We start from the raw sequence: 142,632 nt of genomic DNA, 5'->3' as shown, positions 1-142,632 counted from the left end.
GGGAGCCAGGTGGAGCCCGGCATAGGTGTAGTGGAGTCTGAGTGACGAGCTTCTGCTTCCTGTTCAGTCACTTGCTACCATCTTGGACCTTGGGGGTGATGTGGGAACACCCTGTGTACATGCTGAACCTCCTCTGATCCCCAATCCATCACCTCGACCAGCTGAGAGCCCAGGGCCCTGTTCCGAGACCTGAGCATTGTCTCGGCCACTACCACTGTCTCTGGCTGGCCCCAGGCCACCACCTCCATCCCTCAAGCCCTGAAAATCGCCAGGCCGGTGAGGGGAGCTGGTCCCTGATGGGTGCAGCTGGATTGGAGCCCAGCTTCCCTTGATCTTGTTTGTACAGGTGGGAGGTCTGTTTGGAAAGCTTGGGTTCCAGCAGTGTCTCCTCTGGGGGATTCACAGGAAATACAAGGAGGCCCCTGGAGGGCTCCAGTCAACGGCAAGCAGAGGGGGCCTCTGGCTGCGACTGGCAGAGATTGGGACTTGGTCTTTGTATTCAGGGAGACTGAGCCCCAGAGCCTCATGGCAACCAAGGCTGGAAAATCAGGGTGGGAAAGAGAAAAAGGATTCTAGGTGAGTTTGGAGCAGGGCCGGACATTCTTTCCTCCGGCTTTGTAAGCAGTCAATTCCTTGTCTTTTCTGCTTGAAATAACCAGAGAGGTTTCTGTTTTCCTGACGGAACTGCCTAGGGTCTCGCGTATAATATATAATGAACAATGGTTTTGCCTTCCTGTCTCTTGAAACTGCTTTGTTGCTGTGATCCTCAGGGTGTCCCGTCTCCTGTGCATCCGTCACACCCACTTCAGATCCCGCCTTCTCTGGGGAGCCTCCCTCTGACCACCGCAGCCCATAGTGCCTGCTCCCTTCTGCCAACTCATTCATTCGTTCATTCATTCACTCATTCGTTCATGAGTGTCTACTGAGGGTCTGCTCTGTGCCAGAAAAGACAGGTCCTCCCCAGCACGAATCACTCCATCCTACTCACATCGACGATGCTGACTTTTACCTGCCCCTGGAAAACAGCGAAGATTTAGAAACCCCCTCACCCTTTTGTGCTCTTCAAAGACGGCTCACTGCAAAGCACCAACCTTCCCCAGGTGACTCGGTTGCAACTCACAGATCCGCCCCCCCACCCCCAACATTTATTTACCTGTGACAAGGTCAGACCCTCCAAATTATCATCCTTTGCTCATGAAAGATTAGCTGAGGAATTCCCTGGTGGTCCAGTGGTTAGGACTCTGCACTTCCACCGCAGGGGGCACGGGTTTGATCCCCGGTCGGGGAACTAAGATCCCGCATGCCGCGTGGCATGGCCAAAAAAATAAAAAATAATTAGCTGAACTGTTTGTCCCCACGGACCAAGCTGGACAGGTCCATGTTTGGTCATCCGACTTCACCAAACCTTAGTGAAGCTTCTGCCCTCCCCCAAGGCTCCTGAGGTCTGGCTGCCCTTGGCCTGGGCCAGCATACTACACCTCTTATCGGCCTCCCAAGGACGCTCGGCTGACGGCAGGAAAGACGTCCTCCGATGTACTGCCCATCACTCCACCTCCACCCCGTCCACCGGGCTCTTCATCGGCACGTTGGCACCTCCCTGTGGAGGAAGGGCCCTTCCCCTGCCTGGCCCTGGGAGGCTTGCTCAGCTCGTGATCCCAGCCTCTACCCTAATGTGATTGTCCCTCCCCACTCTTGCAAAGATCCTGTCTGGAAAAGTCTCTCCTTACCTAAGTCCAGATTGGTTTGTTTGTTTTTTATATGTGCTTGTCTCCTTTTTTTTCAGTTGTAGTAAAAACACATAACGTAAAATTTACCACCTTCACCCTTTTTAAGTGTACGGTTCAGTTGTGTTCATCGTTATGCTACCTCAACCACCATCCATCTCCGGAACTTTTTCATCTTGCAAAACTGAAATGCTGTCCTCATTAAACCACTTCCCATCCTTCCCTCCCTCAGTCCCTGGTGACCACCATTCTACTTTCTGTCTCTATGAACTCGTCTCCTGTAAGTACCCATATTAGTGGAAGTCTACAGTATTTGTCCTTTTGTACTGGCTTATTTCACTGAGCATAACGTCCTCAAACGTCCATCCATGTTGTAGCACGTACCAGGATTTCCTTCCTTTTTAGGGCTGAATAATATTCCATTGAATAGACAGAGTTAGACCACATTTTGTTGATTCATTCTTCTGTTGATGGACACTTGGGTTGTTTCCACCTCTAAACCCTTGTGAATAATGCTGCTATGAACGTGGATGTGCAACTATTTTGTCTACTTTCAATTCTTTTGGATATATACCCACAAGTGGTTTTGCTCGGTCTATTTTTAATTTTTTAAAAATTAATTTTAAAAATTTAATTTAAAACATTTTAATTTTTAAATTAAAAAAAATGTGAGGAGCCCCTGTGTTGTTTCTACAGTGGTTGCCCCATTTTATATTCCCACCCACACTGCACAAGGGTTTCAATTTTTTCACATCCTTACCAACATTTGTTATTTTCTTTTTTTTTTGGATAGTAGCTATCCTAATGGATAGAAGGCCAGATTTGTTTTCTACTTGACAAAATCAAGCAACTTACTATGCTCCAGGTGCCAGGGGATGCACTCGGGTGGCTGGAGGATGAGAAGATGAACACTGCACTGGGTGTCACTGCAAAGGTCTGTGCCCTGCAGAGGCCTCGGCGGGTGAGTGATGGTGTCAGGGGCTGTGAGGCGCCCCTACACGTCCACTCCAAGGAGGGCACGAACTAGCGAGAGATGGACACTCGGACCAACTCAAAGACCCTCCAGACTGTGAGAATGAAAGCATAAAGGCTAAAGAAGCATGGTCTGGAGGCCCATGACACAGGTGATGGAATTCTAGACCATTCACTCTGAAGGGGCTTTGGGGATCATTTCATCCTTCCTCTTTGGTGCAGCTGGTCTGGTTGGCCCTGTTTGCCTGGAGCACAGTGTTGGGGGAACCCTGAAGTCGGTGTGAGCTCGGTGAGAAAAGGCTGGGATCTGTCCACCAGTGCAGGTGCAGGCAGGCAAGCAGCTACAAACATGCTGGCATGGCCCCTGGCACACGCCTGGGAACGGGGCTCCTCCCCGCCGGCACCTGGCTGGCCCGGCCCTGTGGTTTGGCCCGAGCCCACAGCCCTCGGATTCCCACACCAGCTCCTCCTCTGCAATGAAAACCATCACCAGCCCCTGCAAGAGGACTGTAAGATCTTAAAACCACAGAGCTGGAGGGAAACTCAGATTTTAGTCTGCCATTTCCCAAAGTGATGATTTCATAGAAATCAGTGGCTAAAAAATTAAAAATAAGAAAAATTAAAAATAAAAATGCCAGGTAACATTTATTTTTGAGCACTGCCTGGGTGTCAGGCACTGTGCTGGGCACCCTGGACCCAGCACTTCTCTTGAGGTGGCCAGCTTAGCCCATAAGAAATGCTGAGATTCCAATAACAGATTCCCTCTTTCCTTTGGCCGCCAGGAATCTCATGGCTGAAGGCGGTTCTCACGTGCGTAAACTGGCAGGACTGTATGCATACTGAGAGTTTGCTAGGGCTACCATAACAAAGGAGCACCACCAAGGAGCATAACAGACATTTGCTACCTCAAAAGTCTGGAGGCTAGAGTCAAAGTCAAGGTGATGGCAGGACTATGGCCCATCTGAAGGTGCTAAGGAAGAATCTGGTCCAGATCTCTCTCCTAGTTTCTTGGTCGTGGCAGCAGAACTGTAATCATCACATGGCATCCTTCCTGTGTGTCTGTGTCCAAATTTCTCCTTTTATAAGGATACCAGTCATATTGGATTAGGGCCCACCCTACTCCAGAATGATCTAATTTAACTTGACTGATTGTATCTGAATGACCCCATTTCCAAATAGGATCATGTTCTGAGATCCTGGGGGTTAGGACTTCAGCATAAGAATTTTGGCAGGATGTGGCTGTCTTCTTGCTATGTCCTTACATGGCCTTCCCATGGAGAGAGAAATCTCTGGTGTCTCTTCTCATGAAGATACTAATCCTATTGGATCAGGGCCCCTCCCTGGTGACCATACTTCACCTTAATCATCTCATTAGAGGCCCCATCCCCCAATACAGCCATACTGGGGGCCAGGGCTTCACCATAGGAATTGGGGAGGGGGACAGGAACATTCAGTCCATAACACCCCTGAACAGTGTACATTGTATGTTATATACACACCCCCGTTTCACCTTACCCCTGCCTCTGTGTCCTCTTTGTCTCAGTCTCCTTGTATACTTTAGAAATATAAAAGTTTATTTATATTTCTATAATCTTCTTGGAGCAAAGCAAGTCTTAATATAGAACAAAATAATGGAACCGTGCAGGGGCCGGGTGGCAGGAAATGCGGTGACACTCCCAGCAGTAACCCCAAGGGTTACTGGAGTCCCCAGGGGGCCTCATGGAGCCTCCTCGGGGTCAAGGCTGGTGGGCAGTAGAGGGATGAGGGGCCGTGCACACAAGCCTCTGGCCCCATCCTCTGTGAATCGGTTTCTTCTGCTCTGTGGGTTGGGCTTTCACCTGCCATGTGACGGATGAAAGATCCTATGGCCAGGACTGCTTGGGAAACCCTGAGGCCAAACCAGCCCCAACAGGTCAGCTGGCAGGAAGCAGACTCTATTCTCAAAGCCGATGGCCCATTCTCTCTTTTTTCCTACAGTTGAAGGGTCAGGCTGTCTACAGCCAAGGGCTCCGATAAAATCACTTGGTAATTGGAGAATCTCAGGGACCAAAAGTAAAATGACCAAGTTCCTTTAGCAGTCAGACTTGTCTGTCACTGGCCTTGCTGCTGTGGTCTCTCAGAATCATAGGCAGATTCATGAACTGGGTAACTCAGCACACTTCTGGTGGCAGCCCCTGGGGGCACGGGCACAGCTGCCTCCACCAGGTCACCCAGCAGGATTCCTGGCCATCCCTCCATGCCATGGACTCCAGCCCGTCCTGTTTCTTACGCTATGTTATGGGCTGAATTATGATCTGCCCCCCACCAAATTCATATGTTGAAGTCCTAACCTCTAGGACCTCAGAATGTGACTGTATTTGGATAGAGTCTTTAAAGAGGTCATTAAGGTAAAATGAGATCATATGGGTGGGCCCTGATCCAATAGGACTGGTGTCGTTAGGAGAAGAGATTAGGAGACAGACACACACAGGGGGCGACCTTGTGATGACACAGGGAAAAGACGGCCATCTACAAGCCAAGGAGACGGGCCTCAGAAGGAACCAACCCTACCAAGACCTTGATCTCAGCCTTCCAGCCTCCAGAACTGGAAGAAAATTAATTTCTGTTGTTTCAGCTGCCCAGTCTGCGGTACTTTGTTTTGGCAGCCCAGGCAAACTAATATGCTCTATGTTTGGAAATCTACCAAATACAGGCATAAATTAAACAACAAACAGGAGAAAATTTGGTCTATTCTGGATCAACCTTCACTTTCAGAAGTCTGTTAGAAATAATTTTCCAAAAAAAAAAAAAAGAGGAAAAAATCATGCCTCTCACATAGATATAAAAATGAATATGTGTTGTAGATTTTATTTAACATGTTAATCAGGGAGGGAACTGGGCAGATGTTCTAGCTGGTTCAACAGAGACTCCAAAGAACCGACACATTTTCAGGTCAGGAATATTGAAATGATATGAAATGGAGGCAGGGCTGTTTTTTTACATCAGGGGAGAAGCCAGCTGAACCTCTGCTGGACAGGACAGGGTCTGCCTGTCCGTAGACAAGAATTATTTTGCATTGCTATTGGCCCCAGGCTGAATCACGTTTATGCTTTTGCATTATGTATGTTTAAAGGGTACTGCTTGGAAAATTATTCAGTTTGTTTCTCTTTTGCTTCTGAGAACTTCCTCCACGATGATCAAAAACATCTATCTGCCTTGGGTGGAGGTGGGGTCAGGAAGATCACAGAGGAAGCAGAGAGAAAGCTCCAGGTACTACTCGGAGGTTGGCATGCAGAACAAATACTGCAGCAAGACAACAGATTGGAGAGCCAGGGTTCTGTGAGAGAGACAGGGTTTTCACAATTCCTTTCTCTCCTCTGTCAGCACATCATAGGCCAGGCCCAGCTGGTTTAGAGGGTTCTCAGGAGATGGTGAGACCCGCTCTGGGGCGCAGGACACAGGATACTTTTGTCCTGAAGCCAGAGGGAGGAGAGCAGACCCATCCTGATTCAGGCATCCTGTGGGTGAACTCACTGAGGTCACCCCTTAGGAGCCTGGGAAGCCCCGGTCCCCACTTCCTGATCACCTCTGGGGTCCCTTCTTATAAGGACGTGGTTCTATGGGATCGGGTCCCAGCCTTACGGCCTCACTTTTTGGGGAGGGAGACACAATTCAGTCCTTAACAACCACTATCTAGTTCTAGAATCTTTTCATCAACGCAAGTGGGAACCCCAAACTCATGAGCCGTCACTTCCCATCCCCCCCTCCCCCAGCCCCTGGCACCTGCTCATCTGCTTTCTTTCTCTATGGACTTGCCTATTCTGGGCATTTCATATAAATGGAATCATGCATCACATGTGAACTTCTATGTCTGGCTTCCTTTACTTAGCATCGGGTTTTCACGGGTCACTGTGAGTTGGAGCTATTTTTAAAGCCCATTCGTACAGAGGAGACATGAGAACCCAGAGAACCGTGGCAAGTTCACACAGCTGTTTTGTGGCGTCTGCTCTTAGAGCCACTTGAACCCAGGAGCCTGGGACGTTGTTGGCACTCAGGAAGGTTGAAAAATAAATGAGCAAGTGACTTCCCTTCCTAGTGACACATCCCTCCAACTGGGGAGGAGAATGTTATGTTGCCAACAGGCTTCTATGTGGGGTGGGGGGCTCAGGTGAGCGCAAGCGGGCCCCAGCAGCCTCTGGGGCCAGCCTTGGCATTTGAGGTCCTCCAGTCATGGTCTCTGCTTTTGTGAGGGGCTATACTGCCATCTGGTGGCTAGGAGAAAACACAACATGAAACAGCTGGAGTGGCCTGTAGATTTCCTTGGAACTTCAAGGAAAAGAGGGCTTTTCTTGTGGAGCACCTGGCATCTGCCCTTCACAAACAGCTTCAGACTGCAGGGGTCGTGATGGGATGTGAGACGAGGAATCAGAGCAGTGAGGTCAACACATTCTTTGACAAGAAGAGATATTTATGACAATTTGCTTTGTGAAAAAGCAAAAAGATATGTGTATGGTACGAGCTGATTTAAAAAAAGGCGAAGTGCCTAAATTTATTTGTATCTGATTGCAGAGGAAACAAGCCAAGATGTAAACAGTGTTCTAACTCCTTGGCTGTTGAAGGGGCTTAATGAGAAGATGCATGAGAAGTACGGAGGCTGGGGTTTCCCAGGCTGGGGTGTCCCAGCAGGCGTCAAGCTGGCGTCAGGACTAGAATCACATTTGTCATTAACATCATCTCTGGGTGATGGAAATATTTTTCCTTGTTACTTGTTGTATTGTCTGATTTTTCTCTTTTGATCATGTTACTTAGAAAAAAGAAATTAAAAAGAAGAGGGTGTGATAAGCTCCCGCAGAGGCGAGGTCACGTTTCATGAATATCACAGCAGCAGGTTGTTCTCTGAAAACGCATCACCCACCCGGGCAGGCAAGCCGGGCTGGATCTGATCCTGGCTTTGGGGCCACCAACTCACCCAGGACCTTGGGACCCAAACTCCTGGGTGGGCGGAACTGGGCAAGTTCCATGACCTCCTGGAGGTCACTTTCCTCATCTGTAGATGGGGACGATCACAGGATCTACCTTGCAAGGGGTCATGGAGCTTAAACGAGTTGACACTGGTAAAGTGTTTCCATCGTGCCTAGCACAAGACAGACACCATGCTGCTATTATGACTGCGTAAGTCACCTCCCAACTCAGGGCATCTATCCGATGAGGGACTCAGACTAGAGCAGAGTTTCTTCAACTACTGTCCTTACACCACCTGCCTGAGAATCATCTGGGAAACTTGCTAAAGAGCAGCTCCTAGGCCTTGGCCCTGACCTACAGAATCAAAATTTCCAAAGATCTGCATTGTTAACAAGGCTTCCATTTGACCTCATAGAAAGCGGAGACGCATGGAAACAGGAGATAATTCCTAAGGTCTCTTCCAGTTCAGACATTCTAAGATGCTGGGGTTCTTCTGGAGACCTGCCCAATCTCTTGGCCTCTGTACCCCACTTCTGTAATGAAAGGCAGTTCTTGGCCCAGGAAGGTTCCATAGGAACCTAGTCACGGGCTGTCCTTAGAGAATGTTCACAGAACAATAAAACTGAGAAAACCTCATTCCACTGTCTGGATACTGAAGTCCAGAGAGAGGACAGCATTTGTCACACAGTTGGTGATGGAGCTGAGAACACAATCCAGGTCTCCTGACTCTGGGGTCAATGATGTGCATGTGCACGCATACACATGTGTACACACACACACACACACACTCTCTCTCTCTCTCTCTCTCTCTCTCTCTCTCTCTCTCTCTCTCTTATTCTTGCTGAGGATGGTCCATGCTATGTGCACAACACAAAGTCAAGGCCTGGCCTACTGCAAGGTAATCTTCCATCCAAGAACCCATTAGCACACTTCCAAGCCTTTTCACTAATCCTAAGTTTTTCCTTACTTAGGTTAAGTCTTTGGGGCAGAGTAATAAGGGGAGAAAAGGAAAGAGGCAGGAAATATGAATTTTAAAGCTTTGGTTTTAATTTTTTCCTATACTTTTATTGTACAAGAACCAATTATTGTCCTTGTCAAGCAGGTTTATTTACGGTTACCCCAGCCCAGGCAATCTTATTCTCTGTGCCTTGGGCAAAACCCAGGTGTATGGGAGGCGCTGCATAAATGTTACTGATGGAAGTGCGGTAACTCTTCGGGTTTTTAGTCTGAGCCACCGGCAGAATGGGGTTGCCATTTAGCGAGGTGGGCAAGAGAAGGGGAGAGGATGACGAGCTTAGTTTCGAAAATTTTCTGAGATGTCTATTGGACATTCAGAGAAAGATGACAGGTAGGCAGCTGGGTACAGGATTCTAGAGTTTTGGGGAGAGGCCCAGGATGCACAAAAGTTTGGGAGAGATGAGCAAACGGGTTAGGGTCATTAGACATGCGGAGAAGGTCTAGTGAGACGAAGGACAGGAATGGTCCAGGCCTGTGCTCTGGGGCACCCCAACTTTTAAATGTGGGCCAGTGAGGAGGGGAACAGGAGCCCGAGACTGAGCAGTCAGTGAGGGAAGGGGAAACCTAGAGCGACTGGTCCTCCAGGAAGTCTTGGTTCTTGTCTCATGGAGGAAGGATCAATTCCCTGCTGAGCTGTCAGTACTGCCCAACAGTCAACTGAGATGGGGATTGAGAACTGATCACTGAGTGAGCAATGGAGACCTGGACAGAAAGGGTTCCAATGGAGTAGTGGGGACAAAGGTCAACTGACTGAACAGGGTGCCAGAGAGGAAAGGAAATTAGAGGACCCATCCAGGCGGGCCCATATTGTGACTAAAAGGAATTCCAAGATCATTCCTTTGACAATTATTTACTGAGCATCTATTAAATGCCAGGCACTGTCCGGGCGCTGGTGATAGAGCAGAGAACAAGAGACAAACATCTCAGGTGCTTACTTCCTGGTGGGGAAACAAGAGAAACCTATAGTAGGTTAGAAAGTGGAAAGTCCTAATGAGAAAAACAAGGCTGGGTGCCGGGGTATAGAGAGGTGGGGTGGGGGGAGGCAGCAGTTAGGTGAGGGTACAATCTACAGGCACAGCGATTTGGTAGGTGTGGGGGGAGGTTGAGGAGGCCTTCCTATTTGCTTCTAAGTCCCCAGAGAAACAGGAAGCAAGCTCATGGGCGGGAGGATGGAGAACACTGCGAAGGCTGAGAAGGAGTTGTCCAGGACGGCACAGGGCCTCGATCAGTGAGGAAGGAGGCCACACGGACCCCGGGTTCACCAGGAATTTGTGGTAGAAACCAGAGGATGGCTGCTTCTCACCAGCCTGGCTCAGCTCCCCACGTGCAGGAGGAGAGGGCAAGGCTTTACCAGGGAAGCTTGATAAAGAGGCCGGCGGGCGGATCACAGCATGTTGGCCCATGGGGTGCAGCCTGGGAAAGAGGTAGACAGGGACATGAGGGGTGAGGGGCAGTGAGAAGATGAGCTGACCAATGGGCTCCAGGTCCTGGTGGGGATGCAGGGCTGCTGGGGCTGGAGTACTAGAGGGAGGAGCTGGAAAGAGATGGCGGGGATGAGAAAGGGGACAAGCGGGAAGGCAGAGGGCGATGACCATCCATGTGCGACTGCCAGGCATCAAGTTCTGAGCCAGGTGCGGCCCCAAGGAGACCGTGGGTCTCAGCTTTACCAGCCGCATGTCCTCGTGCAGGCTGCAGCCCCCCGCGACCTCAGGCTCTTCCATCTTCAGGGCAGCCTTGCGGGACTGCAGCGCCCTTAACGGTTGGGAACGTCAGGAGCTGAACCTGAATCTGACTTCAGAGCTGACGTCCTATTCTGCAACCACGGGTTTTCCATGAAAATCCTCACCTACCCGTGCCTCTCTCGTTTGTCATATTTTATTTCCGGGCCAGAGCTGATGACGATGGCACCCTCAAGCATCCTAGTCCTTTGTGCAAGCAGTTCTACAGGCCAGTGACTTCCGCGGCCCACACAGGTAACCGCACTTTCAGTGCACTTGCTCTCACTTTGACCTTCCCGCGACAGCGCTACAGACGCGACTCACTGTCCCGCAGAGGCCGGCAGGTCTGCTGGGCGGCTGAGAGACTGGACGCGTTTAGAAGCTCTGTCAGCAACCAGACCCTGGGCAGGTATTTTCAAGTGGACGAGGAGATCATTTGAGCCTTGTAAGAATGCTGAAAGTTATTCATCTCATGCTGCAGAAAAGCAAACCCAGAGAAGGTTCTAGGAGGTTGAGGAGCTTGCCCATGACCTGACCAGGAAGTGGCAGCCAGGACTCAGGCTCCGTTCTGAGGGCTCCCAAAGCCCACTGTCCAAGATGGCACAAGAACTGAACCTGGCCCTTATCCCTGCAGGGTGAGCCCTCGTTGATGTCTCTTTTCATACCACTATGGTCTTTGGGTTAATAAAAATATTTGTGGAAACACAATATTATACAGAAAGGCAACTTTTATTTATTCAAATTAAATTATAGTATGAGTTTCCTATACAAATAAAATCTTTTTGTAAATAAAAATACAAAATGCTACAAATTTCAGTCATGTAAAAATGCAAAAATAATATCTGTATTATTATACCCATATATTTTCCCTTTACCATGACCAAAATGTACAGTAGTTACACGCAGTTCACACCACGTCTGGGAGACGGTCTCTCAAGCCTTCTGGGGCGCAAGGCTTGTTCAGTCCCTCGTCCACTTCCACGATGTGCCAGGAGGCCTTTCTTCCCACACGCTGAGCTCAAGGCACTTCCGACGACCACCCCCTGTCAGGAGGGACAGAGTCTAGCCTCTCGGGCTAAAGCCGCCTCTGATGCTGAGCTGCTGACAGAGGACCTCACTGGTCCAGCTCGCTTTCATTCTGCAGTGTCTTCATCGCCAGCCCCCAGAGGGTCATGCTGGAGAAGAACTGTCCCTCCGAGTTCCTGTACGCAGGGGCGGACGCGCGGCTGCCCAGGGGGTCGGCGCAGTGATGGTCCAGGGCAGCCAGGGACGAGCGGATCGCGGCCATACCGTCGGCTTGCAGCGGCTCCGTGCCGGCCGAGGCCTCCACGCCTGAGCAGCTGTAGGCCTGGTGCTGCGCCTGCGGCACGTGAGGCTTGGCGAGCTTGAGGGGACCCAAGCTGAGCTTCTCCTGCTCACTTGCTCCGTGAGACTGAACCAGGGACCGGAACTTACAGTGGCCGTCAAATTCTGCCACTGAGTCTTCTTCCACTGGGTGGACGGGGATTTTAACAGACACGGGCATCAAAGTCAAGGACACGTCCTGAGAAAAAGAATCCGAGCTCTGAGATTTCTCCAGGTCCGAGGTCTCGATGGCCTGCGTGAGCTCCTCCAGAGCGTCCTGCCCCTGGTCATCAGCCCTGCAGTGCATCTTCTTGTGCCGCCGCAGCACGGCAGAGCGGGTGAAGCACTTGTTGCAGATGTCACACGTGTACGGCTTCTCCCCTGTGTGAGTGCGGACGTGCCTGCGGAGGTCGCCGGATCCTCCGAAACATTTTCCTGGAAGAAGAAAAAGGGATCTTTTCAGAGGAGAACATTCTGGAAGGAGTCCCCTCCACCCCTGCTAAACCCCAAAGGACTCTGCTTTCATGTGAACTCAGCTGAGCCCTGCTGTCACCTGCTCGCTCTGATTCCAGACTCTTCCACTCTTCTCCGGCTGTAGCCCCTCCAACCTGCAGCCTTGGTCTGGGCGTCTCGTGCGAGGGCTCTGGAGCCCCGTCTCCCTGCACAGGAGTGCTTGCTGGGTGGGCCTGGGCACCTGCCCCAAACGCCCACACTGGGAAACCGCATCAGATTTGTTCAGATTTTCACAAATCTAACACAGCCAATCTACAGTTTAGAAGCATCTTTTCTGAAGGTACTTATGTATTCAGCTTTTAACATAATTTTACGCATCCTTCTCCAGGTCCTATTTCCTTTCTCTGGGTATAAGCTAGAGGTAGGGGATCTAGTCCCGTCATGAGAGTAGGTTAGAAGATCGGAAGAGAAAAACCAATAAATAACCTTATAGAAGTCATAACACATTTACCAAGGTCTGAAACAAACTACACAATTTACATGGACACATATTTTAGAACTTTTCACTTATTCCTATGTCATTATATTTGAATTCTCAGCTATCCAGCCCTGGTCAAGCAACAGTGGGCTATCTGGGCTGCTTCCAGCTGTTTGCTACTATACCTGAGGTTCGACTAACATCTTTCTTTTCATTGTTTCCTTAAGATAAATTCTCAGTAGTGGAATTAGTTAGCAAAAGGTGTTAACTATTTTCAGGGTCCCTAACGTGTATAAACTTCAGCCACAGTAGAGTTCCCAGCGAGGCAGGGGATATGGAAGGTGTCTCCCCTCTGCCCTCAAGTCAAGACAGGGCAGCCAGGCTCGACGTGTGTCCATCGGGAGGTCACGGTGGGGCAGCGCTTGCCTCCAGGTGTGGGCCTGCAATCCCCCAGAGCACAGAATGTGAGTATGTCCCCAGATGGGAAGTGAGCCAGCCTGGGGCCTAAGAGGACTGCCTAGAGAGGCGTCGGGGCGCCAACAGAGAAAGTCTCCTCGGAGGAAACTGCTTTTACAAAACCAAGCGCTAAAGGAAAAAGTCCCGCTGAAAGAAAATGCACCTTTCCATCTCAGAAAAGTACAGCTGAGTGCTGGGGAAGGAGGACAGAGTGGAAGGGAAGGCTGTCTTTAGAAGAAGCATGAAATGCTGGAGAGACAGGGACAGGGACGGGGGAAGGAGGGAAGGAAGGGGCAGAGAGAGGACCAAGCTTTAAACTCAGCAAAGCTCAGAATGGGAAGCCACCTTAAAATGGAAACTGTCTTTTGAATCCAAGAAAATGAAAACATACATCCACACATAAACATGTATATGAATGCTCAGAGCAGATTTGCTAAGTGAAATGAAGTCAGTTACAAAAGACCACGTATTACACGATTCCATTCATATGAAATGTCTGCAACAGGCAAATCTATAGGGACCGAGAGTAGATTAAGGGTTACCTCGGGTTGCGGGGAGGGGATGGGGAGTGACTGCTAATGGGTGTGGGGTTTCTTTTTTAGGGTGAGGAAAAGGCTCTAAGATTACATGGCGGTGAGGGTAGCACAACACTGAATACACCCAAACCGCTGAATCGTTCACTTTAAATGGCTAGATTTTACAGTACGGGATTTATCTCAATAAAGGTGTTATAAAGCTTTGAACCTGTCATGAAAGACCATTCCTGCTCCCTTTCTCCCTCCCCCTTTCCCTGAAAGCTGACCTTGTTAGGGTCAGAAACCATGGTCAGTGAGTGGCTGGAGGGGTGGAAACGAAGTGGGGGGAAGAGAGGGCCCTGCTGCACTGCTTTCTCTCCAGGGTCTTAGCCAGCAGCGGGCCTGGCTGGGGAAGGAAGAGAAGAGTGAACCTGAAATCAAGTTCACAGTTGTAATAATAATTTAGAACTGACATTTTAAACTAGTGATTTGAGACTGCATTTGTGATTTAAAGTGATGCAATTTTATCCTTTAATAGTAATGGAGCTGCCGACATTGGTGTCCAGGAGATCTGTACACAGTGTAAGTGGGAGATACAAACAAAGCTGCCTCCCTTTGGTTACATCCCACGCGTCCTGCCCTAATTTAGATACCAACCACAACTAGAACAAGCCACTCCGAGGATGCCCCAATTCCAGGCTCCCCACAGCCTGACTCTGAGCATTTTTCCTATTTGTTCTAAACAGGTAATCGTAAAAATGGTTATTCACTCATTTGCCCACGATTCAATCCACATTGTCGGGGCACATGTGTGCACATGTGCACAGCTGCACCACACATGCATACAGGCCCTCCCAGTTCTTCAGAGGTTCCAACACTCTGTTATCACAGGTACCAGGTGACCTAGCTTACAATCCCAGTTTCCTCATCTGTGCAGTGATGTGCCTGGAAACTGAGAGCTGCCAGCCTTCCCTTTCCTTCCTGATGACTTTTCTGAGGCGTGAAATGCCATAGAAACGACCTTTGCTTCATGATACACAATATGATCTCAAGAAGCCCTCCCTCTTGAGCCTACCATGTGCCCCCGAGGCCCCAGCAGGCCACCATGCTCTAGCCCCTGCTGCTGCACCCCACGTTCTCCCCCGCTTTTCCAACTGCCAACCCTCCACGGGCCCAGACCAGGAGCACAGGGCACCTGGGACTCAGTATCAGTCATCTGTGTAACTGGAGCACCCAGGACAGTTCCTGATACCTTGAAGACACTCAGTAAATGCCTGCTACACAAATGCAGACGAATCAGAGGACCAAGGTGGTTAAGAAACAGCATCACTTCCATTTTACCCATGAAAAAAGGGACGACTTATCTGAGACCCCTAACAGCCCAGGACGGAGTGGGCACAGACCCCGGTGCCCTCCCCACAGGGATGACCAGGTGACCGCGGGTCTGCGGTGGGCAGGAACTTACCACAGGCAGAGCAGCTGTAAGGCCGCTCACCCGTATGCCGAACTCTGTGCTTTACCAACTTCCTCTGCATGTTAAAAGACTTTCCACACTCATCACAGGTGAAGACTTTATCAGCCGTGTGTGTCTTTTTGTGCTCCTTCAAATTACTGAAGTTACTGAACCCTAGAGAGACCACAACAGGGGTTAAATTGAAGGACTGAGAACATTTTAATCAGAAATTTTCAAGGAAGAAAAGGGAAACCCTCAGCTATACCTCGACCACAGATGTCACACAAGTGTGGTTTTTCTCCTGAGTGAATAATGATGTGACGCTGGACATCACCAGAGGCTGCAAACCTGTAATGCAATTTGGAAATTCAATTAACAGCCTTTCTACGTCACTGCAAATCTTTCTAATTGCAAGTCGCTGAGGGAGATGAGCTGCTCCCTCTATTACTTCGGAATGTGATGAGGAGTGGCCTGATTTCATTTCAGAGGTTTAAAAAAAAACAAAAAAGTTTACTTTTTTTCTCTTTTTAAAGGAAAGTAGAAAATGATCCAAGTGTTTTGTTTCTAAAACATTTTTTCTTACCTACTTTCACTAACCTTTCTTCTTCAGAGGTGATCACTAAGTTGGCTTGGGGAGTAACTCCAACCCAACCCCCAGTATGAAGCTCTATGCTCTTTCCTTCCCACCACACTTGATAGCAGGATAAGAGGTTGCATTTGGGGGAAGGTGTTGCATAGAGACATGATTTTAAATGCATGGAGCTCAGAAGGCTCACATTTAAAACATCCTGCAAAACAGGGACCCCAAGCGCAGCAGCAGGGAGCTTATGCTAAGAGGCGCCTCAAACAGGCAGTACATGTGACCTGGGCACTAAACCTGGGTGTTCAGGCAGCTATGGCAGAAAGGGAGACATGTCAGGCTAGGTAGCTTTCACTTCTTTGTTTTCTACCATCTGCAAAGATAACTGTCTTCCTGGAACCGAATCAAGAGTGTTGTCCCATCCTAGCAGAGGACTGTGACTATAGCTGTCCTATGCCCATCCCACCCCGCCCCCAACTCCTGAGTACGAACTTATCAGGGGCCAAGAATCTGTATGTTCCCAACACAGCATTTAGCACACAGTAGGTGACTAATAAATGCTGAATGAATGACTGGTTAAACGAATGAAGAAAACACTGTGTGACTGGTATAGTCCTGGTTGTTGCCTGCTGTCCTAGAATGACCAACCAATAGATCATAGAGTATGTGGACTCCCGACAAACACCCCCAGTGAGGGGCGGGGAGTCCACGATGTAGGCCGGTGTGCCCAGAGGAGGGACCATCTCTCATACTGCTCTCCACCTCCAGAGGGAGACTGTCACCAAGTCAAGCCTCACTTTCCAAGTCCAAGGCCTCCCCAGCCCTCAGGCTTGCCAGGCCTTCCTGTGGCTGAACTCTCGGCCCTTCACAGGTCTGGGTGCGCAGCTGGGGTGCCTCCTACCACCTCCTCTCCTGATTCCAGGCATTCAGGCTGCGAGTCTCATTACCCCTATCAGACAGTCACCTCCGTGGGGGCCAGTCATCTATTTTAACAGACATTTTTGGAATGAATGGAAATTTTAGCATAAGATAATTTTGTTTCATGTAAAATCCCATTTCCTAAGACTTGTGTCCTAGATTCTCTTTCCTTTAATTAACATTTCCATTTCTTTTTGCTATTCTCATGTGTGTCACAAGAAAAGCCAGAGGGTTTGGCTTTACTGTGTTCCTGAGTGACAGTGAGCCCCTACGCGGCTCAGAGATGCCAAGACTGCTCCTGACGTGCGAATGAACGAGCCCAGCACTGACCTCTTCCCGCAGATCTCGCAGATGTATGGTTTCTCCCCAGAATGCCGACGTAAGTGAGTCTGCAAATTACCCGCCTGTAAAAAAGGAAAAGAAAAAACATGCCAATAGTGAAAAAAAAATTTTAAGAGCACATAAATTCAAAAGGAAAACTGGCAGATTTAGCCAGGTTCCAGTCCAACTTCCAAATGAAGACTCCGGATGCACGACTCAGACGCAGCCACATGCAAGGAGATCAAGGTCCGGCCTGGTTCTGAGTCAGGAGCAGCCCCGCCCAGCAGTGAGCTGAACAGGGGAGCCTCTCAGCTCTGCTCCACGCCAGCCCCTGGTCCGTCCACGGTGTCGCACCCCTCTAAAATGGGCCCGACACACTGTGGAGGCTGCTTTAGGGGTCGCTAAGCTTGTGTTGTAAACAGCTCTTGATGTATTTTATTTCATTTTTTTTTTTAAAACCTGGACCACCTATATGCAACATCATTTGAAAAAAAGGTAGCACTTGTACTTGGTTATTTCAGTATTCATTGTTTCTTCCTGAAAAACAGCTTTTGTTTATAAAGAAAGTGAGACATTTCCAAAAAGTATTTCTTCTTGGCGGTACAGTTGTTCTGCCTGACAGGTTGGTCATTTTCACCTTCGTGCAAAAAAGCAAATCAGGAGATTCACAGTAGTCCTTCAGCTGCAGGCCTTTTACGTTTCTAATCTCTGAAACTAGCAGGGCTTTACGAAGAATAACTGATTTAAATGGAGATCACAAAATAGATTTCCATGTACTAATCAACAGGAAATCAATATTAAATTGCCTAAAGTACAGTGAAATTAAACCTGCAAATGCCTCATATATTACAAAAGCTACTGGCAAATGTTTCAAATTAGGATTTGGAAACACAATCTTCCATTGTTATAATATAATACTCTCAATCTGTCATTTCCCAACTTAATTTTTTTATAGTGTTCTGTTACAAAAAAACACTGAGCAGGATGACTATATCTAAGGGTAATAATGTTGCAGGCCTTATGCACAAAATTAGCCAAAAAAAGAGAATGAACAGTAATACCCAACTCACAAACTTGGCTATGTAAATTTACAAATTTGCTATGTATATTTTAAACGAAATGCAAAGATAGTTCATGGTTATAGGTTTGAAGGTGGTTCTGAACCCGTGGACAGGTATAAAGAATGTTGTCTGTAGATTTTATGTTATATAACACAGAAGATTCTTTATGTCTATCAGACTCTGGGAAACACTAAGTTAGAGATTACATTTCAGAATATGATAAATATAGCTTAGGAAAAAACTTGTTTATTTTAGATAACCAAAGAGAAAGAATCTGGCAAAACACTGGGAAATACCCAGCTTTTAACTGAATGACTATTAATAACAGTAATAAAACAGCAAATGTCAACAGCAATAGATATTTGGTCTACTCAGGCCTTTACAAGTACAGTATAACTAAATTACTCTTAGAAATTGGTATTATTATCTCTGTTTTCTAGGTGTAAAACTGAGATTCAGATAAATACATTAGTTGCTCTCGTTACATGGTAGGCCAGAAATTAATATTAGTTTGTCTGAGTTTAAACTCTTGTCTTACATGAGGGCGTGCAAGTTTCTGTGAATAAACTAGCTTGTGCTGAATTCAGTATGACAAGCAGTCACTTTGCCATCCAGGAACCAGTTCACTGGAGTGGAGATAATGCACCACTGAGGGCTTTAAATCAGTCATTTCCAAATTTCAGAAAAGCTTGTCATTTAAATAACAATTTGAATAGCACCATCTGCTCAACAGTTAAATTAGATCCCTCTTGTTTCAAGTTATTTTGTAAACTATGTATTATGATTGAAATGCATTCTGATTTGATTCTTAGCAATGCTGCATCTTTCTTTTTTAAATAAAGCGTAACAATTACTTATTTTCAAAGTAAACAAGTAAACAATTACTTTGGTTCTCAAAGTAAACAATTACTTGTTTTCAAACTGAATGATCTTCCACTTAATATTATAGTACACAACAGTAAAACAAACTTTAAGATGTTTCCTTAGCTATTTAATACTGGACATGTCTAATGAAAGTAATTATCATTCCCCCAAATAAAGGAGCACAAATTAGTCTGATAAATGGTATAAAAGTAGATTAAATAATGGAAAGATTCAGGCAAAAACATCCAATAATGCACTCAGATAATTTATACCGAATTACATAGCACAGTGGGGCCCAGATTATTTGCCCTTTAGTCAAGAGTCTTTATTTTTGGTAAACTTTGCTATGCTTTATTACACATCTTAGAAATCATCTATAGTTGGATCCATGAAAACTCCAGTAAGTGCTAATACTAGTAGCCCTCATTTATGAAGAGTTTACTATGAATGGAACACTTTGCTAAGCAGTTGCAAATAGTGTTTCAGTGAGTCGTCACAATGTCCTCATAAAGTATAATTCACACATTACAGGAAGTAAACAGAGGCTCTGGGAGGGAAGCAGCCTCAGCCCCCATAGCTGGGATGGAATATTCTAATTCAGCTTCGTCTGTGGACTCAAAAGCTTGTGCTGCTGTTGGGCTGAAAAATATCTGCACAAAAGGAAGTTCCACCCTTTCTAAGTGGATACCATTTTAAATTAGGATGGAGTTGTCAGAATTTTGAAGTGAAAAACTCTGTTGTAGAAAAGAAGTTAACACCTGATTTGTTGAGCAGTTTAAAAAATAAACTCCTTCTAATAGGTACCTGAAACTCAGTATTTAAACATGATCAAACCAGGCAGAGATTCTCTGGCAGAGTACTCTTCTAGCGGCTGCTGATTGTTTATATAAAAAAATAGAGAACCGTAAAACTTCAGAGAAAGAGAACTCAGATCTTAAAAGTAATCTAGTTCAGAAGTTTTAAGACTGTGAAACAAAACAAAAAAAATATGGAGATTAACACTGAGATATCACCTAAAGAACAATGATCATTATATTGATAAAAGGACATTTAACACTGAAAATGTGGGAAATATCACCTCAGAGCTGAAAATTTAAAAATTTAAGAAAAGTTCATTAAAATATTCTTATTTTTTGCATTTTCACCATGGATGGGATGAAACTTTGCCACCCCTGGCATCGGGTCACATCACTGCCCTGGAATGTGTCTAAGCAGCCTCCTACGGGATGCCGTATCCCGTCAGTCATGCCCTGGACACAACACAGGAGCTGCTGGGAGGGCACCGAGCCTCTCAGAACCTGTCCTCCTGCAGCAGCTGCTCAGTGTTTCTATTCTGCCTCCTTGGAGAGACAAAGCAACTCCATTCCTCTCCCCAAAGACAGCTAAATAACACTGTTTCCCTTTTCCTGTTTCTCATGTGACAGGCACTCCAGACCTGTCACTATCTTAGTTTTCTCCCCTGGATGCATCAAATGGCCCAGGTTCTCCTCCACACGGGAGACACGTGGCTCCAAATGGAGCCTCATTCATACTCTAAAGTACTGCGTGACTCTTACTTGCTGAGATCCAGGCCCGTACACTGTCCAGAATTATATTAATACATGCATAGTTTGTTGTCACAATCCAGGCTTATCACAGCGTTTTAAAGCTGAGGTCTCAAACTGCTTGCTGACTCATAATTAAGGTTGTGGCTGACCTTTTTTTTTTTAAAAAAAAGACTAACACTACGAAATACTACACAGCATAAAAGATTAATTATTAGTAGGTCTGTTTTCTAAATCTTCCAAAAAGGAAAATATTTCCAGTCCATTGTAACCACACGTATTCCAGTTCGTATGAGAAATGAAGGACAGGTTACTGAGTATTCGTGTGTAAACGCCACCACTGCTCTCTCCACCTGGAATGCCAGAGACTCTAGGCTGATCAATGACCCCCTGTCTTCAGTGCCCACCCCGCCCCCGCCAGCTTTCAGGTAGAAATGACTACTCTCCTCTTCATACCGTTGCCTATACAAGTGTCACGGCACTTGCAGCGTTTCATTGTGCTTTATCAGTTTATACAACTGTTTCTTCCTCTAAACGCAAAGCTCCTTGAAGCCTTTACTTGTCTTTGTGCCCTAGCACATGGCAGAGCTTATTCACAAAACTTTCGTTACTTCATTATGAAATAAAACAGCGATATACATCTGTAAACTATAATTATACATAACTTTACAATCATAAAAATCTGGTAAACATACAGACACCAACACAGAAGAGGAGGATTTCTGTAACGTTTATCAGACAGGGCCGCCCTTGGTGGGACTCGGGAGGGAAAGTGTAGGACAAGGTCTGAAGCAGTGGACAGGGCTGCCATCCAAACCACTGTATTAAAAAGTACCAACACTCAAGCCCCAGCCCCAACCAACAGAGTCAGAATCTGAGGGTGAGCCCGGCATTAACGCCAGGAGAGAAGGCCGAAGGCAGACTCGATGCTTGAATGCCTGGGTACACTTTATTTGGTTAGCACTGAAGAGTCAAGGAAGGGTTCCAAGCAAGAAAAGGACAGAACCTAAATTGTTATCACAACGTAAACGTATAAAGGACTTTCATGTCCATTTTTTCATTTAATTCTAATAGTCCCATGAGGTGGTATTATCCCTATTTTTAAGAATTAGAAAAATGAGGCCCAGAGTAGAGACTGCTAACTATTAATGGTCATTAATCCAAGTTTTACGCTTTCCCACTACACCAAAACTAGAAAGGTTAAAATGGTGGGATGTGGGGTGGAGAAAGTGCACCTTAGGAAGACTGGTCTACAAGAGCAGAGAGGACAGAGAGAGGAGAGAAGGGAGGCAATGGCAACAGGAGAGGGACTAGTGACGTGTCCTGAGGACTCACCATGAGCCAGGTGAGATGCTAATCATCTTATGAACTCACTGACTCCTCACACACCATGGGGGTCAAGGGTCTCACACCCTTGCTCTATAGATAAGAAAGCTGAGTGCCAAATGGTTAGGTAGCTTGTCCAAGGTCAGAGCAGTAAACCAGAGGCTGGATCCAAATCCAGACTGTCTGGCTCTAGAGGCCAAGCTCTGACCCCCAGGTGAGGCTGGTAGGAAGAAGCACAGGCCTCAACGAGAGAGGCAGGTAGAGCAACGACCCCTCCACTCAGTTCAGCAGAAGCTCACTGAACACTTGGTGGGTGCACGGACCCTGCCTGGACCAGTAATACCCAGGAACACGTTAGGATGAGGTGAACCACTGCTTGCAGCCAGTAGGAAGAGTGAGAAGTAATTAGATGGCAGGTCTGGGTGTGTGGGAGACTGATGAAGGGTAAACTGGAAGAGCCGGCTCCGTGGGGATGTGACAAAAGCAGGGGCTGCACTCCTGCTGTTGCCGTGCTCCACGGGGCCACGCTGCCCCGCTCTCTCCACAACAGAGGGCTCGAGTCCTCCGCTGAGGCCCAGCCCCAAGGTCCTTCCCCAGTAAGACAGCATTTGCACATGCTGTTACTCCAGGATTAGCATGCGTGTGTAAAAAACAGTTGTGGGGTGACTGCTTCCTCTGCAGGACTGTGCGCTGGGACCCTGTGAGAAGCTTCTGGAATGCCAATGCCCAGCACGTGGCAAGGGAAGAGTTACCTTCCATTTCAGAAGGAAAAGCAGGATCCCACAGCCATTCTATCATGTTCAAAATTTTCTTTAGAACATTCAGTCTCTAGGTTTCTCTACGTCTAGTGCCCAGATCAGTACAGAGCCCACAGGAGGACACAACACATGCCGGCTGAGTGAGAGAATACATGTGTAATGGTAGTGAAAGCAGGGAATGAAATGTGTTTGGTCTTTTCTCCAACATCCTAACACCTAGTGTCTCAGTAAGAATAAGGACATTTGTCTTGGATCCAGCCCAGCACAATGTGCAGCCCCCAAGTGGTGCTCAGTATGGTTTACATCACTTGTGGAGGAAAAGAAATATACTAGAAATGGACCCATCCTTAATGGGGGAAAAAGGTATTGTGAGAGTTCACACACTTATAAAAAATGGTATTTTCCGCCCAATGAACTAGAAATTTCTTTTCTTGAAAATTATTTTTTTCTTGATTTAGTCTGAAGTCTTTTAAGTTACAGATATCATCAGAGGCTTCTCTCCCAAGTCCAAAAGCATGTCTTATCTGTAATAAAAATAAACACTGGGTTTCAGGTTTCCAATTATTAACAATAAATAAAAGAATTCCCACCTGAGAGAAATGTTTCCCACAAATGTTACATTCAAAAGGTTTCTCACCTAAAACAAAACAAAACAAAACAACAACTTGTAAAACCATGGGTAACATCTGCAGGATAGTTTTCTGTGTAAAATGTTTAAGCTGTCTCTTTTGTCCCACCTTCCAAACCACAGCATTACATACTTCATCATCAGACTATGAAAACGGGAGCCTCTGTCCTCATCCTCATCATCTCTCGCGCCCTTAGATGATAGGCAGAGATGATAAAAGTGAAATCTATATTTACTTTTCTCTAAAAAATTAAATTGTTCTCCAAATTTATACCTGTGTTGAAATCAAACGTATTTATCTGCATTCAAACCATATTTAGGCTTTGGACACAGACTTTTCCTTCAGTTGAAAATCAAATGTGAGTTTTCTGGCTGAACAGCATGAACCTGGTCACCCGTCCTCAGCCTGACTCCTGCAATGACCACCGATTCCTAACAGAACCAGGGTGACTCATTCACACCACATGAGGTATGAACCTGGGACAGCCCAAAGCAGAGCGGGATCTCCTGAAAGTGTGACGGGAAAAATCCCCTCCCCACTGCCTTTCAGCCTTGGTGGCAACGTGCTGACAGGGGAAAAGAAGATTCCATGATGAGACATGTTCCCCTGCTGACTGCTTGGCCCTCTGACTTCAGCAACTCTGAATAATTACACTTTGGTACAGAATAGACGGAGAGAATGGACTCTACTACAAAGAAACCACAGCAATTCTGAAGACAGTCTCTAGAAAATAATCTGTTTAAAAACATACTTCAGGTACTGCCTTTAACACCTCTAGAACCCTAATAAACAGAGACCGTTAAGACCAAGAACCTTCCATTTTTCCCACTCCTCTCAAATCAAGTGCTTTCATTAAGAGCCTTTTAAAAAGATAACACAAATGTTTCCCTTCCTACTGTATTGCTGGGGTATGCCAGCTTTATGGGCTTCTGCTAAGGTACTTTTATTTTGATCTTTTCCTAAAAACTATTTAATGGCTTCCTCAAGGATAAGGGGGGAGCTTCTGACCCCAAGTACAGTTGACGCTTGGAGAACAGGGTTTTAACTGCACATGTCCACTCATACATGGATTTTTTTCAGTAGTAAATATTACAGTACTACATGATGGAAGTTGGCTGAGTCTGCAGATGTGGCGGAACCAGTACATGGAGGACCAACTATAAGTTAGACTAGGATTTTCAACTGCTCAGAGGGTCAGTGCCCCTCAGCCCTGCGTTGTTCAAGGGTCAACTGTAATTATAATCATATGGATGCTGTATTTTGGACTACATTTATGTCTGAAGTTAAGGGGATAATAGATGTTACGTTAAAGTCCGCCCTATGAGATATGAGAGTCTGAAAAAAGAGATCACTAGTTCCTAAGACTCTCAAGTGACCAGGGTTAACCCTACTCCAGTGGTTCTCAAACTTTTTGTTCTCAGGACCTCTTTACGCTCTTAACAGCTGAGGACCCTAAAGAGCTTTCGTTCATATGGGCCATATTTGGCAGTATAGTCCATATTAGAAATCAAAACTGAGTGATTTTTGAAACACACGACTAGACATTTTTCACCGGCCTCCAGAGTGAAGGCCTCATCACAGATCCTGCAGCTTTTAGCCGACTCCACTGTACACTTGTGGGAGAAGGAGAAGGAAAAGGCAAGGAGCATCCTACATTATGATACAAATAGTTTTGGCCTCAATGACCCCCTGAAAGGGTTCCCCAGATCATACTTTGAGAACTGCTGCCCTTCTCAATATATTTATGTCCCAGGAAGCAGCTGTGCCATATAACTGTATGACTACTATTAACCAAAGATGTTCTTGCAGAATAAACAATTCTTGTTTCCTTTAAAGCTAAATAGGTAAGTTTCTCAAATAAAAATTATAGTGATCATTAGGCTCCAGAAAATTACAGAATGACCTAAATTAAGTTTTTACAGGGCAAAACTGAGTCAATGATACTGTCTTCATATGGAGTAATAATAATGATAGCATCTTATATTCAAATACACCAAAATTTATAAAGGGCTTTCATAAATATTAATTCAGTCTCAACAGTGCAATGAGGTAGTAAACACCTAAGCAAACAGGGAATCAAAAGTGGTAACAGGACATCACATCAATGGTCACAATTACACAAGTACCTTGAAAAGCAGTTACTTTAGAAGCATCCTATAACATATTCCTTCTCATGCCTCTAAGATAATTGCCATTAATTTGTAATGTGTACTAGAGTCATCATGCTTAAATGCAGGAAGGAAAGTAATATATATGTATTATATTACATAATGTATACATACTGTATAACACTTTCTTTTAAAGCTTTTGGAAAAAATAAACATTTTGGGAAGGGGAAGTATGAATTACATGAACTAAGGTATGAATTAAGGTAACAAAACTTTGAAAATTCAATGTTCAGATGGAAGGATTTTCATTTGAAAATATCAAATGGTTAAAGCTGATCCTTATTAAAAAGTTTGCCTCCTGCCTCCCAAATCACAATTTTTTAAATCTGATATTCAAATTACCTTCCAAAGCTTTCAGGATTACTCAAACTAAATTACTTCAGTCTGAATTAACCTACCTTATGCTTTTAAAAAATAAACAATCTAATTCTAAAGAGAGCACTAAATATTGCTTATCTGTTTTAGAATTAATTTGAAAATCTGAGTGCATCAAAATAATCTGCCATACTGTAGAGATGGAAAGTTTCCCATATACAACCACAATTAAAGTTAAAATGAAACGTGTACCATTCTTTTAAACTGGCTCTATGAAAGCATTTACAGAAATGAAGATTATTCTTTAAAAGGCATCACCAAAAGTATAAAATAAAAAATAGCTAACACTCTTTGATTTTTTGGGGTAAATATCAATGACGTCATCAAGCAATAGCAAAACTTCTTACAAAAACAGGAGCAGGCAGTGGTGTCTGATCGTCTGCATTATTTCCTTTCCTTTTGCCTGCGGGGACCGAATCAGTGTACCTGTATGAGACCGTTTGTGAAGCTCCAAATTGCTGGGATGTTTAAAAGGTTTTCCACACAATTCACACGCATACTGTCTCTGTGACTGAAGTGTCTGGGATTGGTCTTCCAGGGCCGCAGTGTCTTCGGGCCTCTCCATCTCATTCATGCAATTAAAATTCTCAGAACTGATGAGTTCTTCACTTTCTTTTTCTTCAGCACTTTGGCTGTTAACTTTCTCTACACTATGGTCACTGGCAGATTCTATCCTCTTGGTTAACCTGTCATCTGACTTGGGTTCAGATGTCTGCTCTGCAGATTTCTGTGACTTTAGGAAATTTAGCTTCTTAAGGTGAATGGCCTTCTTGAGCCTCATCTGTCTGGTAGGTTGTTGGCTTGCGTGGTCTGGCTCAGGGTCTGGGGTAGGTTCACTCAAAGGCTGGGCCAGGAAGTTGGAAGGCAAGTGCTCGGAGGACTCCAGGACACACTCGGCGTGACCAACAGCACAGGGCTGGTGTTCCGCGGCATGAAGGTCTGAGGATGTGCTGAAAGTGAAAGGCTGCTTGATTATTCTCTCATGACTGGGACAGGTGGCTTGTTTATAGTACTGCTTACTGTACAAGTTTCTGAGCTTGTAGTAATAGTTTGGCTGTTTGAAAGGCAGTTCTGTGCAGCTGCCATCTAACGTATCAGGGGCTTGTTTTGAGGTTTCAGCTGTGGAAGTATGAAGACCAACTGAGGGTGGGGCATGAGAATGTGATTCATCCACAACTCTACCCTGCTGAACACCTGCTGAGCACTCCTGCAGCAAATGAGGGGCGTAGTTTTCACTGATAACACAATTAGCGTCAGGAGTCAAAGCACTTTGCAGGGAGAATGTACTGTGACAAGGCAGGCCGGGTGGCTGGTCTACACCGGCTGACTTTAAGAATGTGTGACACAGATTCAGAACATTCTGAACTTGCAAACACTGTGCCGTGTCCAGCATGACTTGTATATTGTCCTGGTTAAGATCCAGATGCGATGTGTACATGAAGTCCAGGATCTGCCCGATGCCGCTTACATTTTTAATATCCAAGTGAAAAACATCATTCTTCTGACCTGAAGAATTCTGAAAGAGGCTCCTGATAAAAGAAAGGATATCTGCTTACAGTGTTAACAGTTCATACATTCTGATAGCTTTTTTCATAAATAATATCCATGTTAATATTCAAAATTACCATCCTTCTATAAATGCCAAGATTTTAAAATTAAGTATGCTTTGATCCTTTAAAAGGTTTTGGCAAGCCATCCAATAAAGCAATTCGGACGCACTGAATTAGTGTGTTGAATATCCAAACTTCCAAGGAAATCTCAACATAAAATTTTGAAATATACTCATTGTTCTTTTTTTCAAAATGCAATTATCTAAATGTAATACTAATTGCAGAGTATAGAAAACTAAAGAACACACATTTTTCAATATTTTGTGTTTAGTCTGACAAAGTACATATCTCAGACCATAAAACATATACAAAAATATTTCCGTATCTGTCTTAAAAACATCTGAAAATAAAAACAGCTATAATAAACCAACCCTAGATATACACTAATTTTTTAAAATTTCAATTTGTTAATTGTGGCAAAATACACATAATGTCAAACACTTGACTATGGTTCATACGATAAATTCAGTGGCATTAAGTACATTCACGTTGTTGTACAACCATCACTACTAACCATTTCCAGGACCTTTTCAACATCCCAAACAGAAACTCTATACCTGTGAAACAATAACTCCCATTATCCCCATCCCCTCAGCCCCTGGAAACCACCATTCTGCTTTCTGTCTCTAGGAATCTGACTACTCTAGGTACTTGACAGATACTCATTTTTTAAGCGGTAATTTATCTGGTTGTCAGATGTTTCTCAGCAACCCAATGGTCCATAAACCAGCAGTGAGAGAGCCCTATAAGTTAATGGGGGGAAAAGGCACCATAAAGCCCAGGCACTTTGTTCTGGGCACAAGTCAAGTTCACTGGTGAATGAATTTGTCGCATGTAAAACTACCAAGTTGAGTCAGGTAAATTGTCTTGCAAGTTTGTTAAAGACTTTTTATCAAATGCAATCACCTGCATCCCCCAAACAGCCTTCAGTTCTGTTCTAATATGTACTTAAGGAAAGTACATATCAGAAGTAGAGTGGGGAAAACTCAAAATAGCCAATGTATCACAACATCTAAACCTAACTGTTCTATGAAAACAGAATAGGCAAAGACCAAGTAGGGGACCATTTTGCACACAGGCAAAAAGTGCTGCCTACCTCAGTGAGCCAATCCACTATAATACAACTTGTAGCATATATGACAGCTGGGATTTAATTTGATGATTCAGGATTATCAAGGAGTGAGTAAATCCTGTTCCATATGTTGTTTACTAGAGCAATAAAATAGTATGAATTTTAGGGGAAAAAAGGTACTGAAAAAGAAGCTTTAGTGCTTAAAGAGAGATAAATCTAGTTAATCAGAAAATGTATGTAGAATACATAATCTAATGTTAAAAATAAATGAAATACTATCGCTTGATATTATTATTTATAAGTAAATCTTTCACTGAGGCAAAAATGATTACAGGGATAAGTAAACTGAGTTCAAACCTGTTTTCTTAGAATAGTCAAATGAGAAACAAAAACTAAAATGTTTTAATTTAAAAAAAATAGCGTATAGAATGCTCTCTGATTTCTTATCAAAGAAATGTTCTTACCAGAAATTCTATTTCTCAATCTTCTTATCCTGAAAGGATAAGAAATGTATACAGAAGACAGATGTTAACTGGAACTATTAAAATCAAAGACAAAGTGCCAAAATAGTTTCACGTGCCCCAAATATATTTTAGTTAAAAGGCTCTTTCCCTCTCAGGTTACTCTAAGTATTCAATACAAAAGCAAAAAACCCACAATGTGCTACAAAAGATAAGGAGAGTGAAATCCAAGGAGAAAATAAAATTTAGTCAAAATAGTTCCATTCTAGAAGAGCTTTCTCTCCGTACAATTGGAAGAACAAAGTCTAAAATATGTACCTAAAGTACTGGCTGAAAGCTGCTAGAACATTCTTATGTGCTTTAAAGCAGACTCCTTTCACCACCAACATACAGTCACAAAGCAGGCCTTGAATACGCTGCTCATGCAGCTGCTGGAGGAGATGGCAGCTGTGAGTAGCAACTGGGTCCATGCTCCACCATCCAGGAGACCTAGGACAAAGGACATGGATAAGTTGTGATTCCTGACGCCATCACCAGAAATCAAATGGCACCCAAACCCAGTGGCTGACCTGTGCTTCACTGTCATGATTCCCTGTCACAACAGTTTAAAAAAACGAGCAAAAAACATAGCTTCTGAAGCATCTAGACCAACGCTGTTCAACAGAACCATCAGCCATGATGGACATGTTCCTTATCTGCAATGCTCAATACAGCAGCCGTGAGCCACACAGGGCCGCTGAACACTGGGAATGTGGTGAGTACGACCGAGGAACTGATCAAGTAATGTAATTTATACTTAAACAGTCACCATATTTGGCAGTGCAAATCCAGAATATGACCATGCTAATACTACATGCACGTCTCTCATTTCTACTTAGATTACTTCAATGAAAAAATATACATATATAAACACTTATGAGGTTGGAAAATGGCCAACTGGATAAGATGAAATCAATACTTATTGAGCAGCTGTATATGGGGCACTGAAGTAGAAGTTGAGGAAAATTACGAGCCTATTTGGGGAGATAAGACACAAGCCAAAATAAATGAACACACACCATAAGACGGCAATAAGAGAGGTACCGCAAGGCAGCACCTCCATCCATTCGTCCCTCCAGCCTCTCTGACAAGGCGCTACTTTAGCAGAGACCTGAGGAAGGAACGGGAATGAGCCGGGGCTCCTGGAACAGAAACACTGGCAATCATGAAGTGTGAGCCGGAGCTGAGTGGGCAGCTGAAGCCAAGGGAGAGGGAGGACCTGACACCAGGGGGAAGGGAGAGGCAGGGAGGGGAAGGACAAGCAGAGGGCCAGACCATGTAGAGCCTTGCAGGGCCTTTTAAGAACCTTGACTTTGACTCTGAATGAGACGGAAGCCATTATTATATGGATACAGAAAATTTCATCACTCATCATCTACTTACTGACTCCTCTGTGCCAGGCTCAAGGGCTACAGCAGTAAGCAAAACACCCCAGGTCCCCACCCTCCTGAAGCTTACATTCTAGGGGAGGAAACACACACACAAGTACATGACAATGAAGCCAAACAGTCTGAGCTAGATACTTCACGAGTTAAGACACGGGCTCTGATGATGAGGAGCTCAGTCTAGTAAGAGATGGTGTTTGGAAGAGGAAAAGTGGGGAGAAATGGAGTCAGACTGAGGTGAGACTATGGAAGTTAAAATGGCAGTTTGGTAGTAAAAACTAAAAAGCTATTACCTGCTTTCTTTGCTTTCATCCTCAATACATAAGCATTACTGAAGAAGTCACTAAACCATGAAGGCAAAATCTTTTTAACATGGCCTCTACTTCTATTATTGTTATTATTATTATTATTAGGCTTACTTCCTATTAATCCCAGGTGTGCCCTCCAAAATAAACTACCTGCAGCTCCCCAAACAAGCTGTGTTCCTGGCCAGTTTTGGACCCCTAGCCCACTACTCACTAGCTATACAACTGGGCAAATGACTTCTCTGTGTCCTACTTTCCTCATCCTATCTCACAGTTATTGAGATAATTGTGAGAACCCATGTGAACATTTAATATAGCCCCTGGCAATGTATTAAATATTCAACTCATGTTATCTAGAAGGAACACCTAGAGAGCCAGTTAAAATGCAGAGTCCTGGGGCCGAGGCATCTGCACTGTACGCATCCAGGTGATTCTGAAGCAGGTGGACTGCAGACCTCTGCCTTGCTCTCTCCTCAAAAGTCTCTGGTTCTGATACTTCCTGCCCTGGGAATACTTTATTGACAAATGACTCTCCCACCTTCCAGATAACGCCCACGCTCTGAACACGGTTTGGCTGAGCTGTCACCTGCTCCTGAAGTCTTTCCGGCCACGTTTCCCCTTCCCCACCGTTCCTTCCTCAAGTCTGACTTTGGGGTCACATCTGTGCGATCTTACCGCATAAATACTTCAGTAAGATACCCTGTCATTATGTCCTATCACCTGTGTCTCCAACTCTGCCGTGAGTTCTGAAGGTACCATCTTATCCACCTTCACCTGGCACACAGCAGATACTCAACCACTAAAATGCACGCTAGCTGATCTCTGCTGCTGGTTAGTAACGTTTTCTATTTGTTTTTCAACTCCGTCTACATTCCCTACAACAGTGCTTCTGAATCCTTTCCATTCTCTTCATTCTCACCACGTCTGTCTCCCTCTTCTATAAAAATGACTGTGACGCTGACTTCACTAAGGTTGATTCCATGAATGACTTACTATACCCTGAGTGCCTTTAAATTCCTTTTGTGATTCCAAATTTCCCGCTCACCCCCCTCAATCCCTTCACCTCAAAGGATGAAGCGCGCCTTCTCCTTCCAAAGCTGACTTCCCTTCTCCTCCCCTTCTAGGACTCTGCTTCATCACCCCTTTCAGTGCTCCACTCTGTCCTCCACTGGTTCACCAGTCCCTGTAAACACGCCAAGATGGCCCCGTGTTGAAAAAAGCAAAACAAAACAAAACAGGACAACAAACCTTTCCCCCAGGTATATCTAGTCATCACAGGGCCCCCCTCTCACACGTTTGAAAGAGCAATCTACACACCCTACTTTACTTTCTCACCACTCCTTTTTTCACCTTACAACCTGCTGCCCTTCTCACTGTGCTGAAACAGACTCCCCACAGTGGCCTGCCCTCAGTCCCTTCCCCCCAAGCTTTCCCACAACAAGTGGTGGTGCAGCCTGCCCACCTCCACTGTGGAACTCCTCCTGCCCAGAAGGCTCCCGGTTCTCCATGTCCCTGATCTGTCCCATCTCCAGGCTGCACTTCTTCCCCTGTGAGCCCCCCACACGTTAATGTCCCTTAAGATTCAGCACCTGGGCCCTCTTCTCTTTCCCATCACCATCACATCTATTCTTGGCTTTCACCTGCTCAGAGCAGACAATTCCTAAATTTGAAACTCCAGCTTCAGCCACCAGTTCCAAATGTCCAGCTTTCTGCTGAACATCTCCAACCGTATGACCCTTCAACTCAGAATCTCCACATCTCATCTCCCATCATCTCACCTCCTGGTTCCTAAACCCTGGATGGAGCCCATGCTCTTATGCCCATGAGAAAAAGGACATTAAAAACACAACATAGAACCTTCCTCCAAAGACTTAAATGTTAAAATACAGAAAATATTCTGAATCTATATTAGACATTCTCTAGCTATAGAGAAGTGACATGCAAAGTTATGAACCATTCCACAGTTTACTTTGACTATAAAAATTGTAACTATTCTATATTACTTAATATAGTTCTCTAATTGCTTCATGATGTCAATCCTGTGCCTCTCCAATAAGATTATAAAAAACTCCAGAAAACGAATTTGCATCTTGTATTTCTTATGTGTCCTATGAATAACAGCTATGAATAATAATGTATCATGTACCTAGTAACAATAACAACAAATATTTATCAAATGTTTCCTCTATGCCAGGCAGTATTTGAAGCTCTTTACACATATTAACTCATTTAATCCTCAGAATAACTGTAAAATAGATACTACATACTATTAGCCTCATTTTACAGACGAGAACAATGAGGCATTTGGTGGATAAAAGAGGTCCACAACTTCTCTGACCCTCTTCCCAAGGGGAGGTGGGATCTAGGTCTCCTTGAATCTGAACAGCCTCTACCTTAATCAACAGAACAGGTAAAAGGAAGGGTGTAAAGCTGTGCCCATTTCTGGGCCCAAGCCCTACAAGCCGACAGCTTCCACCTTCCACGTTTTGGACACAGGCTCTAGAAGGCCTGAGTCAATAGCAGGACTGTCAGACACACAGCTGGAGAGAGCACATGGGGCAGGAGAAGGGCTCAGCTGAGCCCAGCCTTCCAGCCATTCCTTCCCAGGTACCAGATGTGGGAGCAAAGCCACAATGAATGCTCCACACCAGCCCTTCCAGCTGATCACCACTCCCAGTCCACACATGTGGAGCTGAAGAACCACCCAGCACGGCCCTGACTGAATTCCTGACCCACAAAACCGTGAGATAAAATAAAACAGTTTTTAAGTCACCAAGTTTTGGGATAGTTTGTCACACAGCAATAGATAACCTGAACAGAGTTACAGAGGACAAACACAGCTAATAAGTAATAGGTAATCAATAAGGCACAGAATTGGGATTTAAACCCAGGGAATCTGACTCCAAAGTCCACATGCTTAACCACTTCTCCAAGTTACATGCAATAGCTCAAAGGCCTTCCTTGGAATAAGTCAGTAGCCTCTTCAGTCTACTACCTATACCTGACTATCCAGGTGATCCCAGAGATAAGCACCAAAGTAAAGCACAGCACAGCACACATGAGGATGAACACGTGCAACACAGGCGCTGTGCTGTGATACAAGAGGCACGGGGCTCTCTATATATTTTCAGCTAACTCACTTTGTCACAAGGTAAAAAAATCTTCTGTCTTGTTGATCAGCGTATCTCTGGTACCTAGAAGTGTGCCTTCGACACAGTAGGTGCTCAATACATGGTTTCAGGATGGATGGAGATTCTGGGCCTCAGTTTTTTCCTCTGTGAAAGTGGAGGGGTTCCCCCATTGGGTCAGATAATCTCTAAGGTATCCTCCTGTTCTAAATGCTACAAATTTATACCAAGATAGTATAGATTACTATCTTGCTGACACCTTGATCTTGGACTTCTAGTTCCCAGAACTGTGAGAAAATAAATGTCTACTGTTCAAGGTCCCCACCAGGCTGCGGTATTTTGTTATAGCAGCCCTCACATACACCCTCTGTTCCATTCCCAACCCTGCTCACCTCCAGAAAGAAAGCCTCCTTATCACCCACACAGCCCCACTCTAGGCCTAATGCTTCTCACAATTCCCTGTTCAAACCCCGTTCAACCTTCATTCACTCATTGAAGCAACACACACTTAGTCTCCACCTCTGTGTGCGCGACCTGTCTTAAGGGCTGCGAAGAGCAGCCAAGCGATTAAGCCGTAGGCACTCTGAGTGCTTTACATTCACCAACTCCTGAAATCCTACAAGAACCCCACCACGTAGGAACCGTTATTACACCCGTTTTACAGACGCGGAACCGAGGCACGGAGAGGTCTTACGCCAGTGGGGCTGGGGGCGGGGGGCTAGGAGCTCTGTAGTCTTAAGCACTATTATCAACTACAGCGTGATGCAGCGAGCCGGGGCGGGGAGGGACCCGCTTCTTCCCGCGGGCGGTGCCCGGGCGGCCGACAGCGACTAGCCGGAGGAGGCCGGGAGGGGACGCGGGTGGGGTTTCCATGCCGAGGGAGCTGCACGAAGGGGAAGGCCCCGCTCGAGGCCCCGGACCGGTCTTGGTCTCTGAGCCAGAGCACCGCGCGGCCACGGGTTAACACGACTGACCCGGCAGCTCCACTGACCCTCGCGGTGCCCGGGGATGCGAGGGCGGCAGTGGTTCCATGCTCTGCCCGACCCTCGGGAACCCAGCGTGGGTTCCGGGGTGCTCCCACCGCGCCGAACCCGCACGCCCTTAAGAGGCCGGCCTCCTGGCCCGGCGCCTACCTTCCCCTCGGAGGCCGATCCACGCCCCGCCGCCTTCTCTTCTCTTGCCGCCGCCGCCGCCCTCAGCGCCGCTAGCCGGGTTCCGCCGGCAGCCGAACCACCCAGACAACGCCCCCTCGTCCAGCACGATCCGCCTCCGGCTTCCGGTTTCGTCACTTCCTCCAGGAGGTGTGGCCGCGGCGCGCAGGCGCGCGGGAAGGCGCAGAAGCGAGTTTTGCTGGGGGAATCTCGGGAGGGAGGTGACGGCTCCGCTGGGCGGGCGGTGGCGATTCCACGTGCTCTCGCGGCCGGTTGAAACCTTTGGCGGGCGCTGGCTCAGAGGTGAGGGGCGGTGGCCCAGAGGTCCGACCTAGGAGGCTGGGGCTCAGAGAGTGGGGCGGGGGACGCGCTGTGGCCGATGCCTGCGTTTCCACCGTTAGAGAGTCTCTCCTTTGGCGTATACGCATGGAAGGAGGAAATGCATTCAGGTCCCATTCGTACTCTGGGGAAGTGGAAGGAGTTCCGGACTTGGGATGACCAATCCCTCCGGGTTTTAAAATGGAAAGGCCCCCGTGCCTTGAACCCACAGAGGGGTTTGCAGCCAGGATGGTTGGTCACCGCTGGACTGGGCTACAAGGCATGTTGGGGACGAGGCGCTTGCCTTCTTTGAGTCTTGGGGAGCTGGATCCCAAAGGAGGAGGCCTTAGGGCATAGTGGTTGAGAGCCCGGGACTTAGGGCCAGAATAGCTGCGTGTGAATCCAGGTTTGCCACTAACTGTACGTGTGACCTGCTGCAGGCTACTGAACCACTTCGTGCCTGGTCTGTCAAAAGGGAATAATATAGAATCTAACTCAGAGAATTCTTGTAAGGATTACATGAGCCCAAACGTGTTAACCACCTATGATAGGGCTTGGCACATAGTAGATGCTCAATAAATGTCAGGATTTTCTGCAGCCCCTGCCTCTGAGGAGAGATTAGGGGCATGAAGTGGGGTGTGAGTGCGTACAAGGCTGCCTTTCCTGCAGAGGGCCCATCTGGGACTTATTCAAAGAGCGGCCCCAGCCTTCCCCACCAGTGCCTAGCATAGTGCCTGACAGGTAGGCTTGCACAGATAGTTATTACACCAGTGTTTAAACCCGTGCTGGTGATGTAGTGTGTGGGGAGGGTGTGAGACTGGAACTGGGAGGCAGAGAGACACGGCTCAGCTTCTCCCAGCCTCAGCTGGCTCATCTGTCCAGTGGAGATGGGTGTACCTGCCAACTAGAGTTTTTGCAGAGCAAGGGAGAGGTCCTCCCTGAGTGCACATCCAGACCCTCATCACCCCACATTCAGAGGTTTAGGTGTGATGGTGGACAGTTTGTACTTGTCTGTCCTTCCCTTTCACCATACCCTTCGTTTCTTGGAATTCTCCCTCCTCCCCGCCACCCCCCAAGGGGCTCAGGGCTGGCCTAGATGACCAGATGCATTGTTTCACAGATGGGAGAATTTAAGTTCTGAGGGTTGAGTGCTCAAGGCCACAGCTCACTGGGGGCTGTTGACAGCTTGGCCCCTCAGGTGGGCTGTTTCGGTGTGTGATGGTGGCAGTGGGGTTTAGGTCTGTGTGTGTATGCGAAGGAACGTTTTAAGAATAGTTGTTTTTTTTTTAATAAACAATACAAAAATGTGTAGGGAGGAAGGTAAAAAATCACCCCAAATACAATCCCAGAACAAACCTGAGTTCATGTCATCAGGGAACAGGGCAGTAGCGTGGGCACCCATGGGGTGGGGAGCCATAGGAGACTAGAGAGAGTTTATGAAGATAGATGGATGGACTGAGGGTCACATTTAAAGAAGCATGTGTTTGGAGGGGACTGGGAGCCATGTCACTGACGTGCAGATTAATAGATCACAAGAAATTCTACCATTGGGTAAGGATCCATCACTGACATCTGGGATCTTGTTTAACTTGCCACACAGTGCTCTACGATAGATAATAGACCCATTTTACAGATAAACGGAATCTGCGAAGTTTAGGTACCTCGAGGTCATTTAGTTTTCACTTGGCAGATGCGGGCTCCAGCTCAGATCCTCTGGCCCTGACTCCAGGCCCAGGTCAACAGAACTCGGCCACTGTCTTGATAAGAGGAGACTGAGGTGCCTGGATTGCTTCACAAGTTCCCGGCCCCATACTGATGCTGTCTGTTGCCCATCAACTCAGCGCTACTGTCCAATACCCATCATACTCTGCTGTGACAAGGGTGGTCTCCTTGCCCAGTGTGGCCTGGCTTTAGGCTAAAGACTTAGATTTCCTTTAAATGGACGGTCATGACATATATGGCACCTGAACCCAGTAGACAGGTGTCCTAAAAGTCTTAATGCAGCATGTTTTTAGCTTTTCTAACCTCTGAGCTACAAATGTTACAAATTTACCAAAAACATCATTTGAAAGTTTAATTATTTAAATTTCTTCCACATTTATTTAGTCTTGTGAAGTTTGAATGAGTTGAGTCTTTTGTTTCAGGAAGTGCAGTGCTATCTTCAATTAGAGGAGCTGAATTTTCACAGGGTGTCTTCTTGTAAGTTTGTAGCGTTTGCACTTCTGAAATTGTCAGCCCTGCGCTCAGGCTTGCCAGGCAGGCTGTGCAGTTAGGGTGGTTTTGGGCTTGCTGTTTTGCAGCCCCTCCCTCCTCTCCCCACACAGGCACACAGGCAAGTGTTTACTGCATAAAAGAAAGGGGTAAGCTCCTTACAGACCTTACCTCCTTAGCAAGCAGGTGGCCACACTGCCGCCATTGCTCATCAACCCTAAAAATGCACTGATGGCTCTAAAAATCCAGAGGCACTGTGAGACTGAGTTCTGGCTTACTGTGCAAGCTACCCATTCTACCTTTTAAAGAATCGCAACAGATTTCTAAGTGTAAACATATGCCACGAAAAACCAAATGAAAACGTTTGGAGGGGTATTTTTCTGACGGACACGTGACCAAGTTCTAATCCTCGCCTGAACTGATGTTTACACTGTGTATGGTTAATCCCCAGAGGTAAAAACATGTTTTACACAGATACTCCGATCATCTTTTTTGTCAACATCACTGGCTTTGAGTTGATAAATTTTGTCTCCAGCGGTCCTCTTCAGGCCTTTAATTCCTGACCTTCCACTGCAGCCTGCACCACCCAACTGGATCTCAAAGCTTGCCTAAGCCTCCTCCCCTCCCCTCTCCCCCTTGATTAAGATACAGAATAGACCTCAAAAATGAAGGTTGGAAAGCTCCAGTCCATAGCTTCAGTTTGAGGGGGTATTTTTTTCATGGTTGAATCTCCTTATGAAAGTACTTTTAAATTTTCCAGCAGGTAATTTGGCTCATCGCAGCTGCTTCTACCTTGTGTGTACAATGACAGTCCATTTCTGGGTGCTTAATTAATGGTTTACTGTCATTCTTAGACCAAAGTGCCGCTAGAGACTGTTTATTTGACAGTGTGGTGTGGGCTTTTGTTCTGGCCTTGTTCTCCTTGTGAGGCAGGGTGGCTTCTCTGTTGCCTGCCAGTAATCTATCATCCTTCTGCTGGGTACAGAATGCTGGCTTTGGGGGAATAGGTCATAGTCCAAGTGATGCCAGCCCCCCAGGACTTGTGACTGTTTCACATCTTTACCATAACCAGGTGAGAAGATGGTCTTTGTTGGTGCGCATCCCAGAACAGTCAGGTTTGTTTTCCTCTGGATTCTCTGCTAGGCTGTAGCTGACCACATGTAACCCTGATGGTGAGCTGAGGAAGGGGTCCTGGGGTCAGGGACCCGTGTTTTGTGTGTAGCACATCAGGCAAACTGACATCCAGCAGTGCTCGGTGGGGCAAGAGACCCCCAAGAGAGATCAGCTGGGCCTCTGTAAACCCTGGAGTTGCAGCCAGGATGTACATTTCCATTCAGGGTTGAATGGATGGGAATAGCCCTGATCCTTGCTTAGGTATGTCCTCTCCAGCAGTGACTCAGAACGTGGGAGTGGAGGAGAGACAGTGATTTCATACATGAGAATTTTCCACGACCCAGGAGTCACTCATTTGTGCTGAAGGATTCTCGAATGAAGTCTTATCTGGAAACAAATTGTATCAGTTTACTTGATCCTTACCTTCACCATGAGGAAGAAAGTGCTGGGTTAAACAATTGTTCTCAATATTTTTGCTGTGAAACTTATTTATAATGTGAAACTTATTTATAATGTAAAATGACAACACTCTTAGAATCTAGTGATAAAAAATTATATAACCCTGGAAAGTTACTATGACTTCTGTCACACTTTTAGGTGAATTCATGTTTTGTTAAGCACAATAGCATCTCCGTGAACTTTTTAAATGGTAGTTATGTGTAGGTGTGGACCCACTTGATCATGGGGCAGTGCTCGGGACACTTGGGTTTGGGAACACCCTCCAGTAATGCAGCACCCAGCATTGGGACACCTGAATATGGTCCCGTTTCTTTCTTATTGATCTGACAGGGAGCCACACCTACTCCTGTCCATTAAAACTGAGAGGCACATCCTCATTTTTAACATCTGGTGGGTACATAGTTATGCCTATAGGAGTGCTTTTTGTGCTTATAGAAATTATTTTTAGGCCTCTTCTCCACTTTCCAAACCTTCCTCGGTTCCCCTTTTGCTGTGTTCTTATTGTATTTGGGGACTTGAAATAATTTGCAGCGCATACCTAGAGGCATTAGAGAGAAAGAGAACGCATGTATGCACTTTAAGTTATTGGGAAAGGTAGGATATTTCATTTAACGCCCCCAAAACTCTTCATCTCTAGAGACAGCCTGTGAAGCTTAAATCCTGGTTCCGCTACTGTGTGACCTTGGGCAAATTACTTAATCTCTCTGAGTCCCAATACCTCGTGTAAATTGTGAACAGTAATAGTCCTTACCTCATAGGGTTGCTGTGAGGATTAAATAAGTTCATTAGCTTAAAGCTGTTAGAATAGAGCCCAGCACATGGTAAGCACTCAACGAAAGTTAGCCATATTATTATTGTTGATTATAATTTTACTTATGTGGTGGTAGAGGTTTATTGATTCTGTTGTTGTTTTCATGTGAAAAGCTAGCTGTCTGAATCATATATTTGGAAAAGCAGTTTCAGACTACAATGATAATTATCTTTTTCCTTTTTGATTTTTCTTTTAGGATAAGACTTAAAACCTGTCTTGGATAAAAAAATATTTAATCATTTAGCTAAAAATGGTATTTTTTACATGCAATGCATGTGGTGAATCAGTGAAGAAAATACAAGTAGAAAAGCATGTGGCTCTTTGCCGAAACTGTGAATGTCTTTCCTGCATTGACTGCGGTAAAGACTTCTGGTAAGTTCCACAGAATTCAGGTAGATCCATAGTAAAGGTCCAGACCAATTATGGAACCCCTGGTCCCACAAAGCAGTAAAAAAAAAAAAAAAAAAAGAATAAGCAAGAGGCAAATTTGAGAAAAGAAATTAAGAAAAAAAATTAAAAGTGCCTTACAAGACCATTTGCCTTTTAAGGGTGATGTAAAGAGAAGACTCAGGGAAAGGGAATTATGGGTTCGGTCATAATCTGATCAGTCTGTGACACTTGCTGTTGTGTCCTTGGCACCGTTACCAGACCCAGGGAGGTGACCACGTGGAGTAGGGTTTCAGGGGTGTGGTGTGCTGATCACAGTGAAGAAATGGATTTATAGACCGGAAAATGAATTTATTAATTCACAGTGGAGGAGCTATCTGGGAGAAGAGGCTCGGCCCTCCCTAGAAAATCGGCGGTGATGGTGGCAGTGAAGCTCCTGGCCCCCCGTGTGTCAGGTGCTTCCACTGAGAGGGTCTCTGGAAAGGGGAGGACTGAGGGGAGGGGCAGGATGGATCTTGCTCGTCCACTGTTTCTTCGGGAGGGTCATTTGTAGTTGGCCAACCTCAGCCTCATACTGATTCCCTTCAGCTTCAGAGGGTTCAGGTAAAAAGGTCATTTTTGGTGCATCCGTCCTAGTGGCCTCTATGGCATTTGGGGGATACTTGCTGACAGTCCCTTTTAATTTCTTTCTAAAGCAGTGATATTTAAAAAAAGAAAAAAAAAAGTTTGGAAACTGCTAAAGTCTTCGTTCATACCTAATCCTAGGAGGAGGGATATATAGAACAGGTGAAAATTGGGTGGTTTCTCCTTAGGGGACTTTGCCCTCAACCTTGCTCCCACGTTTCCCTGAGGACCCCATAGAGCTTTAGAAAGATCGTTTGAGACAGAATCAAGTTTCCTTTTTTCCCAAGACTCCTAGATCTTTTTTGTGACCTGATACCACCATTTTACACCACCTTTTAACTTAGTCTACAACTGATTATTGATTGCCTACTATATTTCCAGGAAGTCCTACAGGTTTTGTAATTTAAGATAAAGCCACCCTGTTGTAGAGAGTTCTTTCCTTTTTTATTTAGTATATATTCACATATGACTAAAAAAAAAATGCTGCCTATCAATTTGATTTTAAGACATTTGTATATAAAAATGGGTGGAAAGTTTGGTGGTGGGTTTTGAACAGTTGGGAAGAAGGAAAATGTGATGTGACCAGGAGGTTACCAGTATAGTAAGTGAAAGAGGTGAGATGGCTGTACAGAGCACAGATGTGAATGTAAGTGTGGACGGCAGAAGGCTGGGGCAGCGTGCTAGCTTTAGACAGAGACTCCAATTTGAGAATCAATCTAACGGTGGAACTTTCTCACTTTAAGGGGTGACGACTATAAAAACCATGTGAAATGCATAAGCGAAAATCAGAAGTATGGTGGCAAAGGGTATGAAGGTAAAACCCACAAAGGTGATGTTAAACAGCAGGCATGGATTCAGGTAAGGTCTTCCTTTTCTTTTCTTTTTATTATTATTTTACTTGGACTGTATCTCTTTTTTTCTTAAAGACTTCAACTGTTTTGTTTTTTTTTTAATTTGTTTTTATTTTTATTTATTTTTGGCTGCATTGGGTCTTTGTTGCTGCACGCGGGCTTCTTCTAGTTGCAGAGAGCAGGGGCTACTCTTCATTGCGGTGTGCAGGCTTCTCATTGCGGTGGCTTCTGTTGTTGCGGAGCACGGACTCTAGGTGCGCGGGCTCAGTAGTTGTAGCGCATGGGCTTAGTTGCTCTGCGGCATGTGGGATCTTCCCGGACCAGGGCTCGAACCCGTGTCCTCTACATTGGCAGGCGGATTCTTAACCACTGCGCCACCAGGGAAGCCCTGTAAGATCTAATTCATCAAAAAGCTTCATCTGACATCTTCTAGTTTCTTGGGACACCTAAGAAACCAAGAATAAATGTTATCATCCGTGCAGGCAAGACCCAGAAACATCACGTCTTCGGATAGAGCTCTTTATTTCTCTTTCAGTGCAACTGCAGTGTATTTTGTCTTTAATCTACACGTTTTGCAGATTTCTTGCAAAAATATTTCCAAATTCTCACTGACTTTCCCTTGGCTACGAAACCGAACAGAACCTTTCTAATCTGTATCTGCATCTAGTGAAGATGCATCTTTTATAACTCAAACTATGTTAAGCTGTGGTGTCTGTCATCAGAGTCGGGCAAAACAGAGACATTTTCATAAATGTGAGGAATTTTCTACTTCTAAAATAGAATGAAAGCATACATTATAAAAGTGGCAAAAGCAGCGAAATCCCTAGTTTACTGAGGTATAGCTTCCAGTATGTTATTCACCATTTACAGAAGAGTAGCAGGAGGAAAGATTCAGAAAGGAAGGTAGGAGAATGAAAAGACATGTCATCTGTGTGGAAACTCTGTATTTTCCTGGAAATCAAATAAATAGTTACTCTCTTTGATGACAGAGTTTAAATGTGAATTTTCTGATATTGACTAGCTTACTGAGTTAGAAAACTCCTGGGAGGGAAAATCGGTTCACGAAGGACTAACAAAGTCTGCCAGTGCAGATTGAGAAGCTAGTGAGACCCCTTGTCTTAACTGAGATATTTGGGCCGGCGGCCATCAGCCATACTTTGGGGCCCTATGTCTGCTCTCCCTGAGTACCGGATAACATTCCTAGGCCCCTGAGCTGGAGGTACCTGGTGTGTGAGTTCTGTGTCTGTTGACATCACATCTTGGATGAAATCCTCTAGAGCAGAGGTCAGCAAAGTACAGCCCACAGGTCAGATCCGGCCCACTGCCTCTTTGTAAAGTTTTATTGACACCCAGCCATACCCATTTGTTTACACGTTGTCTATGGTTGCTTTAGTGCTACAAGGACTGCACTGAGTAGTTAGGACAGAAACTAAATGGTCTGCAAAGCCTCAAATCTTTTCAGAAAAGGTTTGCCCACCCTTGTTCTAAACTGTCAGGCTTCAGCAGCCGTGCCACTGTATTAGAGATCCGAGGACTTTGTTCCGGATTCTGTCCTGGTGCACCGGTCCGCTCCCCATCCAAGTCCTCTCTAGCTCGCTAGCTGGCATCGTTAGCAGACACCTGAGACCGAATGTGGTCTGCTGGGAGAGTGCACGGGTCCTGCTGCGACCTGTCCAACAGACATGGATTTGGGTATTTATTCTGTTCCTTAAATCCATAAATTCTCCATTTTTAAAGATTGAATTTTGGAATCCCATCAGTGTTAATGTTCACCAAGCATCCTTCCCAATGTCTCTGTGCTTACACACAGAGAGTGGATAGTGGGTCAGGGAGAAATACCCTATTTGGCATGGATCTCAGTGTTTTCCTCCAAACTCGGTCGCTGGTACGCTTCTCCTCTGGTTCAGCACGCGGCTCTGGCCTGTGCTGAGCTAGCCTGACTTCTTCCTTGTTCATGCTTTCTTGATTTGTTTTTCTGCCTGGGTGCCTTATCCTCTTTGTATCCTGTATCAGTTTTTTTCTGGTCTGTTTATATATAGCTGCAGTTCTTCCCTAATGCAGGGACCCTTTCCTGCACTATATTTGTTTAGCTGCATTATTTGTCTTTATTTGTTGGCTCATAAGTGACCATCTTTCTTATGGATTGCCATCTCCCTAACTTTAATAATTACCTTTTTCCTCTGCCTTCACTGTGATTGCCATAAGCCCTTTCTCTAGATCACTTATTTATTTTTCATCTCTTGTTCTTGCTATGTCATGTTTGTTTGTTCGATTTTAATATTGTTGTCTTGATCTTAAATTTAGTCCCTAGAATATCCACTTTTGTCTTATTCTTTTGATCACTTTTGGTTTGTTTATACTTTTTTCTTTCAGTTTTTAAAAATTGTGATAGATTATACATGACATATAGTTTACCATTTTAAAGTATATACAACTAAGTACATGCACAATGTTGTGCAACCATCACCACCATCTATCTCCAGAGCTTTTTCATTTTTTGGTAGGGATTACATTTGAATCTGTAGCTCTCTTTGGGTAGTACTGACATCTTAATAATATTGTCTTCAATTCATGGACATGGGATATCTTTCCATTTATCTGTATCTTTAATTTCTCTCAGCAGTGTTTTGTAGTTTTCAGTATATGTCTTTCAGCCCCTTGGTTGGTTTAGTTTGTTCCTAAGCATTTTATTCGTTTTGATGGTATTATAAATGGAATTGTTTTCTTAATTTCTTTTTCGATTTGTTTACTGTTAGTGTATATAAATGCAACTTGATTTCTGAGTGTTGATTTTGTATCCTGTGACTGCTGAACTTGTTAATTGGCCCTGAAGATTCTTTTTGTGGAATCTTTTGGGTTTGCACCGTGTAAGACTATGTTATCTGCGAACAGAGATTATTTTACTTCTTCCTTTCCAGTGTGGATGCTTTATATTTCTTGCCTAATTGCTCTGGACTTTCAGTACTATGTTGAATTTGTAAACATAGACATTAATACAAAATCTGTACGTGACGTGTGAACCCGCGAGTTTGACTTTCATGAAACTCATCTGTCAATTATTTATTGTTTTTGTTTTATCTTCATTTTTTGTAGAAAATTAATGAATTAATAAAAAGACCCAATGTCGGCCCCAAAGTGAGGGAACTTTTAGGGCAAATTAGTGGTTTTGACAACGTTCCCAGGAAAAGGGCGAAATTTCAGGTATGTATTTGATATGACTTCCTTGAATGGAAGGGATATGGGCCTATTGGTGACAGCTTATGTATACCTGTCAAAATATGGGATAAGTGAGGTTTTTTCTTTTTTTTTTCATACAGAATTGGATGAAGAACAGTTTAAAAGTTCATAATGAATCCATCCTGGAGCAGGTGTGGAATATCTTTTCTGAAGCTTCCAGCAATGTAAGTCAGATCTCACTCTAGACTTGCAGTGTGGCAAAAATGATTGGTAATAATGAAACGGGAATGTCTTATTTTTGGAGGTCAAGACAGCCTTCTTTTTCAGAGAGCCTCTCTGTGCCTTCATTAATGGGAAGGAATAAACAGTGCACTGCAGAGAAGATTTCCTTATTATGCAGAGAAAGGTATTTAATCCCAATGTTTGATAATGGTACCAGCTAACATGAATTGATCCACTTAGAAATCAGGCAGCGGGAAGTGTTAGAAAGAACAGGACCTTCGGGTTTCTGACAGACCTGGTTTGGAATCCCTGCTGTGCTGTTTGCCAAGCGTTTGATCTTGAGCATGTTATTTAACCTCTCTGAGCCTGAGTTTCCTTATCTTAAATAAAAGTGGGCATTTATACTCAGTACTTACTGGGTACCTGATGTGTGTCAGGCCCCAAACAAAAAATAGAAAATATCTCAGGTGTGATAGTGCCACCAAGAAAAATAAACAGGGTGAGGACAGAGAGGGTGACTAGGTGTTCTTTTAGGTGTGGGGTGAGGGGTCACGGAAGGCAAATGAGGGTATACAGGCATCCCAGCTCATGCCCAGCAGGTGGGGGCACTCGGTAAGTGCTGGTCTCCTTCCTTCTGCTGGACGGAGAAGTCATTGGGGTAAATGAGTCAACCACCTTCAGTCAAAATGGTTTGATCAGAGAGGCCCCAGACGTGGAATACACATGCAGGGAGTCTTACTTTGATATCTTGTAGGCACATTCTTGGTTACATTGTTACACATTTTTCTCATTAATTCAGTTGCACTTAGCTCCTACTTGGAGCTTAAGTCCCATCTGGAGACATATTGTTAGTGTTTCAAAAAAAACAGTGGGGTCTGACTGGTCTTTTATTCTAGTCACCTTGTCAGCAATTAATTTGCTTTTTTATGTAGAGAGAATAGTTTTGGCCACAGATTGGGATAAAAATGAAACTTTCTCTTGGCAGTATATCTAGCGTGTGTCTCTAAACATACAAACTAGGCCTTTGAAACCTTACAACCAATCACTTAATTGGCAGTTATGTGGCACCTGCTTTTTAAAGGTTATTTACATTTTAACTAAGAATCAAAAGTTTAAAATTACTTAGTTTAACTCCAGAGTTCAAAAAAAAGGGTTTTCCACTTTCCTTTTTAAAGCTGTGAACATACTAAGAATTAAATAAAATAACCAGTAAGCAGCTCGTGGTAAACTCTGAGCTCTGTAAAACGAGGCTTGTTATTGCATTGCCTTTGTGCAGTAAATGTCCCAGCATGTGCCTAGAGATTGTGGTGCAAACAGTTCAGAGGCCCCGCAGGTGTTGGGCTGGAGACTTTATATTCTTCTCAGCTGCAACACTCTCTGTACCCTGGTGTGCATCGCACCTGGTCACTGTGGATGCAGCCATCCTCAGGCCCAAGTCCTGCCCTCCAGAGCTGTATTCTAGTGGGGGAGGCAGACAGACAGCTGCGTATAAGGGTTGATGCTATGGTGTCAGGTGTGATACGGGCCAGGAAGCAATGGGAGGCAGGAGACGGGGCAGAGAGTAAAGGAGGGTGCTCTGTCAGGAGAGAGTCGGTGAAGTCGTCCCTGAGGGGACCACGTTGGAGGAGAGCCTGGAATGAAATACGAAGTAGATGGGGAGTGAATTTGTTCACTCATTTATTGAGTAGCTGCTGGGCGGGTGAATGTGTGTCTCCCTCCCTCCTTCCTTTCCTCGCTCTCTCCCCTCCCTCTCTCCACCTTCTTCCAGCAGCTGGGGGATTGGTTTGGAAGTGGAGGCGAGGCAGCAGCTAGAGACTTAGCTGAACGGGTCGGTCTCAGGGCTGCGGCACTGAGACCCTGGTGTGATCATGCTCACTACACACTGTACCCTAGGAAGGAGCTTGTAGGACAGGGTGTCCCTCTTCCTCCTGAGATCCTTTCTGAACTCATCCCCTGCCCCGCCCGCATGTACATGGACGACTTGGCTTCTCTGAACTGCTGCTGAGAAAACTCCAACTATTTAGTTTAATCTTTAGTATTAATATCCTAAATGCTACTCTTTGAGCCCGGGGCTGGGCATTGAGGGTTGCCTGAGGCGGGAGCTCAGTAGAGTTCTTGTTTGTCAGTGAAAGCCAGTCCTTCATTTGGTCCAGGTTGGGGGCAGCATTCCCCCCTTGTGGCCTCGCCTCTCAAAGGAGGAGGACTGCGGTGACTTGTGCCAGTCATCTGGCCATTAACTAACGGAGATGGAACGTGGGCCCTGGCCTCGGACTGTCCACCACACCTGCAGCAGCCCCGGAGCCGCCAGCACTGACCTTGGCCCTGTCCCTCCAGATGCATCAGGGCTCCTTGAGCAGTTCAGTGAATTGCTCCACATCTTCTCTTGAGAAAGGGCAGGCCTAGAGACTGCAGCAGGCAATGGGGCTGGCTTTGCTGAAGTCATTTTTTAAAACAGTCTGTGTGCTGGTTTGAATAAGGTGGTGCAGTAAATGGGAAGTTTATCTTATTCCAGCTCACATTTCCATGGTTCCTTACTCTCCACTTTATACTCTGTCCAGGTGTCCCTGACTGTCCACTAAGGGTAACCATCAATCTAAACACTGATGATGATAACAGCATCTCTGTCTAGTACTCAGTAGTTTACAAAACTCTTCCCGTACGTCTGGCTGCTTTATTGAGCATCGCTTTTCTCATTTTATTTGTACATGAACTGTATCAGGTAGCTATCACTAGCTTTCTTTTCACAGATGAGGAAATAGGTTTGGAGCAGGTAAATAACTTGCCCTGAGTTACCTGGCTAGTAATGAACAGAGCTGGAACTTGAACCCAGGTCTGCAGATGCATAAATCTGGTGGTTTCTGCCACACCTACATGCTCATCTTCTACCAAAAAGGCAAACAGCGAGCCAGAATTAAAGGTCTGGCTTTTACATGGCATACGGATTCTTCACTTTTCCAGTGGAATGAAAATGTTAAGTGCAGAGAGGAATGTGGACTGTGGGTAGTTTTTTCCATTTTTGTATACTTACTGCCACATGTTAACTATTTTGGTGGGGGTCACAGTTGTAAAATGGTAAGTAATAACAGTTTCCTTAGAAGAATTTATTCAGTAGATACATGAGATGATATGTGTCTGGAATGAGTATTTATGTGTTTCTTGGTTTCACTTAACAATAAGGAACCAGTCAGTAAGGGGCAAGATCAGCAGCCGCTGGAGCAAGCGGCCAAACCATGTGCAGAGAACAATGCCAAGGTCGTGTCCTCCAAAGCAAATGACAGCATGGAAGAGCCAGCAGAGACGAAGAAGAATAAGAGAGAAAGGAAGGAAGAACGGCAGAAGAAGAGAAAAAAGGAAAAGAAAGAACTAAAATTAGAAAACCACCAAGAGAATTCAAAGAGTCAGAAGCCTAAGAAGCGCAAAGCAGGACAGGAGGCCGAGCAGGAGGCTGCAGGGGAGGCCGTCTTCGAGGCCGTCAGCTCTGCAGGGAAGAAGAGCCAGAGGAGCAAGGCTGAGTGCACCCAGGACGGGGTGGTGGATAGAGGCGCGGAGCGGGAAGGGGAGACAAAAACCAGTCTAGGGAAAAGAAAGCAGAAGCATTCGGAAGGTTTGTGGCTAGCTTATGCTCCAGGGTTTGTTTTTTGTTTTGTTTTGTTTTTTGTTTTTTTTATAAATTTATTTATTTTTGTTTACCTTTGGCTGCGTTGGGTCTTCGTTGCTGCGTGCCGGCTTTCTCTAGTTGCGGCGAGCGGGGGCTCCTCTTCGTTGTGGTGCACGAGCTTCTCATTGCAGTGGCTTGTCTTGTTGTGGAGCACGGGCTCTAGGTGCTCGGGCTTCAGCAGTTGTGGCTCACAGGCTCTAGAGCGTAGGCTCAGTAGTTGTGGCGCACGGGCTTAGTTGCTCCACGGCATGTGGGATCTTCCCGGACCAGGGCTCGAACCCGTGTCCTCTGCTTTGGCAGGCGGATTCTTTTTTTTGTTGTTTTGTTTTTGTTTTTGTTTTGCGGTACGCGGGCCTCTCACTGTTGTGGCCTCTCCCGTTGTGGAGCACAGGCTCCGGACGCGCAGGCTCAGTAGCCATGGCTCACGGGCCTAGACGCTCTGCGGCATCTGGGATCTTCCCAGACCGGGGCACGAACCCGTGTCGCCTGCATTGGCAGGCGGACTCTCAACCACTGCGCCACCAGGGAAGCCCCTGTTAAATACTTCTTAAGCTGTGAGTTTGGGATGTCTAAAATCTGTTAGACCTTGCATTTTGAACCACGTAAGGCAAAGAGCATAAGGTTTGGGATCAGGCCATCCTGGGCTTAGTCTGGGCAGGTGTCATCACCTCGCAACTGCCCATTTTGTCATCTGCCTTGGAGGAGAAACCCCACGGGTCTGGGGTGCTTGGGGAATGAGCAGGGTGATGGATGTGAGGGGCCTGGCCATGTAGGCTTCTCATTAAATGGTAGCCGCTAGTATAAATGCGAAATATTTTTTTAAATCTTTCTAATTACTTAGTTGAAGCGGATTCTAAGAAGAAAAAGATTAAGCTCCTGGGACATTCTGAGGACGGAGAACCGGAAAACCATGAGGCTTCTGCAAAAGGTATGGCTGCCATCATTTGGAAGCTCTGCCCTCTTTAGGCTGGGGGAGGAGGAGGAGAGCTGGGCCCGTCCGATGGTCATGCCCTCCGGAGGCACGTGGAAGAACTTGAAGCAAAATCCGTTCTCTAGGGTGTGACTGCTAAGTAATGAGCAAGAGCCATGTGAGTTGGTCGTACAGGGTCTGTCCAGCTTTGAGGATGGAATGTAAAGCTGTCTGGATTGGAAGCATGTGTTATCTTTGGAGCTTAAAATAAACCCTGGTTCTGAGGCCCTGTTCGCTCTCCCTGCTTCCTTGTCCCTGCCTCTCATCCTCTCCTAGAAGTACCCTGAGGTCCAGCCGGGCTTGGCTTTTCCTCCTCCCGTCTCTGGGTCTGTCCCTGCTGTCCCCGCGCTCAGAGCCCCACGGCCACCCCGTCCCTCAGCCAGAGTGCGCACTTGTCAGCTCCAAGGTTCCTCTTAAGCACTGCCCCCTCCGCAGAGCTGTTCCCACTGCTCAGGCCTAGAGCACTCCCTAGGGTCCTGCCAGTCAAGAACAGGCCCGAGGACTCCATGGGAATCAAGACTTTATTCACAGAACTTTAGTAACTGCTCGAGTTGGGTTAGATTTCTTAGCTTGTAACTTTGACTATGTGAAGCTTCTCTTTTTTTTTTTAAGTTAAATTTTCAGTTTTGAGATAATTGTAGATTCACGTGCAGTTGTAAGAAATGATACAGACTTACGGATCCTTCTGTAGCCTTTACCCCATTTCCTCCGAGGCTGGTACCTCACACAACTGTAGGACAAAATGCCACTGGGCTGTTAACCTCGTACAGTCAAGAGACAAACATTCCCGTCCCCACGAGGACCCTCCTGCTGCCCTCTTATAGCCACACCCACTTTCCTGTTGCCCCACCCCCTCCTTTACCCCAGAGGTCCACACTGTCCGTTTACCTCCATTTACCTCTCCGTTTACCTCTCCATTTCTATAATTTTATAATTTCAGAATGTGACATAAATGGCATCATTGAGTCTGTAACCCTTTGAGATCGGCTCTTTTCACTCAGCCTTGTTCTCAGCAGATTCATCCAGGTTGCTGCACATCTCAATAATCCATTCCTCTTCATTGTGAGCAGTGGCCTGGTGTGAATGTACCACAATTTGGTTATCCATTCATCTGTTGACAGACATCTAGGTTATTTCCAGTTCAGGGTTATTATGAATAAAGTGCATGTACAGGTTTTCCTGTGGACATGCGTCATGTTTTCTGGAACAAATGTTCAGGAGTGCAATGGCTGTCTAGTACGGTAGTTGCATGTTTAGTTTTTTAAGAAACTGCCCACTTTCTCAGAGTGGCTGTACCGTTGAATATTCCCTCCAGCAATGTGTGAGGGGTCCAGTTTCCCCACACCCTGGCCAACATTTGGTGTTACTGTTTTTTATTTTAGCCATTTCAATGGGTATGTGGTAATAGCTCACAGTGGTTTTAATTTGTATATCCCTAATGACGTTGAATATCTTTTCATGTACTTATTTCCCATTTGTCTATCTCTTCATTAAATTGTCTGTTCTCGTTCTTTGCCCATTTTCTAATTGAATTGTTTGATTTTTTTTAACTGTTGAGATTTGAGAGTTCTTTATATATTCTAAATACTAGTCCTTTGTGAGATATGTGGTTTGCAAGTTTTTGTTCAGTCTGTAGCTTGTCCTTTTATCCTCTTAACAGTATCTTTTTGTAGAGCAAAAGTTTTTGATTTTGATGAAGCCTCACTTGTCAGTTTTTCCTTTAAGAGATGATACTTTTGATGTCATCTAAGAACTCTTTTTGCCAGCCCTAAATCCCAAAGACTTTTTTTCTGTTTTTTCCCGAAATGTCTTACAGTTTTAGATTTTTACACCCAAGTCCATGATCCATTTTGAGTTAATTTTTCTGAGGTATGAGACTTGGTTCAAGGTTCATTTCTTTGCTCGTCAACGTCCAGTTGGTCCACACCATTTGTTGAAAACGCTGTCTTTTCCCTCAGTGAATTGCTTTTGCACCTTTGTCAAATATCTGTTGGGCATATTTGTGTAGTTCTATTCTGGGTTCTGTCTCATTGGTTTGTGTATCCGTCCCTCCACCACACATTCTTGACTAGAGTAGTTATAGCCAAAGTTTTGAAATTGGGTAGGCTTATTCCTCTCGCTTTATTCTTTTTCAGAATTAGAAGATTTAGAATAATCTTGCCTATGTCTGCAAAGAATCTTGCTGTGATTTATATAGGAATTGCATTATACCTGTATATTGATCTGGGGAGAATTGATCACTTTACTGTGTTGAGTCTTCTACGCCATGAACATAGCGTGTCTTTCCGTGTATTTAAATCTTTGATTTCTTTCATTAGCATTATGTATCTTCAGCTTACATGTCTTCATCTCCCCAGAAGCAGAGGTTCCCAAGATGAGTCCTAACCTGCTGACAGTAATTATTTGTGGCTGTCCTCTGTCCTCTCTGGTTCAAGGTTCAGCTCCTTTTGCTCATCTTTGCCTTGCTTACTGTGCTTAGAAAGCGCCTTGATCTTAGTGGATCCTTAGTAAATCTTAAGTTCATTAGATACAAGCCCTATCTTTTTTATAGGAATTTATAGGATGGTGGTACTTAATGGTACTTAGTTAACCTGCTCACTCTAAGAATGAGTTCTGTGGATGGTAGTCAGCGCTTCTCGGCCACTGTGATTGGACAGGTCAGGTGTCTGCAGCACGGTACTGTGGCATCCTGTCCGTTCTGGGCTTCTTCATTCCTGGGTAGCAGCAAATAGATGGTGCAGAAATGGTTTCTTAACCCTTTTGATAGTACAACAAAATACAGTGTTTTACATATAATTCTCTATATCGTAGGTAAATTCAACTGGAAGGGAACTATTAAAGCTGTTCTGAAACAGGCCCCAGACAACGAAATAACAATCAAAAAGCTAAGGAAAAAGGTATGAAGTATGAACCAGGTATATATAAGCTGGGGAGAATCATTTCTTTATTTTAAAATGTACAGTTTTGTTCTGTTTTTCTAAATCTGAAATACTGTAGTGTGTATGTGTGTGTCTCAGTGACTTTCAAGTTGCTCCTTTTAGCCCCTCAGGGCTTGTGGGGAAGGGATGGAGCCAGACCCCATCCACGCTTCCTCAGCCAGAGCAGTGCCTACATTAAATATGAAAATTACTGCTCTACGTATGTTGCTGTCTTTTGATTATTTCAGAACAATGGTTTTTTCTCATTGTAACTTTTTATCAGTGTCTGAAACATGCAGCCAGGTGCTCACACGTGTACAGCTACATGAATTGTCACAAGCAGGACACCCTTGTGTAACCAGTACCTGGGTTCTTTCATTTGTCACTGTCGGCCTTATTGTGGGTCAGAGAAAGAACATTGTAGGTCAATTTTCAGGACAAATACACCCATTTGACAGTTGTTTTCCTTTGTGAAGGTTTTAGCTCAGTATTATGCAGTGACAAATGAACATCACAAATCTGAAGAGGAACTCCTGGTCATCTTTAACAAGAAAATCAGCAAGAACCCCACCTTGAAGTTATTAAAGGACAAGGTCAAGCTTTTAAAATGAACATTTTTATATTTAAAAATTGAATCCATTCCGTTGATCTTCTCCTTTCACAACTGTTTGTAAAACATGTAATGATTATAACAACTCAAATTTTGCTTTCCAAAGCTGTATTTTTAAGTTAAGAAAAAAATATATTTTTGGTAGAACTTATATGAGAAAATAAAATATATTCTTGTCCCAAGTTCTAAATTTGTGGTAGTGAAAATATTTTTAAATGTGACAGGTCAAAAAATAACTTGGGGGCTGCCCTGGTGGCGCAGTGGTTGAGTGTCCGCCTGCCGATGCAGGGGATGTGGGTTCGTGCCCCGGTCCGGGAGGATCCCACATGCCGCGGGGCGGCTGGGCCCGTGAGCCACGACCGCTGGGCCTGCGTGTCCGGAGCCTGTGCTCCGCAGCGGGAGAGGCCACAACGGTGAGAGGCCCACGTACCGCAAAAAAACAAAACAAAACAAAAATAAATAACTTGGTCAGACTAGAAAGCAGTTGTTTTAACTACATCACTTCTACACATTTTCAATTAGAGGGTTTTGTGGGTTCGTTTTTTGCGTGGTTTAATGTATATGTGAATTGTAGTATTTCATCCAGGAACAGTCGAAACAGTCCTTTGTGTGTCATAATCCTTGCGCAGCCAGAAGTTCTGCTCTTTAGAGGGGGTTTCTCTGTAACAGTTTGGCCCATCCACTCTGGCCCAGTCCATCTTCGGCCACAGATGGCAGATTTGTCGGTGACTAGATTTTGGGGTGTGGCCTATGACCAGGTATAGGGAACCAGCTCGTTGGAAACTGAATCCGTTATTCAGTGCTCCAGTTGGATTGACATGCTTTCAGAACTGGTCCTCTAAATCCTAGTTTATTGTGCAGGAGGAGAGCCAGGCCACTCTTTGATATTTGAGTAGATTTTGCCCACAAGTCCCTTCACAGCTGGTGTGTGTGGTAAGAATCACCCCTTTAACCAGTGTTAACTATCATCGTTAATACCTCTTACTACAGGTGAAAGCAAGAATGGGGCATGGAACAAGTGTTAAAAGGATTGCGGGGGGCATTAATAGGAGCAGGGGGGCAACAGGGCAGACAGAGATATGCTGTGAGCCTCTGAGTCCCAGATGAGCCAGCTTTCCTCCTGCACTGTGTTCTGTTCTGATTTGGGGATGTGCTGCTGTGTCATGGCGGGATTCAGTGGCACTGTGTCGGGAGCAATGAGGACCCAGGCTTTAGAATCAGGCCTGGAGTCAGGCCCTGGCTTGGTCCCTTCATAGTTAACTGCTCTGAACCTCACTCTTTTCATCTGGACAGTGGAACAGTAAAGGTCCCTCTTGGGTTGTGAGTGAAGGGACTAATTTGTGTAAAGCCACAACACCATACCTAAACCCAGAGACACCCATTCAGCGGTTGCCATCGCTACTGTTAGCAGGAACGGTTTCTGAGCCACGAGAGGCTTTAGATGTTTTGGAAGCAAAGGGGGGAAAAAGTGGGAAAGTGAAGCTTGACCCAGAACACACAGAGGGACAAAGCAAAGCCCTGAGTCCAGTCCAGGACGTCCCTGTCCGAGCACTCCAGGGAGCAGAAGCGAGCACCGCCGTCCTCCGGGGATGGGGGTGGGGCTACAGCACTACTCCCTGGGGGTACTACAAGCACCACGGTATTTCAGGATTTGTGTTGATTCTTATTTTTCCGTCAGTTTTACTGTCATGCGTTTAAGGCTGTTCCAGAATGCTAGCAGAACATTGGGCCGGAGGAGGTAACCCCTCAGCTCCCAGACGAAGCAAGGCCAGCAAATGGCGATTCTGATGGTCAGTGTCATGGGCAGGTCTCTTCGTTGGAAACTGCAGTTGGTGGCAGGAACGTCTCCCCATGCCTGGCTGCAAAGCACAATCTACAGCTCCTTCCCAAGGTCTTGGCACAGAGACCACCCTTGGGTTTTGGCGATTGCCTGCCTGACTTGACCTCAAACACAGACGATATTGGAACTCTGGGGACTTCGGAACCAATCTAATGACATTTGTTTTGGGCTTTACAGCTTCATTTTGTCTAAGTTGAGTGTAAGATTGGATTCTACCGTGTTCCGCCTGTCCCTCTGCTGGTCTGATGGGTCTGGCACTTGGGTTTCCCCAAACCTGCCAGGTATGCATTTTGACACACTTAAAAAAAATTTTTTTTTGACACCTTCCTTTCTGGCATTCCTGGTATTTGTCAACTGTATGCACTGGCCATTTTCTGTGATGCTATTTACAAATAGGATTTGGGAGAAGATGGGCTGTATTCTGCCCGCCAAAAGATTAAGACGTGTTGCCGGCTGGGGTCCTCCTTTATGTCAGACACACAAGGCATTTTGCAGTCTGATGAGGAAACTGAGGCTCAGAACAGTGAAAGGGAGGCCAAGCAGGAGTGAACCCAGGGCTGCCCTTTCTTCTGATTGGCTGTGACAGTCAGACTTGTGCTGATGCAGAAGTCTAAATATTCAGGCAGCTGAAAGGCAGGGGGCATTTAGGTGGAGAGAGTTGAAAAATTGCAAAACCACTCAAGTTTCCCCAGGTTAATCTTGCTCCAGGCAGGTACGAGTGGTTTGTTACCTCGGTGTGAAGTAAGAAAAAAGAGGCTTTCAAAGACCCTGTTCCTAGTTCTCTGTTTAAACCCACCTCACAGGGTGGTTGTAAGAATAAACTAATAAAAGTCAAGGTTAATCGCATTGTAACAGGTCTGCAAATTTTTATGAATATCCTTAAAAAGTTATTGTATTATCCTTCTAAACACGTCATTTTTCTTTCAGAGTTAAACCTTGAGCTGATCAGTTCCTATTAAAGCAATTTACTTTGATAGTATTGGATTGGCCAAAAAGTTCGTTCGGGTCTATCCTTAACATCTTGCAGAAAAACCTGAACAGACTTGTTGGCCAACCCAGTATCAAAGCAGCCTGAATTTCCTCTCTTTTCCGAAATAGATTTCTAGGACTTGGGGAGAAAAAGAAGAAGCAATCTTTGGTGTAGATTGTTTTCTTTTAGATTGCAGTTGAATAAGGAAAGTTTTAAGAAATCAGTAGTTTTATTCAGTTCACCGCCATTGGTGAAAACATGTATAGTTCTTTATTCCACCACTGAAAACTGATCCTCCTAGGTGTTTTTTTGTGGACTCCCGCATAAAGTAGATTGTTGACTTTTACCTGGATATAGAACCATGACACCATAGCACTCTTAAGATTATAATTCCTTCCTTGTGGAAGGAAATTAGAGATCAGTTATGCTCAGATAGGAGAAAAGGCATTTTATATGTACTTACCAGTACTTTGTGGTTACTGGAACTCAGCATACGTTCAGCCTTTATCCCTTCTAATTAAGCTTTCAAGATGGCTAGAATAGGCCTAAGTTTCTTTTCTCCTTAGCCAAGGAGAGTGTATTGTATTTCTCATTTCCTAGGTACAGCAGTGTTAACTTTATGTTGATTCCTGAATGACACATGGGCAGGAGGTGGGTTGTGTAGTTAATCCTCGTTCTCTCTCAAGTAAGCTGGATTTTGGCAGAAGAGTTGGTACACGTGAGAACCTCACCCCTTTCAGGTTCGGAAGAGGAATCATTGATCATAAGCATGCAGTGGGATTTCACAATTAAGGAGATTCTGTTGGGAAGTTGTGTGCACTGATTTTTGCCTTTCCTCACAAACATATGTTTGGACCTGAATCCTCCAGTACCCTAAGAGCCTGCAGTTCTGCTCTAAGCCCTCTTGTTGTTAAAATTATGTTAAGTCACAGGGACTAATGAGATAATTCCAGAGTGCCCGCCCTGGGCCAGGCTCTGCCCTGTCTTCAGGGAGAGGGAAACAGACAACCTCAAGGCAAGCACAGTAAGAAGTCCTGCGGATGAACCAGTTGTAAGGTACACCCAGAGGGGGAGGGAGTCATTCCGCTTAGGGTGGGGATGGAGGCCGTTAGGTTATTACTGGCCCTCTAGATTGAGTGACAGGTATTTACTAACTCCTTGCGGGCTCGGGTCATCTTTTTCTTACTCTTGCCACCTCACTGTAAGGAGGACCCTGTGAGGCCTTCCCGGAAGAGATCCCCACCCACGTGCTCCGCCTGCCTTTTGTCTTAGAAAAACTTTAGTCAAAGAATAAATTTAATCAGAGAAGTGAGAAAATGCAGAAAGAAAGGAAAACAGGCAGGACAAAATACTCATACTTTAGCCATTAAACAAAGTCAAGAACCTTTAAACAAAGTCAAGTTCTTCCTCAAGGACTGTAGATAATATTCTGAGCCATGTCCTTTGAGCTGTTTTGCAGATTAAAACCCTCACCAGGTGGAAGAAATTAACTGTGTGCTGCCCACAAGCCACGTAGACCCCAAACCCGTTGGAACCTGAAGGTTGATGATGCTGATTCCTGATTACTTCACCACCAACCGATCAGAAGAACGTCCATGAGCTGATCATGTCCTGCTCCTTGAACACTGTAAGACCCCTCACTACACGCTCCAGTGGGGAACACACGGTTTTGAGGGTGTTAGCCTGCTGTGGCCCCCTTTGCCTGGCAAAGCAATAAAGCTATTCTTTTCTACTTCACCCAAAACTGTGGCTGCGTTTCTATTTGTCCCTGGTGAACAGAGGCCGAATTTCGGCAACATCACCTCCTTTCACCCTGACTCTCATTCCCACCCACAAGGGAGACGGTGGGAGGCGGTAAACGCTAGACAGGGCTCCATGTGCCAGAATGAGACTTGACATTGAATCTGACTTCATCTTATTAGCCAAGGGCAGGTTATGTAGCCTCCCTGAACCTCAGGGGTTTTGTCTATTATACTGCCTTCGTAGGGTAGACAGAGTGAAATTAAAATATTGTACATGAGGTGTCCGGCACATAGTAAGTATCTGATAATATTTCGTCTTCCAGTGTGTGAAGTCTGCCCAGACTGCACTGTCTACCATGGGTTGTCTGAGGCACTGGCCCCAGGGAGAGGCCACTTCCTCTAGATACCTTGCTTTTTTCCAGCACATGGCTTTCCAAGTGACTGGACTGTGAAAGCAAAAAGAACCACAGTGGCCAAACCAAGCAGTAAGGCAGCATGTTTTAATGTAGAAATCCACTTTAATTCTGAAGTAATTCTCTAGTTTTCAGTTATATATAATCATTTTTCAAGATACAGATATAGCCATAAGACTGTCACACAAACCTATATTTTTGATAAAAGCTTTCTATTGAAGTCTGTACATACAGAAACATAAAAACTTGCATGGACAGCTCAAAGCATTTCACAGAGTGCACACACTTAAATGCCGTTACTACCCAAATCAAAGAAATAGACTCTAGCCGAAGGGTAAGCATATCCTTACTTCTGTCAGCATGGATTGATTTAGCCTGGTTTTGAATTTTATGTAAATGGAATCATAGGGCGTGTACCCTTCTGGCTTCTTTCACTTAAGCTTCCATGAGAGGACTTCCCTGGTGGCGCAGTGGTTAAGAATCCGCCTGCCAATGCAGGGGACACGGGTTCGAGCCCTGGCCCGGGAAGATCTCACCTGCCGCAGAGCCACTAAGCCCGTGCACCACAACTACTGAGCCTGTGCTCAAGAGCCCGCGAGCCACAGCTACTGAACCCGCGTGCGCCACAACTGCTGAAGCCCGCGCGCCTAGAGCCCATGCTGTGCACAAGACAAGCCACGACAATGAGAAGCCCGCGCACCACAATGAAGGGCAGCCCCCGCTCGCCGCAACTAGAGAAAGCCCGTGCACAGCAAAGAAGACCCAACATGGCCAATAAATAAATAAATAAATTTATTTGGAAAAAAAAAAGATTCCATGAGATTCATCCATGTTGCTTTGTAACAGGAGCTTATGCTGTCTTTATTGCTGTACAGTATTTCTCCATTCTACTGTCAATGAGATGTTCAGCTTTTCCTGTGGGGCGGGGGTGGGGGAGGACAGCTGAATGTCTAATGAAATCAACATCTACACATATACTGGTACATACACTTTCTCATTTCTGCTGAGTGCCTGCCTTGGAGTGGAATTGCTGAATCATCAGGTGGATTTCAGCTCTAATAGATACAGCCAAACTGTTTTCCAGGGTGTGTTTCCCAGTTTACATTGCCACCCTCAGTGTGTGAGGAGATATGTGTTTATTTTGCCCCAAAATGCGCTGAAATTTAATATTTCTCAAACTTCTATCTCTGTATCTAGCTCCTCTAAATAGCTGTTAAATTCAATGCTGTCAAGTATAATCCCCGGGGGTTACCACTAGATTATAAAACTGGAAAATGTCATCTCCAAGTTTTCAGATTTCAGTCTCGAATGATGTTAAAAATAAATCAGAATAGCAATTTCCCTCAGCTTAAAAAATGACAACTACTTAGATACTCTACGACTGTCCTTTTAGATTTCAGATTTTTTAACTTGTAATTTGGGGCTGAACCTTCCTTCTGTCTGTCTTGGTTACAGACAATGAGGATTTCGGAGAAACCGCTGTGCCCTGGTGAAAAAGAAAAGTTTCTTTGTTTTAGAGGTCAAAGGCTAATGTAGCTTTTTTTCTTCTGGGATCCAGGGAAGCTTTAATTTATTCCCTTTGATATAAGTCATTAAACTGCCCTTTTAGTAGCTTAAATTGTAATTGCTGAGTAAATACATGTGTTTGTCAGAGTTGAAAGGTCAGACATCGCTGGGAAGGTCAGGCCATTGTTTGGCCACAGAGCCAGTATTGTGAGCTGCTGAAATACGACCTTTGCTGCTGTGCCTTCCTGGCGACCTCAGGCCAACTTCTGTTGGCGGCCTGTGGTCGTCCATATATTAGATTTCTCCACTGTAGATCAAAGGTAGGTAAAGACTCGGTCCTACTGGGTAGTTTGAACAGCGTTGCTCTTGGGATCTGGCATCCAGTTTACCTCGGGATACTAATAGTAATGTAATAGGATAGCTCTGCTCCAACCAATTTTATCCTGAACAGAGAGGTATTTTACAGCTAAAATTTAAACGGCAATCTCTCAGTTTTAGAAAAAGTTTAAGGTAATAGAATTTTCTCAATTTTAAGGTGTCCCTGCATAAAATTTCTTAAGCTTCTTGGCCCTTGTCACCACTTGATTCTAGTTTAGATGCTGTGAAAGCTGGCATAAACTTTTATAGCACTTGGTTCTGTTTTGCTTAATTTATCCATATTTCATGATATCCCCCAAAAGTGTTTGGTGCTCTACTGTATGAGGATGTTTGAGAATAGTGAGTCTGGAAGGAGAGACGGTGGTTCCAAAGCATTGTTGTGGTGGCAGGTACTGTGTGTAGGTCCCTAATATCCAGCTTCCAGTTTCACCCAGCCTGATGCTGGGTTTCATGGTGTGGCCGCCCTTCCCTTTCAGCCAGTTCTGCTCCCATTGCCAATTTTTTTTTTTAAGTTGATTTACAATATCGTGTTAGTTTCAGGTGTACAGCACAGTGATTCAGTTTTATATGTATATATATGTTAATAACCTGTATATATAGGTTATTACAAAATATTGAGTATAGTTCCCTGTGCTATACAGTAGGCCCTTGTTGGTTATCTGTTTTATCTGGTAGTGTGTATATGTTAATCCCAATCTCCTAATTTATCCCTCCCCCACCCCCCTCTCCGTTGCCAGCCTGGTGTTTTCTCCCCCTTGTTGTTTTCTTAACCTGAGGGCCTGCAGGTTCCTCAGGAGTTGTGGCCGTGCTGGTGGAGGTGATGCCCAAGGGGAGGTCACAGAGCCCAGCTGACCCTTTGTGATCAGGATTTGCCCACCAATACAACCGTGAAACACCTTGATTTTCCTAAGATTGGCAGGGGGGTCTCCCTATGGATTCTGTTTAATATATGTATGTTTGCATATTTACTTTAGTGATTTTCAGTTCATCTAGATGAGTGAAGTGAGTCTTTTAGGGAATGACACAAAGATTCTTACTGAAATAAAAGCAGTCCCCAGCTAGCATTCTGTACTGTTGTCTGGCATGTCCCAAGCCCTCAAGCTAATAACAGCAAATAGATTGTATCTGACCTATCAACTCCAGTTAATTGCGGGTGGTTTTCTGGTGTTCTTGAGGATTTGAGGCCTTATCCCTCTCTTAGGAAGGGGAAGAAATGCTGTTTCCTATTAGCAATGCCTGCCATGGGTTGCGTAGGGAAGGGGCCACTACATGTTCCCTTCTGGGTTTCTAACAGGATGAGGGAGTCTGGCACCAGGGAGCCAGCATTCGGCGAGAATGAGTCCTCCGGGCACTCTGACTTTTCCACAGCTTCTGTTCTGAGAAGCTCTGAGTCATTAGCACGGCAGCTCAGTGCTTAGGCTGGGAGCCTAAACCTCCGTGGGTTCAAATCCCAGCTCCACTTCACTAGCTGTGAGCCTAAACCTCCGTGGGTTCAAATCCCAGCTCCACTTCACTAGCTGTGAGTCTTGGCAGAGACATTTACACTCTGGGAAACTAGGTATTCACTCAGCAATTACAATTAAACTGCCAAACGGGTAGTTCAATTACACTCAAACCTCGTTTTACTGTAATTTGCAGACATTTGCATTTTTTACAAATTGAAGGTTTGTGGCAACCCTGCATCAGGCAAGTCTATCGGTGCCATTCTCCCAAGAGCATTTGCTCACCTTGTGTCTCTGTGTCACATTTTGGTAATTCTCGCCATAGTTCAAACTTTTTCATTATGATTATATTTGTTATTGTGATCGGTGATCTTTCATGCTACTATTGTAATTTTTTGTCTCGCATTTAAAATTCAGGTATGTACATTGCTTTTTTTAGACATAATGCTGTTGCACACGTAATAGACTACAGCATAGTGTAAACATAACTTTTAGATGCACCAGGAAACTAGAGAATTCATGTGACTCACTTTATTTATTTATTTTTTAAAACAATAGAAATGCATTCTCCCACAGTTCTGGAGGCTAGAAGTTCAAAATTAAAGTGATGGCAGGGCGGAGCTCCCTCTGAAGCCTGTGGAGGAGAATCCATTCTTCTTCCCTCCTCCTGGCTTCTGGTGGCTGGTTGGCGATCCTGGCGCTCCTCCAAGCTCCTCTGCACTCCTAGGCTCACAGTATATGCAGTACTTCAGTCTCTGCCTTCCTGGTCACAGGGCATTGTCCCCTTGCCTCTCTGTGTCTCTCTTCTTCATATAAGGACAATAGTCACTTTGGATTAAGCCCACCCTTCTCCAGGATAATCTCATCTTTGCTAATTACATCTGCAATGACCCTATTTCCAAATAAGGTCACATTCTGAGGTACTGGCGGCTAGGGCTTCAACAAAGCATCTTTGAGGGACACACTTCAACCCATAACACTCAGGGTTGCTTCCTAGTCCACTGTCAGTTCCCTTAGCCCTGCCCCTAGCTTGTTAAAGAATCCTTTCATTGAACCTTCTTCATTTACCCCTTTGAGTGTGTGATTCCTGCTCTGAAATGGATATTTGACCCTTACGAGCTGTGTGACCTTAGGCAAGACACTTAACCTCTCTGAGGTTCCTTCACCTCTAAAATGAAAATAATTTTCATACCTTCCCTACCTAATTCACTGAGTTGCTGAAAGGTCTTTGTAAACCAAAGAGGCCCATAGCACTGACGGGGATCATTATCATTCTGTGTGTGTTGAAAGGTACGGCTAGGAAAGGGCCATGTCTAGACTGTTCTCTTTGATCTGAACAGAACTTAGCACCACATACCAATACATGCTGAATAAACGCATCTTGATGTTGTTGATGACCTATCTCGTGCATCCTGGCCGGTATTGAGAGGCTGAACACTGAACTGCTCCCCGGAAGACTTGCTTTATTGAGGACATTTAGTTCCTCCTCAAGGGCTATAGATAATATTCTCAGCCATATCCTGCGAGCTGTTTTGTAGATCCTGAAACCCCTACCAGGTAGAAGAAGTTAACTACAAGATGAGCAGACCATAGCCATGACATAAGCTGCCCCATGTCCTCAGCCTGCCTATAATTCCGAGAATTGGCCTCAAATAAATGAGAACAAACCGACCCTGGAACTGAAGATCAACTGTACTTAAAACAATCAAGATGACGCTGATCAGACAACCGTGTGACCAGTTTCCAGATGACTGTCAGAGCTGACTGTGCCGTTTCTGCACGTAGCCCCCTCCCTCCACTTAGAAAACTCTTGCCCCCTGATTGTGTGCGTGGGGGGCAGTGGGCCTGTGGACAGCCGTCTGCCCCATCCCCTCCCCCGGTTGCCGGCATCCGACATAAAGCAAACTTTCCTTTCCACCAACCTTGCTTCTTTATTGGCTTTTGAGCAGCGAGCCGCTGGACCCCACTTTTGGTTACAGTATCCCAAGTGATAGATATTAACATTTACTGAGCATTTTTCACATGTCAGGCGCTTTTCTAAGGGCTTCACATGTGTGAAGTCACTCTTGGAGGCACTCGCAGTCCAGCTAGGGACCAATGGGGGCAGGTTCATGGTACAACGGGAGAATAGGGTGGTATTGGTCGGGCCTCAGTGTTGTAAGTAACAGAAACCCGCTCAAATTAGCATGCATTTGAAAAATAAAAATCCTTCTTTTTTTTTGGCTCAGAAATCTGTGAAGTCTCAGCAATGGATAAGCACAACAGCTAGGACTTACTGGGGGAACTATATTCAATATTCTGTAATAAACCATAATGGATGAGAATTTGAAAAAGAATATATATATATACACAATATATATATGTATGACTGAATCACTTTGCTGTATACCAGAAACACACACAACATTGTAAATCAACTATACTTCAATTAAAAAGACTTATTGAGAGTTTTCTATGGGCCAGGCACTGTACTAAGCACTTTGCATGCATTTTTTAACTTATTTTTTATACAGCAGGTTCTTATTAGTTATCTATTTTATACATATTAGTGTATATATGTCAATCCCAATCTCCCAATTCCTCCCACCACCACCACCCTGCCCTCCTGCTTTCCCCGCTTTGTGTCCATATGTTTGTTCTCTACATCTGTGTGTGTATTTCTGCCTTGCAAACTGGTTCATTTGTACCGTTTTTCTAGATTCCACATATATGCATTAATATACGATATTTGTTTTCCTCTTTGTGACTTACTTCACTCTGTATGACAGTCTCTACGTCCATCCACATCTCTACAAATGTGGCTGAGTAATATTCCATTGTATATATGTACCACATCTTCTTTATCCATACGTCTGTCGATGGGCATTTAGGTTGTTTCCATGACCTGGCTATTGTAAATAGTGCTGCAATGAACATTGGGGTGCATGTGTCTTTTTGAATTATGGTCTTCTCTGGGGTATATGCCCAGTAGTGGGGTTGCTGGGTCATATGGTAATTCTATTTTTAGTTTTTTTTTTTTGCGGTACTTGGGCCTCTCACTGTTGTGGCCTCTCCCGTTGCGGAACACATGCTCCGGACGCGCAGGCTTAGGGCCATGGCTCACGGGCCCAGCCGCTCCGCGGCACGTGGGATCTTCCCGGACCGGGCACGAACCCGCGTCCCCTGCATCGGCAGGCGGACTCTCAACCACTGAGCCACCAGGGAAGCCCTATTTTTAGTTTTTTAAGGAACCTCCATACTGTTCTGCATAGTGGCTGTATCAATTTACATTCCCACCAACAGTGCAAGAGGGTCCTGTTTTCTCCACACCCTCTCTAGCATTTGTTGTTTGCAGATTTTCTGATGATGCCCATTCTAACCGGCGTGAGGTGATACTTCATGGTAGTTTTGATTTGCATTTCTCTAATAATTAGTGATGATGAGCAGCTTTTCATGTGCCTCTTGGCCATCTGAATGTCTTCTTTGGAGAAATGTCTATTTAGGTCTTCTGCCCATTTTTGGATTGGGTTGTTTGTTTTTCTAATATTGAGCTGCATGAGCTGTTTATATATTTTGGAGATTAATCCTTCGTTGATTCGTTTGCAAATATTTTCTCCCATTCTGAGGGTTGTCTTTTCATCTTGTTTATAGTTTCCTTTGCTGTGTAAAAGCTTTTAAGTTTCATTAGGTCCCATTTCTTTATTTTTGTTTTTATTTCCATTACTCTAGGAGGTGGGTCAAAAAAGATCTTCCTGTGATTTATGTCAAAGAGTGTTCTTCCTATGTTTTTCTCTAAGTGTCTGGTCTTACATTTTTTAGGTCTTTGATAGATTTTGAGTTTATTTTTGTGTACGGTGTTAGGGAGTGTTCTAATTTCATTCTTTTACATGTAGCTGTCCAGTTTTCCCAGCACCACTTATGGAGGAGACTGTCTTTTCTCCATTTTATATACTTGACTCCTTTGTCATAGATTAGTTGACCACAGGTGCGTGGGTTTATCTCTGGGTTTTGTCTCCTGTTCCACTGATCTATATTTCTGTTTCTGTGCCAGTACCATATTGTCTTGATTACTGTAGCTTTTTAGTATACTCTGAAGTCAGGGAGTCTGATTCCTCCAGCTCCGTTTTTTTTTCCCCCTCAAGATTGCTTTGGCTATTCGGGGTCTTTTGTGTCTCCATACAAATTTTAAGATTTTTTGTTCCAGTTCTGTAAAAATGCCATTGATAATTTTATAGTGATTGCATTGAATCTATAGATTGCTTTGGGTAGTATAGTCATTTTCACAATATTGATTCTTCCAATCCAAGAACATGGTATATCTCTCCATCTGTTTGTGTCATCTTTGATTTCTTTCATCAGTGTCTTATAGTTTTCTGAGTACAGGTCATCTACCTCCTTAGGTAGGTTAATTCCTAGGTATTTTATTATTTTTGTTGCAATGGTGAATGGAATTGTTTCCTTAATTTCTCTTTCTGATCTTTCATTGTTAGTGTATAGGAATGCACGAGATTTCTGTGCATTAATTTTGTATCCTGAAACTTTACCAAATTCATTGATGAGCTCTAGTAGTTTTCTGGTGGCATCTTTAGGATTATCTTTGCATCGTATCATGTCATCTGAAAACAGTGACAGTTTTACCTCTTCTTTTCCAATTTGGATTCCTTTTATTTCTTTTTCTTCTCTGATTGCCATGGCTAGGACTTCCAAAACTATGTTGAATAATAGTGGAGAGAGTGGACATCCTTGTCTGGTTCCTGATCTTAGAGGAAATGCTTTCAATTTTTCACCATTGAGAATGATGTTTGCTGTGGGCTTGCCATATATGGCCTTTATTATGTTGAGGTAGGTTCCCCCTATGCCCACTTTATGGAGAGTTTTTATCATAAATCGGTGTTGAATTTTGTCAAAAGCTTTTTCTGCATCTATTGAATTGATCATATGGTTTTCATTCTTCAGTTTGTTAATATGGTGTATCACATTGATTGATTTGCATATATTGAAGAATCCTTGCATCCCTGGGATAAATCCCACTTGATCATGTGTATGATCCTTTTAATGTGTTGTTGGATTCTGTTTGCTAGTATTTTGTTGAGGATTTTTGCATCTATATTCATCAGTGATATTGGTCTGTAATTTTCTTTTTCTGTAGTATCTTTGTCTGGTTTTGGTATCAGAGTGATGGTGGCCTCATAGAATGACTTTGGAAGTGATCCTTCCTCTGCAATTTTTGGAAGAGTTTTAGAAGGATGAGTGTTAGCTCTTCTCTAAATGTTTGATAGAATTCACCTGTGAAGCCATCTGGTCCTAGACTTTGTTTGTTGGAAGATTTTTAATCACAGTTTCAATTTCATTACTTGTGATTGGTCTGTTCATATTTTCTATTTCTTCCTGGTTCAGTCCTGGAAGGTTATACCTTTCTAAGAATTTGTCCATTTCTTCCAGGTTGTCCATTTTATTGGCATAGAGTTGCTTGTAGTATTGTCTTAGGATACTTTGTATTTCTGCGATGTCCATTGTAACTTCTCCTTTTTCATTTCTAATTTTATTGATTTGAGTCCTCTTCCTCTTTTTCTTGATGAGTCTGGCTAAAGGTTTATCAATTTTGTTTATCTTCTCAAAGAACTAGCTTTTAGTTTTATTTATCTTTGCTATTGTTTTCCTCAAAGAACCAGCTTTTAGTTTTATTGATCTTTGCTATTGTTTTCTTTGTTTCTATTTCATTTATTTCTGCTCGGATCTTTATGATTTGTTTCCTTCTACTAACTTTGCGTTTTGTTTGTTCTTCTTTCTCTAGTTCCTTTAGGTGTAACGTTAGATTGTCTATTTGAGATTTTTCTTGTTTCTTGAGGTAGGGTTGTATTGCTATAAACTTCCCTCTTAAACTGCTTTTGCTGCATCCCATAGGTTTTGGATCATCATGTTTTTGTTGTCATTTGTCTCTAGGTATTTTTTGATTTCCTCTTTGATTTCTTCAGTGACCTCTTGGTTATTTAGTAACGTATTGTTTAGCCTCCATGTGTTTGTGTTTTTTATGTTTTTTTTCCCGGTAATTGATTTCTAATCTCATAACATTGTGGTCAGAAAAGATGCTTGATATGATTTCAATTTTTAAAAATTTGCGAGGCTTGTTTACCCAAGATGTGACCTATTGTGGAGAATGTTCCATGTGCACTTGAGAAGAAAGTGTAATCTGCTGTTTTTGGATGGAGTGTCCTATAAATATCAATTAAATCTATCTGGTCTATTGTGTCATTTAAAGCTTGTATTTCCTTATTAATTTCCTGTCTGGGTGATCTGTCTTTTGGTGTAAATGAGGTGTTAAAGTCCCCCACTATTACTGTGTTACTGTCAATTTCCTCTTTTATAGCTGTTGGCATTTGCCTTGTGTATTGAGGTGCTCCTCTGTTGGGTGCATATTTATTTAGAATTGTTATATCTTCCTCTTGGATTGATCCCTTGATCATTATGTAGTGTCCTTCTTTGTCTCTTGTAATAGTCTTTATTTTAAAGTCTATTTTGTCTGATATGAGTATTGCTACTCCAGCTTTCTTTTGATTTCCATTTGCATGGAATATCTTTTTCCATCCCCTCACTTTCAGTCTGTATGTGTCCCTAGGTCTGAAGTGGGTCTCTTGTAGACAGCATATATATAGGTCTTGTTTTTGTATCCATTCAGCGAGCCTGTGTCTTTTGGTTGGAGCATTTAATCCATTTACATTTAAGGTAATTATTGATATGTATGTTCCTATTACCATTTTCTTAACTGATTTGGGTTTTTTTTTTTTTTTGGGTTTGTTTTTGAAGGTCCTTTTCTTCTCTTGTGTTTCCTGCATAGAGAAGTTCTTTTACCATTGTTGTAGGGCTGGTTTGGTGGTGCTGAATTCTCTTAGCTTTTGCTTGTCTGTAAAGCTTTTGATTTCTCCATCGAATCTGAATGAGATCCTTGCCAGGTAGAGTAATCTTGATTCTTCCCTCTCATCACTTTAAATATATTGTGCCACTCCCTTCTGGCTTGTAGAGTTTCTGCTGATAAATCAGCTACTAATCTTATGGGAGGTCCCTTGTATTTTATTTGTCATTTTCCCCCTGTTGCTTTTAATGATTTTTCCTTGGCTTTAATTCTTGTCAGTTTGATTACTATGTGTCTCAGTGTGTCTCTCCTTGGGTTTATCCTGCCTGGGACTCTCTGCACTTCCTGGATTTGGGTGGCTATTTCCTTTTCCGTGTTAGGGAAGTTTTTGACTATAATCTCTTCAAATGTTTTCTCAGGTCCTTTCTCTCTCTCTTCTCCTTCTGGGACCCCTATAATGTGAATGTTGGTGTGTTAATGTTGTCCCAGAGGTCTCTTAGGCTGTTTTCATTTCTTTTCATTCTTTTTTCTTTATTCTGTTCCATGGCAGTGAATTCCACCATTGTGTCTTCCAGGTCACTTATCCGTTCTGCCTCAGTTATTCTGCTATTGATTCCTTCTAGTGTATTCTTCATTTCATTTATTGTATTGTTCATCTCTGTTTGTTTTCTCTTTAATTCTTCTAGGTGTTTGTTCTTTAATTCTTCTAGGCCTTTGTTAAACATTTCTTGCATCTTCTCAATCTTTGCCTCCATTCTTTTTCCAAGGTCCTGGACCATCTTCACTAACATTATTCTCAATTCTTTTTTTGGAAGGTTGCCTACCTCCACTTCATTTAATTGTTTTTCTGAGATTTCATCTTATTCATTCATCTGGTACATAGTCCTCTGCCTTTTCATCTACCTTTCTGTGAATGTGGTTTTTGTTCCACAGGCTGCAGGACTGTAGTTCTTGCTTCTGCTGTCTGCCCTCTGGTGGATGAGGTTATCTAAGAGGCTTGTGCAAGCTTCCTGATGGGAGGGACTAGTGGTGGGTAGAGCTGGGTGTTGCTCTGGTTGGTGGAGCTCAGTAAAACTTTAATCTGCTTGTCTGCTGGGGTTGAGTTCCCTCCCTGTTGGTTGTTTGGCCTGAGGGGACCCAGCACGGGAGGCTACAGTCTTTTTGGTGGCACTAATGGCAGACTCCAGGAGGGCTCATGCCAAGGAGTACTTCCCAGAACTTCTCCTGCCTGTGTCCTTGTTCCTGCAGTGAGCCACAGCTGCCCCCCGCCTCTGCAGGAGACCCTCCAACACTAGCAGGTAAGTCTGGTTCAGTCTCCTATGGGGTCACTGCTCCTTCCCCCGGGTCCTCATGCACACACTACTTTGTGTGTACCCTCCATGAGTGGAGTCTCTGTTTCCCCTAGTTCTGTCGAAGGCCTGAAATCAAATCCTGTTAGCCTTCAAAGTCTGATTCTCTGGGAATTCTTCCTCCCATTGCTGGACCCCCAGGTTGGGAAGCCTGACATGGGGCTCAGAACCTTTACTCCAGTGGGCGGACTTCTGTGGTATAACTGTTCTCCAGTTTGTGAGTCACCCACCCAGTGGTTATGGGATTTGATTTTATTGTGATGGTGCCCCTCCTACTGTCTCACTGTAGCTTCTCCTTTGTCTTTGGATGTGGGGTATCTTTTTTGGTGAGTTCCAGTGTCTTCCTGTCGATGATTGTTCAACAGTTAGTTGTGATTCTGGTGCTCTCGCAAGAAGGAGTGCACGTCCTTCTATTCTGCCATCTTGAACGAATCCCTACATGTATTAGTAGTTTTAATCTTTACCCAATCTTGTAGACAAAAGAGAGGATCCCTGGCTTTCCCAAGGTTGAAACAGCCAGTAATGACAGAACCAGTAATGACAGCTGGCCAGGCAGCTGGCTCCAGAGTTCATGTTCTTAACTAGCTTAAGTAGGGTTTGGCTGGATTCAGGGGTTGAAACAGTGCTATGAGACTGCTTGGCTTGGCTTGCATCTCAGAGCTTCCTTCCTAAGGTGGGCTCCTCTGTGTGTCTCCATGGTGACAAGCCCACACGGACCTCAGACAGGTCTTCCCAACAGCTCTAGCCTAAGTCCTGGCGACTGACAGGTCTGGTCTGGGTCATGTGCCCTCTCCTAGGGCAGGGTCAGCCTCCTGAGAACACTGCAGGACTGCTATAGAAGGGAGAAAAAGTGTTTTCTCAGAGGAAGGGATGTCTACACCAAAGACCAGGGTTAATTGTGACCAAGGGTCAAAGTGAAAACCGGGTAATGGAATTCCTATGTCGACGAAAATAATCAATAAACAATCAATAATTAGAAAAGAGTTTTATTTGCGCCAAACTGAGGACTAGCCCAGAAGCCTGGTTCCCAGATTACTCTAAGAAACTGCTCTGGAGAAGCAGGTTTTCAGCACAGTTTTATATCTTGTCAGAACAAAGAACATTAAACAAGTCAGGGATACATTTCTTCAAGGTTTCAATAAAACACCAATGCATACACATACAGCACATACAGTAATGGCCTTGGCACCTGGGAAGGGAGTCTTATCATCAAAGGAGGACCAGCATTCGTGTCCCAGGAAGAGGGGCATTTAATATTTATTTTTAAAATGGACATTCTTTACATCTGGTCAATGTGCCCTTTTCTTTAATAATTAAAGCAGATGTACAGGGCTTCCCTGGTGGTGCAGTGGTTAAGAATCCGCCTGCCAATGCAGGGAACACGGGTTCAAGCCCTGGTCCAGGAAGATTCCACATGCCGCAGAGCAACTAAGCCTGTGTGCCACAGCTACTGAGCCTGCGCTCTAGGGCCCACGAGCCACAACTACTGAGCACACGTGCCACAACTACTGAAGCCCTTGCACCTAGAGCCTGTGCTCCGCAACAAGAGAAGCCACCGCAATGAGAAGCCCACACACCACAACGAAGAGTAGCCCCTGCTTGCTGCAACTAAAGAATGCCCGCGCACAGCAACAAAGACCCAACACAGCCAAAAATAAACAAATAAATAATTTAATTAAAAAAAATAAAACAGATGTACAAAATAGGTTTGATAGGCCAGAAACAGGCTATTTTAGTTAGCATAAAATTCTAGTTAACTCATGTAGAAGCCAGAATGATTTCCCTATATCTCAATATGTAAAAATTTCTTTTATCACCTGCTATGTGCCAGGTGTTTGCAAGGCATTGGGGAGCAGCTATGACATGGTTGTAGCCCCCTGTCAACTGGGAGAGTACAAGCAAAAGGAAAATTGCAACAAAGAGTAACTGGAGGGCTTCCCTGGTGGTGCAGTTGTTGAGAGTCCACCTGCCAATGCAGGGGACACGGGTTCCTGCCCCAGTCCAGGAAGATCCCACATGCCGCGGAGTGGCTGAGCCCGTGAGCCATGGCCGCTGAGCCTGCGCGTCCGGAGCCTGTGCTCCGCAACGGGAGAGGCCACAACAGTGAGAGGCCCGCGTACTGCAAAAAAAATAAAAATAAAAAAATAACTACCAACTACCACTGCTTGAACGTGCGAGGCACTAGCCTAAACAATTAGTATACACTTATCTTCACTCTGGTACCTACTGTGTCACAGATGAGGAAACTGATACTTAGAACAATGAAATAACTTGCCCAGGGAATCCAGAGTGATGGAGCCAGGATTCAATAGTCTATGAACACCTTGGATTTAACCACATTGCTAAGGGAAGGCCAGCAAAGGTCACAGTCAAATTCATTTTTTCCCCAAAAGTAATCCACAGTCAAAATGAAATTTCTTGGTTGGTAGCAAACTGATATCATACGTCTATCATTTCGGTGCACAGTACACACATTGAAGAACTTATTTAATGGGCCCTAGCAATGAAGATGTGGTCATTAAATACCGGATTTTTTTCCAACCTGCTTTTAAGTATCATCAATATGGTCTGCAAGAAGTGCATTTAAAATATCAGGGGGGAAAAAAAAGCTGAAAGGCATTCGGATCCAGATACAAAGGCCCTGAAACCACCACAGGGGAAACTGATCTGACCCGAACATACTACATATGGAAACCCTGGAATGGTTGCGATGCTCTCGGGAATATTCAATTACAAGGGAGACCCAGCACTGACCTTTTTACAAGGAGACAATCAACAGAAGACTGTATTTGATGAGAGGAATTCACTTCCTGTTAACAAGGCTTCTAACCCTGTACAAGCAAAAGGAGAAGGGAGGGCAAAGACCCCAGGTGGCTTTGAAGAGATAAACCCTGGTTCTTTAGGAGTCTGAAAAGAAAAAGAAAAAAACAAAACGGGAAAAAGGAGGTATTGTGTAGAAAGGCCATATGATCCACCCAGTTGTTAAATCCTTTGCTCCAAAGGGTTTGCTACAAGGGCTGAAGAAATGATAGAAATAAACCCGTAGAAACTTGACATTCTTTTCTTGAATATTTATTGCATTTCTTCTGCAAACACTCACAACACATAGTGATATTAAAGAGTGCCTACTAATTCAGATTTTACTTCCTGGGTGGCTTTCTGGACTATCCATCCCTGTATTCAACCTACCTCAAGCCACTCTCCCTGGTCCCCACGTACCACAGCAGAATGAAGGGCTGCCCTTTATTCGGTGCTCTCATAACCTCATATGCAGTATCTCTGTTATGGCATTGGATGGAAATCGTCTCCACCACTAGATTCTAACTTGCCCCTGTCCTCAGCATTTTAGCAGATGTAGCTGCTCAGAAAATGTTTGTTGACTGAATTAATGAAACGCTTCCATACATTTATAAATAGTGCTTTCTACTGTACTAGGTCTCTGTGGTCATTTTTGGCCCAGGAGCTCCTCAAGGGCAACGTCATGTCTTATCCATCTTATCTCCATTGCCTCGCATGGTGCCTAACAGTTCCTAGCAGACAGTAGGTGCTCAGCAAAAGTTTGAAGGGTTAATTAAGCACAAAATTTCTCAACATATGACACGATAGGAAGGAGGCAAGAGAGTAGCAAACAGGGTTACTGATGGAGGAAAACTTGTGAATTAGTGACACAGTCTTTTTCAGTTTATGAGCGTGAGTGATGGGAACTGACGGATTTCTGGCAAAGTACAAATTTAGCTTTCACGTTCCTGGCTGGGGGTAATTTCTCACAAGCCGTAAGAAGGGGGCTAACACGAACCACATACGGGTGCTTCACATTTAAAACCCCAGAACAAATCCATGAGGCAGGTATAATCCCCGTTGTACAGAAGAGGAAACAGGCCCAGAAAGGTTTATTTCTTGCCTGAGCCCACCTGAGCGGTCAGCGCCAGGCCCAGACTCCACCGCAGGTTCCCGGGCCCGGCCCAGCGGTCTTTTCCTCCTCCTGGGTGGCCTCTGACTCTTTCACGTCTAGCTGGGCGACTCCCGAGGAGGAGAAGGAGGAAAGAAGCTGGGGGGGGGGGGGTGAGATGCTTTGGGCATACAGGAGCCACAGGGTTCAGGACGCAGAGCACAAAAGCAACGAAGTGCCCCCGTAGGGCCTAGCACACCCACTCGCGCGCATTCGCCGGCATCGGTAAGCTTGACCCTTCTGGGCTTCCGTAGTTCGGAACAAACTGGATATCTCTAGATGGGGAAGGATAAATATTTTGAAATTCAAATCATGTTTCCGGATTTGAGCACTGAGACAGCAAAGCCTAACCCTCCGTACGTTCTCACGAACTAAAACTGCGAAGACAACACAGCCTCTCCTCTTCACAAAAGGAAATCCCTCCCTCCTCCGGCGAACAGAGGCCGGAAGTTCCGGTGGGCTTGACGTCACTACCGCCCACTTTCTGGGCGGTGCTAAGATGGACGGTCTACAGGCTCGGGAGAGACTCCGGCGGAGATATCTGTTCCCGCGGGACGTGGTGGTGCAGCAGGACCGCGAGGGCTACGCCGGGCCGGGTGAGGCACCCCCCGTGGCGCGCTCCGAGTCGCGCCGAGGTTCCCATAGGCGAGGCGCCGGACACGGCCGGCCCCGCGGGCCTCTCGCAGCCCTACCCAGTCAGGAGGGACAGGGTTTCGTTTTTTCAAGTCTTACCAAGTAGTTTTGCAAGTCGGGTATTTACTGTCGTAAAAGACCCTTAGAGATCAGGTAGCCCTGCGCATCTTGGTCTTCAGGATTCCCAGGGGAGCTGGTTTAACACCTGTTTGGCCATATCCATTAAAATAAAAAATATCCACAGATTGTATTTCTAAGAACCTAACAAAGGAGCGCACTCGTAGCAGTACACAAGGGCGTGTGTGCAAAGTCTTTCATCTCAGCTTTGCTTGTAATAGCGAACGACTGGAAACATCTAATTGTCCGTCAGCAGGGAGCTGGTTAAATACACTTGGCTGTTTATACATGACACAGCAGGCAGACTTTTATGAACCAATGTGGATGCTTTTCAAAGGGAGGCGCAGAACAACGTATGGTATGCCACCATTTGTGTTCAAACCAGATAACATGCGGTGTGTGTTCACCTGTAGATGCATAGAATATGCAAGAATTCAGTAGACGTTATTACTGGTAGCTGCTTTGGGGCTGGGGAACTGGGGTTAAGGATAAAGAGAGCGATTTCACCTTAGATCTTTTTGTCCTGTATGTTGTAAATCTTGTGTATTTATTACTTTTAAAAAGTAAACGCAGAAAACAACATGTGCAGGCATGCTGGTTTATAAATTTTGAGAGTGTCTCGCAGAATTTCTATTATGAATAAGCTTCCCAGGAATTCTGATGGTCAGCTAAAAGCTCGGGAACCTTGGCTACATACTAGTGGTTCTCACATGAACTGATAGAGAGGGCATGTCAGTCACATGGGGAACTTGTTAGACCCCATTTGACCCATTCTTTCAGATTGGGTCCCAAATGGAAGGAATTTGACTTGTCCATCACCTGTCTAAGACAAGTACCATGTTGGGACTGGACCTCCAGTGTGCCCTTTCCACTTTTGAGCTGCCCCAAAAGGTTGTGTTTGTTTAAAAAATTAAAATATGTAGTTGTAAGTAGTGTTTTTGGAAAATCAAGTCCATTTTGTGTTCTAATGTTTGCCACTTGCATTTTTCTTAATTAACAGGACTAATGACTTTCCTAGACTACATGTGAAGCATAGCATTAAAATTCCTATACTACCAGATGGCATTATTCTTTCCAAAAGACTATATAAATAAATTTGGTTGCAAAACTCATTTAGCAGCAAAACAAGTTGACTATATTGGACAGGTTTTATGGCAGGCTCCTATTAATTATTTCTAAAAATATAAACCTATTTTGGTGGTTTTACAGAAGAAATTGGTTCTATCATGGGAGAGAATGTGGTTCTTAGAAAGCTCTAGGAAATTATTTTATTTGACTTAAAATAGGTGTAATTTAAAAAAAAAAAGAGGAATTCCCTGGCAGTCCAGTAGTTAGGACTCCGCGCTTTCACTGCCGAGGGAGCAGGTTCAGCCCCTGGTCGGGGAACTAAGATCCTGTAAGCGGCACGGCGTGGCCAAAAAAAAGGTATAATTTTTCCTGTGACGTTAATGGTTACTTCATAAGTTGAACTCTCTGTTATTTGCAGAAACCTCTACACCTGTTGAGAAAAAGGAGAAACCTCTTCCAAGACTTAATATCCATTCTGGATTCTGGATTTTGGCATCCATTGCTGTGACCTATTATGTTGATTTCTTTCAAACCGTTAAAGAAAACTTTCACACCAGCAGGTAAGAAAACTTTATTGCTTCGTAAGTTAAACACACTTGTTTTATTTTTCACGTTTTGTGAGCCGACTTCTTCAAACGCTTAGTAGGCGCCTACTTTCTGCCAGGCATGGTGTTGGAGGTGCTGGTGACGCAGAGTTGAAAAAGAGAGTGTGTGTTCTAGGCACGTACCGCAGAGTGGGTGAGGCTGGAAATTATTTCAGTGGGCTTTCTCAGCACAGGTGTTTTGTAGGATGAGGACGGTAGTGAATTTAAGAAGGACCTAATCCATTTGTAAACCATGCAGAGAGAATGACTGAAGGTCTTTAAGAAGATCAAGTACAAGAGCATTGGGAGGAGGGAGTGAGAATTGTGGTGGGTGGTAATTGGGTCTCAGAGCTCGTTTTCAGAATAGCCAACAAGGTAACTACATGTACAGTCTGTGATTGAATTAAAGTTGAGGTCACTGGTGGGAGGAGTCAGGAGCTTTGAGGCAGGATGTCAAATAGTCCATCGTTCATGAGGATTGAAATCTCTTTAGTATAAAATCTAGGAGTTGACATGGAGGGGAAGGTTGTTCATCACACTCCTGAGTCCTCACTGGGCATTGGAGAGTGTTCTGGAGGCCCCTAGATAACAGAAAAAGAGGGAGACGTGTTGGTGAGCATCGGAGCTGGCATTGAGAGGGGTGATTTGCTTAAAGTGCGAGTGTAATTGTTTGGAAGTACCAGCGGGGCTAGAAAGGTGCAGACGGGACTGTTTGATCCGGTGATATCGTTGGGGGTTGGGGGACACACAGTCTCTCCCGCAGAGGCCCTCAGGAAGAGCAGTGACTGCTGGAGGGGCGCCTGAGGAGAGTGAGGGAGCAGGTGGTCCGGGGAAAGCAGGCGGGGGGTGGGGGGGCGGTGTTATGTAAACTATGGCAGGGAGAGAGCTTGTTCCTGTTCCTTATTTCCACAAGCAGGAGCTTTCCCTAAACACTCCCATTTTCTGGCTCTTCCCCTCACTGGCTTCTCCCCTGGGAGGTGCTAGACCTCCTGATAGGGTTTGGGATGAAGAACCAGGCATGTAAGCTCAGCACCTTCTTCCTCTTGGGAGCCAGCTGCCCACGGGAAGCACAAATTCTGGGCTGCTTTTCTGCACCATTGTTTCATGGGGCGACCCTGACATGAGAAGGTCTCTAGGTTTTCACTGTGACTTGAAACCCAGTGGGTAAGTCTGTCTCTTTCTGGGTTTCATTGTGAGGAAGCACGTTGTCATCATTCACCAAAGCTATCTTCTTTTCGTAGCTCTATCAGTAAAGAAGCTGACAGTTGGTCTTTATCAGTTTGGTTTCTTTGTGTCTTTCAATTGGTCTAGAACTTGGGCTGGGAAAAGAAGCAATGGTTGTTTCAGACACCATCAGTAGCACCTGCTGCTTCGTTCATGAAATATCTCATGAGAGCCTGAGATGTATCCAGTTACGGTCACAGTGATGAACAAGGCACATTTCTCACCCTCCACCAGCTCATTTTAGGCTGTGATAGATGAGTAAGTCATGTGGTGCGTACTGTTTGCGTGTGCGAGGGTATGTGCGGGATGCCGTGAGTGCACCTAGAAGGGGCACCCAGTCCAGCCCAGCCTCAGGAGGTAGGCCTTTTTGAGGTTTCAGGAGAGATGACAGGATTTGTCCATTTGTGTCCTGTGTATCCTTGTATATGAGAATACTAAGTATTCTTAGTAGTTAAAGGAGATGGTGAGGTAAGGAATAACTCACTACACTGTAAGGTGTTTGGGGGCGCCCACAGGAGTAGCGGCACACAGTAACCCACCGGTGGTGTGTGACAGAGCCTGGACTCAGCCTCCAGACCAGGACTGGGGGGCATGAAAAGAAAGTGGGAGTCATAGGCCTGTCCTCAAAGAAGTGTCATCTTAGAGGAAGAGAGACAGAAACGCATGGCCGAAGGCTGAGGGTTTTGAGTAGAGTAGTGTTGCTTTCTTGCTGAGACCTCGGTAAGCAGCGGGGAGTTGGGGCAGCTGTGGCGGGAGGGCGCTACCCAGAGGCAGTCCGTGCAGGCTGACTTCTGCTTTCTCGAAAAGGGTTCATTCCTCTGATTTTCCAAATCTGGCCTCCTCCCATGACCAGCAGGGGCTGGAAGGAAGGGGCTGATGAGCTTTTTCTCACACACACTGAGCCAAGTCTTCTGTGGAGTTGGAAGGAGCAAAAAGCCATGGGCCCTTGAGGGAGGACTGGAGATATTCTAGGAACGGGAGGGTTTCATTTAGAAATCTTTTACGAGAGGCAATATGAATTAACTCCTTCCAAATTGATATTCAGTATTTCAAGAAACCCAGCTTAACTTGGAGGAGTTGATGGTATCTGTTGAAATCTTTATTACTCTCACACTCAAAACTTCAGAAACAACCAGAAAGCCGCTCGCTTTCCTGTATGTTTAAAGAAAACGTCCTTTTTTGTCGGTTAGTTTATGAAAGTGTGTGTGTGTGTGTGTGTGTGTTTAAAGTCTTACTTTTTCATCCTTTCATGCGTCTCACTCTCATCTTTACCTACCCATCTCCTATTAGATCTAGACTTTCTGCAAGCTGGGATTGAGTAACTGTGGGTCCCTCTGCCCCTTCCCCAGTTGATATTCTTCTTAGAAATATATATTTAGTCTATTAATGAAAACTTTTAAGATACCTGATTTGTTAAGTGCTGTCAATTAGCACTTTTTTTTTTAAACCACTTTATTTTTGTGTACATATTTGCTTAACAATCACTGAATTTCTAGTCAGCTTCAGGTATCTGAAGAGCCTTTAGAAGTAGTTTATATTGTCTAGACCCAAGGTATGCTGCACACAGTCTGGAGCAAAATTGCAAATAACATCTTTCTAAAGATAGGCATAGAAATTCTGATTCAGTAAGTTAAGATGCTTCCTTTCTCTAGTGGCAGGGCTGAGTCATACCTGGCTGGTAGACCCTGTGTTATGGGACAGGACTCAAAATTCAAATCACCTGTATTCAAAGGTAAACTTACAAAACCTTTGTCAGATACATGCACTGTCAAAAATGGGATCACTGCCATTGGTATGGTAAGCCAGCAACGCTATGAGCCTATGTCACATTTCAGATGTGTCAAAAAAGATTATTTACTATTAGGCTGCAGAGGATGTAAAAGAGGATAATAGAAGGGTATTATTTTTGTCTCTACAGTTGGTTTCTGTTTGGCGGTACCTTGTTGCTTGTTAGCTTATCGATTGCATTTTACTGCATAGTCTATCTGGAATGGTATTGTGGAATTGAAGATTATGATATCAAGTATCCAACGTTGATACCTATTACAACTGCTACTTTTATTGTAGCAGGAATTTGGTAAGTTACCTTTGGAATGAAAATTTTTTTGATCAGGTAATGATGTACATGGTACAAAATTCAAGAGGGAAAAAAAAAGGGAATGATGGGAAAACAGTCTCCTTGATTCCCTTTTCAGTAGTGTCTTTCTTTACTTATATATTTAGTTATTTAAAATACAAATGGTGACATGCTATATATATATATATATATATATATATATAAATATATATATATATATAGCATTTTGCTTTCTAAATCATTTTCATTGTGAAGTATAATACAGACAGAGAAGTGGAAGAATCTAAAATATACAGCTGAATTATCATGCAGTGAGCCTTGGTGTAAACCCTAACGAGAAAGATCTGTGCCGGCCCCCTCTAACCCCTTCCATGCCCCCTCCCAGTCACTGTACCTTCATTCCTGCCCGCAGGTAAACACTGTCCCCACCTTCATGGTAACTGCTTTCTTTTGCATCTCTTATAGAAATGGGTTCATATAGTATGTATTCTTTTACATTTGACTGTTTACATGCAACATTATGTATGATTCGTCCATATTGTGCATAACAGTTGCTCGTTTTCATTGCTGTTCAGCATTCCATCTTATAACCAACTCCCAGTTTATCTGTTCTGCTGTTGATCGCATTTGGATTGTTTCCAGTTTGGGGTTATTATGAGTGATGCTGTTAAGAACATTCTTGTGTATGTCTTGTGTGCCTGTGCGTGTTTCTGTTGGATGTATATGTACATGCATACATATATACATATCTCTAGAAGGGAAATCGTTGGCTCATTGGGTATGCATACCTCCAACTCTAGTAAATAGTGCCAAACTGTTTTCCAGAGTGATCTTTTTTTTTTTTTAAATTGAGTTTGGAATTCTTCCATACCAGTACATACAGATGTGTCTCATTCTTTTTAACAGTTACATCATTATCACTGCATGGACATATCATGATTTATTTAACCAGCTCCCTGTTTTTTTATTCTTTCGCTGTTATAAATAATGCCACAATTAACATCATTTTTCATAAGCTAAGAGATTCTCAATGAAAAGTTTTTTTTATGTTTATAAAAGTATTTTATAACTTGCTCATTAAAGAAAAATCTATAAATTACAGAAAAACACAAAGGAAGTAAATCCCATGATCCTGCCAACCAGAGAGAAAACTACACTGAACATTGTGTATGGGCTTTTAGGTTTTTTCCCTCTCTTTATATTAATTGCATTTTAATTTGGGGAAAACCACACACCTTTGTACATATTCAGTTTGAATGTATTTTTTCTATTATGTATTTTCTGTAGTTGAAGTTTATGGGTGTTTGACATATGTTGCATTGTGGTGCAGTTTTTTATTAACCCTTCGGTGACGAGTGTAGACTGTTGTCTTATTTTACAATTTCTTATAAGGCTAATGTCACCCCCGGAAATATTATTGTATGTTTTAGAACAGTAGGATTATAGCTATTTAAATGTCTACTTCTCAAAATATTATGTTGGTCATTAATTATCTGAAACACTTATTTAATTGACTATAATTTTCCTTTATTAACTTCTGCTGTTAAAAATTCAGTTCATAAAAATCATTGCACTTAGAAAGTGTGTTATTCTTACCTGGTGACAGGAGTAGTATTTTTCTCAATGGAAAGTTTAATAGCAGCTTATAAATGATTACTTTTTCATTCTGTTTCTAACAGAAAAATACTTTAACCGTCTATTTTTTTTTTTTTTTTTTACCATTATAGTTTGGTAGTGTGTGAGATAGTAAAAGCATGCTGTAGTCATTATATTTCGTGTTCCTTTACTAATGTTAAGTAAATGTTAACATTTAGTTCCTTTACTAATGTTAAGTAAATGTTAACATTTAGTTCCTTTACTAATGTTAAGTAAATGTTAACATTTAGTTCCTTTACTAATGTTAAGTAAAAAATGTTAATGTTCCTTTACTAATACTAATGTTAAGAGACTGAAGTCTCTGTTAAGCCAGGCCAGCTCTCGTTAGAGGAGCTTTAGTGATTCCAGTTCTGAGTACTTTGTGAAGAAATTGTGATATTTCCAATATTGGCTAAGTCACATATCTGAGAAACATGATTTATATATAGAAAGTTACTGGCAGATGAACTTTCCCAAACCGGGTAAAAGTGAGTCCTTTAAATCTAGATTCTGCAGTAGAATATAGTTGTGTAGAGTATAGCTATAGTTGTGAACTGTGTGGCTATTTTGTCCTTTTCTTTTCAGCTTCAATGTTGCTTTATGGCATGTGTGGTCATTTTTCACTCCACTGCTGTTGTTTACCCAGTTTATGGGGGTTGTAATGTTGATCTCACTCCTTGGATGATTTCTAAAGGTAAGATTTCTGGAATGGTATTTCTAATAATGAATGCATTTGAAAAAGTCTTTCATGATAATTTTCAGTGGACATAGCAGTAACGGACTAGTAAATTATTTCAGTCATGTTTACACGAGAGTTGTTCATCCATTGAACTCTGAGGTAGAAGGGACTGTGATCCCTTCCCATTTGCATAATTTAGTTCTAAGTGACTACTTTTTAGAGAAGGCACCCTGACCTTCCAAGATCTCATGAAGAGAGTATTTGCACCTTCCAATATGGATAAGTTCACACATTGATTCATTTTCTATTGCAGTAAACTTCCATCTACTTCTATACTGATGACTATTGGCTAGATCGTTCTTAGTTAATGGGAATATGGGAAGAATGGGCAATTTTACCCAGTTGAGAAGAAAAATCTGTTTTCTAACTGTCCTGGCTGCCTCATAAAAATCTGATGGATGGCACACCAGCCTTTCCCTTCCATGTTATTTATAGAATTTCTGCTTCCCCAGAGACCACTGTGTCCCTGGGCCTGCTGCCTTCACAGTGGGGTCTATTTGCTAATTGTCAGATAACTCATTTATTGAATAAGTATGTGTTCAGAGTACTCACTGTACATGCTTAGGGACATGGTGAAAAAGACAGACGGTCCCTCTCTTCATGTTGCTTACGTTAGAACTTGGAGAAAATCTATTCCATGTGTCAGTTTACTTACTTGTAAACTTGAAAACTGAGACCCAGAGAAGTAAACTTGGAAAACTGAGGCCCAGAGAAGAAAAAGTTAATGCACTCAATTATTGGGGTGCAAAAGAAAACTGACATTTCAGCTCACAGACAGCATGTTCTCCCTTTGGAGTTTTAAAGGAAAGTCCCTATAACCAGGTAAAGAAGAAATGGATGTCCTCTCATTGTTGCTAGTCTGAAAATAGCTGCTAGCACACACATGCTGATGTGCAGAGTCCCCTCCACACGTTGTGCTGTGTCTAGGACCGTTTGGACTCTCACAGTATGTCCTCTGTCCCTGTTGACCTGTCGCCACAAGAACATTCCCTCATCTGACCCTGTCTGCTTTGAATCTCTGGCTGTTCCGTATTGAGTTTTTCCACGTGTTCAGGAGCTTTTGACTTACTGCCGACATCAACGTTTAATTGGTAACAGAGAGCCAGAGAATGTTGTAGGCAGGGAGATTGAACTGTGCTTTTTAATATTAAATCCAACAGCCTGAGATAGAATGTCTCGCTTGGGTTTTCTTTCAGGTGTAAGGGCATGTCAGTTTAAAGCGAATGATTAATATCCTGCTAGCTGAAAGCACCGCAGACATGATGGAAAAGCTACAGTGTGTTTTTGCATCTATGAAGTGAATGGTTTCCTTGGAAGAATTGTAACTTTATAGCTCTGTAGTTGAAATCAGAATAAATTATATTTCATTTGTATATTCCTAAACTCATTATCGAATTTTTCAGATTCAAAGTAGAAATATTCTATTCAACACAGAAATAACTAATTTGCAGTGTTAATCTGTTTGGATCATTGGAGAAATTGTTGGTGTAAAAATTTAAATGAATTTTCATTAGAGATGCATAATGTACTCCCGATAGTTCAGAGAAGTTGTTCACTCTTCCATTTAAGGGTGAGCAGTTCAGTGGTTGAGATGACTGGCTGTGTATATAAAGGAATGATAGTGTCATGTGCCTTTAACCCAACTTCAGCAATTCCTAATAATACCGTTTTTATAATAGCTTTGTAAGGAGGAGGACCAGTTGAAAGGATTTTGTGTTTTCCCATCACTTAAGATTTATCACTGTGTAAATTACTGGGTTTTTAGCATTTGTTTAACATATGAACTTTTAATCATCTTAAGTACGTGTAATTTTTTTCTTAATATTTAAATAAAGTATTTCTATAACTTTCTTGTGGGTTTTGTTAATACAGACTTTGGAATTGTTTCTGTCTTCAGCTATTAGCACTTTCACTATAGAAATAAGGCTTCTTTTTAGAGAAGGCTACCCTGCTTTTCAAAGACCAATGGAAGACAGTATTTGCACTTTCAGATGCAAATATGTTTACATTAAACCTAAACATCATAAGCATTGTGACATTTTAAGTATCTTATGTTGGTTTCTGCGCTCCCCATCCACAAGGAACTTCAGGTGATGATATGTTTCAGTCAACACTTGTGTCTGGCTTGGATCACACCCTGCAGTAGTAGTTAATCTTGACCTTGAGCAGCAGTTAGTCTTTCTCCAGCTGTGAGGCAGGAACATTATCTGTGTTGTTGGGTTGTGGGTGATAAGAATAATGTTTATGAGACACCTACTACAGTGCCTGGCACACTGTAGGTGCTCACTCAATAAATGGTAATGGAGAGGGAATGAAAGACAAAGTAGATCAAAGAGCAGGAATGGGAAGAGGCAGGCATGATCGGTAAACAGAATCAAGCTCAGTTGGTGTACATATGCGTGTGAGGGTGTGTAGAGAGAGTCATTTAAAGTAAGGAGCAAAGTCAGGCGAAGGTCAGAATCAGGTGGCCAAGTCAGTCAGTGATGTGAGGGTCCAGTGCAAGGTGGAGGTTGCAAACCCAGGAAGTAGGATTAGAGGGAGCACTGATTCAGACCCTCCGGAGGGAACTTGGTGCGGGGCAAGGGACGTACCCCCCGTGACAACTCCCACAGAGTCTTTGGGCAGATTCTGCAAGAAATCTTTCCTTCCCTCCCTCCCTTCCTTCCATTTTTCTTTTCTTGCAAAGTAGTTTTACTGTTGATACTTGGTTAGAAACCTAAGGCTGGGATTTTCCGTGTAATACAGTCATTAGAACCCAGTTAGCCAAGTGCTGATACTGTGGTATAGCTAGGGTGGTAAGGAGATGATCCTGTTACAAAGAGACATCTGAATAAATTTGTTTAAACAGGATCATGCCTGGTCCCTGTGCCCATTAAATAAGTGCTGTGCAGATTATTTGTGGGTCTTTTCCTATTGTTATAATTATTATTTTCTAAAATAAATTTATTTATTTATTTATCTTGGGCTGTGTTGGGTCTTCGTTTCTGTGCGAGGGCTTTCTCTAGTTGCGGCGAGCGGGGGCCACTCTTCATCGCGGTGTGCGGGCCTCTCGCTATCGCGTCCTCTCTCGTTGCGGAGCATAGGCTCCAGACGCGCAGGCTCAGTAGTTGTGGCTCACGGGCCCAGTTGCTCCGCGGCATGTGGGATCTTCCCAGACCAGGGCTCGAACCCGTGTCCCCTTTATTGGCAGGCAAATTCTCAACCATTGCGCTACCAGGGAAGCCCTTGTTATAATTATTAAATAAAAACTGTGTCAAGCAGTGTTGTTGCTGCTTCTAAACAAGCCTGTGGGAGGAACATCCACTCAGAATAGTAACGAATAACGGAACTAACCGTTGTGAATGTTTATCATGAAAGTCAGGGATATGGTAGAAGCAATTGTGTGCTCTTAAAAATGTCCCTGACTGACAATCCCAAGTGTCAAGACCGAGTCTTCCACCCGGGTTGCACACTGGTTGCCTCAGGCCTGCTGCTCAGAGGTTCCCATTGCAGCTGGTGACAAGGCTGTCTTGTGAAGAGTCCTCCAGGTGATTCTAACGTTCAGCCTCGTTCCAGAACTATCCTGTTCCAATCACTTTGGGCAGAGATGTCTCTGCAGAAGCTAGAATGTTCGAATTGTCAGGGAACACAGAGATAGCAGAATCGAACTTAGCTCCCTAGGGTAAAAACCAGATTGAGGCTCCCTCCAAATCCGTGTCTGGGACCTAGCTTGGGAGGCAGTGGTCTTTCTAGGAGACTTTATAGCATTTAACATCCTGGCTGTCTCAGGGTTCTTTGGTTTTATACAACAATAACAAGAAAAGGTCTCTGGCTATGCTTAAGCAAAAGAGAAATACATTGGAAAGGAATCGAGGGAAAAGCTAAGAGCCACATCTTTATAAGTAGAATCATTTGGGGCGGTGGGGTGGGGTGGTCCTAGGTAATAGGGGTTAATAGATGCCCTCTTCCGTGGCCACAGTTAGGATAACTGCCCTTCACTTAAAAATATTTAAAGACTTTGATTCAGCTCAGTGTTTCTTGAGGTGCGAAAGAGCTTGGTAGATTTTAAGAAATGTTTACATAGAATTCATAAAAATAAATAACAATCAGGAATATTTCGCATACACTAAGGACTAATTTGAAAGAAGCCAAATTGCAGGCTCTGGGTCAAGGGAAGATTGGGAGTTGAACAGAAGAGTAAATTATTCCTAAAAAGGCCACAAAGATCTCTTCTAAGTCTCTCAGATTCAGTTTTGAAGTTGAGGAATGGGATTGTCCCAATTCGGCAGAAATGTAATGTGTAGCTATTTTATTTCTAAAGCAATGTGAGCAACTAGCTTTTGGTAGAGCTGTAGCTTTGGCAAACCTTATTATACCTCACTTTGGGTATATTCGTGATGCCTTGAGATGCATCATTCCTATCCACATACAAATGTGTTGTACTATTTACCATCTTCAAACAAACACCCAAGATAGGGCTCCCTCAAGCTTCTCCAGTTATTAACCACTTTTTGGGTCCCCTTTACAGCAAAACTCCACCGAAGAATTCTCCAGGCTTATGATATCCAATTGTGTTCCTCATTAAAAAAAAATTGTATTAGGACGTATGGATGCAAAAGAGTGTGTGTAATGTTCCTTTATGTATAAAAATAGGGTCCAAAAGGATGTCAGGAACTTGGTCCCTCCCCAGCCCACACTCAGGGGTAGGAGTGGATCCTGGAGTTCACTCAGCTCACTGCTTCCCTTGCTCCCGTGTGCCCAGCCCGCAGCCTGATCCCCACTGTCTCTCAGGACCAGCAAGACTCCTTGTAATCCCTCCACCCCTGTCATGGTGCCGCCACAAAACCTGGGATTCCTTCTCATACCCTGGGCTGACTTCCACATGCATCTGTCTGTATGTCCCGGTTATCACCTATCACTGCATAACAAACCACGCCAAAACTAAGTGCCTTAGGACAACCACCACCCTTTATTTTGCTCAGGAATCTGAAATTTGAGCAGGAATTGACAGGAACAGCTTGTTATGTATGGGGTGACTCAACTGTGACTGGACGGTCCACTTCCAAGGTGGTTCCCTTGTGGTTGGCGAGATGGTGCTGGCTGCCAATTTCACTCCGCCTGGACATCTTCATGGGCAGCTTGGGTGTCCTCATGGCATAGTAGCTGGGATTCAAGGGTGAGCTTTTACATTAGTTTTCTGTTGCTGCTGTAACAGATTGCCACCAATAGCGCTAAAAATGACAGAAATTGATTATCTCACGGTTCCTTGGTTAGAAGTCTAATATGGCTCTCGGCAGGGCTGCATCCCTTTCTGGAGGCTCTTAGGGGAGAATCCATGTCCTTGTTCTTTCAGGCCGTTGGCAGAATTCAGTCCCTTGCAGCTGAAGGACTGAGATCCCCATTTTTCAGCTGGCTGGCAGCTGAGGGCCGTTCTCAGCTTGGAGACGCCAGCCACGTGCATTTCTTGCTCGTGTAGCTTTCTTCCTCCATCTTCAAAGCCTAGGACAGTGGGTCAACACATCCCTCTTATACTTTGAAATTCTCCTGCCTCTTCTTCCATTGCCACATTGCTCTGACCCACTCTTCTGCTGCCTCCTTCACTCCTAAGGGTCTGTGTGAATACATCGGGCCCACCCACCTGGGCCACCCAACATCATCTCCGTGTTTTAAAATCCTTACTTCATTTCAGTGTTCCTTTTGCCAGGTAACAACATATTTATAGGTTCCAGGGAGTAGGGTGTGGACATCTTTGGGGCCATTACTCCACCTACCACGGTGTTCGTAGAGACAGGAAAAGGAAGCTACTGCTTAAAGCGTGGGCTCAGGAGCTGAGTGTAACTTCCATCCTATGCTACTGGTCAAGCAGTCACAGATCCCCTGTTTAAGGGGAGGGGGACATGGCTTTGCCCCATCCTAATGGAGGAGTACCAAAAAATTTGGAGGTCGTGTTTTAAAATTGCCATAGTCTAGCAGCCACTGTGGAGGGCAGTAGGGAGTTTCCTTAAAAAACTAAAAATAGAGTTGCCACATGATCCAGCAATCCCACTCCTGGGCATATATCCTGAGAAAACTTGAATTCTAAAAGGTACATGCACCCCAGTGCTCATAGCATCACTATTCACAACAGCCAAGTCATGGAAGCAACCTAAATGTCCATCAACAGATGAATGGATAAAGAAGATGTGTATAAATACAATGGAATACTGCTCAGCCATAAAAAAGAATGAGATAATGCCGTTTGCAGCAACATGGATGGACCTAGAGATTATCATACTAAGTGAAGTAAGTCAGAAAAAGACAAATATCAATGTCATATGATATCACTTATGTGTGGAATCTAAAATATGATACAAATGAACTTATTTACAAAACAAAAACAGACAGACATAGAAAACAAATATATGGTTACCAAAGGGGAATGGGGATGGGGGAGGAATAAATTAGGAGTTTGGGATTAACAGGTACACACTACTCTATGTAAAATAGATAAACAACAAAGCCTACTGTATAGCACAAGGAGCTATATTCAATATCTTGTATAAACCCTAAGGAAAAGAATTATGAAAAAGAATTATATATATATGTAAGATTCACTTTGCTGTACAATAGAAACTAACATTGTAAATCAACTATACTTCAATAAAAAAAAAAGAAAAGTGAACATTGCCACAGTCTAATCTCTGTTCATAAATTCTCTAGATTCCTTCCACATGCAAAAGTCATTTATCTTCCAGGAATCACTGAAGTTTCATCCCATTACAGCATCAGGTTCAGGCTCGAGCTCCTGGATCTCATCATCTAAATCAATAAAAAGTGCCTCATCAGACAAAAAGCATAAAATACCTAGGAATAAACCTACCTAAGGAGACAAAAGACCTGTATGCAGAAAATTATAAGACACTGATGAAAGAAATTAAATATGATACAAATAGATGGAGAGATACACCATGTTCTTGGATTGGAAGAATCAACATTGTGAAAATGACTACACTACCCAAAGCAATCTACAGATTCAATGCAATCCCCATCAAACTACCACTGGCATTTTTCACAGAACTAGAACAAAAAATTCACAATTTGTATGGAAACACAAAAGACCCCGAATAGCGAAAGCAATCTTGAGAACGAAAATCGGAGCTGGAGGAATCAGGCTCCCTGACTTCAGACTATACTACAAAGCTACAGTAATCAAGACAGTATGGTACTGGCACAAAAACAGAAATATAGATCAATGGAACAGGATAGAAAGCCCAGAGATAAACCCACGCACATATGGTCACCTTCTCTTTGATAAAGGAGGCAGGAATGTACAGTGGAGAAAAGACAGCCTCTTCAATAAGTGATGCTGGGAAAACTGGACAGGTACATGTAAAAGTATGAGATTAGATCACTCCCTAACACCATACACAAAAGTAAGCTCAAAATGGATTAAAGACCTAAATGTAAGGCCAGAAACTATCAAACTCTTAGAGGAAAACATAGGCAGGACACTCTATGATATAAATCACAGCAAGATCCTTTTTGACCCACCTCCTAGAGAAATGGAAATAAAAACAAAAATAAATAGGACCTAACGAAACTTCACAGCTTTTGCACAGCAAAGGAAACCATAAACAAGATAAAAAGACAACCCTCAGAATGGGAGAAAATATTTGCAAATGAAGGAACTGACAAAGGATTAATCTCGAAAATTTATAAGCAGCTCATGCAGCTCAATAACAAAAAAACAACCCAATCCAAAAATGGGCAGAAGACCTAAATAGACATTTCTCCAAAGAAGATATACAGACTGCCAACAAACATGAAAGAATGCTCAACATCACTAATCATTAGAGAAATGCAAATCAAAACTACAATGAGGGCTTCCCTGGTGGCGCAGTGGTTGAGAGTCCGCCTGCCGATGCAGGGGACACGGGTTCGTGCCCCGGTCCGGGAGCATCCCACATGCCACGGAGCGGCTGGGCCCGTGAGCCATGGCCACTGAACCTGCGCGTCCGGAGCCTGTGCTCCGCAATGGGAGAGGCCACAGCAGTGAGAGGCCCACGTACCACACACACACACAAAAAAAGTGTACAGGTGGTGGGATAGGGAGGGTGGGAGGGAGATGCAAGAGGGAGGAGATATGGGGATATATGTATATGTATAGCTGATTCACTTTGTTATTAAGCAGAAACTAACACACCATTGTAAAGCAGTTACACTCCAATTAAGATGTTAAAAAAAAACCCACAAAAGCAACTGTACAGTTGGTGCCTCCTCCGGGAACCTCTCACCCTTCTTGGCAGACTCAGGGCTTGCCCAACCCTCCCGCCCTAGGGCTCCTGGAAGGCAGGGCTGAGTCTCCTGTTTGATACTCTATAGCTTCTCAGCGAGTTAAATAGTTATCCGTTGAGTGTGTCTCCACCAGAATGTCAGCTCCGTGAGGGCAGTCTTTCATAACTGAATTCCTGGCACCTAGAACAGAGCCTGAAATGATTCAGTGTAGTATAAATGCGTGTAGACCACATAAATGAATGAACAGAGTGAAAACGTGAATGATGGCAAGTCCTCAGGTTGACTCCCTCCCAGCCCAGGGCTCCCTCACAGCCAGGACCTTCTGGCAATCAGAACCGGCTAAGTAATTTGCTGGATCCACTGCAAAAATGAAAATGTGGGTCCCCCTGTTCAAAAATGAAGAATTTCAGAACGGCAACAGCAGGATGTTAAACCAAGGGGGAAGGGGTGTCTCCTGAGTGCTGGGCCCTGTGCTACTGCACAAGGGGCTCGCTGTGAGCCCTGCCTGCCCCTTCCTGGGCTCCATCCCCCAGCAGCTCCCTCCCAGCTTCCCGCTCCAGCCCTGATCTCAGCCACGCCAGCCCTTAAGACCTCCTGAGAGGGGCACTCTGGCGGACCAGGTCAGCTTGGGGGGTCTGGGGGAGCAGAGGGAGATGCTCCGGTTCCCCCGGCTCCAGGGAGGATTCCTGGCAGCCCCCAGCCCCAGCTCAGCTCAGTCTAGAAGTAGCTCCCCATTCCCTTGGAGGAGGGAGAGAGATGTTCTCTTTTCTTGGAAAGTGGCTTCTGTCTTGTCCGCATCTGGGCATCTCCTGGCAGACACCCAGATACACCAGACGGACAGACAAACAGACACAAACGAAAAGGACACCCTGTCCCCCTATTCATAGATCTAGGGACAGGGGCTGCCACCCCCTCCCATCCTCCCCGACCCAACCAGACACACCCAAAGACTGACCTCTAGAGAGACACAGCAACACGCAACAGAGAAAACAGACCGTAGAAATACGCAGAGACAAGGACAGGCAGACACTCATGCACACGGACGCGTTCGTCCGGGCTCACCTAGACCTCCGTGGTCCGCTACGGAGACGCTCAGGGGCACCAGAGGAGCGCACTCACCCGCGGGGTCCCAGACGCACCGCTCCGCCGCGGCCACGCCTCCGCGCCCACACCCTCGGGCAGGCTCAGGGCGACACCTTGCCCGCCATCCCACCTCTGGGAGCCGGCGGGAGGCACCTGTCATCCGGCATCGGCTCAGGGGACAGAGCTGAGGATAGCGGGCGGGTCCGGGCGCGCGGGTCGGGGAGCGGGAGGACGCGCGGCCATCGGGGCAGGGTTGGCCCCAGGCCGAGGCACCAGGGGCGGGGAGCGGCCCGCGTGGGTCCAGAGTGGGCGGAAGTGTTGCCCCGGACATTGAGGAGGGAGGGAAGGTGGGCGGTGCGAATTGGGGAGCGCGAAGAAGCCGGGGTCAGCCCGGGTCAGCCTGGGTCGGCGGGGAGCGGGGGGGAAGGTGGTAAGTGGATCGGGTGGGTACCTTGACCGAGGGTAGGGGTCAGAAGGCGGGAGATCAGGCGTCCGAGGGTGATCAGGACAGCGGGCTGTTTGGCAGAGGGCGTCGGGGCTAGGGCAGAAGACGGGGGCAGCGGGTGGGGCCCGGGTCGCAGCCGCCCCCGGGACTAGACTCAGTGCGGGTCCCTCAATGATGCCCGAGGGCCAGGAGGCGCCTGCCTCTCCCCAGGCGTTTCGGAGCAGCCCGGACAGGGACTCGTCGGGACCCGCAGCCTGCCCGCCGCCCCAGCTCCCGGCCCCGGGGCCCCCGGAGTCCCCGGCCCCTCGTCGGGGCGCCATCCGCGCCAGCTTCCCGCAGAAGCTGGCGGAGGCGCTGAGCAGCCAGTATGGGCTGAACGTGTTCGTGGCGGGGCTGCTGTTCCTGCTGGCCTGGGCCGTGCACGCCTCGGGCGTGGGCAAGAGCGACCTGCTGTGCTTCCTCACGGCGCTCATGCTGCTGCAGCTGCTCTGGATGCTGTGGTACGTGGGCCGCAGCTCCGCGCACCGCCGCCTCAAGGACACGCACGCCGGCGCGCGCTGGCTCCGCGGTGAGTCCCCGAAGCAGCGAGCCGGCCGGCGGGTGAGTGCCCAGCGAACCCAGCCTGCTCGCCCGCTAGCCGCAGCCCGACAGCAGCTCTGTGCCCTTTCCTCCTCTGACTTCTCTCCTTTAGTCTTTTCTGCCTCCATCTTCCTGCACATCTTTTCTGCCCGCCTCCGCCCACCTTCCCTTCTCTCTCTTTCTTTCTTAAGGCTGGATTATTGCCATAATCTCCTCTCTCCGCCTTCAGGCTCTTGCCTTACATGCCATCGTTGGAACTACGGTTACACAAACCTATTCACATCTTTCCTTGTTTAAAGCCCTGCCATGGTTCCACGGACCCCATGATGGAGGCCACACTCCTTATCCTGGCATTCAAGGCCCGCTAAGATCTGAGCTCAGATGGCCTCTTTAGTTTAATCCTCTCCTTGGCCCGCATTCTGTGCTCCAGTCTCAAAGGCTTTTAGTTCCCATCACAATATTTCATGCTTATCTGCCTTTGCATATTCTGTTCCCTCTTCCTGGAATGCCTCCCACCTGCCTTGCTTTAGGAGATAGGGCTCAGGCCCCACCCCGTGCTCCCCAGTGATGCTTTTCAGACCCCCTCTCTCACCCTTTGGGGTTCTGACTGCACTCCTTCAGCCCTCACTGCGCCCTGGGAAGGCACTGTGCTTCTTGTTGACACTTCTGTCCCCTCCACCACACTGGGGGAACTCTAAGATGCTCATCTTTTCGTCCTAGAGCCAACTCAGGGCCTGGCATAGAGTGGGTACTAAGAAAATGCGGTTGAGATGAATGATGTAATCAATGAGTGGATAAATGTTCAGGCAGCGGGGAATAGAAGCACTTGCTAGGTACCCACAACACATTGATTGAAACGTTGTCAAGACAGGAACCCTTCTCTCCTCAAGGACCTTGCACTGTTGGAAGGGAGATAGACATGATGCAGGTCAAAGGGAAGAGGTGGTGGGGAGTCTGTGGAGAAAGCGGGTGCCTGAGAAATCTTCCTGGGAGGGGCCGGGTACATTTCACTCTGTGTGGTCCAGACACATCACAGGTCTCTGCTTGAATTCTCATGTTTGATCTGAATTTAAGTCTCAGAGTGTGGCTGTCATTTTCCTTGCATGCTCTTGGGCACGTTATTTAGTCTTCCCACTCCCCTAGTTTCAGCATGTGTAGAATGGGAATCACACGTGTAGGACCAGTGACTGCTGGGTACAGGGTGGGCGCCCAGCACACAGTCACTCTCCCTCCCACCCACACTCCCTTCAAAGGTCTGCCCCAAGGACACCTTCTCTACACACCTGGCAGGAATTACTCCTCACTCCCATGGGCTGCCACAGCTCTCTCTGTGTAGAGATCTTTGGCACTTGTCAATTTCTGCCTTGTCTTATGACTAGTGGATATAAGCCTTGTCATCTGGATGAGATTTTAGGTTTCTTAGGCTCAGGGACTGCTCATCTTGCCTTTGGAAAAACTGCACACAACCGCAGCGTGGCCCAGATTCCTGCTCTGAAAGTAGTTGTTTCAGGGAGGTTCGTGGTTTTGTGACCCTATAAATGGCAGTGAATCCAGTGTCACAGCAAACAAGCAAACAAGAATAAAATGTTATTTTGAGGTTGTTGACTTAAACGGGCTAAAAAAATATTGCATACAGAGGCTTTTGACCTATGCTTTCCTGTAGTGGCAGGATCCTTCCTTGGTCTTTCCCTCACTTCCTTCCTACTCCATCCTTCTTTTCTTCTTTCTTCTCTCCTTCCCTTCTTCTTCTTTCCTCATCCATCCCTTCCTTTCTGTGTTACTCCTCCCTGTTCCATCCTCCCCCTCCTCCCTCCTTTCCTTTCTCTCGCCCTCCCTCCCTCTCTCCCTCCTTCCTCTTTTTCTCTCTCCTGCCCTGCCCTCATCCTTCCTTCCTCTCTCCCTCTCTCCTTTCTCCCTTCCTTCCTCTCTCCCTCCCCCACCCTGTTCTTCCTCACTCTTCCCTCCTCTCTCTCTCCCTCTTTCCAGGAAGACTCTAAGCACTGGGACCCCAGTCAATGGGTGAATGGTCGTGCCATTTCCCAAGACTGGGAAGACAGGAGGAGGAGTAAGGGTGGGGATGCAGAACCAGGATTCCTCTTGTGGACGTGTTACAGCTGAGATGTCCATTAGACACCAGGTAGAGCTGGAGCAAATGAGGCAGTGTAGGAGAGCACATAGTAGGTGTTCAGTAAAGGGTGTGGCTGTTTAGACGCTCAGCAAGTTACCCCATAATAACATAACTATTCAAGTGAGCTATGTGGATGATGGAAGTGGTGCTGGAAGTCTTGGCTTGATGTCTCGGCTCTGTTACCTTCGCCTTTCTGAGTCCCGGTTTCCTCATCAGTAAAATAAGAATACTGGCCATCTCTCAGGGAGGAGCTGCGAGAGGTCGAGTGAAAGCTGTGTGCAAAGCACTGTCTATCCCTGTGAATGAGCTGCAGTTTATCAAAGAAGCAAGAGCCTAATTATCCCCAAAGTACCCCAGGAGGCCATAATGCCAAGGGAAGTACCTTCAGCCCCAGCAGGGACTGAGGATTTCCCTGGAATCCTAGCTGGAAAAACAGGTTTGACTTAGCTCTGCCCTGGCTTCTGTGATGGTCTTAGAAGTCTGGGGCTCTGAGAAAGAGCCACCCTGTGGAATTCTGGGCACTGAGGTTTTCCAGAGAAAGTTTTTGGGTCTTGGTACGGGCTGTGAGGCATTTCTTTGAGCAGGAAAACATTCTGTCCCACCTACTGGGTGTGAGAAAGTGAAGACTTTCTTTGGAACAAAAAATATTGACTAATTTTTAAAAATGAGTGGAGGGGCTTCCCTGGTGGCGCAGTGGTTGAGAGTCCGCCTGCTGATGCAGGGGACACAGGTTCGTGTCCCGGTCTGGGAAGATCCCACATGCCGCGGAGCGGCTGGGCCCGTGAGCCATGGCCGCTGAGCCTGCGCGTCCAGAGCCTGTGCTCCACAACGGGAGAGGCCACAGCAGTGAGAGGCCCGAGCACCACCAAAAAAAAAAGAAATCCATAAAAAAAAAAAAAGAGTGGAAATGATGGATTATTCATCCAGACCCTCTGTTTGCTGAGTAAAGAGATTGATTTCTTCTGGAGGAAGTGGCAGCAGCTGGGATATCTCATGCCAGTCCCGTGTGTCCAGTGACGTGAAAACCTAATGAATAGCCATTTCTTCCTGTTAATTACCAGGGTCCTGTTTCTGTTCTGTTTCTGGTCTCTTAAAAGACCGCAGTGGTGAAGGTAGTCCTTTTCCTTGTTTCTGGCCTGTCTCAAGCCCAGAGAAGTGTTATTAACACAAAATCATGGCAATGACGACAGTAAGACTAATAGCCACAGTTATTGAGTGCGTTTGGAATGCTGGTACCTTAGAAGCATTGTCCCAGTTGTTTGTCACAGTGAGGCTTTCTTTGTGCGTGTGAATAATCACTCCCAAATCTACTTTCATGAGATCAGATTTTTACAAAGTGCTTTTTACTTAAAATGAGGCACGTCCACGTATACGACACATTCCATCTCTGTCCAGTGCACCATCCTTGGAAAAGCGCTGCTCAGAGCACTGTGTTCCTTATCCCGAAGGGGCTGCAAGTAAAGGGGCAGACGTGAGCTGCTTTTGTAAGATCTGCCCAGGACAGGTGGCTGTACAGGATGTAGAGATAAAGATTGGGACACAGTGATGGGTTTTAGAAACAGGCGGTCCAATGTGTGAGAAAGTGAAGGTTGCTAAAAGAAATGGTTCCAAGTGCACGTGTGAAGAGAGGCGGACTGCCATGCAGGTTGGTGGCGGAGAGCAGAAGAGGAGGGAGAGGGGAAGGAGGAAGGCTGCAGGACACGAGGATGCAACCGCCCCTGCACCCAGGGGAGCCCACAGTCTAGGAGTGCAGCCAGGACTCACAGAAACCACTGGAGGATGACTGACAGGACTGCAAAACCTGGTGTGCAGTCCTGTGGCAGCGTCTGGTGTGGCCAAGGAGGGAGTGGTCAGGGTGGGCCACCGTGGTATTCCAGCCCACCCTGCTGACTTCGGGGCAGATGCAGCAAGTTCATGAACATGGGTCTGGGCTTCACCTTGTTTCCCTCCTCAGAATGCACGCTCATCTCAGTTTGATCACCTCACTCCTCTGCAGACACGGCCTCTCCAGATACTCCTCATTTCCTTGGACTTCTGTCCCTGCTCTGGGTATAGTGAGCCCATGTCAGTGTGCCTAGCAATTCTCCTCCTTTCTTTAAAACAATAGTTTCCTTGAGATGTAGTCCACATAGTCTACAGTTCACCCATTTAAGGTGCACAAGCCGATGGTTTGTAGGATATTCACAGAGACGTGCAACCATCACCACAGTCAATTTTTAGAACATTTTCTCATCTCAAAAAGAAACACTGTGGGGCTTCCCTGGTGGCGCAGTGGTTGAGGGTCCGCCTGCCGATGCAGGGGACACGGGTTCGTGCCCCGGTCCGGGAGGATCCCACATGCCGCGGAGCGGCTGGGCCCGTGAGCCATGGCCGCTGAGCCTGCGCGTCCGGAGCCTGGGCTCCGCCACGGGAGAGGCCACAGCAGTGAGAGGCCCGCGTACTGCAAACAAAACAAAACAAAACAAAACAAAAGAAACACTGTGCCCTTTAGCTATCATCCCCCAGACCCTCCCCAGGAATAGACAACCATGGATCTACTTTATGTCTCTAAACTCACCTGGTCTGGACATTTTTATAAATGGAATCACATAATATGTCTTCTTGGCGACTGGCTTCTTTCACTGAGCGTAATGTTTTGAGTCTCCCAGCGGTTCTTGGGGTGGGTGTTATCACCCTCATTTTCTAGACCAGGAAGCTGAAAGGGCATCAGGAGGAGGGTTGAGCCCCTGTCACCAGAAATATTCGGACAGAGTGAGAAAGAGAAGAGAGATAAGTTCCTGGCTTCGGGACAGAGGGTGTGATATTAGCAGGTGACAGAGAAGGCAAAACCTCTAACTTCCATTTGGTTTCTGTCCTCTTCATCGAGCAGAGGGGCCTTTGGAACTTGCAGGGAACAACAGAGAAGGTGGCCAAGCCCACTGCACGGGGACAACTTTTGTGACGTCGGGGCAGAAACTTTGGTCTGGTTTTGTTCAGCAGTCTGGACCGAGCTCCCATTCTGTGCCAGGCGCTGGCTGAGCCCTGGGGAGAGCAGGATGCTTAGGTTTGGCCCTGTGTGGAGGGCTGCAGGAGGGGGCAAAGACGGTGCAGACAATGAGGGGCAGCAGAGCACGATGGCTAAGAGCTCCCCACCAAACCCCACCCCAACCCATGTAGCCTCACTTTTCTGCCCCGGTTTCCTCATCTGTAAAATGGGGAGGATGATACCCCCCAACCATCACATAGGGTTGTATGAGAATCAGTGAGTTTGTACATATAAAATGCTTAGAGAAACCTGTGGCATTTAGTAAGAGAAATACATTATTATTATTCACTAAATGATTCAGTGTTATGATGTGCAGGGGATGGGTGGGTAGGCAGAAGGGTAGCCTGGGGCAAGGGTTTGGGGGTTTAGTGAGAGGTCCCAGAGGAGGACCTTCTGCTTTTGCTGGAGTCTGGAAGTGAGTCCAGAGATGTCAGCAAGATCTGAGTTAGCTGGAACCCTATCTGCAGGCTTCAGATCTTGGTTTTGTCCAGTGGGTAGTGGGGAGCCATTGAAGGTTTTGAACAAAGGGAATGATGTGATCATACTTGTATTTCAGAATGATCACTCCATCTGCAGGGTGGGACCTGGTTTTCAGAGGAGTAAAACAGGAGGCTGAGAGGTCAGTTAGGAATTAAGTGGACTTAGGGAGAATATGTAGGGTCTCAGGAAGCTACCCTGAATTTTAAAAATGATAAAAGAATACACAGAATATAGAGAACTGAGCATAACAGCAACTCCCAGCAAAATTCTGGAGCAGATCAAGATGCAGGGAGTTTTGAGCAATTCCCTCAGGAAAGGGAGCGGTGATTCAGCCTGGGGTCACCGTGAGAGAGTCCTGCCTAACTGCATGCATTATCGTGCATGTTTGGGCTTTTGGGATGGGATTTCTGCTCTAGTAGAAAATGTAAACCTGATGTCAGGATTTCAGCCTCATGATGTAGCTGCCCAAAAAGCCGATGCTGGTCGGGCATTGATTGGAAAGGAGGTCAGGCTGCACGTGGAGTGTCACGTCCCCCTTTGAGCATCACATGGGTGCCTGCAGGAGGGCGGCCCCAGGAGGAGCGAAAGGATGTCCAGTTCAGGAGAGAGAGGATGTGGAGATGTGGGGTGGAAAATGCTGCAGGCCCACCCCCTTCAGCTCCAGGTCAGCAAACGAGAGTCACTTCTTCAGGGAAGCCTTTCCCGATGCCTTCAGACCAGGTGTGGCTTCCGGGTTGTATGTTCTCATAACACCCTGTTTTCTTCCTAGCACTTCTCAAGCAGGAGATTGTGTCATTCAGTTTGTTTGTTGATCTGACCAGATGGTGAGCTCTTGAAGGCAAAGACCCTGTCTGAATGTAATTACCATTATAACCTGAGCTCCTGGCACTGTGCCTAACGTGTAACAAGTTGATATTTACTGAATCATCAAATGGGTGAATGCATGGATGAATGGATGAAGGAATGAGTGAACCATGGCAGAATCTCCAGGGAAGGGGATGGCAGTTCTGGGAGGCTGACTGCAGTGCACTGTGGGGAAGAGCATTGTAATCTAAGCACCAGCTGGTGATGGAAGGGTGAGCCTCCCAGCCCTGGGCATGTCCAGGTGGAGACCAGATGGCCGCTGGTCATGATGCCCTGGGAAGCATCCTTGCATGAGATGGGAGATGTAAACTAACTTTGTGGAACCTTCCACCTCTAAGAGCTTATGGTTCAAGATTCTAGACTCCTAGAAGGGATCTGGGAGCCTAACACAGAGGAGGAGTCTCCCCTCTGCCAACACTAGACATTTTAGGATTATTCTCAAGGAATGTGGCTGGGGAACTTTCTAATTGGTTCTAATTCATTAAGTGTTTCTTTGTGGTTGAGTGACGATGATGATGATAACATCCCGTTTATAGAATTTTCTATTTGTGGGGCACTGTTCTAGGTGCTTTTCATGTTATGACTCATTTAATCTCCTCTACATCCCTAGGAGATAGTCAATCTTATTATCCACATTTTACAGATGAGGAAACTGAGGCACAGAGAAGTTAAGTAATTGCTCAAGGTCATCAACTATAATAAGTGGTAGAAAAAGGATTTGAAGCCAGGCAGTCAGTACCTACCTCTATACTCTGTGTACTGTGTTTTTATAGCATAATTGATTTTTATCAATATGCAAGGTGGTATTATAAAACCAAGTTTATCAATTGTGTGATTCAATTCTTCTGTTTCTGTGCCATATCTTATGTCTACTAGATCTGTCTAGTTCTGAAATCTTCCACTCTTTTTTTTTTAAAGTAGCAGTTAAATATACAAAACAAAAATGATTTTATATGGGCTATTTGATTATTATATCTTCCTCATACATTATGTTTTTTTTTCATGTGTAGTGATAAGGGTGGAAGGATTCTTTATCCTATTTATTACATTGAACCCTAAATCCCAAGTGGTCTGATATTAATATTGCTGTTCCTTCTTTCTATTCGTTTGCATTGCTACTTCCTCTTTGCCCACCCCTCTATTTTCCACTATTATCACTTAGTTAAAAGTGTGTTTCGTAAAAAGAACATATAGCTAGGTTTTGTTTTTAATTCAATATTCCCATCCCTTAACTAATGCAAGACTTAGATCATTCTAATTGTAACGACTTATATCCCAGACTTTATTATTTCTATTTTTCTTTATGTTGATTATAATGATTTATTTTACATATTGTTGCCTCATGTGCCTTTTCTACATGTTTGCTTTTTCGAACACTTTGAACATTTTATTGTGTTTTTCTATTCCATTAATGGCTAGATTCCCTTTTCTCATTCTCATAACCAGATACATATTACTCCATTCTTACCTGAAAACAAAATATGCAACATTTCCCCCAGCAAGACACATTGCTTCCCACTCCAAGATCCTCCCACCCACTCTATTCCAGTGAGACAAAACCTTTAGAGTATACATTTGTTTCCCTCTTTTCCCCTAGTACCCATCTTTTTACCATGAGAACTTTGAAAGGTTTTTCATCTCTGCTCCCTACTTAGTCATCCCCAATTTTATTCTGTATCACAAGTCTTTATACAGCATGTAAACGACACATTTCCAGACAGTTTATCTTCATCCATTCGGATTTAACCTCTCTTATCTTGCTTTCTTTTCTATTAATCTGTTTATCTACTGGACTATTCACCCATTCACATTCATCCATCCATCATCCATCCATCATCCTTCCATCCATCATCCTTCCATCCATCATCCATCCATCCATCCATCATCCTTCCATCTACCCATCCATCCATCATACATTCATTTACACCCTCCCTCCCTTCCTTCTCTCCTTCCTTCCCTTATATGTCCATCTACCTCTTCATTCTGTTGCAAAGTTTGTTGCTCACTATCGTTGCCTCTCCTCTTCGTCTTCTCTCATTGAGAGGACTCTCTCCTAATTCACTGGTTGTTTGGTTAAAGCCCTTTTTCAGGTGAGTTATGTGGGTGATATTTTTCTCCCTGTCCTTTTTTTGTCTGTTCAACTGTCACCTTCTCAGAGAATCCTTTTCTGACCACCACCGTCAACCTCAGTCCTCTTCCCTGCTTTACTTTCCTTCATGCACTTAGCACTTCCTGACATTTCTTCTGTGTTTATTATTTATTTGTTTATTTTTCTGCTTCCCCACTCAATGTTAAACTCATCAAGGACAGGTACTTTATTTTACTGGCATTTTAATATCCCAAGTACCTGGATCATAGTTGAACAACAAATAGTTGTCAAACAATTATATTTGGCATACCTTCAAATATCTTTCTGTCTTTTGCCCTGACGAGTGGGTACCATCTTGGCTGGGAATAGGGTTCTTGAGATGCAGTCCTTTCCTTGCAGTGGCCTCTAGCTACTCTTCCACTGGCTTCTGGTTTCCCACGATGCAGATGAGAAGTCTGGTGCCAGCTCATCGCTCTATGTTTTGTGTGCTCCACAATTTATGCAATACTATGTGTGTATTTTTGTTTCTCCAGCAATCTTACTTGTTTACCTTTGAGCCCCTGGCAAAATGCCTCATGCACAGTATGAGTCCCTAAAATATTTGTTGTACAAATAAATGGATGGAAGGACGGATGAAGGAAGGAAGGGCTTTAAGAGCGTGAGAAGGCACGTGATGTGTTTGTTACAACTCTTGAAATGTCGGTGGCAAAGATCAGTGGTTCTCAAGGTGGGGTCCCAGATCACCCCACCTGTGAACTTGTTAGAGATGCAAATTTGGGGGCCCCACCCCAGATCTATTGAATCAGAAACTCTGGGGGTGCGGCCCAGCACTCTGTGTTTTAACAAGCCCTCCAGGTGATTCTCTTGCAGTTTGTGAGCCACTGCTGTGGACCAATCTCATTTTATAGATGGGAAAACCGAGGCCGGGAGCATGGAAGTGACCTGTCTGAACTCCCATGTTCCATTGGTGGCACAGCCAGGTTCCCAGAGTTACAGCCTGTGCCCTTGCCACCCAACCAGGCTGCCTCACCTCATCTTGCTATTTCTCTTTGTAATCAAAACGAACCATGCATTTATCAAACCATTTCAAAGCCCTGGGATTGATTCTCCACTCTTACAAAGTTTCTGATTTCACTGGGGCATTTCCAGGATTTAAGAAAATGTGACTTAGAGTTGTTTCTATAATGCTTTGAGCAATGGAAAGGAGCCAGGCGATTGCATTACTCTTCACTGGAGGCTTCTTAGGCCAGAGCTGTAATATTATAGCTCCCTGTATGGCTCATGCCCTTCTCTCTTCTCTTGCCATAATTCATGTCAAACACGATCCAGTTTCCTCTGTTCGTGGGAGAGAATGTATGAATGGTGGTTAATGTTGGCCCAGAAGGGGGATTAGGGACTGTGACATCGATCAAGTCCCCACCATCATTATGGTTTTCTTGCTATTTTTTTTCATTTGGTTACGAGTTTCTTTTTAATGTATTTTGCATATTCCTTCCCAGTCTTATTCATATGCATATTTCTTGTTTGTTTAATTCGTTGTCAATTATGCTGGATGTACCATCAGAGAACTTGCCTTTCTTCACTTCACTAGCACAGCCCTTTTCATGCCACTGCTCTAGACCCCTCCCTATCATTTTGAAAAAATAAACCTTCTATTTTACAGACGAATTGCAAAGATAGTACAGAAAGTTCCTGTATACCTTATACCCCTTACTTTTATTATTTAGAGCAGGAATTTAGGATCAGAGAACTGAGATTTTTGAGCAGAACAGTGACACTCTTAGATGGATCATTTTGGGGGGAAAACTTCTAGAGGAAAGACATAATATTGTCTCCTACTTTCAGCTTGTGAGGCCAATAGTAGAATTTGCTTTATATATATTTAAAACTTTTTAAATTGTGATAAAATAGACATAACGTACAATTTACCAACGTAATCATTTAAGTGTACAGTTCAGTGGTGTTAAGTACATTCATATTGTGAACTCATTACAATTGTAATGTCCAACACTCTTTCATCTTGTAAAACTAAAAGTCTGTATCATTAAATAACTCCCCACTTCCCCCTCACCCCAGCCCCTGGTAGCCACCATGTTGCTTTTTCCCCCTATGAATTGAACTATTCTAAGGCATTTTCTAGGAGCACAGTCATGCAGCATCTGTCCTTCTGTGACTGGCTTGTTTCACTTGGCATAATGTCCTCAAGGTTCATCCACGGTGTAGCAGGGGTCGGAATGCCTTTCCTTTTTAAAACGGAATCATATTCCATTGCACAGATATGCCACACTTTTAAAAAAAAAAACAGGGCAATTAAAAAATAAATTTATTTATTTATTAAATATTTATTTATTTATTTTTGGCTGCATTGGGTCTTCGTTGCTGCGCGTGGGCTTTCTCTAGTTGCGGCGAGCAGGGGCTACCCTTTGTTGCAGTGCGCGGGCTTCTCATTGCGGTGGCTTCTGTTGTTGCAGAGCATGGGCTCTAGGTGTGCGGGCTCAGTAGTTGTGGCTCACGAACTTTGTTGCTCCGCGGCATGTGGGATCTTCCCTGACCAGGGCTTGAACCTCGTCCCCTGCGTTGGCAGGCGGATTGTCAACCACTGCACCACCAGGGAAGTCCCTGCCACGCTTTATCTGTTCATCTATTGATGGACACTTGGGTTGCTTTCACCTTTAGGCTATTGTGAATAATGCTGCCATGAACATGGGTGTACATGCTTTTGTACCTGCTTTTGATCCTCTTGGGTATCTTGCTGGACCATGTGGAGTTACTGTTTTTAAATTTTTGAGAAACTGCCATACTGTTTTCCATAGCGGCTACACCATTTTACATTTCATCAACAGTGTATAAGGGTTCCAATTTCTCCACATCTTTGCCAGCACTTGTTATTATTTTACTTCTCTCCCCACGCCTTCTCTCCCTCCCTCCCTCTCTCCCTCCCTTCCTTCCTTCCTTTCCCACCTCCCCTCGCTCCCCTCCCCCTCTCCTTCCCCCCTCCCCCCACCCCTTTTCTTTCTCTTTTTTGGGTAGCAGCCATGCTAATGCACGTGAAGCGGTATTTCTTTTCTTTTTTTTTGGCCATGGCACACAGCATGTGGGATCTTAGTTCCCTGACCAGGGATCGAGCTGCACCCCCTGCAGTGGAAGCATGGAGTCTTAACCACTGGACCACCGGGGAAGTCCCTGAGGTGGTATTTCATAGTGATTTTCATTTCCCTAATGATTAGTGATGTTGAGCATCTTTTCATGTATTAATTTATCCATTTACATATGTTCTTTGGAGAAATGTCTGTTCAAATCCTTCGTTTATTTTTTATTTTTTTTAATTAATGGTTAAATTGTAGTTCTGTATAGAGTCTGGGCCCTCACACCTTATCAGATATACGATTTGTGAACATTTTCTCCATTCTGTGGGTTGATAGTGTCCTCTGATGCATAATTTCTTTTCATTTTGATGTAGCCCAAGTTACCTATTTCTTACTTTTGTGGCTTGTGCTTTTGGTGTCATATCCAATAAGTCACTGCCAAATCCAACATTATAAAGATTTCCCCCTATGTTTTCGTCTAAGATTTTTATAGATTTAGGTTTTACATTTAAGTCTTTGATTCATTTTGAGGTAATTTTTGATATACTATAAGGTAAGCCTCCAGCTTCATTCTTCTGCATGTGGATACCCAGTTTCCTAGCACTAGTTGTTGAAACAAATGTACTTTTCCCATCGAATTGTCTTGGCACTCTTGTCAAAAATCATTTGACCATTTATGTGAAGGTTTAATATAATTTATTTTGAAATGATATTAGTGCATATTAACACTTATATGTGTGTATTTCTACCCTTCCCCCTCCCCCAATTTAGGTAGTATCACGTTGTTTGCAGTCATTACCGTCATCCTGGGATGCCTTAAAATTGGGTACTTCGTTGGATTTTCTGAATGTTTATCAGCCACAGAAGGAGTTTTCCCTGTTACCCATGCGGTACATACTCTGTTGCAGGTAAACCACACGACACTTGTTGCTTGTTCCTTGTTGCCTGGATTCCTGTTAAGTGTATCCCAGGGTATATAAAACAGTCCTTCAGCTGCCTGCACTGTAAAGTGGGACTGTGTCCTCTTGGCCATTTTTGTGGGAATCTTAAGTGGCAGAACTTACACTGATGAAGAATCAGGAAACTCGGCCAAGTCAGAGTCCACCAGAAAAGGCTCTGGGGAATTTTAATTAACAGTTTTATTGAGATATAATTCACATACTATACAATTCACTGATTTAAAGTGTACATTTCAGTGGTTTAGTATATTCATAGGGTTGTGCTACCATTACCACAGTCCATTTTAGAGCATTTTATTCACCACCAAAAGAAACTTTGTGCCATTACAGTCCCTCCTCTGAGTCACTGAGACCTTTTCTTTGTTCATTTGTTGTTTGCTTACTTGTGGATTAAATTCTTTAGAAATGAATGAGAGGTTCATTCTCAGCCTTGGTCAACTTGGTGTGGGTAAGAAATAAGGATTTGATATATAATTTAAACCTATAGCTTAGAATCAGAAAAATCTCATGTTTGAAAAAACCTTAGATGGATCTCCAGTGTAGCTTCCATCCTTGGCAGAAATCCCTGGAAATGGCTATCAGAGTTGAGATAACAGTAAAAGTAATAAGTAGTATGTCTATAGGACTTTTGCAAAGTACTTTTCATTTTCACTTCATGTAATGCTTTCAACAACTCCACGAGAACAACTGTCGGATTGTCACACTAAGGAAGGAGAGGGGACAAATGACTTGCCCTAAGTCACAGCCAAGACGCCATGATTCTTTTTTTTTAATTGAAATATGGTTGATTTACAGCGTTGTGTTAATTTCTGCTGTACTGCAAAGTGATTCAGTTATACATATATATATATACACATTCTTTATATATATATACACACACATTCTTTGACAGATATATTGAATACATTCTTTATACATACATATATATATATATACACACACACACAATCTTATGCGCATATATATATATATATATATATATATATATATTACATTGTCCATGGTTCTTCTCCACAGAAGTCACCCAGAAAGACCATGAACTTGGTCCAGGGGTACTGTCATTGCTCAAAATATTTCTGCATTCCCGATTTAGGAACATCCTTCAGGACCAATTTCTCACCTGCGAATGCCAAGGATGCCATTTTTAATCTCAGTCTTTTATAAGAAAGTGGTCTCCGCTCTGCACCCGGGTGACTGCCAGTCAGCTCTTGGTGACCTTACGGTGCTTCTTGAGATCAACACACTCTCACAAGTGAAGCTCTGTGAGAGACGAGCCTGACAGCAGTTTGCCGCTGCGGGAGGAACAGGGTGGCAACATCGGTGGAACAGGGTGGCAGCTTCCAGGGAGACTTGTTTGAACGGGTCGCCTTGCGTTTTGAGAGTTGTTGAGGGCTGAATTGTGTCCCCTGCATTCAGATGTTGAAGAAGTCCTAACCTCCAGGACCTCACAATGTGACTGTGTGCAGATAGGGTCTTGATGGCAGTAATTAAGGCTAAATAAGGTCATGAGGGTGGTCCCTAATCCAATAGGACTGGCATCTTTATGAGAAGAGGAGGGAAGGACCCAGACACACAGTGTGAGGATGCTGAAGGGAGATGGCCATCTGCAGGGCAAGGAGAGGGGCCTCAGGAGGAACCAACCTGCCAATACCTTGATCTCGGACTTACGGCTTCTAGAACTATGGGAAAATTAATTTTGGTTGTTTTAAGCCATCCAGTCTGTGGTACTTTGTTCTGGAAATGCCGGTAAAGGAATATTTATTCCAGGGGCGTCCAATCCTATGATGAAAGTCTTATAGTGATGCCAGTGACAACATGGAAAGCCTTAGGGGACCAGAAAGAACTTCCTTCCTCCCTCCCTTCCCCCTTCCCTCCTTCCTCCCCCACCTTCCTCCCTCCTTCCACTCTACTCTCTCTCTCTCTCCCTCCCTCCCTTCCACAGGGGGCAAAACCCTGTGTTCAGTACTGTGAGTCCAGGGTTGAAAAGCTGTGGTCTGTGCCCTGTGGAGGTGTCAGAGCGGGAGACAATCACCAAAACAGACTCTGTCCGCACTGTCAATGCTTTGACATAATCGCCCAGAGCGGGTGCCAGGGAGGGCCTCTCACTGGCTTTGGGGTACGGGGTGGTTGTCAAGGAGAGAGGGGTGTGGTGTGTCAGACACCATTACAAAGGACATGTGGGGCTGTGAAGTCTCTCCACCAGATGGGGGGAAGATGTGTGGCCCGTGGGGGGTGGTGAGCAGGGGTGACGGGCCCAGACTGGAGCCATGGTTTAATGCAGGGCTTATAAGCATGGACTCTGGTCAGACTACCTGGCTTTGGCTCACACCAGCAGTGTGACCTCGGGCAAATGTGTTAACCTCTCTAGGCCTCATGAGTCTCATCTGTAAAAATGCCTCCTTCACGGGGTCATTGTGAGGATTAAGGTGCTGTGTGTAGAGCACTTTGCAGTGAGCGTTTGGTCAAGGCTGACAGCCACTTAGCAGCTTCGACTTTACCTTGAGGGCAATGGGGAGCCATTGAAGGTTCTGGGCAGAGGAAGGACCTGGACAGAAGTGAGTTTTCAAAAACTGTTACTTGGTGGGTTGGGGATCTCTTTCTTCCTTATTTAAGGCATTTGGTCAGTAGGTCAATTAATCAATCTTCCTATACCTGTTGGACACTTACTACGTGCATTTGCGACATTAGACGATGGGAGAATACAAAACATTACTTTCTAAAACATACTATTTATTTTTAAATTGTGGTAGAGTACACATACCATAACATTTGCCACCTTAGCCATTTTTATGTGTATGGTTCAGCAGTGTTAAGTATATTCACATTGTTGTGCAACCAATCAGCAGAACTCTTTCATCTTGCAAAGGAAGTTCTGTCCTGTTTAAACGCTAACTCCTGATTCCCACCACCCTTAGCCCCTGGCAACTGCCATTCAACTTTCCATGTCTATGAATGTGACTACTTTCTGTCTCTTTGAATCAGACAAATGGAATCCTACAGGATCTGTCCTTCTGTGACTGGCTTACTTCACTTAGCATAATGTCCTCAAGGTTCATCCATGTCGTAATGTGTCAGAATTTTCTTCCTTGTTAAGGCTGAATACTATTCCGTTGTGTGGATGGACCACGTGTTGTGTGGACACTTGGGTTACTTCCATCTTTTGACCATTGTGAATAATGCTGCTGTGGATATGGGTGTACAAATATCTTTTTGAGACCCTGCTTTCAGTTCTTTTGGATTTGTACCCAGAAGTGGGATTGCTGGGTTGTATGGTAATTAAAAAAATATTTATTTAAAAAATATAGTATAGGGCTTCCCTAGTGGCGCAGTGGTTGAGAGTCCGCCTGCCGATGCAGGGGACACGGGTTCGTGCCCCGGTCCGGGAAGATCCCACATGCCGCGGAGCGGCTGGGCCCGTGAGCCATGGCCGCTGAGCCTGCGCGTCCGGAGCCTGTGCTCCACAACGGGAGAGGCCACAACAGTGAGAGGCCCGCGTACCGCAAAAAAAAAAAAAAAAAAGAAGTATAACATTACTGAAAAAATTGAAAAAGAGACTAAAAAAGTGTCTGTAAGCCCATTAACTGAAATATTTGTTGCTGTTTTTATGTGTTCCCTCCATTCTTTGTACTCAAGTGTACATTCTTGGCAAAGTTCTACATGTAAGGGGCAGAATTTACTGTTTTGAGTGTTTCACTTAAAAAATCGTAAACATTTTTTGTGTTGCTATGTAGTCTTTATCAAGGCATCAGATAAGTGGTCCTCTAACTTAGAATTCATAGATAAAAGCTAATTTACTTCAATGTTTCCCTATTGTTGGGTTGAATGTCCTCTTTACCAGGAGTCACTACTATCTGTTTTTTAAATTGTTAGGTGTTTCGAGAATCATGCCTGAAAGTGTTTTCCAGAGCAGGATAGTAAATCTTAGGTGAAACGATGTGGAAGAGAGAGTATGTGTAAGTGTAATTTCTTGTGTGTTGTTTGATTTTCTTTTTTATGACACTTAATTGAAAATGAAGGCTAAATGAGACAAATTTATAAAGTGCCCAGCTGTGTTTGGCACGTAGTAGGTGCTAAACATGTGTTTGTGTCTAAATAAGGCCCCACATGCTTCTAGAGCTCAGAAAGTGCCTGGGACAGAGGAGGTGCTCATTCAATGTCCACAGATGAGTGAGTTGAGAGCAGAGAGATTTTCCTGAAAAGGTACCTGCTCCAGGCACTGTTCTAAGTAGTTGACATGGATTATCCTATTTCACTGCTCACAGCACCCTCCAAGGTAGGTTCCACTATCATACCCATTTCATAGATGGGAAAACAAACCTGCCCAAGGCCGAGAGAGCCAGGATTTGCACACGGGTCCGATACGGCCCCCATCCTGAGTTGCTTCTAGTGACTGCATGGCCAGGGGCCTGGGCAGCCTATATAACTGAGTGAAATAAAAGACCAGCTTGAACTAATTCTGTTCCTCATTTAAAGTGCTCAGAATCTGGTTTCCGGCCACTGACGTAGTAACGGTTCAGTGAATATTTCTCAAATGAAGCCTGATAAGGATGACATAAACACGTGAACAGGGGTTATGGTAGGCAGGCTGCCACTCCCCAAGCCCCACCCCACGGCAGACTCGTCACTATTTCCTCCTAAACCTGGAGGCCTCATCTGATTCTCACGGCAGTGCCCCTGCAGCACTGTTCCCCCCAACACCCCCGGGAATGGCACTGCCACCTGAGATGAGGATAGTGACTTGCCATTTTGGGGTGGGGGAGGTCACTGCACTGACTTTCCCAAAATTTTTCACACCTTTCCCTTAGGTTTTATAGCTTCTCAAGGGTGCAAATACAGTGATGGCTTTCCCATTGATGTATCTTTCTTTTCTTCCTTTATTTCCGTTTAGGTGTACTTTCTTTGGGGGCACGCAAAGGATATCATCCAATCTTTCAAAACACTGGAAAGGTAAAAATCATGGGTAATTGCTTACGTGTTGAATTTAATGTTCATTTGAAACAAACAAAACTCATCACTGCCATCTTGATTGGGGTTTTTTGGGGGTGGGGTTTGAACTGACTTTATTATTCTGTAAATGTGAATTTTACAAAGCACTTTATAATGAATGATCACATCTTCTTGTTTGTTTGTAACGGATTTCACCTCCTGAAACGGCTCTGAGCACACTGCAAGCCCTCGGTTTCCTGGTCACTGGTGGACGTTGTGTCTTCTGAGTTATGATACGGTGTCAGCCGTGGCGAAAAAGCAACAGTCTGGACTCTGCCAACTAGCTTGCTTGGGTTTTAAATGAGACCGAAGCTCCTCTCCATCCTGACAAGCAAAGCCTTCATTTGTGGCCTGGGAAGGGGACCCTCCGCTTTGCCCTCTCTGGGACATCTCTGGAAGTAGGGTGTTGTGGGTTGGATTTCACTTCTGCTGTCTTAGAAACTTCCCCTTTATGAGCTTCAGTTTTTCTCATCTGTAAAATGGAGATAATAGCATAGCCAACCTCTGGGGACTGGATGAAATAACTGATGTAAAGCTTGTTCCTGGCATAGAACAAGGACTCAGTAAGTGTTGGCTCTATTATTATCTCTGATCACCTCTCCCTCGAGATGATTGTGAAGATCAAGGCAGAGAATCTACAGGATAAGAGGGTGAATTACCTAAACGCATGGTATGATTATCATGTAAGAAAGCCTCTGTGCACACATACAGGGGAATCAAGGGATCACTATTTGGTTTCTAGAAAGATCCCTCATCATATAAACTGTCAGTGAGGAACAGAAAAGTCCCCCAGTACCTTTTGAAATGAAATCTGCTATTTAAGAGAGTGACTTATGAAAGACCACTGGTTGGAACTATTTTAACAGACTATTGAATTAGAAATAACTTTCACCAACCTCATTACGCAAAAAGGATCAGCTTCGACAAGGAGTGAGGCATCTATTGAGCTCCTACTGTGTGCAGAGCCTGCTGCCAGGCACTGGTGGTGATATGCAGAGGTAATGGGCTGAGATATCCAGGCATCTGAGCATCATTCCAGGAATGTGCAGCCTGTGCTCTCCCCTGTGCAGCCCCAAGCAGTGGCCTTGGCAGTGATCTTTAACTCCCATCTTAACACGAGAAGCCACGCCTCCTGGCAGAAGGCGTCACTGCTCTGCCTCCAGGGGAGGAGAATGGACAAATGGGGTCCAATGGATAAGTCAGGGACAAATGAAGTCCAGGCCCCGATGACCCAGCAAAGGCAGCTTTAATTGTGCCTTAGGGCAGGACAAAGACTTCCACATCCATCCTCACATTTAATCCAGGCTCTGCCAGGGTAACTATGGTAACTATTCTTTTCTGCATTAAATGGATGTGGCAGGTTAGGGGACTTAGCTGGGTCTCCAGAGTGCAAGTGGCCAGCTGGGGATTCCCATCCAGTTTCTCCTATTTTGTGTGCTGGACCAGGTCACCTGGTCCTCCTTCCATCAGTGAGCCTGGGCTCCACTCGCAGCTTGAGGAGAACACTTGCTGATTTTGTTCTGGGGCATGGGTTTCACTTCATCTATTCCATAGACATTCTTTAAAAAAATGTCACTTTTTTTTTTTCCTGATAAAACTTGTAAGGGTACAGTGTAATTAAAAATCATCATAATGCCACTGTTATGGACTGAATGTTTGTGTCCCCCCCAAATGCATATGTTGAAGCCCTAACCCCCAATGTGATGGTATTAGGTGGTGCCTTTGGGAAGCAGTTAGGTCATTAGGTCCCACTAATTCCCCATGATGGGATTAGTGTTCTTATAGAAGAGGAAGAGACACCAGATCTCCCCCCTCCTCGACCCCTGCACAAAGTGCCCCTAGAGGAAAGGCCACGTGAGGACACAGTGACAGGCAGCCATGTGCAAGCCAAGAAGAGAGGCATCACCAGAGACCAACTCTGCTGGTACCTTGCTCTTGGACTTTGAGCCTCTAGAACTGTGAGAAATAAATATCTGTTGCTTTGTTATAGCAACCACAGCTAAGACAGCCGCTACCCAGAGGTCACTACTATTCACACTTTGGTCTGTTTTCTTCCAGTCTTTTTTCAGTGAATAGATATATATATTTTTTTTCTTTTTTCCTTTTTACAATTTCGGTCCTGGTGAGGCTCTCTTCCTGACTTTCAGGTGCTGCCTTCTTGCCATGTCCTCACATGGCCTTTTCTCTGGGCAGGGAGAGAGAGACCTCTCTGGTGTCTCTTCCTCTTCTTATAAGGACACAAGTCCTATTGGATCAGGGCCCCACCCTTATGACCTCATTTAACCTTAATTACCTCCTTGTACCCCATCTCCAAGTACAGTCACATTGGGGGTTAGGGCTTCAACATGTACATTTTGAGGGGCTACAATCCAATCCATAACACATCTTGTTGGACATCGAATTTTTCTGAAAGTTTTTGTTGTTATTATAAATAGTACTGTGATGAACATCTTTGGCTAAAAATATTTTTGAACATCTCTGATTCTTTTCTTTTTTTAAATTATTTTATTGCAGTATAGTTGATTTACAATGTTGTGTTAATTTCTGCTGTCTAGGAAAGTGATTCACTTGTGTATATTCCTTTTCCATTACAATTTATTGCAGGATATTGAACGTAGTTCCCTATGCTATACAGTAGGACCTTGTTGTTTATCCTCTGGTTATTTTCTTGAGTTAAATTCCTAGAAGTAGGATTGTGGGGATAAAGGGTGAGATGTTTTCAACAAATGTATATTGGGTAGTTTGACCTACTGGGAACTCCTGGCTGAATGAAATGGGCTTTCCCATTCATAAAGCATTTTCTTTTACATGTGTTACTTATGAGAACCTCTCACAGTAGCCCTGTCAGGGACAGTAGGTATGATCATGATCCCACTTTGAGATGAGGAAACTGAGAAATGAAGTAAATGTCCAAGGTCAGGCAGCTCCCCTGTGCATAGCTGGGCAGGATCTGACTGCTGACTTTAAATCTACTGCTATTTCCATGGCATTGCAGTGGCTGCAGTGGCCAGCAGGGTTTGCTGGGTGAAATCTTTCTCTTTGATTAGTTGACATCACAGTATATTAGATATATTGGGATTAACAAAATATTATTAAAATTATTTTCACCTGTTCCTTTTTACTATTCTTTAAATGTGGCTACTAAGAAATTAAAAATTACATATGTGACTCACATCAGTGCCTTGCATTATCTTTTGGGGGATAATGCTATTCTAGGCCATGTATGCAGACATTTCCCACCAGGATTTTTCATCTGAAAAAGTCCCTATAGGACTGGGGCCTAGTCCTGCCTTGGCCTTGCTTGTTGAGCAATTGGAGACAAGTTTCTTCCTGTCTCTGGGCATCTTTCCTAAGCTGGATAGTGAGTGGTTTGAACCAGATATGCTTATAACTTGATTTAGCCTGTTTTGTTTTTTTTTTTTAAATAGGGCAAAGTGTTAACCATTTTTGAGTTACTACCTTTCAGTTTTTTTTTTTTAATTTATTTTTTTCGTTGCACTGGGTCTTTGTTGTTGCGTGCAGGCTTTCTCTAGTTGTGGTGAGTGGGGTCTACTCTTCGTTGTGGTGCATGGACTTCTCATCACGGTGGCTTCTCTTGTTACGGAGCACGGGCTCTAGGCGCGTGGGCTTCAGTAGTTGTGGCACGCGGACTCAGTAGTTGTGGCTTGTGGGCTCTAGAGCGCAGGTTCAGCAGTTGTGGCTCACGGGCCTAGCCGCTCCGCGGCATGTGGGATCTTCCTGGAGCAGGGCTCGCACCCGTGTCCCCTGCATTGGCAGGCGAATTCTTAACCACTGCGCCACCAGGGAAATCCCACCTTTCAGTTTTAGATTTAGACGTCTCTTAAAAAATTGGGAGGTTTGATAATCCAGAATGTGCATGGCAACAAAGAGCTAGAGCCAAGTTGGGGTTGTTCCCTCCAGATGGGGGGGGGGTGGCTGCTCAGTTAGCTACAGTCCCCAGCACTCCCTAATGTTATCCCAGGCCTGCTTTATTCATTGACATTTCTTGCCATGCCCTGGAGTTTTCAAAACTTCCCTCTCCTGGACTTACCCTTTTTTCTGATCTTTCGAGCCAATATTCCACTATCCATGCTTTTAGTACATACAAGGACTTTTCTCCTGGTGTGAGAATTCCTCTTACTGGTTTGAGTCCTTTTCTTTTCTCAAGAATGAAGTTTTGAGGAGCAGCAGTTCTGAAAAAAGACCTGGAAACATAAATTGAGATTAGAGAACGGCTCACAGAACCCTTCTTTATTGTGGTCTGGGGTTATCGGATCCAAGTGTGAGAAAGGCAGCTTGGCATGAGGAAACAACGCTTGCCTTTAGTTGGTAGGACAATTTCCAGATCAAATCAACAGGAGGCTGCCAGCTCGCAGGGAGCGTTTGTGGCAGAACAGCCAGCAGCTGTGGGCGGCATTAGTATTACCTGCTCAGGTTCAGTGGACCTGGGTTGAGACAACGCCATTTGGACCAGGAAAGAGGAGAAGAAAGGGGAGCTGTGTGCATTATAAGTAAAAGAAAAGCCAGCCAGCCGGAGGCAAACAGCATTGTCTGCATTTGTCAAAGGCTCTATACAATGCTTCCCAGATGTCCCGGGGAAGGCTGGCCACAATCTATAGCAACTGGGCAAGCATGAGGGGCAAGCAGATGGGCAAATAGCTGACTCAGACACCCCCAGGCGGCTGTTTCCTTCCCCACTTGTGCCTCGACACTGGGAAGTTGCCAAAGGAAGCTGGAGTTCAAATGAGGAAAGACTTTGCTTGCGGTTGCTCGTGGGAACCCCAGGGGGTCATCTGGGGTTAAAACTCAGAGGAGAGGCAAGGTCAGGGTTGAGGACCCAACTGTACCATTCTTCCTGTAGGGAGATTATGGACAAGGGTGCTCTTGGTTACATGGGGAGGGGGCTCACATCCTCTGGGCCTCTGCTCTCCAACTGAGAAGTGATCAGTTACACACAGGTTTCAAGGAATTCCTCTCTCAAATCACCTGTACTTGCTGCACCTGCTCCATGCAAGGCCCATTGTTAAGCACCCTGGAAGCTACCAAAGTGAATACATCTTAAACTGGCAGCCATGGGGAATCTTTGGCGGTTTTGAAACAGACAGTGACTCCATTGGAACCATATTGCCCCAGATCCCTCCTCTGTTCTCCAGAGTCCAGAGTCCACCCTCCCTGTCGTTTCTTTTCTTCTTCTTTAGGAGGCACTGTGGTCAGAGGCAAGGACAGAACACTGTGGTCAGAGGCAAGGACAGAACTCTGAGGTCAGACTAGAACAGCCTTGTCGCTTCCTAACTTTCAAACCCCAAATGCAGCTACATATTCTATTTGTAAATAATATGGCCTAATTCCTGAACCTATCCGAGACTCCAGCAGCTCAACAGTGTCGTCACAGAGCAGGATCTTTCTATGTTTCCACTCTGCCACCCTCAGTGGGTGAGGGTTTCATCCCATGCTTGTTGCTTCATGGTCACAAGATAGCTGCCAAAACTCCAGCCTTCATGTCTGCATTGAAGGCTGGAAAAAAGGGGGAGAAGAAGAATAAGTAGGCTTTTCTCATTCTGATCTCTTCCATCAAGAAAGCAAAAGCTTTTCAGTAGTGCCCAGTAGACCTCATCTCACATCCTACTGGCCACAGTGGCCATGCTTAACTTCAAGGGAGGCCAGATGGTGAGCTTCTGGTTGGTTTTGGTGTCTTTAGAAGTAAGTGGTAAGACAGAGGGCGTGGATAATGATCATTGGGTTGGCAACCCAACAGTAAAGGCGTACCCAGTTCTCCAGATTTCCAAAGTAGCCCTTTCATCTTTCCTTCATTGTTCTATTCCCTTTTGGAAGAAAGGGTTTGGGGTATGGTGGGGTAGGTTGCCCGTTTTTAGTAAATTTCCATCCCTGTATCCCTGCTTCCAAGACCCAGATTTTTATTTGTTTTGTTTTGTCCCGTAGACAATGAGTTGAGTACTGGCAGGTTCAAGATTAAGGCAGGATGCCAAGGCTGTGGTTTTGGAAGGTCCCATGGAACTGCCAGACAGGGGACCCTCAGGACCAGAGCCTGAGCTGCCAGATGACATCACAATCACTGCTAAGAAGGAGGCTTGTGTGTGTGCCCGTGTACATGTGTGCAGTGTCTCCATCTCACCTCACGGGGCTAGGAGCTTCCCAGGGCTGCTCAGGAAGTGGGTCCTTGTGTTTTTCAGGTTTGGGGTGATCCACTCAGTGTTCACCAACCTGCTTCTTTGGGCGAACAGCATCCTGAATGAGTCAAAGCACCAACTTAACGAGCACAAGGAACGGCTCATCACCCTGGGCTTCGGGAACATAACAATAGGTGAGTGGCAAGAGTTGCCCAGCTGCCATCTTGGAACAGCTCGGAAACCTGCAGAGACCAGAATGTCCATAGATGGAGGTATGGGTTTCAAAGACCTGCAGGGTCCACCCAATGCAACATCGGCCAGACAATCCTCTGTTGTTGAAAATCTTTCAAAACCTCCTAAGTCTCTCATCCTGCTTCCATAAGTAGGGTGTGCTGAGCATAATTAAAGGTTTCTTCAGTGACTCAGGGACTTGTCAGATCCAGGGGTCATCATTTTGATCACCATTTCTCATGGTCCAGTTTGGTATGGAAATGAATGTCTTTGTTTACAACCTTGGAAGATTGGTGGTTGTTTCTGTTTGTGTTTTTAATTAAACCTCTATTACCAGTTCTTTCTACTAAAAGTATAGCTTTAAAAAGTCCATAGAAGTCTAATGGTATGTTGTGGTTAATTGATTTTCGTTCATTTGAAGTTTTTATTTAACTCTACTTAGTTTATAATTTTGGCCCATCTTTATCCCCCCCTTGTTCCTATTGGAGTGCCTGTCTCATGACTCTTCATTTTCTTCCAAAATTCTTTAGCGTTTGTGACCTGTTGCTTCTATATTAGAACACTGGGGTTGAGAAGAATGTGGGGTAGGGAAGGTGCAATGTACAGGGGACTGATGTCTCAGGTTTGGGTCTTGTTCCCATCACCTTCTAGCTGTGTGACCTTTGGAAAATATTCAACCACTCCGAGCCTCCCTTTTCTCTTTTATGAAGTGAAGGGACTTGAACCATGTACTTTCCATGAGTCCTTCCAGCTTTAATGTAATGCACATCTATCCTCTCTGCACAAACCCAGGTCAGTCCCAGAGAGCAACTTTAAACCCGTTTCCTCACCAGTGCAGTGGGGATGACAAAATTAGGGGGACACACTACATTTCTTCACCACCCCTAACAAGCAGCCCACTCTTGGGAAGGCCATTCTCTTTGGGACCCGTCTCCTCACTGGTATCAATAACAGTAACAGCAGTGACAACAATAACAAAAAGTTTTATTAAGCATTTTCTGAGTGGCTGGCACATTAAACTCTTGTCCCAACACTCTGAGGTAGGCAACAGTGACCTCATTATATGGGTGAAGCCATTGAGCCAGAGAGAAGTTAAGTGACTAACCCAAGATCACACAGCAGATGGACGATTGAGCTGGGATTTGAATTCCAGCAATCTTGCTCCAGAGACCTTGGTGAAGATGGGATTAGATTAATTTATAAAAAAGGACTCTGTCAGCTCTAACATTCTGTTAATCTGAACCTTTTCTCCTGAGTATTTCCCTTGTCTTTTGCATTGTATTGTATTGTGTTACAAGTGTTGGGGAAACTCCTTTTGAATTGAAAATTGCAGTATTCTGCAAAAGTGAGGGTAATTAATGCTAAGGTAATTAATTCTGCAAAAGTGAGGGTAATCAATGCTAAGCTTTTTTGTCTGATTATAAGTAGTATCATATAAATTAAAACATATCATAAATTAAAACAATGACAAAACGTAAAGAAAAAATCCACAATAGCACCTACACAGAAGTGCACTTAAATGCTGTTAACATCTGGTTATTTTTTGGTCTTTGTGCTATGTATTTTTTTATAGTTGAGATCATACTGTACATATTCAATCATTTTTTTCTACAACATACAATAAGAAATAGATTTTACATTGCAACCCAAATGAACACATACCTGTATGTGTGTACACATGAAATAACAATCTTACTATATCAGAGACACTCAAATTTCTATTGTATTTGATTCCATTCATTCAATCCTGTTTTATTCCATTGCAATTCCATTAAAAAATATATTGTTTGCTACCCTCTAAATTGGTTTCACAACTGAGTTCTGTGTTGTGGTATGCATTTAAAAATACCGGATATACAATTTGTTCTTACTTTTTTCCCATTGTTATTGTAACAATTATTTTCTTGTATCATTAAAACACAATTATAATTTTTAATGGCTGCCTACTATTCTATTGTAAGGATGTACCAAAATTCATTTAACACTTTCTAAATTGTTACACATTGAGGTGTTTCTCTTTCTTTCTCAAAAACTCACAACAAAATTTTACCTAATGCTTTGACTATATTTTTGACTTGTCCTTTAGAATAGATTGGAATTATAGGCCAGAGACTTTATATCATCTTTAAGGCTTTTGTTGCATATTTCATTAATTACTTACAGCTTTTCCCCTCCTTGTTATGAAATGGTCCTTTATACCATTGCCAAGTGTCTTTCAGAAGGTGGGGCCTGTCTCGTGCCACACTTGCTGGCTTCGGATATTCTCAAGAGGAAAATTTTTGCTGCTAAGGGGCATTTTCCCCCACAAAGTTGTTTTTAAAAAGTAATTTAAAAATCACACAGGTCAATCATATTCATATAGAAAGTTTAGAAAATACAGCGAAGCAAAATCTAGAGGGAAACTTACATAAGGTCGTATGTCAATTATATCTCAATAGAAGTTTCTTTTGCTGAAAAAAAAAAAATTCACCTGCCATTTTCCCGCCCAGAGATAACCATTGTTAACATTTTAGTTTATGTCCTTCCAATTTTTTTCTATGTCTGTCTACCTCCCTATCTCTCTGTCTCTGTATGTATACATCACCAAGATATCTATAATTGATAAAAACGGAGCCGTACTCCAGCCTCTTTCGCAGCTGCTTTTGTTCAACAGTGTCTTCTGAACGTCTTTATATGCTGATGAGTAAATTTCTAAAATACCATTTGCAATGGCTGGACAATATTCTGATGTATGGATAAGATCTAATTCGTGTAATTAGTACTCTTTGGGGGGTGTTCATGGCTGTCAATTTAGCCATGATATGAAACGTGACAAAAAGCCATGAAATAAAGCTTTTAATTCAATGGCAAACCCAAGCATGAATCCACAGTGAGAGTATTTGTTTGTGGTTTTCTGCTTCGCCACTGAATGTTCTAATTGTCCTTCCCTGTGGTCTGTCTCCCCGCTAGTTTTAGATGACCACACGCCTCCATGTAACTGCACACCCCCAACCCTCTGCTCTGCCATCTCCCACGGGATCTACTACCTCTACCCTTTCAACATAGAATATCAGATACTGGCCTCCACGATGCTCTACGTCCTGTGGAAAAACATCGGGCGCAAAGTTGACAGTCATCAGCGTCAGAAGATGCAGTTCAGGTCTCACGGGGTCATGCTGGGCTCGGTACTGGGCCTGACCGCACTGGCTGCCACCATTGGGGTTGTGGTGGTGTATCTGATTTGGATCGGGCGTTCCAAAACCGGGAGCGAGTCAGCACTCATCATGTTCTACCTGTATGCCATCATCTTGCTCGTACTCATGGGGGCGGCAGGGCTGGCTGGGATCCGGATTTATAGGCTAGATGAGCAATCACTAGACGAGTCCAAAAATCCGGCCCGCAAACTGGACGCAGACCTGTTGGTGGGCACTGCCTCCGGCTCCTGGCTCATCTCCTGGGGCTCCATCCTGGCCATCCTCTGTGCCGAGTCCTGCCCCCTGTACACCTGGTACAACCTGCCCTACTCCATCCTGGTGGTTGTTGAGAAGTACATCCAGAACCTCTTCATCATTGAGTCCATTCACCGAGAGCCGGAGAAGCTCTCCAAGGACATCAGAACCCTGCAGGTGGTCACAGTCTGCAATGGCAATGCCACATCCCTCCCTTCTTCTTGCTTCGAGAGCAGACCTGCAGCCGGGGACGTGGCTCCCCAGGACAGCGAGATGCCACATGCAGCCAATGGAAATATGTGTCTGAGAGAAGTTGGTAGCAAAGAGGAAGAGGAGAAGAGCTGGGAAGGGGCCCTGGACCCAGCCTGCCACGCCCATTTCCTGCAGGGCAATGCCCAAAGAAGAGTCTTAAGGAATATTGCAGCCTTTTTGTTCCTCTGCAATATTTCGGTAATCTGCGAGTTATTTCTTTATTTAAAAATACTGATTAATCTATTTTCCTTGCCGTTTTCAAATAAGGAATAAAGGCAGCTTTTAATCAAAATAATTTAAACGTAAGGTTAAAATATTAGACTGGAACATAGGCTTATATTCTACAAATTTGCTGACTGAGTATCTGTATGCCATGGACTGGGGTGGGAACTAAGAATTAAAGGTGAGAAGACGTAATCTCTTTCCTCAAAAAGGTCACAGTATTACTGGGAGAGGGAGACAAGGAAAAAATATAATAGAGTGAATATGGCAAATGCTGGGACAGGGCTATCTGCAAGGTGGAATGGGAGCATGGAGTCAAAGAGGGACTTCAGTAAGTAGGGGATGCTTGAGGTGAGACAGAGACTCAATTAGGAGTGATTTTGGCTGCAAATAACAGATAGCTTGATCAGCAGTATCTTCAGTCTTAAAGACAAGAATTCTGGAAGTTGGCTATTCAGGGTTGGCCTGGCTGCTGAACCCTATCATCAAGGATCCAGGCACTGTTCACCTTTCTACTGAATGTGGTTGGCACATGGTCATAGGATGGCTGCAGCAGCACCAGGCATCACATCTGGGTTCAAGACAGGAAGACAGAGGGAAGGATTGGTGCCAGGCAATATCTGCAATTGATGTGATCACCCCTAACTGCAAGGGAGGAGGGGGAAGTGGATGGTTTGCTTTCTAGCCTCTATAATGGACGGTAACAAGGTAGAAAAAGATGTATAATCAGCTACTCAATATTGTCTGCTTCAGCCTCAAGGAACAGTTGGAAGTTTACCAACTATGATCAAGGCAAGAAAAAGAAAGGCTTGGGGCAGAGGGCACGTGATGTGCAAAGACACAGAGGCAAAGGACACCATGGCCTGTTTGAGTAGCACGAGCAGCTTGACATGAATTCCATACACGTGAAGCAGGGCGGGAAGCAGGATGGAGGGTCTGGTTAGACGGGTCTGGCTTGAGGAGAGCTTCATAAGCCTGGCTGAGTCTGGTCTTCACGCTGAAGGCAGTAGAGGACCCTCTCAGATTTGTGTTTTAGAATGATCTTCCAGCAGCAACGTGCAGGAAGGATGGAGGGAGGTAAGATCAAAGTCAGGGAAACCGGAACAGAAGCCCCACACAGCTGCCCAGATAGGAAATGATGGAAACTTGAACCAGGGCAGTGCTGGTGGGGATGGTGAGAAGGAAAAGGAATACAAAGCATTGTGTGTTGTTGGGATTTGTTCTAGAGGTACATAGAAGGGTGGCAGGTCTGGGTTAAAAGGAGGGAGAAGCAGCCTTTGGTGCACACAGGCATCGGCAGTGACTGTGGCTGGTGGAATGGTGACGATGCCCCAGCCCACGGGGCCCGCCCATCATCGCAGCCAACTCTCTGCTACCAGCCTCCGTATCATCAGGGCTGCTCTGTTTCCCCAGAAGCTTACTGATTTTTAGCTTCCTCTCCCTAATATCAGTTGGTGCATGTCCAGGGACTGCAACTTTTGATATTACCCTAAGGCCACAAAATTGGGGGTTCCATCTGAAGCTGAAAGGGCCATGTGTCTGCCAACCGAATCTGATTCTTGCTTTGGGTCACCTGGACCTTGGTCCCCCTCCAGGTTGGCAGACAGTTATGGGGAGTTCTGAAGGGAGAAGGGGTCCCAGAAGAGTGTGGCTCCAGGTGCGCCCTCTTCTTTCATCTTATAGACATTTATGGGGCGCCTGCTCTGTGTCAGGAACTATGTGGGGGCGGCAGTGAACAAAGGACTTAAAACAGGAAAACAAGAGAGAGAGATATTAATAACTACAATGGGGCTGCATTTTATATAAGGCTTACATTCCAGAGAGGGGTGTATCAGCTTAGATTCTTATAAAGTCAGAGTTGGTTCTAGAAAGCCCCTAAAGCGTATTTTATTTTATGCACCCCAAAGTATGAAGATCTCTCTTTTCCGTGAGTTCAGAAAGACCACTTTCCCTGTGTTGGTTTTTTGCTTGATCACCAGGTTGTATACTTGGCTTGCTTTTTTGGACCAGCCTGACCGAGAATAGCACTGCTATACTAGAATCGAGTGGCAACTGATGGTCTCTTGGGACCCGAAGGCCAGGTCCAGGGCTCTGGACCAGGAGAAGGACACGTTTTATCTCTTCATCTCTGTGCTCTGCCCCTGATGGCCCCAGGCACTGCCTCCGTTCCCTGGGGAGTGAGCCAGAGGACGGAAATCATTGCAGGCTGATGTCTTAGGATGACCTGAGCCAACTCCATGGGCAGCACTTTGAAACCCTGCACTTCATCCCATGTTGTGCCAAAGGCATCAGGCAGAGGCAGGAACTGTTTCTGTCCGGGACGAGGAGCTGGCGCAGAGGCAGCGGCTGGAGGTGCTGGTGTGCACGACCACGTGGGGCAATTGGCAGCTGTGGGGTGGACAGTAAAGGGTGGTGGGTGTGATGATGGAAGACTTTGGGTGCTGTGGGAACACTGGGGTTCAGGGGAGGCCTCCTCTTGGTGGAGTGGAGCAGTCTGGGCGAAGCAGCAGGTACGGGGAAGGCACGGATGCAGAGCAAGGTAGGGCTTGCTGGATGTGCTCAAGAACTGGAAGGAAACCCATGTGGCTAGAACTCGGAGAGCAAGAAGAGAGAGGCGTGGCCTGGTAAGCCATGGCCACAAGCCAGGACTTAATCCTAAATGCAACAGAAAACCATCTAAGGGTCTTATGCTCTGAGTGACAAGATCTGATTCGTGTTTTTATTCTTTTAAATTAAATTAAATTTTAATGGTGGTAATGAACACATAACCTAAAATTTACCATTTTAACCATTTTCCAGTGTACGATTCTGTAGCATTTAGTGCATTCACATGATTGTGCTACCATCACCGCCACCCACCTCTAAAACTTTTTCACTTTGCAAAACTGAAATTTTGTACTCATGAAACAACTCTCCATTCCCTCCACCCCCATCCCCTGGCAACCACCGTTCTACTCTCTTTCTCTGTGAGTTTGACTCTGGATATCTCATATAAGTGGAATCATACGGGATTTATCTCACGTGGTGCAAGGACCTTCAGGTTCATCCATGTTGTAGCCTGCGGAGGGAGAGGGATGCCAAGAGCGGCTCCCAGGTTCTGCCTTGAGTTCCTGATACATGGTGATGCTACTTATGGAGATTGGGGTCTCTGGAGGGGGAGCAGGCTTGGGAGGGGCTCAGGTGAAGGAAGCACATGAGTTTAGTACTGGACACATTCAGTGGTAAGGACATCCAAGTGGACATAACAAACAGGCAGATATTTTGGTTTTCTATTGCTGGGTAACCAGTGACCCCAAATGCATGACAAAAACAACAACCATTTTACTATGTCTCAGGAACTTGTGGGTTAGGAATTCTGGCAGGGCTTGGCTGGACAATTCTATTCATAATGAAACTGACTGAAGCTACTGGATGGGCTGCTTGAAAGTCCACGATCTGGTGCCTTGGGTTGGGGAGGCTGAAAGGCTGGACTCAGTGGGGACTCTGGCTGCAGTGTATTCGTGGGGACTCTCCAGCACGGCGGTCTCAGGGGAGGTGGACTTCTTAGGTGATGGCTCAGGACCTAGAGCCAGGCTTCCAAAGGCCTGGAAGTGCCAGTCTCTTAAGGTCTGGGTGTGGACATTGCACGGCACCATTTCTGCCATATTTTATGGGTCCAGCAGTGATAGCGTCCACCCAGATTCAAGGGAAGGGGGCATAGGTTGCCTTTCAAGGGGATGAGTAGCAAGAATTATAGCCAACTTCACAGCAGATGGAAAGATCTGGATTTCAGGAAAGAGGTCCATAAACTCTTCTTCTTTTATTCTCATTTTCTTTCTTTTTTTTCTTCTTTTTAACATATTTAATGGAGTATAATTTGCTTTACAATGTTGTGTTAGTTTCTGCTGTATAACAAAGTGAATCAGCTATACATATACATATATCCCCGTATTTCCTCACTCTTGTGTCTCCCTCCCACCCTCCCTATCCCACCCTTCTAGGTGGTCACAAAGCACCGAGCTGATCTCCCTGTGCTATGCAGCTACTTCCCACTAGCTATCTGTTTTACATTTGGTAGTGTATATATGCCAATGCTACTCTTTCACTTCATCCCAGCTGACCCTTTCACCTCCCCGTGTCCTCAAGTCCATTCTCTATGTCTGTGTCTTTATTCCTGCCCTGACCCTAGGTTCATCAGAGCCATTTTTTTTTTTTAGATTCCATATATATGTATTAGCATATGGTATTTGTTTTTCTCTTTCTGACTTACTTCACTCTGTATGACGGACTCTAGGTCCATCCACCTCACTACAAATAACTCAATTTCGTTTCTTTTTATGGCTGAGTAATATTCCATTGTATACATGTGCCACATCTTCTTTATCCATTCACCTGTCAATGGACACTTAGGTTGCTTCCATGTCCTGGCTATTGTAAATAGAGCTGCAATGAACATTTTGGTACATGACTCTTTTTGAATTATGGTTTTCTCAGGGTGTATGCCCAATAGTGGGATTGCTGGGTCATAAGGTAGTTCTATTTTTTAGTTTTTTAAGGAACCTCCATACTGTTCTCCATAGTGGCTGTATCAACATTCCAACCAACAGTGCAAGAGGGTTCTGTTTTCTCCACACCTTCTCCAGCATTTATTGTTTGTAGATTTTTTTGATGATGGGCATCCTGACTGGTGTGAGGTGATACCTCACTGTGGTTTTGATTTGCATTTCTCTAATGATTAGTGATGTTGAGCATCCTTTCATGTGTTTGTTGGCAATCTGTATATCTTCTTTGGAGAAATGTCTGTTTAGGTGTTCCGCCCATTTTTGTATTGGGTCGTTTGTTTTTTTGATATTGAGCTGCATGAGCTGCTTATATATTTTGGAGATTAATCCTTTGTCAGTTGCTTCATTTGCAACTATTTTCTCCCATTCTGAGGGTTGTCTTTTTGTCTTGTTTATGGTTTTAAGTTTCATTAGGTCCCATTTGTTTATTTTTGTTTTTATTTCCATTTCTCTAGGAGGTGGGTCAGAAAGAATCTTGCTGTGATTTATGTCATAGAGTGTTCTGCCTATATTTTCCTCTAAGAGTTTTATAGTGTCTGGCCTTATATTTAGGTCTTTAATCCATTTTGAGTTTATTTTTGTGTGTGGTGTTAGGTAGTGTTCTAATTTCATTCTTTTACATGTAGCTGTCCAGTTATCCCAGCACCACTTATTGAAGAGACTGTCTTTTCTCTATTGTATATTCTTGCCTCCTTTGTCAGAGATAAGATGACCATATTTGTGTGGGTTTATTTCTGAGCTTTCTATCCTGTTCCATTGATCTATCTTTCTGTTTTTGTGCCAGTACCATACTGTCTTGATTACTGTAGCTTTGTAGTATAGTCTGAAGTCAGGGAGCCTGATTCCTCCGGCTCCGTTTTTCTTTCTCAGGATTGCTTTGGCTATTCGGGGTCTTTTGTATTTCCATACAAACTTTAAAATTTTTTATTCTAGTTCTGTGAAAAATGCCATTGATAGCTTGATAGGGATTGCACTGAATCTGTAGATTGCTTTGGGTAGTATAGTCATTTCCACAATGTTGATTCTTTCGATCCAAGAACATGGTATATCTCTCCATCTGGTTGTATCACCTTTAATTGCTTTCATCAGTGTCTTATCTACATACAGGTCTTTTGTCTCCTTAGGTAGGTTTATTCCTAGGTATTTTATTATTTTTGTTGCAGTGGTAAATGGGAGGGTTTCCTTAATTTATCTTTCATATTTTTTATCATTAGTGTATAGGAATGCAAGAGATTTCTGTGCATTAATTTTGTATCCTGCTACTTTACCAAATTCATTGATTAGTTCTAGTAGTTTTCTGGTAGCATCTTTAGGATTCTCTATGTATAGTATCATGTTATCTGCAAACAGTGACAGCTTTACTTCTTCTTTTGTGATTTGGATTGCTTTTATTTCTTTTTCTTCTCTGAGTACTGTGGCTAAAACTTTCAAAACTATGTTGAATAATAGTGGTGAGAGTGGGCATCCTTGTGTTGTTCCTGATTTTAGAGGAAATGGTTTCAGTTTTTCACCATTGAGAACGATGTTGGCTGTGGGTTTGTCATATATGGCCTTCATTATGTTGAGGTAAGTTCCCTCTATGCCTACTTTCTGGAGAGTTTTTTTTTTTTTTTTTTTTTTTTTTGTGGTACGCGGGCTTCTCACTGACGCGGCCCCTCCCGTTGCAGAGCACAGGCTCCGGACGCGCAGGCCCAGCAGCCATGGCTCATGGGCCCAGCTGCTCCGTGGCATGTGGGATCCTCCCGGCCCAGGGCACGAACCCGTGTCCCCTGCATTGGCAGGCGGACTCTCAACCACTGTGCCACCAGGGAAGCCCTGGAGAGTTTTTTTCATAAATGGGTGTTGAATTTTCTTGAAAGCTTTTTCTGCATCTATTGATATGATCATATGGTTTTTAGCCTTCAGTTTGTTAATATGGTGTATCACATTGATTTGTGTGTATTGAAGAATCCTTGCATTCCTGGGATAAACCCCACTTGATCATGGTCTATGATCTTTTTAATGTGTTGTTGGTTTCTGTTTGCTAGTATTTTGTTGAGGATTTTTTCATGTATGTTCATTGGTGATAATGGCTTTCTTTTTTGTAGTTTTCTTTTTTTGTGATATCATTGTCTGGTTTTGGTATCAGGGTGATGGTGGCCTCATAGAATGAGTTTGGGAGTGTTCCTCCCTCTGCTATACTTTGGAAGAGTTTGAGAAGGAGAGGTGTTAGCTCTTCTCTAAATGTTTGATAGAATTCACCTGTGAAGCCATCTGGTTCCGGGCTTTGGTTTGTTGGAAGATTTTTAATCACAGTTTCAATTTCAGTGCTTATGATTGGTCTCTTCATATTTTCTATTTCTTCCTGGTTTAGTCTTGGAAGTTTGCACTTTTCTAAGAATTTGTCCATTTCTTCCAGGTTGTCCATTTTATTGGCATATAGTTGCTTGTAGTTGTCTCTCATGATCCTTTGTATTTCTGCAGTATCAGTTGTTACTTCTCCTTTTTCATTTCTAATTCTGCTGATTTGAGTCCTCTCCCTTTTTTTTTCTTGATGATTATGGCTAATGGTTTATCAATTTTGTTTATCTTCAAAGACCCAGCTTTTAATTTTATTGATCTTAGCTATTATTTCCTTCATTTCTTTTTCATTTATTTCCGATCTGATCTTTATGATTTCTTTCCTTCTGCTAACTTAGGGGTTTTCTTTGTCCTTCTTTCTCTAATTGTTTTAGGTGTAAGGTTAGGTTGTTTATTTGAGATTTTTCTTGTTTCTTGAGGTAGGATTGTATTGCTATAAACTTCCCTCTTAGAACTGCCTTTGCTGCATCCCATAGGTTTTGGGTCATCGTGTTTTCATTGTCATTTGTTTCTAGGTATATTTTGATTTCCTCTTTGATTTCTTCAGTGATCTCTTGGTTATTTAGGAGTGTAATGGTTAGCCTCCATGTGTTTGTTTTTTTTTTTACAGTTTTTTTTTCCTGTAATTGACATCTAGTCTCATACGTTGTGGTTGGAAAAGATACTTGATACAATTTCAGTTTTCTTAAATTTATACCAAGGCTTGATTTGTCCCAAGATAGGATCTATCCTGGAGAATGTTCCATGAGCACTTGAGAAGAATGTGTATTCTGTTGTTTTTGGATGGAATGTCCTATAAATATCAATTAAGTCTGTCTGGTCTAATATGTCTTTTAAAGCTTGTGTTTCCTTATTTATTTTCATTTTGGATGATCTGTCCATTGGTGAAAGTGGGGTGTTAAAGTCCCCTACTATGATTGTGTTACTGTCGATTTCCCCTTTTATGGCTGTTAGCATTTGCCTTATGTATTGAGGTGCACCTATGTTGAGTGCAAAAATATTTACAATTGTTATGTCTTCTTCTTGGATTGATCCCTTGGTCATTATGTAGTGTCCTTCTTTGTCTCTTGTAATAGTCTTTATTTTAAAGTCTATTTTGTCTGATATGAGTATAGCTACTCCAGCTTTCTTTTGATTTCCATTTGCATGGAATATCTTTTTCCATCCCCTCACTTTCAGTCTGTACGTGTCCCTAGGTCTGAAGTGGGTCTCTTGTAGACAGCATATATACAGGTCTTGTTTTTGTATCTATTCAGCCAGTGTATGTCTTTTGGTTGGAGCATTTAATCCATTTACATTTAAGGTAATTATTGATATGTATGTTCCTATTACCATTTTCCTAATTGTTTTGGGTTTGTTATTGTAGGTCTTTTCCTTCTCTTCTGTTTCCTGCCTAGAGAAGTTCCTTTAGAATTTGTGATAAAGCTGGTTTGGTGGTGCTGAATTCTCTTAACTTTTGCTTGTCTGTAAAAGTTTTAATTTCTCCATCGAATCTGAATGAGATTCTTGCTGGGTAGGGTAATCTTGGTTGTAGGTTGTTCCCTTTCATCACTTTAAATATGTCCTGCCACTCTCTTCTGGCTTGCAGAGTTTCTGCTTAAAGATCAGCTGTTAACCTTATTGGGTTTCCCTCTTATGTTATTTGTCACTTTTCCCTTGCTGCTTTTAATATTTTTTCTTTGAAGTTAATTTTTGATAGTTTGATTAATATGTGTCTTGGCATGTTTCTCCTTCGATTTATCCGGTATGGGACTCTCTGTGCTTCCTGGACTTGATTGACTATTTCCTTTCCCATATTAGGGAAATTTTCAACTCTAATCTCTTCAAATATTTTCTCAGTCCCTTTCTTTTTTCTCTTCTTCTTCTGGGACCCCTATAATTCGAATGTTGGTGTGTTTAATGTTGTCCCAGAGGTCTCTGAGACTGTCCTCAATTCTTTTCATTCTTTTTTATTTATTCTGCTCTGCAGTAGTTATTTCCACTATTTTATCTTCCAGGCCACTTATCCATTTTTCTGCCTCCGTTATTCTGCTGTTGATTCCTTCTAGAGTATTTTTAATTTCATTTATTGTGTTGTTCATCATAGTTTGTTTGCTCTTTAGTGCTTCTAGGTCCTTGTTAAACACTTCTTGTATTTTCTCCATTCTAGTTCCGAGATTTTGGATCATCTTTACTATCATTACTCTGAATTCTTTTTCAGATAGACTGCCTATTTCCTCTTCATTTGTTAGGTCTGCTGGGTTTTTACCTTGCTCCTTCATCTGCTGCCTATTTCTCTGTTTTCTCATTTTGTTTAACTTACTGTGTTTGGGGTCTCCTTTTCGCAGGCCTCAGGTCCTTAGTTCCCATTATTTTTGGTGTCTCCCCCCAATGGGTGAGGTTGGTTCAGTGGCTGTGTAGGCTTCCTGGTGGGGGGGACTGGTGCCTGTGTTCTGGTGGGTGGGACTGTATCTTGTCCTTCTGGTGGGGAGGGCCATGTCCAGTGGTGTGTTTTGGAGTGTCTTTGAACTTAATATGATTTTAGGCAGCCTCTCTGCTAATGGATGGGGTTGTGTTCCTGTCTTGCTAGTTGTTTGGCATGGGGTGTCCAGCACTGGAATTTGCTGGCCGTTGGGTGGAGCTGGGTCTTAGTGTTGAGATGGAGATCTCTGGGAGAGCTCTTGCCAATTGATATTACGTGGGGCTGGGAGGTTTCTGGTGGTCCAATGTGCTGGACTAGGTCCTCCCACCTCGGAGGCTCAGGCCCGACACCTGGCCTGAGCACCAAGACCTTGCCAGTCACATGGCTCAGAAGAAAAGGAAGAGAGAAAAAAAACAAAAACAAACAAAAAATGAACAGACAGAACCCTTGGACAAATGGTAAACGCAAACCTGTACAGACAAAATCACACAAAGAAGCATACACACTCACAAAAAGAGAAAAAGGAAGAAATATATATATATTAAAAAAAAAGGAAGAGAGCAACCCAACCAATATATTAAAAAAAAAAAGGAAGAGAGCAACCAAACCAATAAACAAATCCACCAATGATAATAAGTACTAAATACTAAACTAAGATAAACATAAAACCAGAAACAAATTAGATGTAGAAAGCAAACTCCAAGTCTACAGTTGCTCCCAAAATCCACTGCCTCAATTTTGGGAACACTCGTTGTCTATTCAGGTATTCTTCAGATGCAGGGTTTATCAAGTTGATTGTGGGGATTTAATTTGCTGCTCTGGGGCTGCATGGAGAAATTTTCCTTTCTCTTCTTTATTAGTACAGCTCCTGGGGTTCAGCTTTGGTTTAGGCCCTGCCTCTGTGTGTAGGCTGCCCTCAGGAGTCTGTTACCCGCCCAGACAGGGGGAGGCAGGCGTACGGTAGTCATAATTGGGATGTGGTGTGAACCTGAGGCAGCAGAGACTGGTGTGATGTTACAATAGCCTGAGCTGTGCCGTGCGTTCTCCCGGGGAACTTGTCCCTGGATCACGGGACCCTGGCAGTGGCAGGCTGCACAGGCTCCCAGGGTGGGTATGGGTAGTGACCTGTGCTTACACACAGGATTCTTGGTGGCAGCAGCAGCAGTGTTAGTGGTTCATGCCTGTCTCTGGTGTCTGAGCTGTTAGCCGCGGATTGCGCCTGTATCTGGAGCTCATTTAGGTGGTGCTCTGCCCCCTGTGTGCAGACAGGGGAGGAATCCCCTCTCCTTGTGCACCCTGAAACAATGGTCTCTTGCCTCTCCGGCAGGTCCAGACTTTTTCCTGGACTCCCTTCCAGCTAGCTCTGGCGCACCAGCCCCTTCAGGCTGTGTTCACGCCGCCAACCTCAGTTCTTTCCCTGGGGTCTGACCTCTGAAGCCCAAGCCTCAGCTCCCAGCCCCCGCCCACCCCGGCGGGTGAGCAGACAAGCCTGTCAGGCTGGTGAGTGCTGGTCGGCACCAATCCTCTGTGCGGGAATCTCTCTGCTTTGCCCTCTGCACCCCTGTTGCTGTGCTCTCCTCCGTGGCTCCGAGGCTTCCCCCCCTCCGCCACCCGCAGTCTCCGCCCGCGAAGGGGCTTCCTAGTGTGTGGAAACCTTTCCTCCTTCACAGCTCCCTCCCAGAGGGGCAGGTCCCATCCCTATTCTTTTGTCTCTGTTTTTTCTTTTGCCCTACCCAGGTACGTGGGGAGTTTCTTGCCTTTTGGGAAGTCTGAGGTCTTCTGTCAGCATTTGGTAGTTGTTCTGTAGGAGTTGTTCCACATGCAGCTGTGTTTTTGATGTATTTATGGGGAGGAAGGTGATCTCCACGTCTTACTCTTCTGCCATCTTGAAGGTCTCTTCCTTTTCTTCTAATTTTCCCTGGCTTCTTGAAAATATATCCTCTGTGTGCCCACTGAGGGCCAGCAGTGCTGTGAGTGATGAGGGTGCAACATGCCCCAGAGCTCTGGTCTTCCTCCTATGGGGTCTATAAACCAGATGGCAGGACTAGCAACAAAAAATCAAACAGCAGAAATGCCTATAGTGCTGCGTGCCCTGCAGGGAAGTAAGAAAAGATGGGCGTTAGGTGGTGATTGGATGGCCATGGTAGATCACATGGCCAAGTTGGTGGGAAGGGCTTTCTCAGGCGGTGGGATTAGAGTCCAGAGCTGGATGGCAGAAGGAGCCATGGGTGCTCCAGGCAGAGGAATCAGCCTGTGCAAAACCCTGGGTGGGAAGAGCTTTCCTCCTTTGAGAAGAGGAGGAAGGCCATGTGACTGGGGTGGGTGGGTGGGGACAATCTGGGGAGCTGGGCTGGGGGAGGGTAAGGGACCATCTAACAGAGAGCTCTGCCATCCCATGTAGCAGGTAGATTTTATTTTAGATGTGCTGTGAAGCCCTTGGGTGTTTAACCAGGAAAGGGACACCATCTTATATAAATAGTTAATCTGGCGATGAGTGGTGAATAGACTGTAGGCTGAGAGCTTAAGCAGGGGGCCACTGCAATGGTCCAGGTGAGAGATGGGGGTGGTGGCCTGGCAGGTGGAGTGGAGAGAAGTGGGTGGATTGAGAATTGATGGATTGGGTGGCAGGCGGATTGTTATGAGAATGAGTGAGAAGATGAGGATGATGCCTGAAATTTTGATTGAGCCTCTGGGAGGAAGATGTTGCTGAGGAGACGGGGAGAAATGGGAATGTAATGTTGAGTTTGAGATGCATTTTAGACAACCAAGTAGCCGGTGGGATATACGAGCCTGCAATTCTCAAGGGTGGACCAGGATGGTGATTTAGGTTGGGAAGTCGTAGGCCCATAGCTGGTATTTACAACCAGGACTGGGTGAGATCATCAGGGGTCATGGGTATAGGGTAGAGAAGAGGACCCAGGAATGAATGAGCCCTGGGACCAGCCAACATTAAGAGACTGAGCAAAGGAGGAGGAACCAGCTAAGGAGGGCGGGAAGAACCAGCTGGCGTGGGAGGATGATGCTTAAGGACCCAGAACACAGAGAACACAGTGGGCTAGAGATATAAGCCCACGAGTGTTCTATATGAAGATGTTAACGAAAGCCACGTGTATCAGATACCCATTGCTGCGTAAGAAATGAGCCCTAAACTCGGCAACTTAAAACAACAGACATTTCTTATTTCACAGCTTCTCTGGGTCAGGAATCTGAGTGCGACTTAGCTGGGTGGCTCTGCTCAGGGTCCCTTACAGGCTGTGGTCAAAGTGCCCAATGGGGCTGCAGTCATTTCATGGCTGGATTTTGGAGGGAAAGGGGGTCTGTTTCTAAACTCGATTATGTGGCTGTTGGAAGGATTCAGTTCCTGGTGGGCTGTTAGGCTGAGGGTTTGAGTTCCTTGTGGCTGTGAGCCTGAGATCCCCCTCAGTTCCTCTCCATAGGCTGGCTCACATGGCAGCCAGCTTCCTCTCTTGCAAGAGGGGGTGAGCAAGATGGACTCCAGAGTCCTTTTGTAACTTAATCTCAGAAGTGACATCCCATGACTTGTGTCATATTCTGTTGGTTAGAAGAGAGTCACTAGATTCAGTCCAACTCAAGGGGACAGGGCTCCACAAGATTCCCAGGAGGTGGGACCATTGGGGGTCACCCGAGAGGCTGCCTGCCACAGTGTAGGGGTGGAGAAAGTTGTAGAAATGTCATTGTGAGAGGGAAGCAGGTCTAGGAGCCCAACAATTTAGGGGGAGGTAGAGGAGGAGGAACTGGGACAGGGAGGCTGAGAAGGGGGAACCAGTGTGTAGGTTCCACGAGCACCAAAAGTAATAGGTTATTGCTTTATGTTTTGCAGACTTAGTTGCCATTTTATTCTCACCTGAGCCCTCTGAGACAGGTGTTAGTATTCCCATCTTATAGGTGAGGAAACTGTGGCTTGGAGATGTTAAATTATAGTCTGTAAGTGGCAGGAACCCAGGGCTGGTTCCATGGCATGTGCTTCTCTTCCCGATCAGGGGGATGTGGGCAGGGCCTGGGCTGCCTCTCTAAGCCAAGAACAAGGCAGAAAAAGGACCACAGAACTCACCAGCCCAGACCCACGTGGCTGGGACCCCCGAGCACCAATGGTGAAATGTAAAGACGGGTGTGGGAAACAGGGAGCACCACTGTAGGAAAACACTGGGGGCTATGGGAACACACAGGGAGTTCCTGCCTGCCTGGTTAGATCAAGGAGGACTTCCTGGAAGGGGAGGTGTCTCAGGACTTGGAAGAAGGTAGGACTTAGCAGAAGGAAGACAGGGAGTCCCTGATAGAGGAAGAGGCAGGAGCAAAACCCTGAAGGCTGGGGAAAGGCACATTTGGGGGCTGTGCACAGCCCGGGAGGGCCAGAGTGAAGGGCGTGACGAGAGATGTGGAGACGTGGATGTGTTCCCGATCACTGAGGGAATTTGGACTGTCTCCTGAAGGCATTTGGAGCCCTGGTGAGTGGTCAGCAGAGCAGTGACAAGGTCAGATGTGTGCTTTATAAAGATCACTCTGAAGCCACGTGATGTGCTGGAGCGGGGTGGGTGGGGGGAATCGAAGGCACCCACCGTAGTTGGGGGGATCATGGGAGGCATTGCAGCAGTCCGGGGAAGAGGAGACGGAGGACCAGACCAAGGTGAGGGCTGTGGGGATGGAGAGAACCAGGTAGGTGTGAAGAGCATTCATGCAGGATCGGGGCTCAGTGGACTGGCTCAGTGGACTCCATAGAGATGGGAAACACGCAGGGGCTGCTTACCCCTGTGACAGGTGTGACTCGGTCTCCCTGAGTCCAAGTCAGCGCCTGGGTTTGTGGGGGGGCCCCCGGGCGGCTGCTAGGACCACCTCCTCTTCTCTTGCAGCTCTGGATCCCTCCCGCCTTTGGCTGCCGCCCCGAGTATGACAATGGATTGGAGGAAATTGTCTTTGGCTTTGAACCCTGGATAATAGTGGTCAACCTGGCCATGCCTTTTTCTATTTTCTACCGAATGCACGCAGCTGCCTCCCTCTTTGAGGTCTATTGTAAGATATAATCTGTATCCACATCAAAGACTGAGGAGAGAGCTAACAAGAGAATTCAGTGGAGCCACCTGGGAAAGGCGAGGTCGGGCAAATATTGCCTTACAAATGGGAGAAGGGCTGCCTTTTGTCTGCGATAATTGTTTTTCCCATGAGCTGGAATTGCCCATCACCCTGGATGAGTGTAAACCAGTTAGATCAAAATCTGAGATGGCTGAAGTCTGCCCTTGGTTAGTTAATTCTAATTGAACCTAAATTATTTGATCTCCTTCGAAATGAGATCCTCTGTTTTAGAATAATGTGATTTCAGGTTGGAAAAAAATATATCCAGTTTGTTTTTCATTAAAATATTTTCTGTTATCATGTTACTGTATACAACCTTTTCCTGACCATCTGCATAGTCTAATCACCTTTAAATTTTATCTTTCCCAGAGCTGATGAATGTAGCTAAAATCACATTTAGTTTATATTGTACTTTCTGAATACGTTTCATTTTTTGAACAAAGTTATTTTTATCGTCTGGATGGAAATTTTTGTATAGATCAATATAAAGACATATTTCTCACCTGAAATTTTGGTATATTTTCATTTGTAAAGTTTTTTTTTAATACATTAGTATCTTTCACTATAAATATATATATGATTATTTTAGAAAATTAGGACATTTCAGAAGAGAGAAAAATCCCCTAAGATGCCATTGTTCAATTGACAGTCATGTTTTTCTTCCAGTTTAATTGAGATGTAATTGACATATAGCACTGTATAAGTTTAAGGTGTACATTAATGATTTGGCTTACATCATGAAATGATTATCACAATAAGCTTCGTGAACACTCGTCATCTCATATAGATGCAAAATTAAAGATAAGGATCTTGACAGTCAGTTTTTAAACATCTTGATGTGTTTCTTTTAACTGTGTTGGACTCACAGGATTCTTTTCATTGTTGTTTTGTTATACCTGCCAGAGATGATGCGACATATTCAATTTTGTATGCAGTTTCCCCTCAACAGTATGGCACAAACCTTCCCACCCGCATTGTTATAAACTCTTTGTAAATATAATTTTCATACTATATTCTATTCTATTGAGTACCATAATTAACTTTGTTTCCTATTGTTGGTTTTAGAGTGTTTATAACTTTTTGTTTTTATCAGTGACTCTGCAAAAATCCACCATATATGTAAAACATTTTCTATATTTAGAATTGCTTCTTAAGATATTTCCTTAAGGGCTTCCCTGGTGGCGCAGTGGTTGAGAGTCCGCCTGCCGATGCCGGGGACGCGGAAGATCCCACGTGCCGCGGAGCTGCTGGGCCCGTGAGCCATGGCCGCTGAGCCTGCGCGTCCGGAGCCTGTGCTCCTCAAAGGGAGAGGCCACAACCGTGAGAGGCCCGCGTACCGCAAAGAAAAAAAAAAAAAGATATATCCTTAAAATCAGGATGCCATATCCAAAGGTTATAAATAGTTTAAAGCCTCTGAAGGAATATTGACATTTGGGATGGCTTTGTATATGCTTTTTCTTAATTCTTTTAAAATCATAATAAAATTAGTTAACTTACTGTAAGTACTAATGTGAACATCTTTTCATCTGAGTGTATATATATATATATATATTTTTTTTTTTTTTTTTGACAACACAGAGGGACATAAGAAACACCAAAATTTTTAAATAACTGAAATACTTTATATTCATTTTTGGAAAAAGTAGGAAATGGGCAGATAGACTAAAAGCAAAGTAAAACATTATCTATCATACTTTCCATCTAGGGCAGTGGTTCTCAACCGTGGGTGATCTCGTCTTCCAGGGGACTTTAGACAATGTCTGGAGATATTTTTGTTACCGCTAGGGGGCGTTACTGGCATCTAATGGGTAGAGGCCAGGGAAGCTGTTAAACATCCTCCAGTACACAGGACGGGACTGTTTCCACCACAAAGAATTATTCTGATCCAAATGTTAACAGTGCCTAGGTTGAGAAATTACCATCTAGAGGTTACTGCTGTTAATTTTTGGTACCTATAAGTACACACACAGACACACACACAGTCACACAGGCCCAAACGGGATTGCTTTTATGTATATTGTATTTGCATGTAACTTGCTTTTGAAATCTTAATACACCAGCAAGCTTTGTAACTATTTTAGGGTCCCCCGGCATCGATTCTCACACTTCTGAATGCATTAGAATCATTGAGGGAGCCTGTTAGGATTCCTGCCTTCCCAGCTAGAAGGTCAGCTTCTGTTGGTCTACAGCGGGGTCCTGGATGCTTAAATAAGCATCTCAGGTGATGCCAACTCCCTTCCAGAAGCATCTCAGGAGTCCATGCACCTCAAGTTAAGACTCCAGAAGGACATTTCTCGACATTGTGTTCTCTTCTGCAATGTGACTTTGCACGGCTTCAAAGTACATTCCCTGGAGGGAGGTACCATTCCTCATGTAGTGAAACCCTGATGTTGGACATTTAGAGACATTTAAGTGGTTTGCTTCTTTGTTTGTTTGCTATTATAAATGACACCATGGCAAGCATCTTCTGCTGAGTTTTTGTGCACATTGGTAAACGACACTGTGTGAGATTACTACACGTGAATGCCAATTTCTCCAAAAGATCCCATTTTGGTCATTATTAATTTCCCCCCATTCTAAGCACATCAGTACAGCCCTAGGGCCTCAGTCTGTGGGTTTTAGGCCCTGCCAAAGAGATATAGGGAATCACAGTAATGCTGGGAACAACTGGTCCAGGTGTGGTGGTTTTGGGGTGGGCATGGGGCACCATCAGAGCTCAGAAAAGTCAGCATAGCCTTGCTGGGCTCACGGCTTTTGAGGAGGGATCTTAAAGATGTCCCTGAACAAGAAGAGCCCACAGCCTCAGGGGTGGCTATTCCAGCCAGGCAGCTTCTACCCACAAGTAGTTAAGCATCCCGACTCACCAGTTGAGGCACCAAGGAAAATTTATTACCTTAATGCAATTCACAGAAAAGGAACCAGAGTGTGCAGTTAACAAGTGTCCAGATCTCAGGGCTAGAATAAGAGCAATGCAAATTAAAATAACAATGAGATACTATTTCCCATTCATCAGATTGGCCGGGGTGGTTGGCAAGATGTGAAAGAAAGGGAATTCACATACACGGGTGGTAGGAGAGTATATTGATAAAGCCACGTGGAAGAACAATTGGCAATGTTGACTAGGGCTACAGGTGCATATTCCTTAAGACCTAGCAATACCACTTGGTGTGTGTGTGCCCCAGAGGTACCCTCACTCACACGTGTTCGTCACACATAGGAGATGTGTTCAGAAATGTCTACAGCAATAGTGCTTGTCATTGGGAAAAACTGAAAACAGCCTAAATGTCCATCAGTTAGGAGTATGAATAGGTAAATTACGGACTAGTCCTACAATGGAATATTTTTTCACAGGAGTGAAAAAAATGAATGGGCCAGAAAAACATGTATCAACCTGGGTAATCCCTCAAGACAATGCTGAATTAAGAATGAAGTAGCACGAAGGTGTAATTAGTATGATACCGTTAATATAATGTTTCAAAACAGACAAAACAATTCCTGATATTTAGGGGATACATCCATACACAGTAAAATTATAAACACACATGAAGATAGGATGCATCCCAAGTTCAGTGTGGTGGTTACCTGTGGGCTGGGAGGGAGGTCTGGAGTGGAGACAAACGGCTGAGTGCACGCAGTGCCTGAAATGTTTGATGTCTTAGACAAAGTGATCGGTATAAAAGTATTCATTATAGTTTCTTCTGTGCTTTTTGATATGCACAAGATATTTCATAATAAAAACATTTGAAAGAAAGAGAAAAGAAAGTCAACATAAGGAAGATGAACTCAGAGTCATCAGAGAAGGTGAACTTGCAATATTCATCCATCATTGCTGGGACGAGGGTGTCAAGGCTACTGCTGTGTGGTCTCCTGGGCAGGTAGATCCCAGAGGTGGAGTAACTCAATGCCATTAGCTGTAAACATCACCCGACTCACTCCCCAGGGATGATTCCCTGCCCGTCAGGAAACCCGACATGGATTTGTTTTCCCATGTGGTTCTCTACTGTGGGAACCGATGCCCTTGGCGCTCAGGTTACCAGGATAATCTCTTTCTCATCTGTTCCCACCTGTGGCAACCTGATCAGGGAAGAGCCTATGCATTTGGTAGCTTGAGCTCATTCATCCCTGACCCTGGTCAAGGCAGGATTTGAACTCATGAGTTTTGGGTACCATGGCTCTTGGTGAGGCTGAATGGAAGGGCAAAAACTTTGGACCTGGACACCCAGGGTCACAACTAGCCCCATGGAACCTGGGTGTGCCTTAGAAAAGATTTCCCTTCCATAAGACCTTTTATGAACTGCTGGACTAAACCGCACCAGCATCTGCCTAGTCGTCCTTGCCTGGAGGTCAAATTAGCTTCCTTTGTCTCCCCACAGGGAACAGGAAGCCCAGTTGGAGTAATTACTACTCTCGCCTGCTCACTGCATAACCCTTCAAATTCACCAAGCTCCTCATGTCTGTCTCTGTCTATGAAGTCTCAGCTCCCAGCTGACCTCACTGGATAAGCATTACTACTTTATTAGAATGGGGGGTAGGACTTCCCTGGCAATCCAGTGATTAAGAATCTGTGCTTCCACTGCAGGGGACATGGGGTTCGATCCCCCGTCGTGGAACTAAGATCCCGCATGCTACGCGGTGCGGCCAAAAAAAATGCAGGGAACCTTTGACCATGCCTACATCACGAGGAAGTTGTAGCATTTGGACCACTGAGCCTTTTAAAAACCCATTGCCTTTCCTCTCTATTAGACATATCGTCTTAAAAAGAAAGCCAATTTGGTAAAAATATCATTCAAACAGTTGCTTGAGGATGTGTGTACAGGCCAATGCATCCACGGACAGAACATCTCCCTTTTCTCCCAGCTGTAAATTGCTACACTTAGCTTCACAGGGTGAAGAGTGAGCGGAAGCTGCTGCAAACAGCTGGTTCTTCCCTGGGACTACGAGCGTTGCTGTGGAAGAGGTGACCAGCAGGGGACGCTGGTGCCTTTCCTTCTGAGCCCACTTCACTTGCACTTTCAGGCCAAAGTGAGGGGAGATGTTGTGGTGGCAGCCTAAGGGTAAAAATGCCCCAATTGTACTCTATCCATAGCTCTGGGTTCCTGCGATGTGTCAGAGATGGCTCTCACCATCCCAGCGGAGGGCTGGGAAAATTCTGAGTTCTCACAGGGAAGTTGAGAACTAGTTAGTTTCAACAAGGATGCTCCTTCCACGTTCCCTCACCACCTCCCACTTCCTGGGGGAGGTTTGGAGGAACAGGGTGTATGCAGGGTGTTATGAGGCTGGGGTGCAACTTGGTCAGGGCAGCTGGCGGGAGGGCACTCTGTGGGGTCTGATGGGGAATGACCGAGACATTAGCTTGTCCTAAAAGCAGAGCCGAGGGGACCGTGGTGAGGAGACAGGAGAATGATGAGTGTAGTGTTTTAATGCTCAAAAGGGATGGTAGTTCTGGTGTGGTGTTTCAGCTGCATTAATAACATAGGAAACACCACAGTGATGACGGTATGTTAATTGTCTAAAAAAAGTAAATCAAATCAAGTCATCTGCTAAAAACCCTTCAACGGCTTCCCGTTGCTTTTAGAAGAATGTACAAACTCCTAACCGTGGTCTGTTGGGATCTTCAGGAGCTGGCCTCTGCAGCTCCATCTTCTTCTCAAGCCAGGCCCTCCCTCTGCCTCCCCCTCCCCCAGCCACCCCCGCCTGCCTGCACTGCTCCAGCCACAGCCGTCTCCCAGGGCACGTCCTTGAATATTCCAAGCTCTTCTGCTCCTCAGGACTTTTGCAGTGCTTCCCACCCCTCCTTGATCATCTGTCTAAACAGACCCTCTGTTGTGCTTCACCTCGGTGCCCTTTACGATTACTTGCATAGTTAGTTACTTGTTTTTTTGTGCTTTTCTCTTGGGAGGGTGGGGCTTTGCCTCTTTCTCTCCCAGGGCCTCACCACGTGGGTTGCATGACCACATGTGCTGCTCTCTCGACCCCAGACTATCGCAGGGCGTGGGGAGACCCTGGGAAGGCTTGTGATTGGCCAGTTTCAGACCTGGCAGAACTTCTCTGCCCGATTCTAGTCCACATCTGCGGACCCTCGTTCGCCTTTAAGGCACAAGAGGGCGCTTTAAGCCTGGTGCTTAATAAAGAGTCCAGACAAGACCGTGCATTAGGATGTGCTCACCTCTTCCTGCTCTGCATCAGGAGCTAAGCAGGGCACCCAGTTCTACGGAGGCCTGTAGGTGGGGTCTGTTCTCCTCCGTAGGGAGGAACCAGCGGCCAATCACTTCTTCCCGCCGGGACAGGAAGTGATCCGACCGTCTCCCCGACAGACTGACAGCCGCAAGGGCTGCCTACGTGTCTTGGCAGATGTTTCTAGAACACCCGTCTTGGGTGATTGGTCTAAGCCAAGCATAGTGACAACCTCCTCCCCTTCACTGGGCATCGGTATGGACGGCATGGAGGTGGGCATGTGAATAGCTCTAGACCAGTTGGGGGTAACGTATGCCTGTGAGCTAAGAATTGTTTTTACATTTTGAAAGTTTTTTTTGTTGTTGTTGTTGTTTTCGGTACGCGGGCCTCTCACTGTTGTGGCCTCTCCCGTTGCGGAGCACAGGCTCCAGATGCACAGGCTCAGCGGCCAGCTCCGCGGCATGTGGGATTCTTCCCGGACCGGGGCCCCGTGTCCCCTGCATCGGCAGGCGGACTCTCAACCACTGCGCCACCAGGGAAGCCCTGGCAGCAAGTTATTATTATGGCTACACGGACAATTTCAGGTCTCTGCCTCCAGGGGTGCTGCCGAGTGTGGACCAGATGTCTCTCTTTGCACACAAGCGCTGCTCCCGAGATTGCTGGTCCTCAACATGGCCCAGAGAGCCCGTAGGAGGAAAGACAATGCCCCCTAAAGATGTCCACACGTCCTAATCCCTGGAACCTGTGAATAGGTCACCTTAGAAGGCAAAAGGGACTTTGCAGATGTGATTAAGTCAAGGATATTAAGGTGGGAGATTCTCGTGGAATATCAGGGCAGGCCCTCAATGTAATCACAAATGTCCTTATAAAAGGAAGATTTGACTATGGAAGAGGAGGAGGCAATGTGATCACAGAGGCAGAGATTGAACTGATGTGGCCACAAGCCAAGGAGTGCCAGCAGCCACCAGAAGCTGGAAGAGGCAGGGATGGGATTCTCCTTCAGGCCTCTGTTGATGGCTCTGCCAACGCCTTCATTTCAGTCCAGTAAGACTCATTTTGATCTTTTGATGTCCAGAACGGTAAGATAATAAATTTATGTTTTAAGCCATAAAGTTTGTGGCAGTTTGTTATAGCATGCATAGGAAATGCTTTTTCCCTTTGCACCAGAAAAAGCTGGATGGTCCAGGGCACTACCGAGCTGTCTGTGTCTTGGTTTCGCTGTCTGCAGATGGAGTGGGTGAGCAGCATGAATCGGGTCTTGGCTTCAATGACACACCTCCTCTGGGTTGGTTCTATTACTCTGGCCTCCCTTCTCAGAGCTGTTTGCAGGCTCATGGCCCTCTTCTTGGCCATTTGGTGTTGGAATTTCTGCGGGGCTATACTGGGTCCTCTTGGCTTCTCACTGCTCTTCTTGGTGGTCTAGTTCATGGCCAAGGGCTTGCCTACTGTACAGATACTGTTGGCTCTGAGATTTGCATTTTCAGCCTGACCTCTCAACTGCAGGCTGGTTATTTCCAGCAGCATACTTGGATGTCTCAAAGGCATTTTATACTGAATGTGTCCAACACCAAACTCAAGATATCCCACTCCTCTGGCTACTTCTCACTTCATATTTTCCATCCCCATGGATTGTTCCAGCCTCTGTCTGTTATTCAAGTCAGACATACAAGGGCTGTCTTTACACCGCCGTTATGCCTCGTTTCCAATCAGTGGCCACACCTGTCACTTCTACCCCCAAATACCTTGGTTGCATCCACTTCTCCCCACTTCCAACCCCACCACCTACTCCAAGCCACCATCATCTCCATCTTGGTCTTCTGAAGTAGCTTCCTCACTCGTTTCTCCAGTGCATCCCTTGCCTCTACCAGTCTGTCCTTCATGCTATGGCTGGAGTGGTGTTTGAGAAAGGCCAAGATGCTCCTGTCCCTCCCCTGCCCAACATCCTCCGGTGGCCTCCCCTCACTGCTGAGACAGAGAAATTTACCTTGGCCCTGGGTCCCGCATGGTCTTTCTTGACCACCTCTCCAGCCTGATCTCATATCACTTTCCTTGTGCTTCACTTTTCCTCTGTGCTCCATCACACTGACTAGCTTCTTTAGTGTTTTGAATGTGTTATGTTCCCTCCTGCCCCAGGACCTTTGCACTTGCTGCTTCCTCTTCCTTTCAGTTAGTTAATTCCTACTCATCTTTCAGATCTCCATCCAAACAATGGTTTCTCAGGGAAGTCTTCACTCATCCCTAGACCAGATCTGGTGTCCCT

At 44.8% G+C, this 142,632-nt stretch overlaps 4 protein-coding genes and 1 pseudogene across 8 annotated transcripts; 3 read left to right on the top strand and 2 right to left on the bottom strand.

Annotated features, from left to right (window-relative positions):
* Positions 1-11,093: 11,093 nt before the first annotated feature.
* On the bottom strand, positions 11,094-34,864 carry ZBTB49 (zinc finger and BTB domain containing 49). Of its 2 annotated transcripts, XM_060148514.1 has the most exons (9): positions 34,749-34,864; positions 29,077-29,247; positions 26,042-27,144; positions 23,034-23,080; positions 16,900-16,973; positions 15,337-15,419; positions 15,084-15,245; positions 12,270-12,428; positions 11,094-12,151 (listed from the first exon to the last, which is right to left on the bottom strand). In XM_060148514.1, the coding sequence occupies exons 2-9, from the start codon at positions 29,226-29,228 to the stop codon at positions 11,487-11,489; spliced, it is 2,445 nt and encodes an 814-aa protein (XP_060004497.1). In that variant the 5' UTR covers positions 29,229-29,247; positions 34,749-34,864; the 3' UTR covers positions 11,094-11,486. The 2 variants fall into 2 exon arrangements, with proteins under 2 accessions (XP_060004497.1, XP_060004498.1); XM_060148515.1 differs by lacking the exon at positions 12,270-12,428.
* A 73-nt stretch (positions 34,865-34,937) lies between these two features.
* LYAR (Ly1 antibody reactive) lies at positions 34,938-53,277 on the top strand. Its single transcript, XM_060147358.1, has 9 exons — positions 34,938-35,069; positions 39,875-40,050; positions 41,433-41,547; positions 44,634-44,741; positions 44,858-44,941; positions 48,117-48,543; positions 49,439-49,525; positions 52,379-52,464; positions 52,962-53,277. The coding sequence occupies exons 2-9, from the start codon at positions 39,929-39,931 to the stop codon at positions 53,094-53,096; spliced, it is 1,164 nt and encodes a 387-aa protein (XP_060003341.1). The 5' UTR covers positions 34,938-35,069; positions 39,875-39,928; the 3' UTR covers positions 53,097-53,277.
* Positions 53,278-73,991: 20,714 nt separating this feature from the next.
* Positions 73,992-83,440, top strand: TMEM128 (transmembrane protein 128). Of its 4 annotated transcripts, none has more exons than XM_060147353.1 (5): positions 73,992-74,109; positions 75,750-75,891; positions 79,058-79,216; positions 81,437-81,545; positions 82,787-83,440. In XM_060147353.1, exons 1-4 carry the CDS (start codon positions 74,013-74,015, stop codon positions 81,534-81,536), a joined length of 498 nt encoding a protein of 165 aa, XP_060003336.1. In that variant the 5' UTR covers positions 73,992-74,012; the 3' UTR covers positions 81,537-81,545; positions 82,787-83,440. The 4 variants fall into 4 exon arrangements, with proteins under 4 accessions (XP_060003336.1, XP_060003338.1, XP_060003340.1 ...); XM_060147354.1 differs by lacking the exon at positions 73,992-74,109 and adding an exon at positions 74,170-74,621; XM_060147355.1 differs by lacking the exon at positions 81,437-81,545.
* LOC132519572 (transmembrane protein 126A-like) lies at positions 78,632-78,929 on the bottom strand (annotated as a pseudogene).
* Positions 83,441-91,545: 8,105 nt separating the features above from the next.
* Positions 91,546-134,515, top strand: OTOP1 (otopetrin 1). The gene is made up of 6 exons (XM_060147056.1): positions 91,546-91,939; positions 104,394-104,530; positions 109,470-109,528; positions 115,759-115,889; positions 118,876-119,804; positions 133,979-134,515. The coding sequence occupies exons 1-6, from the start codon at positions 91,546-91,548 to the stop codon at positions 134,147-134,149; spliced, it is 1,821 nt and encodes a 606-aa protein (XP_060003039.1). The 3' UTR covers positions 134,150-134,515.
* Positions 134,516-142,632: the final 8,117 nt, after the last annotated feature.

Source organism: Lagenorhynchus albirostris, chromosome 4, assembly GCF_949774975.1.
Source record: "Lagenorhynchus albirostris chromosome 4, mLagAlb1.1, whole genome shotgun sequence".
Classification (NCBI taxonomy): domain Eukaryota; kingdom Metazoa; phylum Chordata; class Mammalia; order Artiodactyla; family Delphinidae; genus Lagenorhynchus; species Lagenorhynchus albirostris.
Note: the sequence above shows the minus strand (reverse complement) of the source record. Positions and strands in the feature narration are given on the sequence as shown.

Excerpts from the sequence above, each read along its gene's own strand:
- LYAR (XM_060147358.1), top strand. The coding sequence starts at position 39,929 with ATGGTATTTTTTACATGCAATGCATGTGGTGAATCAGTGAAGAAAATA. Across the intron at positions 41,548-44,633 it reads AACAGCAGGCATGGATTCAG|AAAATTAATGAATTAATAAA; the intron begins GTAAGGTCTTCC and ends CATTTTTTGTAG. Across the intron at positions 44,742-44,857 it reads GGAAAAGGGCGAAATTTCAG|AATTGGATGAAGAACAGTTT; the intron begins GTATGTATTTGA and ends TTTTTCATACAG.
- OTOP1 (XM_060147056.1), top strand. The coding sequence starts at position 91,546 with ATGCCCGAGGGCCAGGAGGCGCCTGCCTCTCCCCAGGCGTTTCGGAGC. Across the intron at positions 115,890-118,875 it reads CTTCGGGAACATAACAATAG|TTTTAGATGACCACACGCCT; the intron begins GTGAGTGGCAAG and ends TCTCCCCGCTAG. Across the intron at positions 119,805-133,978 it reads TGTTCCTCTGCAATATTTCG|CTCTGGATCCCTCCCGCCTT; the intron begins GTAATCTGCGAG and ends CTTCTCTTGCAG.
- TMEM128 (XM_060147353.1), top strand. The coding sequence starts at position 74,013 with ATGGACGGTCTACAGGCTCGGGAGAGACTCCGGCGGAGATATCTGTTC. Across the intron at positions 74,110-75,749 it reads CGAGGGCTACGCCGGGCCGG|AAACCTCTACACCTGTTGAG; the intron begins GTGAGGCACCCC and ends TGTTATTTGCAG. Across the intron at positions 75,892-79,057 it reads GAAAACTTTCACACCAGCAG|TTGGTTTCTGTTTGGCGGTA; the intron begins GTAAGAAAACTT and ends TTGTCTCTACAG.
- ZBTB49 (XM_060148514.1), bottom strand. The coding sequence starts at position 29,228 with ATGGACCCAGTTGCTACTCACAGCTGCCATCTCCTCCAGCAGCTGCAT. Across the intron at positions 16,974-23,033 it reads GTGGGAAACATTTCTCTCAG|GCGGGTAATTTGCAGACTCA; the intron begins GTGGGAATTCTT and ends CCTTTTTTACAG. Across the intron at positions 15,246-15,336 it reads GTGTGACATCTGTGGTCGAG|GGTTCAGTAACTTCAGTAAT; the intron begins GTATAGCTGAGG and ends TGGTCTCTCTAG.